We start from the raw sequence: 141,622 nt of genomic DNA, 5'->3' as shown, positions 1-141,622 counted from the left end.
GGTCACATCCAGGTCTCCAGGGCCATATCCGGGTACCCAGGGCCACATCCCAGTGTCCAGAGCCACATCCAGGTCTCCCAGGGTCACATCAGGGTGTCTAGCGCCACATCCAGATCTCCAGGGCTACATCCAGGTCTCCAGGGCCACATCCGGATCTCCAGGGCCACATCCAGGTCTCCAGGGCGACATCTGGGTCTCATGGGCCACATCCGGGTCTGCAGAGCCACTTCCGGGTCTCCAGGGCCAATTCTGGGTCTCTAGGTCCACATCCGGGTTTCTAGGGACACATCTGGGTCTCCAGAGCTCCATGCAGGGCCCCACCCCGGTCTCCAGGGCCACATTGTGGTATCCCAGGGCCACATCCGGGTCTCCAGGGCCACAACTGGATTTCAAGGGCCACACCCAGGTCTTCAGGGCCACATCCAGGTCCGCAGGACCACATCCGTGTGCCCAGGGCCACATCCTGGTGTCTAGGGCCACATCCGAGTCTCTAGGACCACATCCAGGTCCACAAGGCCAATTCCGGGTCTCCAGGGCCAATTCCGGGTCTCCAGGGCCACTTCTGGGTCTCTAGGGCCACATCTGGGTCTTTAGGGCCAAATCCGATTCTTTAGGGCTACATCCTGGTCTCCAGGCCTCATCCGAGCCTCCAGGGCTCCCTCCAGGGCCACATCTGTGTCCCAGGGCTCCACCCGAGTCTCCAGGGCCACATCCGGGTCTCTAGGTCCACATCTGTGTCTCCAGGGCTCCATTCGGGTCTTCAGGGCACATCCGGGTCTCTAGGGCCACATCCAGTTTCCAGGCGCATCCAGGTCTCCAAGGCTCCCTCCAGGGCCACATCTGTTTCTCAGGGCTCCACCTGGGTCTCCAGGGCCACATTCAGGTCTACAGGGCCACATCTGGGTCCCCAGGGCCACATCTGTTTCCCCTGGACCACATCCGGGTTTCCAAGACCACATCTGGGACCCAGGGCTCCGTCAGGGTCTCCAGGGCCACATACGGGTCTCTAGGTCCACCTCCGGGTCTCCAGGACTCCTTCCAGGGCCCCAACCTTGCCTCCAGGGCCACACCCGGGTCTCCAGGGCCATACCTAGATCCCCAAGGCCACATCCGTATCCCCAGGGCCACATCCGGGTATCCAGGGCGACATGCAGGTCTCCCAGGTTCATATCCAGGTGTCTAGGGCCACATCCAGGACTCCAGGGCCACATCCAGGTCCCCAGGGCCACATCTGGGTCTCCCAGGGACACATCCAGGTCTCCAGGGCCACATCCAGGTCTCCAAGGCTCCCTCCAGGGCCACATCTGTTTCTCAGGGCTCCACCTGGGTCTCCAGGGCCACATTCGGGTCCCCAGGGCCACATCTGGGTCCCCAGGGCCACATCCAGTCTCCCAGGGCTCCACCTGGGTTTCCCAGGGCCACATCTGGGTCCGCAGGGCCACACCCAGGTCTCCAGGGCCACACCCGGGTCTCCAGGACCACACCAGCGTCCAGGGCCACATCCGGATCTCCAGGGCTCCCTCCAGGGCCATATCTGGGTCCCAGAGCTCCACCCGGGGCCCAAGGGCCACATCCGAGTCCCCATAGCCACTTTCCGGTTCTCCAGGGCCACTTTCGGGTCCCCAGAGCCACATCTGGGTCTTCAGGACCACATCCAGTTCTCTGGGATACATCTGGATCTCTGGGCTCCATCCGAGTCTCTGGGCTCCATCTGGGTCTCTGGGCCACATCCGGGTCCCTAAGGTTCCATCCAGTCCCTAAGGCTCCATTCGGGTCTCTGGGCTCCATCCGGGTCCCTAAGGCTCGATCTGAGTCTATGGGCTCCATTTGAGTCTCTGGGCTCCATCCGGGTCTCTGGGCTCCATCCGGGACCCTAAGGCTCTAACCAGGTCCGTAAGGCTCTATCCGGGTCCCTAAGGCACCATCTGGGTATCTGGGCTCCATCCCGATCCCTAAGGCTCCATCCGGGTCCCTCAGGCTCCAACCGGGTCCCTAAGGCACCATCCGGTTCTCTGGGCTCCATCCAAGTCTCTGGGCTCCATCCGGGTCCCTAAGGCTCCATCTGAGTCTATGGGCTCCATTCGAGTCTCTGGGCTCCATCCGGGTCTCTGGGCTTTATCCGGGTCTCTGGGCTCCATCCTGATCCCTAAGGCTCCATCCGGGTCCCTAAGGCTCCAACCGGGTCCGTAAGGCTCTATCCGGGTCCCTAAGGCACCATCTGGGTCTCTGGGCTCCATCCCGATCCCTAAGGCTCCATCCGGGTCCCTAAGGCTCCAACCGGGTCCGTAAGGCTCTATCCAGGTCCGTAAGGCACCATCCGGGTCTCTGGGCTCCATCCAAGTCTCTGGGCTCCATCCGGGTCCCTAAGGCTCCATCCTGTCCCTAAGGCTCCATTCGGGTCTCTGGGCTCCATCCTGGTCCCTGGGCTCCATCCGGGTCTCTGGGCTCCATCCGGGTCACTGGACTCTATCTGTGTCTCTGGGTTCCATTCGAGTCTCTGGGCTCCATCCGGGTCCCTAAGGTTCCATCTGGGTCCCTAAGGTTCCATCCGGGTCTCTGGGCTCCATCCGTGTCTCTGGGCTCCATCCGGGTCCCTAAGGCTATATCCGGGTCTCTAGGGCCATATCCGAGTCTCCAGGGCCACATCCATTATCTCCAGGGCTCCCTCCAGGGCCACATCTGGGTTCCAGGGCTCCACCCGGGTCTCCAGGGCCACATAGGGGTCTCCAGTGCCCAATCCGGGTCTCCAGAACCACATCCGGGTCTCCAGGGCTCCCTCCAGGGCCACATTCGGGTTTCAAGGGCTCTATCCGGGTCTCTAGGGCTCCACCCCTGTCTCCAGGGCAACATTCGTATCTCCACACCATATCCGGATCCTCAGGGCCACATTCAGGTGTCCAGGGCTACATTCGGGTCTCTAGGGCTACATCAGAATCTCTAGGGTCACATCTGGGTCTCCAGGCCCACATTGGGATCTCCAGGGCTCCATCCAGGTCCAGGGCCACATCCAAGTCTCCAGGGCCACATCCGGGTCTCCAGGGCTCCCTCCAAGGCTACATCTGGGTCCCAGGGCTCCACCCGGGTCCCAAGGGCCACATCTGGGTCCCCAGGGCCACCAACAGGTCTCTGGGCTACATCGGGCTCTCTGGGCTCCATCCGGGTCACTGGGCTCCATCCGGGTCTCTGGGCAACATCTGGGTGTCTGGGCTCTCTCCGAGTCTCTGGGCTCCCTCCAGGTCTCTGAGCTACATCCGTGTCCATAAGGCTCCATCAGAGTCTGGGCTCCAACCGAGTCTCTGGGCACCAGCAAGGTCCCTAGGATCCATCCGGGTTCCTAAGGCTCCATCCGGGTCCCTAAGGCTCCATCCGAGTCTCTAGGCTCCATCCGGGTCTCTGGGCTCCATTAGGGTCTGTGGGATCCATCCGGGACCCTAAGACTCCATCCGGGTTTCTGGGCTCCATCCAGGTCCCTAAGGCTCCATCCAGGTCCCTAAGGCTCCATACGCGTCCCTAAGGCTCCATCCGGGTCTCTGGGCTCAATCCGGGTCGCTAAGGATCCATTCCGGTCTCTGTGCTCCACCCGGGTCTCCAGGGCCACATCCCGGTCACTGCGCTCCATCTGGGTCTCTGGGCTCCATTAGAGTCTCTGGGCTCCATCCAGGTCTCTGGGCCCCATCCGAGTCTCTGGGCTCTATCCGGGTCTCTGGGCCACATCGGGCTCTCTGAGCTCCATCCGGGTCACTGGGCTCCATCCGGGTCTCTGGGCCACATCGGGGTCACTGGCTCCATCCGGATCTCTGGGCTCCATCCGGGTCTCTGGGCCACATCGGGCTCTCTGAGCTCCATTCGAGTCTCTGGGCTCTCTCCAGGTCTCTGAGCTACATCCGGGTCCCTAAGGCTCCATCCTCTTCTCTTGGCTCCATCCTAGTCTCAGGGCTCCATACGAGTCTCTGGGCTCCATCCGGGTCTCTGGTGTCCATCTGGGTCTCTGGGCTCCATTCGAATCTCTGGACTCCATCCGACTCTCTGCGCTCCATCCGGGTTCTTAAGGCTCCATCTTGTGTATAAGGCTCCCTCCGAGTCTCTAGGATCACTCCAGGTCCCTAAGGCTCCATCGAGGTCTCTGGGCTCCACCAGGGTCTCCGGGCCACATCCAAGTCCCCATTGCCACATCCGGGTCCCCAGGGCCACCTCCAGGTCTCTGGATTCCATCGGGTTCTCTGGGCTCCATGCGAGTCTCTGGCTGCATCCGGGTCTCAAGGCTCCTTCCGGGTACCTAAGGCTCCATCCGAGTCTCTGAACTCCATCCGGGTCCCTAAGACTCCATCCGAGTTCCTAAGGCTCTATCTGGGTTCCTAAGGCTCCATCCGAGTCTATGGATTCCCTCCGGCTTACACAGAGCCGGGCGGGGATACTACACCTCCCCGAAGCCTCAGCGGCGGCGGCGACGCTCTACGTGTGGGCTGTACTGGCCTGAGTGACAGGTAGCCGACCCAATGGCTTCCCCGGTCTCAGACTCCGGACCACTCAGACGTGGGGTGGGTGTGTGCTTCCTGTTTCGGAGGCGTCTGCTCGGGGCGGAAATGGTGTGGAAAGGAACCGTGTTTCAACCCAGCTGTCTTCTTTCTCTTCTTTGAAAAAAAGCTGTGAGGCCTAATTTTCCTGACCTGAGCTATCATTTTCCTTTTATCATCTGTGGGCCATATTTCCTGGTTTCACATTGCCCAGCCACCCTCTGCTTGGACAGGGTGGACCGGGGAGACTACAACTCCCCAAAGCCTCAGCGGCAGGGCGCTCTGCGGCTGGGCTCGTCTGAGTGACAGGTCGGGCAGCCATTGGCTTCACGCGGTCTCAGACTCCGTTGCCAATCAGATGCTGAGTGGTTGTGTCGCCCTGTTTCTGCGGCTCGGGGCGGAAATGGTGTGGAAAGGAACCGCCTCGAGCCACGCCCCTCGCGGCTCCTGACTGGACGCGGGAAGTGACGTCTGCGCGCACCACGCGGCAGTCGTCCCGCCCATGTCCAGCTCGGACCGGACGGGGCAGCTTCGGGTCTGGGTCCCGCACGTCCCTGGCAGCCCCTGAGCGGGCGCGTACCCGCCTGTCCGTCCGCCAGAACCTCGCCCTGTAGCTTGGCCCTGCCTGCCCTTGTCTGGGAGGAGGAACGCGCAGGAGGAGCCCAGAACCTGTCTTCTGCCACGCTGCCTGCCCGCGCCCAGCACGGGCGGGACAGGCCGGACTGTTCCTCCTCATCCAGCAGAGCCAGTCAGGGCCGGGCAGAGGGCGAGGTTCTGAACCTAGACCTGCGCCTCACTCGTCCAGGGAGGCCAGGCAGCCACCGGCGAGGAAGGAGGTGGCGTTCTGAGCGCGCACTGGAAAAAGTCATTAGCGGCAGTGCAGAGGGCGGGAGGAGGCGCCCTCCGGCAGATTCCGGGTCGCGTTAGGGGCAGCAGGAGCGCTAAGGGGGTGGGGTGCTGGCGGGAGACTGACAGCTTCCCGGTCCAGTCAGGGGCAGAAGCAGCGCCAAGGGGGTGGGGTGCTGGCAGGAGACTGACAGGATCCCGGTCCAATCAGGGGCAGGCAGGGGAGCTAAGGGGGTGGGTTTCTGGCGGGAGACTGACAGGTTCCCGGTCCAGGTAGGGGCAGGCAGGGGAGCTAAGGGGGTGGGTTTCTGGCGGGAGACTGACAGGTTCCCCGTCCACTCAGGGGCAGAAGGAGCGCCGAGGGGCTGGGGTTTAGGCGGGAGACTGACAGGATCCCAGTCCAATCAGGGGCAGGCAGGGGAACTAAGGGGGTGGGGTTCTAGCGGGAGACTGACAGGTTCCTGGTCCAGGCAGGGGCAGGCAGGGGAGCTAGGGATGCGGGGTTCTGGTTGACGACGGGCAGCTTTTGGTCCGAGTCAGGAGCTGGCAGGGGAGCCAAGGAGGTGGGGTTCTGGCGGGAGACTGACAGGGTCCCGTCCAGTCAGGGGCAGAAGGAGCTCCAAGGGGGTGGGGTGCTGGCGGGAGACTGACAGGATCCCGGTCCAGTCAGGGGCAGGCAGCAGCGCAAAGGGGGTGGGGTTTAGGCGGGAGACTGACAGGTTCCCCGTCCAGTCAGGGGCAGAAGGAGCGCCGAGGGGCTGGGATTTAGGCGGGAGACTAACAGGATCCCGGTCCAATCAGCGCAGGCAGTGGAGCCTAAAGGGGTGGGTTTCTGGCGGGAGACTGACAGGTTCCCGGTCCAGGCAGGGGCAGGCAGGGGAGCTAAGGGGGTGGGTTTCTGGCGGGAGACTGACAGGTTCCCCGTCCAGTCAGGGGCAGAAGGAGCGCCGAGGGGCTGGGGTTTAGGCGGGAGACTGACAGGATCCCGGTCCAATTAGGGGCAGGCAGGGGAGCTAAGGGGGTGGGGTTCTGGCGGGAGACTGACAGGTTCCGGGTCCAGGCAGGGGCAGGCAGGGGAGCTAGGGATGCGGGGTTCTGGTTGACGACGGGCAGCTTTTGGTCCGAGTCAGGAGCTGGCAGGGGAGCCAAGGAGGTGGGGTTCTGGCGGGAGACTGACAGGGTCCCGTCCAGTCTGGGGCAGGCAGGACCGCCAAGGGGGTGGGGTGCTGGCGGCAGAGTGACAGTTTCCCGGTGCAGTTGTGGGCCGGCAGGGGAGCTAAGGCCTTGGGGTTTGGGCGCAGACTGACAGCTTCCTGGTCCAGTCAGGGGCAGGAAGGGGACCCAAGGAGGTGGGGTTCTGGCGGGAGACTGACAGGTTGCGGGTCCATCAGGGGCAGGCAGAGGAGCTGAGGTGGTGGGTTTCTGGTCGTCCACTGAGAGCTTCCCGGTCCCGTCAGTGGCAGTCAGGGGAGCCAGTGAGCTGTGGTTTGAGCGGCAGACTGACAGGTTCCAGGTCCACTGGGGTAGGGAGGGGAGCTGAGGAGGTGGGGTTCTGGCTGCAGACTTGGAGGTTCCGGGTCCCATCGGGGCAGGCAGAGGAGACGAGGTGGGGTCCAGGCTGCAGAAGGAAAGATTCCTCGTCCAGCAGGGGCAGGCAGAGCAGATAAGGAGGTGGGGTTCTGGCCACAGACTGACAGGTTCCCGTTCGGCGAGTCAGGGGCACTCGGGTGAGCCAAGAAACTGTGGACGTTTATTTCTTCCTGAGAGGATGCGTTCTGAGAGGAGGAGCGTGGTGGGGGCAAGAGGTGCGGAGTCACCGCACGGACGCCGGGAGGCGGGTGAGAGCAGTCCTGAGGCGGGCAGCCAGCAGACTGACTCGTTTATTTCAGTTGCTACAGCTGCTTCTATGGCCAAGACAGCCCATCCAGTCAAGGGGCGGTCTAGGCCCTGACCAATCACAGGCTGTGGCCAGGCGGTTTCCAAAGCCATCCAATCACAGCCTGTGGCCAGGCAGGCTCTTGGTGCCAGGCAGGTTCTGAAACCATCCAGTCACGGCCCGCCATCAGTCAGGCTCTGTTGTCATGTGGTTTCTGAAAGCATCCAATCACGGCCGGCTGGCTGTCAGTCAGGCTCTGTTGTCATGTGGTTTCCTCTGTTGCCATGTGGTTTCAGAAGCCATCCAATCACGGCCTGGTGCCAGGCAATTTCTGTGGTCAGCGGCCATCTTGGCATGACATTTTCTCCTCGGCGGCCATCTTGGCATGACCTATTTCCCTCAGTGGCTATCTTGACAGGACCTCTTCACCTTAACGACCTTTTCACCTTACCCCTTGCCATAGTGCACAGGGAACCTGTCAGCCTGCGACCAGACACTCCCCCTTAGCTCTCATGCCTGGACGTTGTGGTCCAGGATCCTTTCCGTCTGTGGCCAAACCTGGGAACCTTTCCATCTGCGGCAGGAATCTCACGTCCTTGGCTCACCTGCCTGCCCCTGAGGGGACCAGGAACCTGTCGGTCAGCAGCCAGAGCCCACCCCCTTAGTCTCCACTGAGTGGCCCTGACGGGACCGGGAACCTGTCGGCCTGCTGACGGAACCCCACGTCATTGGCTCCGCTGACTGCCCCTGACAGCATGGGAACCTGTCAGTGTGTGACCGGAAACCAACCGCTTTAGCTCCTCTGCCTGCCCCTGATGGAGGTGGAATCCGTCACTCTGCGGCCAGAACCCCACATCCTTGGTTCCATTGACTTCCCCCTAATGGACCCAGAACCTCTCAGCCTCTGGCCAGACCCCACCTCCTTGGGCTCCCCTTCCTGCCCCTGATGGGACCGGGAACCTGTCAGTCTGCCGCCAAAACCCCACCCCTTAGCTCCCCTGCCTGGCCGTTCTGGACTGGGAACCTGTCAGTCTGCGACCAGAACCCCACCTCCATGGCTTCCCTGACTGCCACTGACAGAACTGAAACCCTGTCAGTCTGCGTCCAGAACCCCGCCTCCGTAGCTCCCCTGCCTTTCCCTGATGGGACCAGGAACCTCTCAGTCTCTGAGCAGAACCCCACTCCATCTGCTCCCCTTCCTGGACATCCTGCACCGGGACCTGTCAGTCTGACTCCAGAACCCAAACTCCTTAGGCTCCCCTGCCTGCCCCTAACAGCACCGGGTCATGTCAGTCTGCGACCAGAGGCTCACCTGTCTGCCCCTGACTCGACCTGGAACCTGTCAGTCTGCGGCAGGAATCCCACGTCCTTAGCTCCCCTGCCTGCCCCGAACAGAACTGGGAACCTGTCAGTCTGTGGCCCGGTCCCCCCACCTCCTTAGGCTCCCCTGCCTGCCCCTGACTGGACCAGGAACCTGTCAGTCTGCAGCCAAAGCCCCACCCAGCTTGGCTCCACTGAGTGCTCTTGACAGGACCGGGAACCTGTCAGTCTGTGGCCAGAACCCCACGTCCTTAGCTGCCCGCCCACCTTTGATAGACCTGGAACCTGTAGTCTGCAGAAAGAACCTCACCACCCTGCCTCCCTGTCCTACTCCACACGGACATGGAACCTGAAAGTCTGCCGCCAGAACCCCACATCCTTAGCTCCTTTGGCTGCCCCTGATGGGACCAGGAGCCTGTCAGTCTGCATGCAGACTTGCTGTCCTTAGCTCCCCTTATTGCCCCTGACTGGACCAGGAACCTGCCAGTGTGCAGCCAAACCCCACATCCTTAGCTCCACTGCCTACCCCTGTTGGAAATGGAACCCGTGAGTCTGTGGCCAGAACCCCACCCACTTTGGCTCCCCTGCCTGCCCTTGACGGGACTGGGAACCTGTCAGTTGCGGCCAGAACCCCATGTCCCTAGCTGCCCTTCCTGCCCCTGACTGGACCGGGAACCTGTCAGTGTGCAGCCAGAACCCCACATCCTTAGCTCCACTGCCTGCCTCTGTTGGACCCAGTACCTGTAAGTCTGCGGCTAGAAGCCCAGCTCCTGGGCTCATTTCCCGCCCCAGATGGACCCGGAATGTGTCAGTCTGCCACTAGAACCCTAACTTCTTTGCTCCCCTGACTTGCCCCTAACTGGAGCAGGAACCTGTCAGTCTGCAGCCAGAACCCCACCCTCTAGTCTCTGCTGAGTGCTCCTGACAGGACCGGGCACCAGTCAGTCTGCGGCCAAAACTCCACCCCCTTAGCTCCCTTGCCTGACCATACCGGACCAGGAATCTGTCAGTCTGTGGCCAGAACCACACGTAGCTAACTCCCCTTCCTGGCGTCACTGGACCGAAACGTGTCACTCTGAGGCCAGAACCACCCTCCTTGGCTCCCCTGACTGCCACTGATGGGACCGGGAACCCGTCAGTCTGCAGCCAGAACCCCAACCTTGAGGCTCCAGTGAGTCCCCCTGATGGGACTGGGATCCTTTCAGTCTGCGGACAGAACTCCACCCCTTAGCTCCCAGGCCTGCCCCTGACTAGACCAGGAACCTGTCAGTCTGTGGCCAGAACCCCACCTCCTTGGCTCCCCTGACTGCCTCTTTCTGGCCTGAGAACCTGACAGTCGAGGACTACAACCCCACCTCTTGGATCCCCTGCCGGCCCTTGATGGAACTGGGAACCTGTCCGTCTGGGGCCAGAACCCCACCTCCTTGGCTCCCCTGCCTGCCGCTGATGGGACTGGTAGCTTGCCAGTCTAGGGCCAGAAACGCCGTCTTGGGCTCCCCTGCCTGCCCCTGACAGGACCGGGAACCTGTCAGTCTGCGGCAGGAACCCCAAGTCCTTAGCTCTCCTGCCTGCCCCTGACTGACCCAGAACCTGTCACTCTGCGACAGTTCCTGATCCAGTCAGGGGCACTCAGTGGATCCTAAGGGAGTGGTTTCTGGCTGCTGCAGACTGAGAGGTTCCCTTCCCATCAGGGACAGGCAGGGGTCTAAGGAGGTGTGGTTCTGGTCACAGTCTGACAGGTTCCTGGTCCTGTCATGGGCAGGCGAGGGAGCTCATGGTGTGGGGTTTGGGCCGCAGACCGACAGTTTCCCTGTCCAGTCAGGGGCAGGCAGGGAACCAAGACGTGGGTTTCTGGCCGCAGACCAACAGGTTCCCATTCTCCTCGGGGGCAGGCAGGGGAGCTAAGCAGGTGCAGTTCTGGCGGCAGACTGACAGGTTCCTGTGCCAGTCAGGGGCGGGCAGGGGAGCCCAGGAGGTGGGGTTCTGGCGGGAGACTGGCAGGTTCCGGGTGCCGTTAGGGGCGTCAGGAGAGCTAAGGGGCTGGATTTTGATAGCAAACTGACAGATTCCTGGTTCAGTCAGTGGACCCGCGAGGGAGCGAAGGGTGTGGGGTTCTGGCTGCAGACTGACAGGTTCCCTGTCCAGTCAGGGGTACTCAGTGGAGCTTAAGGGGGTGGGGTTATGGTGGCAGACTGACCGGTTCCTGGTCGTGAATGGATAGGCAGGGGAGCTAAGGGGGTGGAGTTCTGAACAGACTGAGGTTTCCTGGTCCCATCAGGGGCAGGCAGGGGAGCTGAGGATGTGGGGTTCTGGCCACAGACTGACGAGTTCACAGTCCTCTCAGGGGCATGCTGGGGAACTAACAAGGTGGGGTTCTCTGTGCTGACTGACAGGTGTCCGGTCCTGTCAGGGGCACTCAGTGGAGCCTAAGAGGGTGGGGGTTCTGGCTGCAGCCTGACAGTATGGACGGCCCAGTATGGACAGGCAGGGGAACTAAGGACCCCGGTTTCCTGCTGCAGCCTGACAGTTCCAAGTACCGTCAGGGGCATGTGGGGAGCTGGCGAGTGGGGGTTCTAGATGCTAGCTTGAAAGGAGCCAAGAGCCACCATAAAAAAATGGGGCTCCTGAGACAAACCGTTCCAGAGACGGCCTTGGAAAATGAGGAGTAAACCGGTTCACAGAGAAAGCAGTCAGCTACTAACCAGAGATACACAGAACACCTGCCTTGTAGATAAGCCCCTTCCCTACGCTTGCTCAAGGTTAACTAAAAAAGCTACAAGGCACATAGCAACCTATTCCTCTCTCCTAGAAACCCCCTCCCCTAATGTATCCCTTTGACCTAGTACTTTTCCACCGACATTACCACTTTAGACTGCCATACAAGGCCCGCTACTGAAAATTATCCAATGAACTTATGCCAGCCTATAATATGTTAATTTTGTGGTTTTGCCCTTTAAAAGCTGTGTGAGATAGCTGCTCAGGGCTCCTCTCGCTTGCTTGCTGCTTGTAGCAGTAGAGGGCCCATTTGTACAAATGAAATAAATTACCTCCTGTTCTATTGCATCGTCTGGTCCAGAGTCTGTGTTTCTGGGGTCGTCACAAGAGGACACCGCTTTTGAGGTCCTACATATGGGGGCTCGTCCGGGATTTGGGGGACCCCAGACTCCCACACTCCATCGGCCAGATGGAGGTAAGTTTGCTTACTTGTGTATTATTGTAACTGTGGTTTGTACTGTTTGTCCTTGTCTGCCAGGACGACGTGGAATCCGTCCTGGGGCGCCTGTACAGGCTCAGTACTGACTGGACCAAAGGGGAAGACAGACGTGTCGTGAGGCCCCTGGTCCAACCCTGGAGGACGCTCCAGTGGTGGTCTGGGAAGGAGGGAAAGAGAGCATTTCCCTTCTTCAAAGGGAGAGCCTGGCCAAACGGCCGCTCCCTTCTGAAATTTTGGTTTTGGTTTTGTCTCAGTCTGTTGCTGCGCGGCTTGTGATTTCAGACGTGTCCTGAGACTCCTGGTTCAACCCTGGAGAACGCTCCGGTGGTGGTCTGGGAAGGAGGGAAAGAGGGAATTTCCTTTCTTCCAGGGGAGAGCCTGGCTAGACTGCCGCTCCCTTCTGATAGTTTCGGTTTTGTCTCGGTCTGTTGCCGCGCGACTTGTGATTTGTGTTCTGTGTGTCACTGTTTTTGTTGTCCTTTATCTCTTACTGTCTCCCCCTTCTGTTTTTATTGTTGTGTTTGATTGCTAGATGTATACTTGTATGAAAAATGTGTATTGTATTCTTATAATGTGTTAATTATGTCTACTTCTCAATGCAACTCTAGGGCCAAATGTAGGGACAAATTTTTGGGCTGGAGAGGCTTGTACCTAGATTTGGCTCTGGTAACCAAGAAACTTTGCTGCCGAATGACCTTCTCCTGCTCCTTGGGAGCCTGGCCAGCTCCCGGGGAGGAGGATAAAGGAATGTTTTCTGATAAACAGGTGGGCATGCTTCATGTCTCGGCTCTCTGGCCAAGACCCGAGATGGGACGCACTGCTTGCCTAACATCTTGGCAATGAGCCACCCTTGTCCTTGGGGGCTTTTAGGGGGAGACGGAGCAAGCCTCTGTTGCTGCTGTTTCGTTTCGGGGGGAACACACAGTCAAGCTGAATGTTAAATGTGCCCGTGATGATTACTAATAATGTTTAATTCTCAGTATGGATCCTTCTCCGGAGCTGTGTGAAGATTGCCTAGTGATGCCCACAGTACTGTAAATTCTACAAAACATAAGTACAACGTGGACATGATCAATTGGCTACTGTGATTGAGGTGTTCTGTGACAGTCCCTTTAATGAGAAATTAACAAAATGGATTAATAACAGGACATTCAGGACCTGACGCTCTGCTTGGTATGTCATTACAAAAATCATCAAGGAGGGCTATGCCTGATAAATGAGGGTGCTATAAATGTGGGCAACAGGGACATGTACAAAAATTGTCCAGAAGTCAAAAATCAAAATAAGGCTCTTCCTGGGATTTGCTTCCAGTGCTAAAGGGGAAGGCATTGGGCCAATAAATGTCACTCCAAAACTGATAAAGAAGGTAATTCATTAAAAAAACAGAGTTCAGGAAACTGGAAGCGGGGCCAGCCTCAGGCCCTCCCTACAGGGATCAGTGGACCATCTTGCCATAGTATCATTAAAGCAATGGAGCCATGTTTATTGCAACATTCTGTTAATCTATGCTCCTTTACCATCTTTCCTGTAAATAATTTTAGTGTGCACTACAAGGCTTGCAGCGTATTTCTTGCAGATTAAAAGTAACTAAGTCTGTGCACAGCAGACAGCTAAAAAGTAATTTACTGTCACAAATTGGCATAGTTGGCAGGATCTGCAAGTATGCAAAGCAATGCCTTTCTTTAAAAGAAAAACTGAAGTTGCATGTGTAACCTGTGATGTTCCTGGCTGGAAAGACCTTCAGTTCGCCTCTTTGGTGAAGGAATGGGCTCTCTGCTCAGAATCGAGTGAGAATTGGGATGGCAAGTTACAGAGTGCACAGCCTCCACAAGTTATTGAGGTTTTGCTATCAGTGCCGGTGGAAAAGGGGGATAAACTATAGGCTTTGGGGAGGTGAGAATGGATTTTGTTATCTGCATACTGATGCATGTGTAAGCAATTGGAAAAAACAGTATAAGATAAATGTAAATTGGGAAAAGAAAATGCTGCCCTTTGGAGTCAAACTGCTAGATAGTGGTAGAAAAAAAAAATTATATCAAGCTCCTGTACTGCTGCCAGGGCCAACTAAGGTTATTCAGTGTAAACAATACAAAATTCCAGGTGGACATAAAAAAAATCTAAAACAGTAAAAAATTATCTTAGTGCTGAAGTGATGATTCCCATAATCACTAAAAGAAATTATCTAATTTGGCATGTTATGAAATCAGATGAAACCTGAAAAATAACTGTGGATTACAGGGAATTAAACAAAGTTACTCTCCCATTGACTGCTACAGTCCCAGATACCATCATTTTAATGTAAAAGGTCACAAACATAAAAGCGTGTTCTTGATAAAAAAAAGTTAAAAAAAAAAGAAATACTTTTAAAAGGATATGATTTGTAAAAATTGTTTATCTTAATGGCTGGTTTATACTAGAATGAAAAAAAGGGGGGGGAAGAAAAAGGTTTGAGCAAGTTACAGAAGGTGTGAGAAAGTCGCAAAATGTTATGGGAAGAAGAAATCTTTGGTTATTTTCTTTGACATAAAATCAAAATCTGATCCTCTGTTAAAGCAATGAGTTAAAGTAATCTATTATGTTCTCTTGATGTCTCTGTTAAATTCTAACTGCTTAAAAACAGCTGTAAAAAGAGCAGTGGTGAAATGGAGGGATCCTATCACCAATCAATGGAATGGACCTGATCCAGTACTGGTATGGGACAAGGGCTCCTAAGGGATGGGTTTTTCCATGTAACCAACATGCCTTTCTGCAATTGCTCCCTGGGCCGTGTGGCCCTGATGCTAACATCTGTATTTACAGCAGCGGATAGAGCAGTGGTGTGCTTTACCTGAAGACTACAATAACAACATCATCCTAATAGGAGAGGACACTGCCCTTGCCATGGCTGCATCAGTAGTAAGTGTTCCTGGACTGGCTTTTGGAAATAATCGTGGACTATGAAGGCTTACATGTTTGGTGACCAAAGCAATCAATCTTACTGCTACTGTGCTATCCAATATAGCCAAAAAAATTGGATCAAGTTCACTCAGGAGTGCTTTTAAGCCATGCAGCTAACAATTACTTGCTGTTAAAAAGATCATTTAAGTTATAAATCTGTACCTGGGGGATGTTATTTTAACATTACTAACAATGTGCCATATATAGAGTCTGTTATTGATAAACTTAAGAGTAAAATGCAACATATGTTTATTACTAACCCACTATTCATTTGAAGGGTTTCAATGGATTCATTGGTTATTAATGTTGGCTGGACTGCTACTGCTTTTCCCACTTTATATGGGATGTCTTCCGTGTGTTCTGCATTTTATGCTGACTTCCCTATAGTATAAATGGACTGAGATTCATCATTTAAAACTTCGTACCAAGCCTCCTTTGTAATCAAAATAATTGATATTTGGCTATATGTTTCATCTCTCACCTAATGTTGGGCTGGAATGGTACTCAAAGACGGGTAAGACACTCAGAATCCTGTACCAACCTAAGACAGGGCTCTAGGCCAAGCTGCCAGAGTTACCGATGACAGGTAAGGACAGAGATGACTGAGGGCAACCTAAGACAGAGGCCATTCTCAATTTAAAAAAAAATATATATATATATATATATATATATATATATATATATATAAAAACCCATGGCTAGCCATGGGCCCACATGCTAAGGCCTGGCTTGCTGATCATTGGCATTAGTCCTCACGCAACAGTATCAAGCCCTGGCCACCAGTGACCGTATTGAAACCCCTCATTAACGGCACACAATTTTAGGATTAAAATTAGTTCAAAGAGAAAATGGGGGAATGAAAGGAGCCAAGAGCCACCATAAAAAAATGGGGCTCCTGAGACAAACCGTTCCAGAGACGGCCTTGGAAAATGGGGAGTAAACCGGTTCACAGAGAAAGCAGTCAGCTACTAACCAGAGATACACAGAACACCTGCCTTGTAGATAAGCCCCTTCCCTACGCTTGCTCAAGGTTAACTAAAAAAGCTACAAGGCACATAGCAACCTATTCCTCTCTCCTAGAAACCCCCTCCCCTAATGTATCCCTTTGACCTAGTACTTTTCCACCGACATTACCACTTTAGACTGCCATACAAGGCCCGCTACTGAAAATTATCCAATGAACTTACGCCAGCCTATAATATGTTAATTTTGTGGTTTTGCCCTTTAAAAGCTGTGTGAGATAGCTGCTCGGGGCTCCTCTCACTTGCTTGCTGCTTGCAGCAGTAGGGGGCCCATTTGTACAAATGAAATAAATTACCTCCTGTTCTATTGCATCGTCTGGTCCGGAGTCTGTGTTTCTGGGGTCGTCACAAGAGGACACCGCTTTTGGGGTCCTACAAGCTAACAGGTTCCTCATCCAGTCAGGGGCATTCAGTGGATCCTAAGGGAGTGGGTTTCTGGCTGCAGACCGAGAGGTTCCCCGTCCCATCAGGGGCAGGCAGGGGAGCTAAGGGGGTGGGTTTCTGGCGGGAGACTGACAGGTTCCCGGTCCAGGCAGGGGCAGGCAGGGGAGCTAGGGATGCGGGGTTCTGGTTGACGACGGGCAGCTTTTGCTCCGAGTCAGGAGCTGGCAGGGGAGCCAAGGAGGTGGGGTTCTGGCGGGAGACTGACAGGGTCCCGTCCAGTCTGGGGCAGGCAGGACTGCCCAGGGGGTGGGGTTCTGGCGGCAGAGTGACAGATTCCCGGTCCAGTTGTGGGCCGGCAGGGGAGCTAAGGCCTTGGGGTTTGGGCGCAGACTGACAGGTTCCTGGTCCAGTCAGGGGCAGGAAGGGGAACCAAGGAGGTGGGGTTCTGGCGGGAGACTGACAGGTTGCGGGTCCATCAGAGGCAGGCAGAGGAGCTGAGGTGGTGGGTTTCTGGTCGTCCACTGAGAGCTTCCCGGTCCCATCAGTGGCAGTCAGGGGAGCCAATGAGCTGTGGTTTGAGCGGCAGACTGACAGGTTCCAGGTCCACTGGGGTAGGGAGGGGAGCTGAGGAGGTGGGGTTCTGGCTGCAGACTTGGAGGTTCCGGGTCCCATCGGGGCAGGCAGAGGAGACGAGGTGGGGTCCAGGCTGCAGAAAGAAAGATTCCTCGTCCAGCAGGGGCAGGCAGAGCAGATAAGAAGGTGGGGTTCTGGCCACAGACTGACAGGTTCCCGTTCGTCGAGTCAGGGGCACTCGGGTGAGCCAAGAAACTGTGGACGTTTATTTCTTCCTGAGAGGATGCGTTCTGAGAGGAGGAGCGTGGTGGGGGCAAGAGGTGCGGAGTCACCGCACGGACGCCGGGAGGCGGGTGAGAGCAGTCCTGAGGCGGGCAGCCAGCAGACTCGTTTATTTCAGTTGCTACAGCTGCTTCTATGGCCAAGACAGCCCATCCAGTCAAGGGGCGGTCTAGGCCCTGACCAATCACAGGCTGTGGCCAGGCGGTTTCCAAAGCCATCCAATCACAGCCTGTGGCCAGGCAGGCTCTTGGTGCCAGGCAGGTTCTGAAACCATCCAGTCACGGCCTGCCATCAGTCAGGCTCTGTTGTCATGTGGTTTCTGAAAGCATCCAATCACGGCCGGCTGTCAGTCAGGCTCTGTTGTCATGTGGTTTCCTCTGTTGTCATGTGGTTTCAGAAGCCATCCAATCACGGCCTGGTGCCAGGCAATTTCTGTGGTCAGCGGCCATCTTGGCATGACCTTTTTCCCTCAGTGGCTATCTTGACATGACCTCTTCACCTTAACGACCTTTTCACCTTACCCCTTGCCGTAGTGCACAGGGAACCTGTCAGCCTGCGACCAGACACTCCCCCTTAGCTCTCATGCCTGGACATTTTGGACCAGGATCCTTTCCGTCTGTGGCCAAACCTGGGAACCTTTCCATCTGCGGCAGGAATCTCACGTCCTTGGCTCACCTGCCTGCCCCTGAGGGAACCAGGAACCTGTCGGTCAGCAGCCAGAGCCCACCCCCTTAGTCTCCACTGAGTGGCCCTGACGGGACCGGGAACCTGTCGGCCTGCCGACAGAACCCACGTCATTGGCTCCGCTGACTGCCCCTGACAGGATGGGAACCTGTCAGTGTGTGACCGGAAACCAACCGCTTTAGCTCCTCTGCCTGCCCCTGATGGAGGTGGAATCCGTCACTCTGCGGCCAGAACCCCACATCCTTGGTTCCATTGACTTCCCCCTAATGGACCCAGAACCTCTCAGCCTCTGGCCAGACCCCACCTCCTTGGCTCCCCTTCCTGCCCCTGATGGGACCGGGAACCTGTCAGTCTGCCGCCAAAACCCCACCCCTTAGCTCCCCTGCCTGGCCGTTCTGGACCGGGAACCTGTCAGTCTGCGACCAGAACCCCACCTCCATGGCTTCCCTGACTGCCACTGACAGAACTGAAACCCTGTCAGTCTGCGTCCAGAACCCCGCCTCCTTAGCTCCCCTGCCTTTCCCTGATGGGACCAGGAACCTCTCAGTCTCTGAGCAGAACCCCACTCCATCTGCTCCCCTTCCTGGACATCCTGCACCGGGACCTGTCAGTCTGACTCCAGAACCCAAACTCCTTAGGCTCCCCTGCCTGCCCCTAACAGCACCGGGTCATGTCAGTCTGCGACCAGAGGCTCACCTGTCTGCCCCTGACTCGACCTGGAACCTGTCAGTCTGCGGCAGGAATCCCACGTCCTTAGCTCCCCTGCCTGCCCGGAACAGAACTGGGAACCTGTCAGTCTGTGGCCAGAACCAGACCTCCTTAGGCTCCCCTGCCTGCCCCTGACTGGACCCGGAACCTGTCAGTCTGCAGCCAAAGCCCCACCCAGATTGGCTCCACTGAGTGCTCTTGACAGGACCGGGAACCTGTCAGTCTGTGGCCAGAACCCCACGTCCTTAGCTGCCCGCCTGCCTTTGATAGACCTGGAACCTGGAGTCTGCAGAAAGAACCCCACCACCCTGCCTCCCTGTCCTACTCCACACGGACATGGAACCTGAAAGTCTGCCGCCAGAACCCCACATCCTTAGCTCCTTTGGCTGCCCCTGATGGGACCAGGAGCCTGTCAGTCTGCATGCAGACTTCATGTCCTTAGCTCCCCTTATTGCCCCTGACTGGACCAGGAACCTGTCAGTGTGCAGCCAAACCCCACATCCTGAGCTCCACTGCCTACCCCTGTTGGAAATGGAACCCGTGAGTCTGTGGCCAGAACCCCACCCACTTTGGCTCCCCTGCCTGCCCTTGACGGGACTGGGAACCTGTCAGTTGCGGCCAGAACCCCATGTCCTTAGCTCCACTGCCTGCCTCTGTTGGACCCAGTACCTGTAAGTCTGCGGCTAGAAGCCCAGCTCCTGGGCTCATTTCCCGCCCCAGATGGACCCGGAATGTGTCAGTCTGCCACTAGAACCCTAACTTCTTTGCTCCCCTGACTTGCCCCTAACTGGAGCAGGAACCTGTCAGTCTGCAGCCAGAACCCCACCCTCTAGTCTCTGCTGAGTGCTCCTGACAGGACCGGGCACCAGTCAGTCTGCGGCCAAAACTCCACCCCCTTAGCTCCCTTGCCTGACCATACTGGACCAGGAATCTGTCAGTCTGTGGCCAGAACCACACGTAGCTAACTCCCCTTCCTGGCGTCACTGGACCGAAACGTGTCACTCTGAGGCCAGAACCACCCTCCTTGGCTCCCCTGACTGCCACTGATGGGACCGGGAACCCGTCAGTCTGCAGCCAGAACCCCAACCTTGAGGCTCCAGTGAGTCCCCCTGATGGGACTGGGATCCTTTCAGTCTGCGGACAGAACTCCACCCCTTAGCTCCCAGGCCTGCCCCTGACTAGACCAGGAACCTGTCAGTCTGTGGCCAGAACCCCACCTCCTTGGCTCCTCTGACTGTCCCTGACTGGACCAGGAACCTGTCAGTCTGTGGCCAGAACTCCACCCCTTAGCTCCCCTGCCTGCCCCTGACTGGACCTGGAATCTGTCAGTCAGTCTGCGGAAGGAACCCCATGTCCTTAGCTCCCTGCCTACTCCTGATGGGACCAGAGACCTGTCGTCATTCTGTGGCCAGAACCCCACCTCCGTAGGCTACGCTGCCCGTCCCTGACTGGACCAGGAACTGGTGAGTCTGCAGCCAGAACCCCACCCCATCAGCACCCCTACCTACCCTTGATGGACCCGCAACTGTCACCTGTGGCCAGAACCCCACCTCCTTAGGCTCCCCTGCCTACCTGTGACGGGACTCGGAACCTGTCAGTCTCGACCAGAGCCTAACCTGCGTGGCTGCCCTGACTTTCCCTGAGGGGGCCAGGAACCTGTCACTCTGTAGCCAGAACCCCACCTCATTAGGCTCCCCTGACAGCCCCTGACAGCAACGGGAACCTGTCAGCCTGTGGCCAGATCCCCATGTCCTCAGCTCCCCTGCCTGCCCCTGATAGACCTGAACCTGTCAGTCTGTGGCCAGAACCAACCTCCTTGGCTCCCCTGACTGCCCGCGATGGGACCAGGAACCTGTCATGTTGCTGCCAGAACCTTAGCCAGAACGCCTTAGCTTCCCTGCCTGGCCATATGGACCGGGAACCTGTCCATGTGCGGCCAGAACCCCACATGCTTAGCTCCCTGGTTTGTCCCTGACTAGACAGGGAACTTGTATGTCTGTGGCGGGAACACCATCCTCTTACACCACCCTGCCTGCCCCTGACTGGACCAGAGCCTGTCATTCTGCGGCCAGAACCCCACCTCCTTGGCTCCCCTGACTGCCTCTTTCTGGCCTGAGAACCTGACAGTCTAGGACTACAACCCCACCTCTTGGATCCCCTGCTGGCCCTTGATGGAACTGGGAACCTGTCCGTCTGGGGCCAGAACCCCACCTCCTTGTCTCCCCTGCCTGCCGCTGATGGGACTGGTAGCTTGCCAGTCTAGGGCCAGAAACGCCGTCTTTGGCTCCCCTGCCTGCCCCTGACAGGACCGGGAACCTGTCAGTCTGCGGCAGGAACCCCAAGTCCTTAGCTCTCCTGCCTGCCCCTGACTGACCCAGAACCTGTCACTCTGCGACAGTTCCTGATCCAGTCAGGGGCACTCAGTGGATCCTAAGGGAGTGGTTTCTGGCTGCTGCAGACTGAGAGGTTCCCTTCCCATCAGGGACAGGCAGGGGTCTAAGGAGGTGTGGTTCTGGTCACAGTCTGACAGGTTCCTGGTCCTGTCATGGGCAGGCGAGGGAGCTAATGGTGTGGGGTTTGGGCCGCAGACCGACAGTTTCCCTGTCCAGTCAGGGGCAGGCAGGGAACCAAGAGGTGGGTTTCTGGCCGCAGACTCACAGGTTCCCATTCTCATCAGGGGCAGGCAGGGGAGCTAAGCAGGTGCAGTTCTGGCGGCAGACTGACAGGTTCCTGTGCCAGTCAGGGGCGGGCAGGGGAGCTGAGGATGTGGGGTTCTGGCCACAGACTGACGAGTTCACAGTCCTCTCAGGGGCATGCTGGGGAACTAACAAGGTGGGGTTCTATGTGCTGACTGACAGGTGTCCGGTCCTGTCAGGGGCACTAAGTGGAGCCTAAGAGGGTGGGGGTTCTGGCTGCAGCCTGACAGTATGGACGGCCCAGTATGGACAGGCAGGGCAACTAAGGACCCTGGTTTCCTGCCGCAGCCTGACAGTTCCAAGTACCGTCAGGGGCATGTGGGGAGCTGGCGAGTGGGGGTTCTAGATGCTAGCTAACAGGTTCCTCATCCAGTCAGGGGCATTCAGTGGATCCTAAGGGAGTGGGTTTCTGGCTGCAGACTGAGAGGTTCCCCGTCCCATCAGGGGCAGGCAGGGGAGCTAAGGGGGTGGGTTTCTGGCGGGAGACTGACAGGTTCCCCGTGCAGTCGAGAGCAGGCAGTGGAGCCTCAGGGGGTGGGGTTCTGGGCGCAGAATGATGAGTTCACAGCCAATGGCTCCCCCCGTCTCAGACGCGGGGACCAATCAGAAGCTGGGCGGGCGTGTGCTTCCTGTTTCAGCGGCTCGGGGCGGAAGTGGTGTTGAACCGCGATTCCACACATATCTCTCCTCTCTTTTCTTTTAAAAAACGCTCCTTGATCTAATTTTGCTGACCGAAATTATCATTTTGCTTCTATCATCTGTGGGCCATATGTCCTGGTTTCACACCGTCCAGCCACAGTAGGCTTGGACAGGGCGGAGCGGGGAGACTACAACTCCAGGAAGCCTCGCCGCCGACCTCGCCCTCCGTCTGGGCTGGACTCGCCTGGGTGACACGTCAGGCAGCCAATGGCTTCCCCCTGTCTCAGACCCGGGGGCCAATCACAGGCTGGGTTGGTGTGTGCGTCCTGTTTCTGCGACTCGGGGCGGACATGGTCTTGAACCCAGCTCACTTCTCTCTTTTCTTACTTTTACTTCATTTTATTTATTTTTTTATTTTATTTTTTGACAGGCAGAGTGGACAGTGAGAGAGAGAGACAGAGAGAAAGGTCTTCCTTGCCGTTGGTTCACCCTCCAATGGCCGCTGCGGCCGGCGCACCGCGCTGATGCGATGGCAGGAGCCAGGTGCTTTTCCTGGTCTCCCATGGGGTGCAGGGCCCAGGCACTTGGGCCATCCTCCACTGCACTCCCGGGCCACAGCAGAGAGCTGGCCTGGAAGAGGGGCAACCGGGACAGAATCCGGCGCCCCGACCGGGACTAGAACCCGGTGTGCCGGCGCCGCTAGGCGGAGGATTAGCCTTGTGAGCTGCGGCGCCGGCCTATTACCTACATCTTTAGAATCCTACCTGATAAAGGCAAAACAGAAGAAGAGGGCTGGTTGTTAACCATATCCGTAACTTACCTCCTGCATTTTGTTCTTTGGCTGTAGGACACATTTCATGATTTTATTTTCATTTCATTCACACCACTTTTTTTAAAATTGACAATTATCCCGGTTTATTTTAAATAAGCAGAAAATTCCAAATGGCCTTTAAGATGACTGTGGTTTGCTTTCATGCTTACTTATAGTTTCCACTAAAAAAGTACCAATCTCTGGCAGGAAAAACATGTCATCCTACCTGTAGATAAGGACAGCAGGAATAAGCCCAACATTTTTCTTTTTCAAAAGCTGTGACATAGGCCTGGGGCTGTGGTGTTAGCACGTTAAGCCTCTGCCTGTGGCGCCGGCATCCCGTATGGGCGCGGGTTCGAGTCCCAGCTGCTCCACTTCTGATCCAGCTCTCTGCTGTGGCCTGGGAAAGCAGTGGAAGATGGCCCAAGTCCTTGGGACCCTGCACCCGCGTGGGAGACTCAGAAGAAGCTCCTGGCACCTGGCTTTGGATCAGTCCAGCTCTGGTGGTTGTGACCATCTGGGGAGTGAACCAGTGGATGGATGGAACCTGTGGGGAGCAACTCGGACTAGACTGTTACTGGAATTAAGACTTATTCTATGCATCTGCTCTCCCACAATATGGCGCTGGGAGAGAAGAAAACAGCTTCTACACAGCTGCCTCCAGTTCAGCCAATAAACTGTAGGACTTGCTCCTGATTGGAGAAGAGCAGCGTACTCGGCGTGTGGGCAGACGAGTTAGGATTGGCGGAGGAGGACTATAAAGGAGGAGAGAGACGGCATGCACCAGGAACATCTAAGAGGAACATCTAAGGGGAACATCTAAGGGGAACACCTGTGCAGCCCCCAGAGAGCCGGCCGGCGGTGTGCCACCCCCCTGCGGAAGTGGGGAATGTGGCAGGGGGAACTGCCCTTCCACGGAGGTGGAAGGGACAGTAGCCAACCCGGGAAGAACCAGCAGCAAACCCGGGGAGGGCCGAGCAGACGAAAGAACAGCGCAGGGTCCTGTGTCGTTCCTCCACGAAGAGGGGGAGCGACAGAACCCCCCCCCCCCGTAACTCTGCCTCTCAAATCAATCAATCAATCTTATGTCCACAACAGCCAGGGCTGGGCTAGGCTGAAGCCAGGAGAGTGGAACTCCATTGGGGTCTTCCACGTGGGTGGCAGGGACCCAAGGACTTGGGCCACCACCTGCTGCCTTCCCAGGAGTGTTAGCAGAAGCTGGAATGGACGTGGAGGCGGGACTAGAACTGGCATCCTGAAACAGAATGTGGGTGTCCCCTGGGCACTCCGGCTTTGGCCTGGCCCAGCCCTGTATATTGTGTGCATTTGGGGGGTGGACCAGTAACCAGCAGAGAGCAGATTCCCCCCCACTCTGCTGTTGCTCTGCCTTTCAAGTAGATGAAGCCAAACATGCTTTTAAAAATTCATTGAGGCCGGTGCCGCGGCTCACTAGGCTAATCCTCTGCCTTGCGGCGCCGGCACGCCAGGTTCTAGTCCCGGTCGTGGCGCCGGATTCTGTCCCGGTTGCCCCTCTTCCAGGCCAGCTCTCTGCTGTGGCCAGGGAGAGCAGTGGAGGATGGCCCAAGTGCTTGGCCCCTGCACCCTATGGGAGACCAGGAGAAGCACCTGGCTCCCGCCATCGGATTGGCACAGCTCCCGCCACGGCGGCCATCTTGGAAGGTAAACCAACGGCAAAGGAAGACCTTTCTCTCTGTCTCTCTCTCTCACTGTCCACTCTGCCTGTGAAAAAAAAATTCATAGAAAATGGAATTTTGGTGCAAAAAAAGATTGAAGTCCATGTGTAGTTTTTTCACAATCCTTTTTCCATAAATTTTTTTGAAGGTCCCTTGAACTCAAACAAGTCTAGAAGCTAACACAACGGAAACGTTACATCACCGTTCCCAGCCTTAGGGCCAGATTTGGAATATTACCTGTGCCCCAAACGAGGAGCTATAAAACAGCTTTACATATCGGGGAAGAAAGAGTGCAAATGTCGGGGCAGAAGGGAGGGATGAGGAGACAGAGGCGCGCACTCACGTCGCTCTTCTCGGTGCTTCTCCGTCGTCGCGAAGTACCGGCGCAGCTCCTCGGTGATCTCCATGTTGCTCAGGTCGCATTCCACCTCCACATCCGACTCAGACTCCAGCTCCTCCTCCTCCTTCTCCTCCTCGGACACAGTCTGGTCTTTTCTCATGGACACCTGCATGCTACCGCTGTCATGTGGAAGCCGCCCATACCTTTCACGAGGTAAGAGAATTTTTTTGGAGAATTTTTCCCAGGTGTTCTAGAATGTACCAGAACATCACCAAGTGAGTCTGGGGGGATTCTGGGATACAGGTCTGAGTAGAAGTTTCCCGGCTGGGTGTGACGGGCGTCCTGGTGCCGGCCTGGCCCTGCGGACATTGACGTGACATCCCGCGCCCACCGGGGCTGCGGAAACTTCCAGCACGTCAGCAGAGGGTCTCAGACCCCCCCAGGACGCTCGCTGGGTTCTCTGGAACATACTGGAACATTCTACAACATTCCAAGACCCCAAAGACACTCACCAAGCGGTCCAGGGCTTCCTACGAACATTCTAGAAAATTCTACGTCATCCGCCAGTATTCCTGAACACTCCAAGACCAGGCGCTCTAGAATACTCTAAGGCCCCGAGGACGTGCACCGGGCTCTCTGGACGTGTTCTAGAACGTTCCGGAACATTCCACAGAATTCCTCGCGATTCCAAGGACATTTCCTGGGCATTCTAGAACATTCTGGAATCCTGGAAACACCCACCAGGTGTTCTGGAAAATTCCAAGGCCCAAGAACGCACGACAGACTCTCCCAGAATTCCCTGGGAGCACTGACCGTTCCGGAACGTCCCTGGTGTCCATCAGGATGTTTGCACAACCTTCGGCCCCGCCAACTCCTCCCCCAGCCCTGGCAATAAATAGACGCCGGGTCCCCGCCGGCTCAGACGACGACGAAGACGATGGTGATGAAGATGACGGTGACGAAGGCTCTCCTCCTCGCCCTCACGGTGGGCGTGGCCTGTGCGGACGTCGACCCCGCCCAGGTATCATTAATTTGCATCATTAGTTCCCAGTATTAATTCTCGTTATGAATTCATATCATTTCTTCACATCATTACTTCGCATCACTAATTCGCATCACTACTTCGCGTCGTTTCTTCAGCCGTATCATTAATTCGCGTCATTTCTTCACCTCCCCAGCTCTCCGGGCCCTGGCGCACCTCCGCCATGGCCTCCGACAACCTGGAAATGATCCTGAAGGATGGGCCACTCCCGATGCTGTTCCGCGAGATGGAGTGCAACGAGGAATGCAACGCCCTGAACGTCTTCTTCTACGTCAAGTGAGGGGCGGGGCCAGGGGAGACAAGCCGAGGCCAGAGACAGAGAGCCAGGGGGGAGCAATCGAGCCCAGAGAGCGGGGAAGACAGGCGCCACCAAGCCCAATCGATCCCAGAGAGAGAGAGAGAGAGAGAGAGAGAGAGAGAGAGAGCAGGCCAGGGCGACCAGCCGAGCCCAGAGAGAGAGAGAGCAGACAGGAGTAGTTGAGCCCAGAGTCAAAGAGCAAGCTAGGGGGGACCAGCCGAGCCCAGGGAGAGTGAGCAGACAGGAGTAGTTGAGCCCAGAGTCAGAGAGCATGTGGGCTAGAGGGGAGTAATGGAGCTGAGAGTGAGCAGACAGGACCAGCCGATCCCAGAGTCAAAGAGCAGGCCATGGTGGACCAGCCGAGCCCAGAGAGAGAAAGAGTAGACAGACAGGAGCAGTTGAGCCCAGATCAGAGAGCAGGTGGGCTAGAGGGGAGTAATGGAGCTGAGAGTGAGCAGACAGGACCAGCCGATCCCAGAGTCAAAGAGCAGGCCATGGTGGACCAGGCGAGCCCAGAGGGAGAGCAGACAGGAGCAGTTGAGCCCACAGCGAGCGGCCATGTTCCCGGTCTCTCCTTCAGGAAGAACAAGGTATGCACCCCGCACACGGTTGTGGCCCAGAAGAACGCAGACGGCATCTACACCACTGACTGTGAGTACAGAGCATTTCGGAAAGTTCCAGACAATTCCAGATGACCCCAGGGAATGTCCGGTGTGTTCCAGAATGTTCGAGAATGTTCCCAGAAATGTTCCAGGATGCTGCAAATGTCCCAGAATGCTCCAGTTCCTCAATGTTCTAGAATGTTCCAGAATGCGCTAGAATGTCCCAGCATGCCCCGGCACATCCAGAACACCCACCTCTCTCCCTACAGTCGAGGGCCAGACCTCCTTCCAGTTCCACGAATTGGATCCCGTTAGGCAAATCGTCTTCATCAATAACATGGGGTCCAAAGGCAAGACCAGCCGCCTCAGCTTCCTTGTGGGTGAGCCCCCCTCACACACACATGTACACTGCCGGTGCCCGCTAGGGATACGCTCCACGACCCGAGAGTCTGAGCCCGACTGTATATGGGGAAAGGGGGGCTGCATGGCCAGGCATATACAGTCGGTGCCCACTGGATAAAGCGAGTGTATACAGTCAGTGCCCACTAGACATGGTGGGCATATACAGTCGGTGCCCACTAACGCTAGCATATACAGTTGGCGCTCACTAGATGGGGTGAGTGGATACAGCCACTAAAGCGAGTGTATGCAGTAGGCTCACACTAAAGCGAGCGTACTCAGTCGGCGCCCACTCTTGCCACAGTCGAATTGAGAATCATAAACGACGACCCGCCGGAGGACTACGCGAGGCTCACGGAGCAGAATGGGATCCCGCGGAAGTACATCCGGCGTGTGGCCGACACAGGTGAGGCTTCGGCGGCTTCCGGGCTGACTCGGCGCTGACTCGGCGCTGACTCGGCTTTCCTCCCTCTCCAACAGACACCTGTCCACCCTGAGGACGCCTCCCTTGGAGAAGGTGCCAGAACGTTCTAGACCAATCCAGAACCGCCCCTGATCGCCTCACCATCTCCTCCCACCTGCGAATGCGCTAGCATGCTCCGGAACATTCTAGAACGTTCTGGATTGATCCAAGATGGTCTGGATTGTTCCAGAATTTCTAGAAAGCTCCGGAACATTCTAGAATCGGCTGTCCCCGGCTTTCTCTGCTTCCTGTTCATGGAATAAACTCATCCCAGGCACAGTCCCAGTCGTTTATTTTAAACGATTTTTATTGTTACGTCAAAAGACAGAGTGAGCTGGTGGAGGAACCCAGGGGCTACCTCCGGGTCTTCCTGCACTGTCAGTCACCGTTCACTGACAAGGGGGTGGGCTCTGTCATCTGGTGGCTGTCAATCAGCCCTGAGTGACACTGGGGGGGTTCTCCCCGACTCCACTGGCAGCCAGTCACACTCCACCAGGATCCCAGGGCCACATCCGGGTCCCCATGGCCACATCCGGATCTCCAGGGCAATATCCGGCTCCCCAGGGCTCCACTCATGTCAGCAGTGACACATCCAGGTCCCCAGGGACACATCCTGGTCCCCAGGGCCACATCCGGGTCTAAGTGCTCCATGCAGGTCTCTGGGCTCCATCTGGGTCCCTAGGGCTCCATCCGGATCTCTGGGCTCCATCCGGGACTCCTGGCTCCATCCAAGTCTCTGGGCTCCATACAGGTCTCTGGGCTCCATCGGGGTCTCTGGTCTCCATCTGTATCTCTGGGCTCCATCTGGATCCCTAAGGAAACATCCTGGTCCCTAAGGCTCCATCCGGGTCTCTGTGCTCCTTCAGGGTCACTAAGGCTACATCCGGGTCCTTAAGGTTCCTTCCGAGTCCTTAAGGCTCCATCCGAGTCTCTGGGCTCCATCCAGGTCTCTGGACCACATCCGGGTCTCTGGGCTCCATCCGGGTTTCGGGGCTCCAACCGTGTCCCTAAGGCTGCATCCAGTCTCTGGGCTCCATCCGAGTCTCTGGGCTCCATCCCAGTCTCTGGGCTCCACCCCGATCTGCAGGGCCACACCCGGGTCTCTAGGGCCACATCTGGGTCTCCCAGGGCTCCATCCGGGTCCCCCAGGTCCATATCCGGGTTCCCAAGTCCACATTGGGGTCTCCCAGGGCTCCATCCAGGTCCACATCAGGTCCCCAGGGCCACATCTGGTTCTCCCAGGGCCACATTCGGGTCCCCACGTCCACACCCGGGTCCCAGGGCCACATCCAGGTCCCTAGGGCCATATCCGGGTCTCCAGGGCTCCATCCAGGTCTCTAAGGCTTTATCCAAGTCTCTGGGTTCCATCAGAGTCTCTGGGCTCCGTCCATATCTCTGGGCTCCATCCGGGTTCCTAAGACTCCATCCGGTCTCTGGGCTCCATCCGAGCCCCTAATGCTCTATCTCACTCTCTGGGCTCCATCCAAGTCTCTGGGTTCCATCCGGATTCCTAAGGCTCCATCTGGGTCTCTGGGCTCCATTTGAGCCCCTAAGGCTCTATCTCACTCTCTGGGCTCCATCCAAGTCTCTAGGCTCCAACCGGATCTCTGGGCTCCATCCAAGTCTCTGGGCTCCATCCGGGTCTCTGGGCTCCATCCGGGTCTCTGGGCTCCATCCAAGTCTCTGGACTCCATCGGAGTCTCTGGGCTTCACCCGGGTTCCAGGGCCACATCCGGGTCTCCAGGGCCACATCCGGATGCTCAGGGCCACATCCAGGTCTCTAGGGTTCTCTCCATGGCCACATCCGGGTCTCCAGGGCACCATCCGGGTCTCCAGGGTCACTCTGGGTCTCCAGGGCCCAATACGGGATCCCAGGGCCACATCCGGGTCCCCAGAGTCACATGGGGCTCTCTAGGGCCACACCCGGGTCTCTAGGGCCACATCCAGGTCCCTAGGGCCACTTCCGTGCCTCCAGGTCCACACCCGGGTCTCCAGAGCCACATCCGGGTCTCCATCGCTACATCCGGGTCTCCCAGGGCTCCATCCGGGTCCCCCAGGTCCACATCCGGGTTCCCAAGTCCACATCCGGGTCTCCCAGGGCTCCATCCAGGTCCACATAAGGTCTCCAGGGCCACATCCGGTTCTCCCAGGGCCACATCCGGGTTCCCAGGTCCACACCCGGGTCCCAGGGCCACATCCAGGTCCCTAGGGCCACATCCGGGTCTCCAGGGCCGCAACCGGCTCTCCAGGGACACATCTCGATCCCCCAGGGCCACATCCGGGTCTCCAGGGCTCACTCAAGGGCCACATCTTGGTCCCAGGGCTCCACCCAGGTCTCCAGGGCCACATCCGGGTCTCCTGGGCCACATCCGGATCTCAAGGGCTACATTGGGGTCTCCAGGGCCACATCCGGGTCTCCAGGGCCACATCCAGGTCTTCAGGGCTCCCGCCAGGGCCACTTCTGTGCCCCAAGGCTCCACCCGGTTCTCCACGGACACATCCGGGTCCCCAGGGCCACATCCAGGTCTCCCAGGGCTCCACTCGGTTCCCCAGGTCCACACCTGGGTCTCCAGTGCCCCATCGGGTCTCCAGGGCCACATCCAGGTCTCCAGGGCCACATCCAGGTCTCCAGGGCCACATCCGGGTCCCCAGGGCCACATCCCGGGTCCCCAGGGCCACATCTGGTTCTCCCAGGGCCACATTCGGGTCCCCACGTCCACACCCGGGTCCCAGGTCCACATCCAGGTCCCTAGGGCCATATCCGGGTCTCCAGGGCTCCATCCAGGTCTCTAAGGCTTTATCCAAGTCTCTGGGTTCCATCAGAGTCTCTGGGCTCCGTCCATATCTCTGGGCTCCATCCGGGTTCCTAAGACTCCATCCGGTCTCTGGGCTCCATCCGAGCCCCTAATGCTCTATCTCACTCTCTGGGCTCCATCCAAGTCTCTGGGTTCCATCCGGATTCCTAAGGCTCCATCCGGGTCTCTGGGCTCCATTTGAGCCCCTAAGGCTCTATCTCACTCTCTGGGCTCCATCCAAGTCTCTAGGCTCCATCCGGATCTCTGGGCTCCATCCAAGTCTCTGGGCTCCATCCGGGTCTCTGGGCTCCATCCAGGTCTCTGGGCTCCATCCAAGTCTCTGGACTCCATCGGAGTCTCTGGGCTTCACCCGGGTTCCAGGGCCACATCCGGGTCTCCAGGGCCACATCCGGATGCTCAGGGCCACATCCAGGTCTCTAGGGTTCTCTCCATGGCCACATCCGGGTCTCCAGGGCACCATCCGGGTCTCCAGGGTCACTCTGGGTCTCCAGGGCCCAATACGGGATCCCAGGGCCACATCCGGGTCCCCAGAGTCACATGGGGCTCTCTAGGGCCACACCCGGGTCTCTAGGGCCACATCCAGGTCCCTAGGGCCACTTCCGTGCCTCCAGGTCCACACCCGGGTCTCCAGAGCCACATCCGGGTCTCCATCGCTACATCCGGGTCTCCCAGGGCTCCATCCGGGTCCCCCAGGTCCACATCCGGGTTCCCAAGTCCACATCCGGGTCTCCCAGGGCTCCATCCAGGTCCACATAAGGTCTCCAGGGCCACATCCGGTTCTCCCAGGGCCACATCCGGGTTCCCAGGTCCACACCCGGGTCCCAGGGCCACATCCAGGTCCCTAGGGCCACATCCGGGTCTCCAGGGCCGCAACCGGCTCTCCAGGGACACATCTCGATCCCCCAGGGCCACATCCGGGTCTCCAGGGCTCACTCAAGGGCCACATCTTGGTCCCAGGGCTCCACCCAGGTCTCCAGGGCCACATCCGGGTCTCCTGGGCCACATCCGGATCTCAAGGGCTACATTGGGGTCTCCAGGGCCACATCCGGGTCTCCAGGGCAATATCCGGCTCCCCAGGGCTCCACTCATGTCAGCAGTGACACATCCAGGTCCCCAGGGACACATCCTGGTCCCCAGGGCCACATCCGGGTCTAAGTGCTCCATGCAGGTCTCTGGGCTCCATCTGGGTCCCTAGGGCTCCATCCGGATCTCTGGGCTCCATCTGGGACTCCTGGCTCCATCCAAGTCTCTGGGCTCCATACAGGTCTCTGGGCTCCATCGGGGTCTCTGGTCTCCATCTGTATCTCTGGGCTCCATCTGGATCCCTAAGGAAACATCCTGGTCCCTAAGGCTCCATCCGGGTCTCTGTGCTCCTTCAGGGTCACTAAGGCTACATCCGGGTCCTTAAGGTTCCTTCCGAGTCCTTAAGGCTCCATCCGAGTCTCTGGGCTCCATCCAGGTCTCTGGACCACATCCGGGTCTCTGGGCTCCATCCGGGTTTCGGGGCTCCAACCGTGTCCCTAAGGCTGCATCCAGTCTCTGGGCTCCATCCGAGTCTCTGGGCTCCATCCCAGTCTCTGGGCTCCACCCCGATCTGCAGGGCCACACCCGGGTCTCTAGGGCCACATCTGGGTCTCCCAGGGCTCCATCCGGGTCCCCCAGGTCCATATCCGGGTTCCCAAGTCCACATTGGGGTCTCCCAGGGCTCCATCCAGGTCCACATCAGGTCCCCAGGGCCACATCTGGTTCTCCCAGGGCCACATTCGGGTCCCCACGTCCACACCCGGGTCCCAGGGCCACATCCAGGTCCCTAGGGCCATATCCGGGTCTCCAGGGCTCCATCCAGGTCTCTAAGGCTTTATCCAAGTCTCTGGGTTCCATCAGAGTCTCTGGGCTCCGTCCATATCTCTGGGCTCCATCCGGGTTCCTAAGACTCCATCCGGTCTCTGGGCTCCATCCGAGCCCCTAATGCTCTATCTCACTCTCTGGGCTCCATCCAAGTCTCTGGGTTCCATCCGGATTCCTAAGGCTCCATCCGGGTCTCTGGGCTCCATTTGAGCCCCTAAGGCTCTATCTCACTCTCTGGGCTCCATCCAAGTCTCTAGGCTCCATCCGGATCTCTGGGCTCCATCCAAGTCTCTGGGCTCCATCCGGGTCTCTGGGCTCCATCCAAGTCTCTGGACTCCATCGGAGTCTCTGGGCTTCACCCGGGTTCCAGGGCCACATCCGGGTCTCCAGGGCCACATCCGGATGCTCAGGGCCACATCCAGGTCTCTAGGGTTCTCTCCATGGCCACATCCGGGTCTCCAGGGCACCATCCGGGTCTCCAGGGTCACTCTGGGTCTCCAGGGCCCAATACGGGATCCCAGGGCCACATCCGGGTCCCCAGAGTCACATGGGGCTCTCTAGGGCCACACCCGGGTCTCTAGGGCCACATCCAGGTCCCTAGGGCCACTTCCGTGCCTCCAGGTCCACACCCGGGTCTCCAGAGCCACATCCGGGTCTCCATCGCTACATCCGGGTCTCCCAGGGCTCCATCCGGGTCCCCCAGGTCCACATCCGGGTTCCCAAGTCCACATCCGGGTCTCCCAGGGCTCCATCCAGGTCCACATAAGGTCTCCAGGGCCACATCCGGTTCTCCCAGGGCCACATCCGGGTTCCCAGGTCCACACCCGGGTCCCAGGGCCACATCCAGGTCCCTAGGGCCACATCCGGGTCTCCAGGGCCGCAACCGGCTCTCCAGGGACACATCTCGATCCCCCAGGGCCACATCCGGGTCTCCAGGGCTCACTCAAGGGCCACATCTTGGTCCCAGGGCTCCACCCAGGTCTCCAGGGCCACATCCGGGTCTCCTGGGCCACATCCGGATCTCAAGGGCTACATTGGGGTCTCCAGGGCCACATCCGGGTCTCCAGGGCCACATCCAGGTCTTCAGGGCTCCCGCCAGGGCCACTTCTGTGCCCCAAGGCTCCACCCGGTTCTCCATGGACACATCCGGGTCCCCAGGGCCACATCCAGGTCTCCCAGGGCTCCACTCGGTTCCCCAGGTCCACACCTGGGTCTCCAGTGCCCCATCGGGTCTCCAGGGCCACATCCAGGTCTCCAGGGCCACATCCAGGTCTCCAGGGCCACATCCGGGTCCCCAGGGCCACATCCCGGGTCCCCAGGGCCACATCTGGGTCTCCCAGGGCTCCACCTGGGTCCCCCAGGCCCACATCCAGGTCCCCCAGGGCCACATCTAGGTCTTCCAGGGCTCCACCTGGGTCCCCAGGGCCACATCCGCATCCCCAGGGCCCCACCCAGGTTTCCAGGGCCACACCAGGGTCTCCAGGTCCACACTCTGGTCTCCAGTGCCCCATTGGGTCCTCAGGGTCACATCCAGGTCTCCAGGGACACATCCGGGTCCCCAGGGCCATATCCGGGTACCCAGGGCCACATCCCAGTGTCCAGAGCCACATCCAGGTCTCCCAGGGTCACATCAGGGTGTCTAGCGCCACATCCGGATCTCCAGGGCTACATCCAGGTCTCCAGGGCCACATCCGGATCTCCAGGGTGACATCTGGGTCTCATGGGCCACATCCGGGTCTGCAGAGCCACGTCCTGGTCTCCAGGGCCACATCTGGGTCTCTAGGTCCACATCCGGGTTTCTAGGGACACATATGGGTCTCCAGAGCTCCATGCAGGGCCCCACCCCGGTCTCCAGGGCCACATTGGGGTATCCAGGGCCACATCCAGGTCCCCAGGGCCACATTGTGGTATCCCAGGGCCACATCCGGGTCTCCAGGGCCACAACCGGATTTCAAGGGCCACATTCGGTCCCCAGAGTCACATCCATGTCCCTAGGGCACCATCCGGCTCTCCAGGGCCACACCCGGGTCTCCAGGGCCACTTCCGGCCCCAGGGCAATATCTGATTTTCTAGAGCCACATCAGGGATCCCAGGGTCACATCTGGGTGACTAGGGCCACATCCGGATCTCCAAGGCCGCATCCGGGTCTCTAGGGTACCATCCGGGTCTCCAGGACCACAGCCGGTTCTCTAGGGTTCCCTCCAGGTCCCCACCCATGTAACCAGGGCCACATCGGGGTCTCCAGGGCCACATCGGGGTCTCCAGGGCCTCACCCATGTCTCCAGGGCCACACCCGGATCTCCAGGGCCACATCCAGGTCTCTAGGGCTCCATCTGGGTCTCCAGGAACACATCTGGGTCTCTAGGGCCACATCCGAGTCACCAAGGCTCCCTCCAGGGCCCCACCCGGGTCTCCAGGGCCACATCGGGGTCTCAGGGGCACACTCGGGTCTCCAGGGCCACATCCGGGTCCCCAGGGCCACATCCGGATGTCTAGTGTCACATCCGGATCCCCAGGGCTCCATCCAGGTTTCCAGGGCCACATCTCGATCCCAGGGCTCCACCCGGGTCTCCAGGGCCACATCCGGGTCTCCAGGGCCACATCTGGGTCTTTAGGGATCCCTACAGGGCCACATCCGGGACCCCAGGGCCACATCCGGGTCTCTAGGGCCACATCCGGGTCTCCTAGGGCTCCACCCGGGTTTCTAGGGACACATCCGGATCCCCAGGTCCACATCCGCGTCCCCAGGGCCACACCTGAGTCTCCAGGGCCACACCCGGGTCTCCAGTGCCCCATCGGGTCCTCAGGGCCACATCCGGGTCTCCATGGCCACATCCAGGTCCCCAGGGCTCCTTCCGGGTCTCCAGGGCCACATCCGGGTCCCCAGGGCTGCATCCGGATCCCCAGGGCTCCATCTGGGTGTCCAGGGCCACATCCAGGTCTCCATGGCAATATCCAAGTCTCCAGGGACACATCAATGTCTTAGGGCCATATCTGGTGCTTCAGGGCCACGTCCTGGTCTCCAGGGCCACATCCGGGTCTTCAGGGCGCCATCCAGGGCCACTTCTGTGTCCCAGGGCTCCAACCGGTTCTCCAGGGGCACATTTGTGTCTCCAGGGCCACATCTGGGTCCCCAGGGCCACATCCAGGTCTCCCACGGCTCCAACCGGGTCCCCAGGGCCACATCCGCGTCCCCAGGGCCCCACCTGGGTCTCCAGGGCCACATCGGGGTCTCCAGTGCCCCATCAGGTCCCCAGGGCCACATCCGGGTCCCCTGGCCACACCCGAGTCCCCAGGGCTCCACCCGGGTCTCTAGGGACACATCCGGGTACCCAGGGCTCCTCTGGGTCTCCAGGGCTACATCCCCATCTCTAGGGCCACATCCGTGTCTCCAGGGCCACATCCGGGTCCCCAGGGCCACATCCGGGTCCCCCAGGGCCACATCCGTGTCTCTAGGGCCACATCAGGGTCCCCAGGGCAGCATCCGAGTCCCCAGGGCTCCATCTGGGTGTCCAGGGCCACATCCAGGTCTCCATGGCCAGATCTGAGTCTCCAGGGACACATCGGGGTCTTAGGGCCATATCCGATTCCTCAGGGCCACATCTGGGTCTCTGGGCTCCATCCGGGTTTCTGGGCTCCATCCGAGTCTCTGGGCTCCATCCGGGTCTTTGGGCTCCATCTGGGTCTGGGCTCCATTTAGGTCCCTGGGCTCCATTCAGGTCTCTGGGCCACATCCGGGTCTCTGGGCTCAACCCGGGTCTCCGGGCCACATCCAGATCTCCAGGGGCACATCCAGGTCTCCAGGGCCACATCCAGGTCTCCAAGGGCCACATTCGGTCCCCAGAGTCACATCCATGTCCCTAGGGCACCATCCGGATCTCCAGGACCACATCCGGGTCTCCAGTGCCACATCCGGGTCTCTAGGGCCACAACTGGGTCTCCAGGGCTCCCTCCAGGGCCCCACCCGTGTCTCCAGGGCCACATAGGGGTCTCAGGGGCACACCCAGGTCTCTAGGGCCACATAGGGGTCTCAGGGGCAAACCCGGGTCTCTAGGGCCACATCAGGGTCTCCAGGGCCACATCCGGATCTCCAGGGCCACATCCGGGTCTCCACGGTCATATCAGGTCCCCAGGGCTCCATCCAGGTTTCCAGGGCCACATCCTGGTCCCCATGTAAAAATCCGGGTCTCCAGGGCCACATCTGAATCCCAGGGCTACACCTGGGTCTCCAGGGCCACATCTGGGTCTCCAGGACCGCATCCGGGTTTCCCAGGGCCACATCCGAGTCTCCAGGGCCACATCTGGCTCCCCAGGGCTCCACCCGGCTCTCCACAGCCACATCCAGGTCTCCAGGGCTCCCTCCAGTGCTAAAACTGGGTCCCAGGGCTCCATCCAAATCTCTGGACTCCATCCAGGTCTCTGGGCTCCATCCGGGTCTCTGGGCTCCATCCTGATCCCTAAGACTCCATCCGGGTCCGCAGGGCCACATCCGGGTCTCCAGGGCCACATCCAGTTCCCCAGGGCTCCATCCGGGCCTCCAGGCCACATCCGGGTCCCCCAGGGCCACATCGTGGTGTCTAGGGCAACCTCCGGGTCTCCATGACCACATCTGGGTCTCCAGGGCTCCCTCCAGGGCCACATCTGCGTCCCAGGGCTCCACCCGGGTCCAGGGCTGCATCCGGGTCCCCAGAGCCACATCCAGGTCTTCATGGCCACATCTGGGTCCCCAGGGCCACATCGGTCTCCCAGGGCTCCACCTGGGTTTCCCAGGGCCACATCTGGGTCCCCAGGGCCACACCCAGGTCTCCAGGGCCACACCCGGGTCTCCAGGACCACACCAGCGTCCAGGGCCACATCCGGATCTCCAGGGCTCCCTCCAGGGCCATATCTGGGTCCCAGAGCTCCACCCGGGGCCCAAGGGCCACATCCGAGTCCCCATAGCCACTTTCCGGTTCTCCAGGGCCACTTCCGGGTCCCCAGGGCCACATCTGGGTCTTCAGGACCACATCCAGTTCTCTGGGATACATCTGGGTCTCTGGGCTCCATCCGAGTCTCTGGGCTCCATCCGGGTCTCTGGGCCACATCTGGGTCCCTAAGGTTCCATCCAGTCCCTAAGGCTCCATTCGGGTCTCTGGGCTCCATCCGGGTCCCTAAGGCTCGATCTGAGTCTATGGGCTCCATTCGAGTCTCTGGGCTCCATCCGGGTTTCTGGGCTTCATCCTGGTCTCTGGGCTCCATCCCGATCCGTAAGGCTCCATCCGGGTCCCTAAGGCTCCAACCGGGTCCGTAAGGCTCTATCCGGGTCCCTAAGGCACCATCTGGGTCTCTGGGCTCCATCCCAATCCCTAAGGCTCCATCCAGGTCCCTAAGGCTCCAACCGGGTCCGTAAGGCTCTATCCGGGTCCCTAAGGCACCATCTGGGTATCTGGGCTCCATCCCGATCCCTAAGGCTCCATCCGGGTCCCTAAGGCTCCAACCGGGTCCGTAAGGCTCTATCCGGGTCCCTAAGGCACCATCCGGGTCTCTGGGCTCCATCCAAGTCTCTGGGCTCCATCCGGGTCCCTAAGGCTCCATTCGGGTCCCTAAGGCTCCATCCGAGTCTCTGGGCTCCATCCGGGTCTCTGGGCTCCATTAGGGTCCCTAAGGATCCATCCGGGACCCTAAGACTCCATCCGGGTTTCTGGGCTCCATCCAGGTCCCTAAGGCTCCATCCAGGTCCCTAAGGCTCCATTCTGGTAACTGGGCTCAATCCGGGTCGCTAAGGATCCATTCCGGTCTCTGTGCTCCACCCGGGTCTCCAGGGCCACATCTGGGTCACTGCACTCCATCTGGGTCTCTGGGCTCCATTAGAGTCTCTGGGCTCCATCCAGGTCTCTGGGCCCCATCCGAGTCTCTGGGCTCTATCCGGGTCTCTGGGCCACATCGGGCTCTCTGAGCTCCATCCGGGTCACTGGGCTCCATCCGGGTCTCTGGGCCACATCGGGGTCACTGGGCTCCATCCGGGTCTCTGGGCTCCATCCGGGTCTCTGGGCACCATTCGAATCTCTGGACTCCATCCGATGCTCTGGGCTCCATCCGGGTTCTTAAGGCTCCATCTTGTGTATAAGGCTCCCTCCGAGTCTCTAGGATCACTCCAGGTTCCTAAGGCTCCATCGAGGTCTCTGGGCTCCACCAGGGTCTCCGGGCCACATCCGAGTCCCCATTGCCACATCCGGGTCCCCAGGGCCACCTCCAGGTCTCTGGATTCCATCGGGTTCTCTGGGCTCCATCCGAGTCTCTGGGCTGCATCCGGGTCTCTTGGCTCCTTCCGGGTACCTAAGGCTCCATCCGAGTCTCTGACCTCCATCCGGGTCCCTAAGACTCCATCCGAATTCCTAAGGCTCTATCTGGGTTCCTAAGGCTCCATCCGAGTCTATGGATTCCCTCCGGCTTACACAGAGCCGGGCGGGGATACTACACCTCCCCGAAGCCTCAGCGGCGGCGGCGACGCTCTACGTGTGGGCTGTACTGGCCTGAGTGACAGGTAGCCGACCCAATGGCTTCCCCGGTCTCAGACTCCGGACCACTCAGACGTGGGGTGGGTGTGTGCTTCCTGTTTCGGAGGCGTCTGCTCGGGGCGGAAATGGTGTGGAAAGGAACCGTGTTTCAACCCAGCTGTCTTCTTTCTCTTCTTTGAAAAAAAGCTGTGAGGCCTAATTTTCCTGACCTGAGCTATCATTTTCCTTTTATCATCTGTGGGCCATATTTCCTGGTTTCACATTGCCCAGCCACCCTCTGCTTGGACAGGGTGGACCGGGGAGACTACAACTCCCCAAAGCCTCAGCGGCAGGGCGCTCTGCGGCTGGGCTCGTCTGAGTGACAGGTCGGGCAGCCATTGGCTTCACGCGGTCTCAGACTCCGTTGCCAATCAGATGCTGAGTGGTTGTGTCGCCCTGTTTCTGCGGCTCGGGGCGGAAATGGTGTGGAAAGGAACCGCCTCGAGCCACGCCCCTCGCGGCTCCTGACTGGACGCGGGAAGTGACGTCTGCGCGCACCACGCGGCAGTCGTCCCGCCCATGTCCAGCTCGGACCGGACGGGGCAGCTTCGGGTCTGGGTCCCGCACGTCCCTGGCAGCCCCTGAGCGGGCGCGTACCCGCCTGTCCGTCCGCCAGAACCTCGCCCTGTAGCTTGGCCCTGCCTGCCCTTGTCTGGGAGGAGGAACGCGCAGGAGGAGCCCAGAACCTGTCTTCTGCCACGCTGCCTGCCCGCGCCCAGCACGGGCGGGACAGGCCGGACTGTTCCTCCTCATCCAGCAGAGCCAGTCAGGGCCGGGCAGAGGGCGAGGTTCTGAACCTAGACCTGCGCCTCACTCGTCCAGGGAGGCCAGGCAGCCACCGGCGAGGAAGGAGGTGGCGTTCTGAGCGCGCACTGGAAAAAGTCATTAGCGGCAGTGCAGAGGGCGGGAGGAGGCGCCCTCCGGCAGCTTCCGGGTCGCGTTAGGGGCAGCAGGAGCGCTGAGGGGGTGGGGTGCTGGCGGGAGACTGACAGATTCCCCGTCCAGTCAGGGGCAGAAGGAGCGCCAAGGGGGTGGGGTGCTGGCGGGAGACTGACAGGATCCCGGTCCAGTCAGGGGCAGGCAGCACCTCCAAGGGGGTGGGGTTTAGGCGGGAGACTGACAGGTTCCCCGTCCAGTCAGGGGCAGGCAGCACCGCCAAAGGGGTGGGGTTTAGGCGGGAGACTGACAGGTTCCCCGTCCAGTCAGGGGCAGAAGGAGCGCCAAGGGGGTGGGGTTTAGGCGGGAGAGTGACAGGATCCCCGTCCAGTCAGGGGCAGAAATAGCGCCAAGAGGGTGGGGTTTAGGCGGGAGAGTGACAGGTTCCCCGTCCACAGGGGCAGAAATAGCGCCAAGAGGGTGGGGTTTAGGCGGGAGACTGACAAGTTCCCCGTCCAGTCAGGTGCAGGAAGGGGAGCGCTAAAGGGGTGGGGTTTAGGCGGGAGACTGACAGGTTCCCCGTCCACTCAGGGGCAGAAGGAGCGCCGAGGGGGTGGGGTTTACTCTCTTTTCTTGAAAATAAAAGCTCTATGATCTAATTTTCCTGACCTAAGTTATCATTTTTCTTTTATCATCTGTGGGCCATATTCCCTGGTTTCACATTGTCCAGCCACGCTCGGCTTGCACAGAGCGGGGCGGGGAGACTACAACTGCCGGAAGCCTCAGCGGCGCCGGCGACGCTCTACGTGTGGGCTGTACTGGCCTGAGTGACAGGTAGCCGACCCAATGGCTTTCCCGGTCTCAGACTCCGAACCGCTCAGACGCGGGGTGGGTGTGTGCTTCCTGTTTCGGAGGCGTCTGCTCGGGGCGGAAATTCTATATGTAAGAGCTGAGAAAGCTTTCTTTTCTTTCAAAAAAAAAAAAAAAAAGCTCTGAGGCCTAATTTTCCTGACCTAAATGATCATTTTTCTTTTATCATCTGTGGGCCATATTCCCTGGTTTCACATTGTCCAGCCACCCTCTGCTTGGACAGGGTGGACCGGGAAGACTACAACTCCCCAAAGTCTCAGCGGCAGGGCGCTCTGCGGCTGGGCTCGTCTGAGTGACAGGTCGGGCAGCCATTGGCTTCACGCGGTCTCAGACTCCGTTGCCAATCAGATGCTGAGTGGTTGTGTCGCCCTGTTTCTGCGGCTCGGGGCGGAAATGGTGTGGAAAGGAACCGCCTCGAGCCACGCCCCTCGCGGCTCCTGACTGGACGCGGGAAGTGACGTCTGCGCGCACCACGCGGCAGTCGTCCCGCCCATGTCCAGCTCGGACCCGACCGGGCAGCTTCGGGTCTGGGTCCCGCACGTCCCTGGCAGCCCCTGAGCGGGCGCGTACCCGCCTGTCCGTCCGCCAGAACCTCGCCCTGTAGCTTGGCCCTGCCTGCCCTTGTCTGGGAGGAGGAACGCGCAGGAGGAGCCCAGAACCTGTCTTCTGCCACGCTGCCTGCCCGCGCCCAGCACGGGCGGGACAGGCCGGACTGTTCCTCCTCATCCAGCAGAGCCACTCAGGGCCGGGCAGAGGGCGAGGTTCTGAACCGAGACCTGCGCCTCACTCGTCCAGGGAGGCCAGGCAGCCACCGGCGAGGAAGGAGGTGGCGTTCTGAGCGCGCACTGGAAAAAGTCATTAGCGGCAGTGCAGAGGGCGGGAGGAGGCGCCCTCCGGAAGCTTCCGGGTCGCGTTAGGGGCAGCAGGAGCGCTGAGGGGGTGGGGTGCTGGCGGGAGACTGACAGATTCCCCGTCCAGTCAGGGGCAGAAGGAGCGCCAAGGGGGTGGGGTGCTGGCGGGAGACTGACAGGATCCCGGTCCAGTCAGGGGCAGGCAGCACCGCCAAGGGGGTGGGGTTTAGGCGGGAGACTGACAGGTTCCCGGTCCAGTCAGGGGCAGAAGGAGCGCCAAGGGGGTGGGGTTTAGGCGGGAGAGTGACAGGTTCCCCGTGCAGTCAGGGGCAGAAGGAGCGCCAAGGGGGTGGGGTGCTGGCGGGAGACTGACAGGATCCCGGTCCAGTCAGGGGCAGGCAGCACCGCCAAGGGGGTGGGGTTTAGGCGGGAGACTGACAGGTTCCCGGTCCAGGCAGGGGCAGGCAGGGGAGCTAGGGATGCGGGGTTCTGGTTGACGACGGGCAGCTTTTGGTCCGAGTCAGGAGCTGGCAGGGGAGCCAAGGAGGTGGGGTTCTGGCGGGAGACTGACAGGTTCCCCGTCCAGTCAGGGGCAGAAGGAGCGCCGAGGGGCTGGGGGTTTAGGCGGGAGACTGACAGGATCCCGGTCCAATCAGGGGCAGGCAGGGGAGCTAAGGGGGTGGGTGTCTGGCGGGAGACTGACAGGTTCCCGGTCCAGGCAGGGGCAGGCAGGGGAGCTAGGGATGCGGGGTTCTGGTTGACGACGGGCAGCTTTTGGTCCGAGTCAGGAGCTGGCAGGGGAGCCAAGGAGGTGGGGTTCTGGCGGGAGACTGACAGGGTCCCGTCCAGTCTGGGGCAGGCAGGACCGCCAAGGGGGTGGGGTGCTGGCGGCAGAGTGACAGTTTCCCGGTGCAGTTGTGGGCCGGCAGGGGAGCTAAGGCCTTGGGGTTTGGGCGCAGACTGACAGGTTCCTGGTCCAGTCAGGGGCAGGAAGGGGACCCAAGGAGGTGGGGTTCTGGCGGGAGACTGACAGGTTGCGGGTCCATCAGGGGCAGGCAAGGGAGCTAAGAACATGGGGTTATGACTGAAGATTGACAGGGTCCGGTCTAGTAAGGCCAGGCAGGGGAACAAAGGAGATATGGTTCTGACTGCAGACTTACATGTTCCTGGTCCTTATGGCCTGGCAGGGAGGCTAAGAGTGTGGGGTTCTGGCCTCAGACTCACAGGTTCCTGATCCACTCATGGGCAGGCAGGGGAGCAAAAAGTTGGTGTGATGGCCACAGACAGACAGGTTTCCAGTCCCATCAGGAGCAGTCTGCGGACCTAAGGATGTGGGGTTCCTGTTACAGATTGACATGTACAGTCAATGCTACTCAGCACAGCCACAGGAAGTTGGGTTCTGGGCACAGGCTGTCAGGTCTAGGTACCATCAGGGCCACACAGGGCAGCCTCAGGGAGTGAGGTCCTGGCAGCAGACTGACAGGTTCCCGGTGAAGTCAAGGAAGTGGATTCTGGCTTCAGTACAGTAGAGATTGCTGAACAAAGTAACTCCCTGCATCCAAAGCTTCTGTGCTGTAAGCCCCCCTGTGACTCCCTGTATCCAAAGCTTCCATGTTGTATGTAACTCCGTTTTCCTGCTGATGTAGCCCTTTTTCCCTTTAAAAACTCTCCCTAAGAAAGATCGGGGCCTCACTCCTTCCTCTGCTGTGCTGGTTGGTTGGATGGGGTCCCTGTCGCGGCTTGTACTCCTGAATAAACCTTGCTTTTGCAGTTCGGTGTGATCGACACTCTGGGGGTCTCTGCAGGGATCTAATGATCTGGGCACAGCATACTTTTTGGTACCCAGCAGTTGAATTATTAATAAAGACCCTCCACGACATTGAGAAACTGAGGACTGGATGACTTCAATGCTGAACATGATCCAAAGAAAAATTGATTCCAATTGTTCTCAAGCTTTTGAAAACATGGATATTATCCCAGACTCCTTTTATGAGGCCAGCATCACCTAATTCTAAAACCAGAAAAAGATACAATAAGGAAAGATAATTATAGAGCAATGTCTGATGAATATAGATGCAAAAGTCCTCAACAAAGTACGATATAATTAAATCCAACAATGTATCAGCAAGAATGTGCATCAGGACCAAGTCAAATTTATTCCTGGCATGCAGGAATCATTCAACTTATGAAAGTTTAGTAAAGAATGTAGCTAGAAAGAAGGGAAAACTTCTAATTTAGGCATTTTATCCATTTTATTTAACCAAAATATTTGCTGCGACAAGACTTTGCAACATGTGTATTGTGTAAATTATCTGTGAATGTTTTATTTTAACTTGTTTTGCAGGGAGGAAAACCAACATTAGGCAGAAAGTCATATTTGCATTGCTAAGAGACAAGTCCTCTTATGATGTCACAGTAACTCAGGACCATGGTGATGGCTGACATCAGCTAGTCTTGTGTAAGTCTACTAAAGCAACATTTGAGGCCTCAGTTCTCAAAACCAGGCAGAAGCCAAAGAAAAATTTATTTGAGATGGCCCAGGTTCCCTCAGAAGTTCAAGGTGTCTCTCCTCAGAGTGGAACAACTGATTCAGAAAACACCACTGAAGCTCCAGGCTGGTATCCCACAATTGATAATGACTTGGATTTAAGGTCTGTAGTTGAAGAAAATGCCTTTCAAGCTTTATCTGAAGGACCCTTGATAAAAAGACCACGCTATACACTTTGTATGTCTGACACCCCAGAAGGGAATGATTTTGTTTCTCTGACCTTTCCTGTAAAACTTTGGAAGATAGTTGAAAGTGATCAATTTAAGTCAATTTGGTGGGACGAAAATGGGACTTCTATTGTGATAAATGAAGAATACTTTAAGAAAGAAGTGTTGGAAAGAAAGACCCCTTTTAAGATATTTGAAACAGACAGCATGAAAAGTTTAGTTCGACAGCTTAACCTTTATGGATTTAGAAAAATACGACAAGATTTCCAAAGCTCTGCATCCCTGACTGACTTTCTGGAAGAAGAAAACAACATACCTGTTTTTAGCAAGGTATTCAACATATTCACTTACAACTAATGTAGGCATCACAACTAAGTTTAGTTTGTACCTCACTTAATATATTTATTTATGGAGTAAGACACAAAGTTTAAAATTAGCTGGATCAACATTAAATTTTTATGAGAAGAAAGTTTGAAATTCAAAAATATAAGCAATGTTACTAGTTATTTTGAATCTTATCAATGAGCTCCACACAAAGAAGTTAAGGTCAGTTTAGTGGAACGGTTATCATATTTAAATGTTTGCTAACTTTTACATTTAGGAATAATCAAGTTTTATTTGTTGTAATTATGTTGAACCTGATATTTTAGATTTTATAATTTTATCTATTCATTTATTCATAGATTGCATATATTCATATATATTAATTTGTGACTCTTGGTTTGAAGTATCACTAAATGCTTTCTCCTTTGGTTTCAGTTACTGTTCTATCAGAATCCAAATTTTAAGCGAGGATGTCCCCAACTTCTAGTAAGAATGAAGCGCAGAGTTGGGATTAAACACACATCTCCACCATCTGCTTCTTTAGTTCACAATCTTGACAAGACATACCACAGTGCAGGCGAGTATGTGCATACTCAAAATCCTAGCTCATCTACAGAAACTAATGAAGAAAGGTTACTTTCAACTTCTACAAATTTAAATGTGCCTCCTACTAGCCACAGAATTGCTAATTCAAATGATCCAGTGACAAGTAATATTTTGACTCCATCATCAACTTTAATTGCACCATCAGTACAATTTGTAACAAATCAACATGCTCTTTTAAATCAAATGACCACTTCTCATAGGCATTCATATAGCACCTACTCTCAAGCACATGGCCATATCCTGAATGTTGTGACAACTACAACTTCTATTTCCCAATTTCAAATATTGTCTCCTGTACAGAATAATTATTTTGGACTGATGGCAAACCGTCCTGTTTTTGCACCTAGACATCCTTCTTTAGCAACAATTGTGGGTCCTTTTTCTAGCACGTTAACAGCAAGCAATCCATGGTTCACTATGCCAATGATAGCTAGTAGAACTGCTGCCTCCCCGCCAATGTCAACTAATCAACCATCCTCAATATACCAATATCCTAATTTTAACTGACCTTCGACTAAATGAAAATTAGACACGGAAAGGTGTTATGTTCATCAGTTCTGGAAAAATAACTGAAATTCTATTACTTGAACAATAAAATGACATGTTCAACTTTATGATTTTTTTTCTTTTCAAAATATAGTTTTATAGTAAATATTTTATATTGACAGGAGACTAGTCTGCTATTAGTTGTATAGTTTATGAAGTTCCAGTCATTTGATATGAAACTTCACATTGAATATTTGAAAGTTAACTTTATTTCATTTTATATTTTATAAAGAAATGTATTAATACATTGCATTCTCAGGGTCAAAGCAAATGCATTAATAATTGCTAGAACATAATTCTATTCAATTTTTTAAGTTAGTCTGGTTTTTTTGGTAGCTTTTATTTAATCAATATAAATTTCCAAAGTACAGCTTATGGATTACAATGGCTTCCCCCCCATAACATCCCTCCCACCCACAACCCTCCCCTTTCCCACTCCCTCTCCCCTTCCATTCACATCAAGATTCATTTTCGATTCTCTTTATATACAGAAGATCAGTTTAGCATACATTAAGTAAAGATTTCAGGCCAGCGCCGCGGCTCACTAGGCTAATCCTCCGCCTAGCGGCACCGGCACACCGGGTTCTAGTCCCGGTCGGGGCGCCGGATTCTGTCCCGGTTGCCCCTCTTCCAGGCCAGCTCTCTGCTGTGGCCAGGGAGTGCAGTGGAGGATGGCCCAGGTGCTTGGGCCCTGCACCCCATGGGAGACCAGGAAAAGCACCTGGCTCCTGGCTCCTGCCATCGGATCAGCGCGGTGCGCCGGCCGCAGCGCGCCGGCCGCGGCGGCCATTGGAGGGTGAACCAACGGCAAAGGAAGACCTTTCTCTCTATCTCTCTCTCTCACTGTCCACTCTGCCTGTCAAAAAAAAAAATTAAAAAAAAAAAAGATTTCAACAGTTTGCTCCCACACAGAAACATAAAGTGAAAAATACTGTTTGAGTATTAGTTATAGCATTAAATCTCAATGTACAGCACACCAAGGACAGAGATCCTACATGAGGAATAAGTGCACAGTGACTCCTGTTGTTGACTTAACAAATTGACACTCCTGTTTATGGCATCAGTAATCACCCTAGGCTCTAGTCATGAGTCGCCAAGGCTATGGAAGCCTTTTGAGTTTGCCGACTTCGATCTTGTTCGGACAGGGTCATAGTCAAAGTGGAAGTTCTCTCCTCCCTTCAGAGAAAGGTACCTCCTTCTTTGATGGCCCATTCTTTCCACTGGGATCTCACTCACAGAGATCCTTCATGGAGGTCATTTTTTTTTTGCCACCGTGTCTTGGCTTTCCATGCCTGAAATACTCTCATGGGCTCTTCAGCCAGATCTGAATGCCTTAAGGGCTGATTCTGAGGCCAGAGTGCTGTTAGGACATCTGCCATTCTATGAGTCTGCTGTGTATCCCGCTTCCCACATTGGATGGTTCTCTCCCTTTTTGATTATATCAGTTAGTATTAGCAGACACTAGTCTTGTTTGTGTGATCCCTTTGACTCTTAGACCTATCAGTGTGATCAATTGTGAACTGAAATAAATCACCGGGAGTAGTGAGATGGCATTGGTACATGCCACCTTGATGGGATTGAATTGGAATCCCCTGGTATGTTTCTAACTCTACCGTTTGAGGTAAGTCAGCTTGAGCATGTCCCGAATTGCACATCTCTTCCCTCTCTTATTCCCACTCTTATGTTTAACAGTGATCACTTTTCAGTTAAGTTTCAGCACTTAAGAAGAATTGTGTGTTAATTACAGAATTCAACCAATAGTAATAGAACAAAAAAAGAAAAAATACTGAAATGGATAAAGTATTACATTGTACATCAACAGTCAGGACAAGAGCTGATCAAGTCACCGTTTCTCACAGTGTCCATTTCACTTCAACAGGTTTCCTCTTTGGTGCTCAGTCAGTTGTCACCGATCAGGGAGAACATATGATATTTGTCCCTTTGGGACTGGCCTATTTCACTCAGCATGATGTTTTCAAGGTTTCTCCATCTTGTTGCAAATGACTGGGTTTCATTGTTTTTGACTGCTGTATAGTATTCTATAGAGTACATGTCCCATAATTTCTTTATCCAGTCTACTGTTGATGGGCATTTGGGTTGGTTCCAGGTCTTAGCTATTGTGAATTGAGCTGCACTAAACATTAATGTGCAGACAGCTTGTTTGTTTGCCAATTTAATTTCCTTTGGGTAAATTCCAAGGAGTGGGATGGCTGGGTTGTATGGTAAGGTTATATTCAGGTTTCTGAGGAATCTCCAGACTGACTTCCATAGTGGCTTGACCAGTTTGCATTCCCACCAACAGGGGGTTAGTGTCCCTTTTTCCCCACATCCTCGCCAGCATCTGTTGTTGGTAGATTTCTGAATGTGAGCCATTCTAACTGGGGTGAGGTGAAACCTCATTGTGGTTTTGATTTGCATTTCCCTGAGTGCTAGTGATCCTGAACATTTAGGTTTTCTGTCTTCCTGGTTCAATTTAGGTAGATTGTATGTGTCCAGGAATCTCTCCATTTCTGATAGATTTCCCTGTTTGCTGGCATACAAGTCTGTGAGTCTAATTGGAGATCCTCTGAGAGTAATCTGACGTTTCTCTCTTGCACATTTTAGGATCTTTTCTTTATGTTTCACTGTGGTGAGTTTAATTACCACGTGTCGTGGTGAGGATCTCTTTTGGTCATGTTTATTGGGGGTTCTATGAGCTTCCTGTACTAGGATGTCTCTGTCCTTCTCCACACCCATAAAGTTCTCTGCTAGTATCTCACTAAAAAGGCCTTCTAATCCTTTCTCTCTCTCCATGCCTTCAGGAACTCCTAGAACTCGAATGTTGGTTTTTTCAATAGTATCCTGTAGATTCCCAACAATATTTTTTAGATTTCTAATTTCCTCTTCTTTTCTTTGGTTTGACTGTATGTTTTCCTGTGCTCTGTCTTCTAAGCCCAATATTCTCTCTTCTGTTTCACTGACTCTGTTTTTAAGGCTTTCTAATGTGTTTGTCATTTGATCTATTGAGCTCTTCATTTCATTTTGGTTTCGCCTCACTATCACACTTTCCTGTTCTACTAGTTTCTGTGTTTCATTTTGATTCTTCCTTAAAATTTCATTTTCATGAGAGAGATTTTCAATCCTGTCCAGTAAGGATTTCTGTAGTTCAAGGATTTGCTTTTGAAAACTTCTAAATGTTCTTATCATAAATTTTTTGAAATCTCTATCTTTCATTTCTTCTATCTCATCATCTTCATAATCTTGAATTGGGGTGTCTTGTTCATTTTGGGGGTGCCATAATGTCTTCCTTGATCTTGTTTCCTCGGTTTCTGCATTTGTTGCTTGGCATTGTGGATACTCTTTGGATGCTTCTTCCCTTGCTGTGGTGTTTTTTTCTTGTTATACTATGACTGTATTAAGTGGACTGTCTGCTTTTGATGGAGCCTTAGAGGCTTGAGATAGGTGTGGCCTGAGAGCCTGTTTGGTTCCTCAGGGTTAAGGGTATGCCAAAGGTGACACTCCCAGGTTAGGCATGGTAAATCTCTCTCTTTTTTTATTTATTATTTTTTTATTCAGAAGGGAAGTAATGCTGCACAGCTAAGCAGAATTGAAGGTAGTCAGCGTCCAATCTCTGGCTCCTGTGGGTATAACATTCATCTGCTCTTTCCCAAGGACCACACAGGTAATCAGTAGAGGGATTTGTCTGTGGAGAAAATCCTGAACAATCATACAACATTGAGTGGGAGAGAGGACCATCAGTACACACGGGTTGGGAGTAGAGCCACTGATGTTAGAGTAGAGGCTGTGATTACAAAGGAATGAGGCCCCAAGTGGGCTAGACAGGGTCTAGAAGAGTTACTAGTGGAGGACCTAAGGAAGCTGCTGTCTAAGCCACAAATAAGTTCTCTGATTGAGAGGCAAATAGAACCTGACAGAAGGGGCTTGATAATCTGCTGGGCTTTATGGTCCTGTCAGTTATGAGGCCCAGACTCATCTATCTCTTTACATGGGGTACATTTTAAGAGAGGTGTGAACCTCCTTGGGGAAGGCACCCTGTTGACTTCCATTACCAGCTGGCCTGGGAGGAGAGTTGGCCAGGTAAAGGCAGATGGCATCTCCAACAGGAAATTTACAGTTCTGCCTGTAATGTTGCAGACCCTGCTTGGCCACCCCTTCAGCAGCAGTGGTCACCTTGGAAGCTGGGCTGAGTGAAAGACTTTTCAGCTTAGAGCCAATAAGATCCATGACTCTCACCTGGGTATCCTTCAACTCCAGGGCAGGTCCATTTCCAGTGATCCAACTCTTGGCTGGCAGAGCTGCCAGGGCTCTTAATGAGCTGATTTCTATTAAAGTCCAGGCTTACCTCATTGAAAGCCACTGTGGTGGGCCGGCGCCGCGGCTCACTAGGCTAATCCTTCGCCTTGCAGCACTGGAACACCGGGTTCTAGTCCTGGTCGGGGCGCCGGATTCTGTCCCAGTTGCCCCTCTTCCAGGCCAGCTCTCTGCTGTGGCCAGGGAGTGCAGTGGAGGATGGCCGAAGTGCCTGGGCCCTGCACCCCATGGGAGACCAGGAGAAGTACCTGGCTCCTGCCATTGGATCAGCGCGGTGCACCAGCCACGGCGGCCATCTTGGAGGGTGAACCAACGGCAAAAGGAAGACCTTTCTCTCTGTCTCTCTCTCTCACTGCCCACGCTGCCTGTCAAAAGAAGAAGAAGAAGAAGAAGAAGAAGAAGAAGAAGAAGAAGAAAGAAAGAAAGCCACTGCAGTGGACTGGCCTGTTGGGTCTCTAATGGCAGATCACTGTACAGAGCTACATTTAATAGGCCGTCCACCCATCTTTACATTGCTTCTGAAGCCTAGCTCTCTTCCTTCCAGTTTTTGTTAAACCAGGCCAGAGGATGCAAGTCAAAGGGGGTGCTCAAGTCCCATCTCAAATCTGTAATTTACAGTCTGTAATTACAGACATGTTCTGATAAAGGTTTATTTCATGCCCATGAGGAAAGCTATGTCCTTACTTTAAAACCTTTCTGGTCTGAAAGGGAGATTTTGACTGTTTACTGTGCTGATGGCAAAGTAATCCAAGCGATAAAATTATAATTTAAGCTTTAATTTTGGGTATGCTGTTACAGAATATATTTGCCATCCCTTTTATTATATGTAAAGATCAAATCGTGCATCCTAGAGAGTCCTTCAGTATAGTCAGTTTCCTACCTTGAAGAGAATAGAGAAATAAGGGAGCAAGTCCCAGATCACTTGCTGATGGTAACAATATCAAATGAAAACTTCTATACATTTTAATGATACTTGTATTTGGAAACATCTCTTAAATATCTAACATGGTATAGCTTTTTTAGCCAGTAAATTCAAGCACAAACATATAAAAATGGTGGGGGCTGGCACTGTGGCACAGTGAGTTAAAGCCTTGGCCTGCAGTGCTGGTATCCCACCAGTTCATGTCCTGGCTGCTCCTCTTCTGATCCAGCTCTCTGCTGTGGCCTGGGAAAGCAGTAGAAGTTGGCCCAAGTCCTTGGGCCCCTGCACCCACGTGGGAGACCTGGAAGAGGCTCCTGGCTCCTGGCTTTGGATGGGCGCAGCTCTGGCTGTTGCAGCCATCTGGGGAGTGATGCAGTGGGTAGAAGACCCTCTCTCTGTCACTACCTCTCTCTGTAACTCTTTCAAATAAATAAAATAAATCTTAAAAAAAAAAAAAAAAACTGTGTTAGTTTCTTTCTACCACCAAGTTTAAAACATCTGATCCAGACTCAGGTCACATGAATCAAAATGTATCTGATTAATTTAGCAGTTTAAACTTATGAGCAATCTTTTATCTATAAGCCAATTAAAACAGAGTTCTTAATCAATTATCCCATGTAGACAAACAATATGTACACACATGTAACATAACATACAAGATAGGACAATAAAGCAGCTTCAGTAATAGCTTCTTAAACTCTTTGTTTTTTAAATTACTAATTGATTCAAATTACTTTCTGCTCTAAGTAGCCTGTATTAACCATGCTTTCTCTGAATTGGAACCTGTAGTGCATTATTGGCTTCATCTGTTTACAGAACCATCCCATAGTACTGAATACAATAGAAGTAACTGGAAAAAGTCCATCAGAAGCTATGGGAGGGCAGCTAAACACAGAATCAACAATGTTTTAGTTTCATGAGCAGAAAATCTGATATATAAAACTGTGGATGACAAGACTTCAAATAGCCATGTTTAAAATTATAAACACATCAACCAACAAGAGGCACTTGCTAACTCCACACAGTATTTTCAAAAGCACCTGTAGGATTTTAGAAAGCATCTAATCCTTTTAGACCTCAGGGCCTTTCTCATTAAGATGACCATTAATTTAGTAACACAAGATCATTAAACTTTTTAACATTCAGACATTTATATCAGTAGCATTTTATATTATAAAACTTAAAATTTAGCACCACTTCACATCTTGACAGTACTTCTAATATAATCCAAATAGCCTGATTAGTTGTGTCTCTCTATGATGAGACATATGTCTTTGAAATTTCCAGGAGCACATCTGGAATTGTCAAAGTGTAAATTTTTGGAATTTTGATTTTTTGAATGACTGTCAAGGATGTCAAGAAAGCTCAAAATCTAAAATATCTGGTTGAAATAAAATTCTTTAACATCATGACATTATATAGACCAAATCTGATCCTTGTTACAAGGTGACTATTCAAATGCTTGGAAAAAAAAAAAAAGCACATATTTAAATAACCCACAGCTCTAAATAAAAACTCAGCTATTTTTAAATAATTAGGATTTAACAGAGACATCAAGGGAACATAATAGATAGCTTTAACTCACTGCTTTAAGAATCATATCCTGGCTGGCACCGCGGCTCACTAGGCTAATCCTCCGCCTAGCGGCGCCGGCACACCGGGTTCTAGTCCCGGTGGGGGCGCCGGATTCTGTCCCGGTTGCCCCTCTTCCAGGCCAGCTCTCTGCTGTGGCCAGGGAGTGCAGTGGAGGATGGCCCAAGTGCCTGGGCCCTGCACCCCATGGGAGACCAGGTTAAGCACCTGGCTCCTGCCATCGGATCAGCGTGGTGCGCTGGCCGCAGCGCGCCAACCGTGGCGGCCATTGGAGGCAAAAGGAAGACCTTTCTCTCTGTCTCTCTCACTGTCCACTCTGCCTGTCCAAAAATTAAATAAATAAAAAAAATAACTTATAAAGTGTTACTCAGGTTCTATGTCAATTTCTCCAGGTTTATTTTAACTCGTCAACTAATTTTCTACTGCCAAATTTTATGTGCCTGGAGAGCAGGCACTGGGTCTGCTTCTACACCAAAAGACAGTGTATGACATTAGAAAGATAGATCATTAATTAATGTTCAAAAATACACAAGGGTCAATGAACTCATGGGATAGTAGGACTGATGGATAGCTGGACTAGTGGGTGGATGGAAGGATAGTTGTGTGGATGAATGGGTGGTTGTATGTGAGTGGATGAATGGGTGGATAGGTAGGTGACTGGTTGTGGATGGATGGGTAGTTGTTATGTTTGGATGAGTTGGTATGTTCATGAGTGTATGAATGGGTGGATAGGTAGGTGACTGGATTCTTGGATGACTTGATCAGATGGACTGAGAAGAAGCCAAGAAGTCTAGGAGGCTTAGGATTTCATGGAGATGCTTGACAGGATTCTGTGAGAATTTTTCCTCAAGTGGCTAAATGCAGATTTTCTAATCATCACTTAATATATGCAGAGCATATGTATAGAGGGTATTATCATGATCTAAAAGGACTAGAGTAGAAATGGAAGCTTCTAGTACATGTCATAATATGACTGTATTGTAACTTCAAATGATGATCAGAGGGCCCTGGAACAACCTGTCATAAAATAGGCACATCAGATGGCTTCTGGATCTTTAAAGTGGCTTGCTGTAAAGGCACTCTCCAATTGTCAGTCATATACAAAAGTCATACCATGGAATTATATTGAAATACCCTAGAGACCCCAACAATTATCAAGCTGAATAATCTCACATTAACATAGTACTTAAAGAGTTGGAAATGTCTTTCTATATGTATTTACTCATTTAATTTTCCCACCTTTTTGTGAGGCATGCACTAATCTCATTTTACAATGAAAATCGAGCATCAGATAGGTTGAGAGATATGCTTTAATAATGGATAAAACTGTTTACATGAATGAAGTCAAGGGCCATTTGTGTCTTTTCATCCTATATTGAGTGCCTTTTCTCTTTCCTGATACCTGTGGGTAGAGGAAATGTATAGTACAAAGTGCACACTGCAAAATCAATCCATGCAGGACTGATAAGTCAATGGGCAACACTGGGAACTTAAGTTTTTTGTCATACATTGTCTCATGTACAACACATCCCTATTTTTTTCCAGAGAACACACAGGAATGGAGAACAAAGTGTTCCATCCCAACCTCATTATTCTTTTGGCAAACCCAATAAAATTCTCTCCTCCTACAGAATCTGACAGGCACACAGATGAATGCACCAGTTCCTAAAGAAATTCTTTCTTTACTGTTCTGACATACTGAGTGTCCAGGCTTGCAAAATACCAGAGTGGAATGTACCCTGGCCCTTGCCTATGCTGCTGCTGGCTCCTGACTTCAGAGCAGCACAGCACCGGCTGTTGTGACCATCTGGGGAGTGAACAAATGGTTCTCTGTCTCTCTCTCTAACTCTGCTTCTCAAATAAATAAAATCTATAAATTAAAAAAAAAAAAAAAGAAAGAAACCTGACAGAGTACTACAACCAAACCCACAGTCAGTCACAGGCAGGCATGGTCAATCAAAACTTAGACACAGAAAGCTAGAATTAATCAAACCCATACACACATAGCCACTCGAACCTGAGACAGACAAGTCAGAACAAATCTAAAGGAGAGAAAACAGCTCTGAGAGGCAGTAACACAGATGCAGCCATGGGCAATAAAACCTGAAACAGAGAGAAGGTAGAATCAGTTGAACCCACAGACTAACAGACGGGGGTAAGGCCAATGAAACCTCAGACAGACATACAGAAGTCAGAAAGTGGCACAGAGGCAGCCATGAGCAATCAAACTTGAGACAGTTACAGAGAGAGGTAGAGACAGAGAGAGAGGTCTTCCATCCGCTGGTTCACTCCCTAGATGGCCACAACAGCCACAGCTGAGCCACGAGCCAGGAGATTCCTCCGGGTCTCCCATGCGGGTGCAGGGGCCCAAGGACTTGGGCCATCTTCTACTGCTTTCCCAGGCCACAGCAGAGAGCTGGATCAGAAGAAGAGCAGCTGGGACTAGAACCAGCACCCATATGGGATGCCGGCACTGCAGCGGCGGCTTTACCCACTATGCCATAGCACTGGCACCATAAATTTATATTTTTCATTTCATTTCTTATTAATGTTGTGAAGTACACTGCCATTCTGCTGGGTATTTCAATTCAGAATAGTGTTACAATCCCAAGAGAGGCTCTCAGGGAAGTTTCCTGCTCACCCATCCATTCATTAAGCTGCTCAAGCTGCAACCATAGCAAGTTCCTGGGGACACTACAGGACCTTGTGCACTTGCTGCAACCACCTGGGAGACACACAAACCACATGGCTGAATCATATTTGTTTGCCAATCAATGGCAGAAAACTTTAAACAGTAAAATAACATGAGAGAAAACTGTTTATAAAGTTTTTCTCAGAGAAAATGCCTATGACAACTTGTAACCATGCATCTTCCAAATATTCCAAATGAGAACCGGTATGTTCTGAAGACTGTTTGAACTGTGAACACGTGATTTTTTTTGTATATCATGGGAGAAAACTTCCTGCAGCAAACGGATAAATGGTACACAGATGATAGAAAAATATCCATGAATGAAAGATATTTGCACTACTATGAGTATGACAGCTCAATTTATGATACCTCACATATAGAATCAATCAACTTATCCATCAACTCATGCTGAATTTTAAAATTCTGTTAAATATACACTATGGAATACTACTCATGCATAAAAAGGAATGAAAGCCTGTCTTTTTAACAAAATGGATGTGACTTGAGATCATGTTGCGTAATGAAATAAGGCAGTTCCTAAAAGACAAATATGTTTTCTCTGATATACAGTACTCAGTGCAAAAACAATGCATAAAAATGAAACTTACATGTTTTTCATTGCTTTTTGAAGCAATAAGGAAATGTCCATCTCAAGCTCACCTTTTAGCTTTGGGTGGTTTGGGAATGGAATACAGGTGAATTCTATAGCAGTATATTATCATTTCAAATCCTTTCTTCTCAGCACCTGCAATCCTCAACTATTTTCTCCTCTCTCCTTGTCTCCTTTACTTCTGCATGTTTCCAACCATGGAGTCCCTCACCTTATTAACAATTCTGTCATCACACCCTGCCTTCTGGGGTTGGGCAGTTCCCTTGCCCTCTGGGAAAAGTGATGCCTTACTGCATTCTGAGATAATAAAGCTCCATTGTGTTCTTGGAAAATGAGGTTCCAGTCTTCTTGTGAAGACAGATGTCCCATTACATTGAAAATGACAGGAAGTTTTGTGTACACAGGAAGAATACCATACTCCAAGTTCAGGAAAAGATTTACAATTTTTTGGTTTAAAAAATTTACTAAGAAGTTAGTTTTCCACTTAAATACTGAATTCATCTGTTTATGAAGCTTAAAACTGGATTACAATGGATGACTGTTATAAATAAAATTTCACCTTTTAACATACTTTTCATAGAGTAAAAAATACTTGATGTACCTTACCATCTTGACAATTTTTCCATGCATGCTAAAGAAAATGGCATCAATTACTATGCTACTTCTTCCAGTTTCAATATACTATTTCTGGAGCCACAAGTCTTATAAATTCAAAACTGTAACATACATCCTTATTTTGAAAACTGCATTTTACAAATGGACTTACAAGGATGAAAACAAATAGTTACAAAAATATAAAAGGTAACAAACTCAGTATAAAAATACTTAAGCTGACACCATTCCAAAGTATATTTTGATCATTCTTAAATGTTATAGAGACCATAAATATATTTCTGAAAGATACAGAACAAGTCCATAGACTATAGAAATTAGTTAAATACTATTCCAGACAAATCTATGACTTTCAATTTTGATTTTCAATTCTGATTAAACATCAATTTCTTGCAACTGTGACTGTCAATGGTTGAAAAGGCATTTCTTTCTCTTTTTTAAAAATGTTTTATTTCTAAGTCTCATTATATAAAAAATAAAGAATTAATATGTCACCTAAGATGGTTCAACATCAATTTTTAAAGAAATATAGTATAGTAAATACATTAAAAAAAAACGGAATTAAGACAATTTGTTTTAATAAACAATACTCATGGTAAATAAAGTTCTATTCTTCTTAAGTTGATGGTCAAAATTCCCAGTTAATGTCTTCAGAAAATGAAAACTGAATTCAATTTAGATCTGTAAGTGAAAAGAAAGAGACCCATGAAGAAATAATTATTGTAACATAGGAATCTCTTCAGGATTACATGTCAAATTCCTTTTAAATGAAATAGATTATACATTAGATTTTCTCAATTCCTATCTACTATTAGTAAAATCTTTCTGTTTCAGATGTTCTACTATGGGAAATATCCTTAAAAGTTCAGTATACCCTTCTGTCCTTTAACAATTAGATGAGGCACAGTCCTACCCAAATCTGTTCTCTGAGTGATTAGTCACAGGAGCAAAATTATATAACCTATAAACCTCCCAGAAAAATGATTCAGAAGTTGTTAGGATTTTAGGTAATGAAGGAAAAGTAAAATCTTATAAAAATGCACAAATCTACCCTGAATCCATGATAGTTACACTTTTGATGCTTGACAAAGAAATTAACTGTTAATACTTTCTACCCTTGGGAATCCATCGTATCTAGGATCTGCAAAGGAAGTTCTGTATGTTTTTTTTTTTTTTTTTTTGACAGGCAGAGTGGACAGTGAGAGAGAGAGACAGAGAGAAAGGTCTTCCTTTGCCGTTGGATCACCCTCCAATGGCCGCCGCTGCAGCCGGCGCACCACGCTGATCCGATGGCAGGAGCCAGGAGCCAGGTGCTTTTCCTGGTCTCCCATGGGGTGCAGGGCCCAAGCACCTGGGCCATCCTCCACTGCACTCCCTGGCCATAGCAGAGAGCTGGCCTGGAAGAGGGGCAACCGGGACAGAATCCGGTGCCCCAACCGGGACTAGAACCCGGTGTGCCGGCGCCACTAGGTGGAGGATTAGCCTATTGAGCCACGGCGCCGGCCGGAAGTTCTGTATGTTTTAAGATAGATTAAGATATATAGTATAAACTATATATTAAACTTATATAAAACCAGCAGATTACTTTGTGTTTAAAATTTTTTAATGCACATACACAAAGATACTAGCCTTCATAATTTTTGGAAACTCTGGTTATTATATTGCATGAACTTGGTCAAAAACAACTGCAAAAAACCATTTTGTGTTTTTCTATGTGTGCATTGTTTGTGTGTGCAACTATGCAGATTTTTTTTCTGAACTATTTTTGTTGCACTGTGGTAAGAAAAAATCTAGATTGAAATGTAAGCTATATAGTTATTTTAATAGATAAACAGAAAATCAGGATGTTTCATTTAAATTGAGTTAACAACAGAACAGTAGCAAGGCATTCAGTTCTGTGTCCTCATCACTTTTTTAGGTTTGCACAAAATAAGCATGCAACAAGACCAAACCAAGGATCTGGGCAATAACAATGCCTCACAAAGAAATTAGTATTTTCCTATTACATGCTCCATAATATCTGTCTCCACAATCAGGCTTTAAGAGTTTGCAGTAGGGCCAGCACACTGTGGAATAGTGGGCTAAGCTTCTGCCTTGAAGAGCAGTATCCATGCTGCTCCGTATCTGATCCAGCTACCTGCTAATGGCCTGTGAAATCCAGCTAAAGATGGCCCAAGCAGAAGGCCCTGCCACCCATATGGGAGATCCAAATGAAGCTACCTAGACCAGCACTGGCTGCTGCAGCTATCTGCAAATGGAAGATCCTGTCTCTCTCTGTCTCTCTTCACATCTCTTTCAAAATAAGTAAATTAGCCCCTGCACCACATGGAAAAAGCTCCTGGCTCCTGGCTTCAGCTCAGCACAGATGCAGCCATTGCAGACATTTGGGGAGTGAACCAGAAGATGGAAGACCTCTGTCTCTCTCTCTCATACCTCTCTGTAACTCTGCATCTCAAATAAACCTTTAAAAAAATGCAGCAACTTCAGTATATCACTAAGTTAGTTCAAACAAAAATCTTCTACTATTTTATTTAACAGAAATATCTATTTAGATACTCTGCTTATACAAACTGTAACCATGCAATATCCACTGGGAAAGTTAATAATTACTTTTCAGAAAGTGCTTGTCCAAGTATAAACACGTAGATTGGCTAGATTGTTTCTAATAATATATTCAAATTCACAGCATTTCCATTATGCATTAAGCACTAAACATTATTAGCAAACACACCCCCTCAACCTTTAGGGTCATGTACTTACATCATCAATGTCTTCATCATCATCTCCAATATCATCAAACTGGATTTCATCATCATCTCCAGGACCAAATGTATCGGTTTCATTGATTTTAGCTAAATAAATAATAAATGCATAAAAAACATTCATTACACAATTAAAATGTTATTAAAATGAGTAACCGCAAGAGTCTTATTATAGGCCAACCTTCCATTCAACCAAAGTTCTGCTATTAGGAGCAAAATATATTGCTTTATGAAGCTATATAAAGCAATCTAACAACAAAATCCCCCAGAAATTCATCTATTCCTAAGTCATTACAACAGAGAATATATGTGCTGCACTTTTGTTCAGTGCAACATAATTTTAATAACATTTTAAAAATTTAACAATTTTAAAAACATCAAATGAGTATGACTAAACAACATGTAGTCACATGAAGTATAAAACATCATGAGATTAAAACAACTAGTTCTACAACTACTGGAGAAACTTAGCAAACCAGAGCAAGATTTAGTCAAATCATGTTTATCATTTAAGAAATAACAGTGACGCACAGCTTGTGCTGTGGCATACTGGGCTAAGCATCTGCCTGCAGCGACACCATCCCATATGGGCACCAGTTCGAGTCCTGGCTACTTCATTTCTGATCTAGCTCTCTGCTCTGGCCTGGGAAAGCAGTTGGAGATGGCTCAAGTCCTTGGGCCCCTGCACCCACATGGGAGACCCAGAGGAAGCTCCTGGCTCCTGGCTTCAGATCAGCACAGCTCTGGCCATTGCGGCCAATTGGAGAGTGAACCAGTGGGTGGAGGACCTCTCTCTCTCTGTCTCATCTCTATGTCTCTCTGTAATTTTGTCTTTTAAATAAATAAATAAATCTTTTTAAAATAAATACATAATAAAAGAGAAAAGGAGGTGCTAGACTAATTCACAGACATCGGCACTTCCTCAAATGCAAAGAATTTCAATTGATTTTCAGATCTTTCTCTGTGTCTCTCCCTCTCACTGTCTGCAACTCTACCTCTCAGATAAATAAATAAAATCTTTTTAAGAAAATGAAAACTATGAGTCGGCTGAGAAATGTTAAATGGAAAAATGCTAATAATGTGTTACTTTGACAGACGTTTATACAAATCCAGGTTTCAAAGTTTTGCAAACTTACAAACTCACCAGAAAGTGTATATATTTAATGTCACAGACAACTCCATGAAAATTCCTTCAACTAAACACAAAGAATGAAAATATCTATGACATAGCCGGCACCGCGGCTCAGTAGACTAATCCTCCGCCTTGCGGCGCCGGCACACCGGGTTCTAGTCCCGGTCCGGGCGCCGGATTCTGTCCCGGTTGCCCCTCTTCCAGGCCAGCTCTCTGCTGTGGCCAGGGAGTGCAGTGGAGGATGGCCCAGGTGCTTGGGCCCTGCACCCCATGGGAGACCAGGAAAAGCACCTGGCTCCTGGCTCCTGCCATCGGATCAGCGCGGTGCGCCGGCCGCGGCGGCCATTGGAGGGTGAACCAACGGCAAAGGAAGACCTTTCTCTCTGTCTCTCTCTCACTGTCCACTCTGCCTGCCAAAATAAATAAATAAATAAATAAATAAATAAATAAATAAATAAATAAATAAATAAAATAAAATAAAAAAAAAAGAAAAAAAAGAAAATATCTATGACAGAGTAGATTAATAATAATAGACATTACCATGTTCAGGAAGCTCGCCATATGCCTTCAGACTTCTAGCTTCATCTGCATTGTATTTTAAAATTACGTCTGCTTTGTTATCCTTAGAAATAAACAAACTTGTAAAACTCATAACACTGCACTGCTTTTCTTCCTTTACCCACCCGTACTCTAGTAAAAAATTCTAAAACAAATAGAAAAAAATATATAATTTTAAATAATTAAAAATATAGGACATCTGTAATTTCATCTGAATAAAGTAGGACAGGGAAACAATCTTCTATTTTTCATAAATCACTAAAAACAAGCAGTAGTAACAAAACATCATAATGACATACAAAATATTCAGTTTTGAAAAACAACAAATTATGACTTAAGAACAGGTTTTTGGAAAACTAAAGAGGCTGGGACAACCCTCAAATCCTATAGGAAAACTAGATTGAGTTTCAGGTTCCTGGCTTTGGCTTATTCCAGCTTTGACTGCTCTGTGCATTCTGCGAAGTTTTTTTCTTTTTTTTAAAGATTTATTTTATTTATTTGAAAGACAGATATACAGAGAAAGAGGAGGAGACAGAGACGTCTTCCAACGTTGGTTCACTCTCCAGTTGGCTGCAACAGCCAGAGCTGCACCTGGCTCCTGGATCGTGGAGCTCTGGCTGTTGCAGCCAACTGGACAGTGAACCAACGGATGGAAGATGTCTCTTTCTCTGCTTCTCTCTGTAAATCTTTCAAATAAAGGCCTTTCTTTCTCACTCACTGCTTCTGTCTCGGGCTCTCTGTAACTCTGCCTTTCAAATAAATAAATAAATATTTAAAATAAATACATATATAAATAGAAACTGTATTGACCAAGTCTTCTTACAAAAAATAAAAACAAATACACGATTAATAAATTGTAGTAAAAACACTATAGTGTTAAACAAAATGCAAACAGCAGAATGGTTAAAAACACACTGGCCTAGAATTGCCCAACAATGTTAATTCTGTGTTTCCTAACAATTAATGACTTGCTATGGAGGCTGCAACATAAATTTAAACTTAGTTTTTACCTGATACTCTCGGAGACCAATCAAAATAATGTCTGAGGTATTTATCCAAACCTATGAAACAGATTTTACAGCATATTATTTTCATTTGAAGATGATTTTAATGTTAAATGAATCTTTCCACAAAACACATACTACAAAGGGTTTTCCAACAGTTCAGAAAGAAATTAAAAAAGAAATTCTGGTACCCAAAATATGAAATCCACACATAGGAAGTCTCTTCAAAAGTGTTCAAGTGAAATGGATACTATCATTAAACAATGTATACATTTCAAAAGGAATCTATAGGACTTCACATTCAAATTTCTCATACCATTTGCAGTTCTATTTAACTAAAATGTAACACATAAACTGAATGAATTACCCATCTCTTTTGTCACTTTTAAAACTAAAAAATTGTTTTTTTCACATTAACATTTAGTTGAATGTAGTACTGTAGAAATCATTTATCATTTCTATATTAACTATCCAGTAAACATTTACAGCTACAATATATAATTCTTTATACAAATAGAATCTTTTGAGAAGTTTAATTTGTGTTCTCAAATAAATAACTGTTTCGTTTTAAGTCTTTGGCAATTTACAAAATTGAACTGCTTGGCAAACAGTTGTATACTTGAAGTAAAGTAATTCTTTGCAGCAAATTTTATAATAAAAGAAATCTATACACCTACCTTCTTTCTCAATTTTCCTCTAATATGGCATAATCGCTTTACACCATCAAAGCACATTGCTTCTAATCGTCCATTTCCCAGCATTTTGATTACTTGTGCATACTCTGAGGAGAATAAAAGAGTTGCAAAAAATGTTCTTTGTTCTCATAAAAATCTCAGTGATTTTTTTCAAGATTTATTTATTGAAAAGTCAGACTTACAGAGACAGAGAGAAACAGAGCCAGACAGAAATACAGAGAGATTGCCCTTTTGTTGCTTTATTTCCCCAAGGGCCACAAAAAACTCTAGGCTGAGTCATTTTCTACTGCTTCTCTCAACCAACAACATCGGGCCCAATTTCAGTAGAAACAAGCCTAGGAATAAGCAATCTGATACAGTGGGCTGGGTTGCCTATATCACATGCCAAAGTCATCACCGCTCCAGTTCTGATGCAGCTTCCTGTTAATGTACCTGATGACCACACAGGAGAGCTAAATGGTGTTCTTGGCTGCAGGCTTCCACCTACCCAAGCCCTGGCTGTTATAACCACTTGTTGAAAGAAGTGGTGGTGGAAGATGTCGTTCTCCATGTCACCCTCTCTCTTTCTCTCTGTGTTTCAAAGAAATCTTTAAGAACATGAGTGCAACAACAAATGGTAGCTCTTTCTCTTTTTCTCAAAAAAAAAGCCATTCTTTAAAAAAATCTGAGCCTGATTTAATTATTGCACATTTGTATATATGAATCTATTACCATACTATACCACAAAAATATGGGCAATTAAAACAATAATTTTAAAATAAAGAAAAAATAAAAATATGAATGATAGCACACAGCAATCTTCTAGAAATAATCAATAAACAAATAGAAGGGAAACAGATTACAAAATCCTCACAAGAGTAAAATTTCAGAACTCTATGACACAATATTGATGAATTTATAATTATATTTTCATTAATTTGAAAACCTAAATTGTGAAGTTTTCACATGTTAGCTGGTCACTTTTCCTGATTTCTGAGTTAACTGTCCAATGTGCATTTTTTTTAAAGATTTTATTTATGGGGCCAGCGCTGTGGTGCAGTGGTTTAACACCCTGGCCTACAATGCTAACATCCCATTTGAGCACCGGATTCTGTCCCGGTTGCCCCTCTTCCAGGCCAGCTCTCTGCTGTGGCCAGGAAGTGCAGTGGAGGATGGCCCAAGTGCTTGGGCCCTGCACCCCATGGGAGACCAGGAGAAGCACCTGGCTCCTGGCTTCGGATCAACGCGGTGCGCTGGCCGCAGCAGCCATTGGAGGGTGAACCAACGGCAAAGGAAGACCTTTCTCTCTGTCTCTCTCTCACTGTCCACTCTGCCTTCAAAAAAAACCAAAAAACAAAAAACAAAAAAAAACTTAAAGATTATACATTAGCTCATAGCTTCTTGTGAATAAAAACTTCTGTGTAACCCTTTCAAATACATAAATCTTTAAAAAAAAAGATTACATTTATCTGAGAGGCAGAGTTATAGACCATGAGAGAGACACAGAGAGAAAGGTCTTTTCCGTTGGTTCACCCTCCAGTGGCCAAAGCGGCCAGCGCACCGCGCTGATGTGATGGCAGGAGCCAGGTACTTCTCCTGGTCTCCCATGGGGTGCAGGGCCAAGCACCTGGGCCATCCTTCACTGCACTCCCGGGCCACAGCAGAGAGCTGGCCTGGAAGAGGGGCAACCGGGACAGAATCCGGCGCCCCCACCGGGACTAGAACCCGGCGTGCCGGCGCCGCTAGGCGGAGGATTAGCCTAGTGAGCCGCAGCGCCGCCTTTTATTTTTTTGACAGGCAGCGTGGACAGTGAGAGAGAGAGACAGAGAAAGGTCTTCCTTTTGCCGTTGGTTCACCCTCCAATGGCCGCTGCGGTCGGTGCGCTGTGGCCAGCGCACCGCGCTGATCCGATGGCAGGAGCCAGGTACTTTTCCTGGTCTCCCATGGGGTGCAGGGCCCAACACTTGGGCCATCCTCCACTGCACTCCCTGGCCACAGCAGAGAGCTGGCCTGGAAGAGGGGCAACCGGGACAGAATCCGGCGCCCCCACCGGGACTAGAACCCGGTGTGCCGGCGCCGCTAGCTGGAGGATTAGCCTAGTGAGCCGCGGCGCTGGCCTTCTCTCTTTTCTTGAAAATAAAAGCTCTATGATCTAATTTTCCTGACCTAAGTTATCATTTTTCTTTTATCATCTGTGGGCCATATTCCCTGGTCTCACATTGTCCAGCCACGCTCGGCTTGCACAGAGCGGGGCGGGGAGACTACAACTCCCCGAAGCCTCAGCGGCGGCGGCGACGCTCTACGTGTGGGCTGTACTGGCCTGAGTGACAGGTAGCCGACCCAATGGCTTCCCCGGTCTCAGACTCCGGACCGCTCAGACGCGGGGTGGGTGTGTGCTTCCTGTTTCGGAGGCGTCTGCTCGGGGCGGAAATTCTATATGTAAGAGCTGAGAAAGCTTTCTTTTCTTTCAAAAAAAAAAAAAAAGCTGTGAGGCCTAATTTTCCTGACCTGAGCTATCATTTTTCTGTTATCATCTGTGGGCCATATTTCCTGGTTTCACATTGCCCAGCCACGCTAGGCTTGAACTGGGCGGAGCGGGGAGACCACAACTCCCAAACGGCTCAGCGAGAGCGTCGCTTTGCGTCTGGGCTGGACTCGCCTGAGTGACAGGTCCGCAAGCCAATGGCTTCACGCGTCTCAGACCCGGGGGCCAATCAGATGCTGGGTGGTTGCGGGCTTCCTGTTTCTGCGGCTCCCGACGGACGTGGTCTTGAAACAAACCACGTTCAACCCAACTCACTTCTCTCTTTTCTTGAAAATAAAAGCTCTATGATCTAATTTTCCGGACCTAAGTTATCATTTTTCTTTTATCATTTTTGGGCCATCTTTCCTGATTTCAAATTGTGCAGGCACACTTGCCTTGTCTGAACGCAGCCCTGAACTACAGCTGCCAGGAGCCCTAGCGGCGGCGGATGCGGCGCTCTACGACTGGGCTGGGCTCGTACGAGTGACAGGTAGCACAGCCTATGGCTTCTCCGGTCTCAGACTCGGGGACCAATCAGAGGCTGGGCGGGCGTGTGCTTCCTGTTTCAGCGGCTCGGGGCGGAAGTGGTGCTGAACCGCATTTCACACAGCTCTCTCCTCTCTTTTCTTTTAAAAAAAGCTCCTTGATCGAGCCGGCGCCGTGGCTCAATAGGCTAATCCTCCACCTTGCGGCGCCGGCACACCGGGTTCTAGTCCCGGTGGGGGCGCCGGATTCTGTCCCGGTTGCCCCTCTTCCAGGCCAGCTCTCTGCTGTGGCCAGGGAGTGCAGTGGAGGATGGCCCAGGTGCTTGGGCCCTGCACCCCATGGGAGACCAGGAAAAGTACCTGGCTCCTGCCATCGGATCAGCGCGGTGCGCCGGCCGCAGCAGCCATGGGAGGGTGAACCAACGGCAAAGGAAGACCTTTCTCTCTGTCTCTCTCTCACTGTCCACTCTGCCTTCAAACTAAGAAAAGAGAAGAGTGAGCTGGGTTCAAGACCATGTTGCCTGCCCCTGACTGGACCGGGATCCTGTCAGTCTGCCGCCAGCACCCCACCCCCTTGGCGCTCCTTCTGCCCCTGACTGGACGGGGAACCTCTCAGTCTCCCGCCTAAACCCCACCCCCTCGGCGCTCCTTTTGCCCCTGACTGGACCGGGAACCTGTCAGTCTCCCGCCAGCACCCCACCCACCCCCTTAGCGCTCCTGCTGCCCCTAACTCGACCCGGAAGCTGCCCGAGGGCGCCTCCTCCCGCCCTCTGCACTGCCGCTAATGACTTTTTCCAGTGCGCGCTCAGAACGCCACCTCCTTCCTCGCCGGTGGCTGCCTGGCCTCCCTGGACGAGTGAGGCGCAGGTCTAGGTTCAGAACCTCGCCCTCTGCCCGGCCCTGAGTGGCTCTGCTGGATGAGGAGGAACAGTCCGGCCTGTCCCGCCCGTGCTGGGCGCGGGCAGGCAGCGTGGCAGAAGACAGGGTCTGGGCTCCTACTGCGCGTTCCTCCTCCCAGACAAGGGCAGGCAGGGCCAAGCTACAGGGCGAGGTTCTGGCGGACGGACAGGCGGGTACGCGCCCGCTCAGGGGCTGCCAGGGACGTGCGGGACCCAGACCCGAAGCTGCCCCGTCCAGTCCGAGCTGGACATGGGCGGGACGACTGCCGCGTGGTGCGCGCAGACGTCACTTCCCGCGTCCAGTCAGGAGCCGCGAGGGGCGTGGCTCGAGGCGGTTCCTTTCCACACCATTTCCGCCCCGAGCCGCAGAAACAGGGCGACACAACCACTCAGCATCTGATTGGCAACGGAGTCTGAGACCGCGTGAAGCCAATGGCTGCCCGACCTGTCACTCAGACGAGCCCAGCCGCAGAGCGCCCTGCCGCTGAGGCTTTGGGGAGTTGTAGTCTCCCCGGTCCACCCTGTCCAAGCAGAGGGTGGCTGGGCAATGTGAAACCAGGAAATATGGCCCACAGATGATAAAAGGAAAATGATAGCTCAGGTCAGGAAAATTAGGCCTCACAGCTTTTTTTTTTTTTTTTTTGAAAGAAAAGAAAGCTTTCTCAGCTCTTACATATAGAATTTCCGCCCCGAGCAGACGCCTCCGAAACAGGAAGCACACACCCACCCCGCGTCTGAGCGGTTCGGAGTCTGAGACCGGGGAAGCCATTGGGTCGGCTACCTGTCACTCAGGCCAGTACAGCCCACACGTAGAGCGTCGCCGCCGCCGCTGAGGCTTCTGGGAGTTGTAGTCTCCCCGCCCCGCTCTGTGCAAGCCGAGCGTGGCTGGACAATGTGAAACCAGGGAATATGGCCCACAGATGATAAAAGAAAAATGATAACTTAGGTCAGGAAAATTAGATCATAGAGCTTTTATTTTCGAGAAAAGAGAGTAAACCCCACCCACTCGGCGCTCCTTCTGCCCCTGACTGGACGGGGAACCTGTCAGTCTCCCGCCAGCACCCCACCCCTTTAGCGGTCCCCTGCCTGCCCCAGACTGGACGGGGAACCTGTCAGTCTCCCGCCTAAACCCCACCCCCTTGGCGGTGCTGCCTTCCCCTGACTGGACCGGGATCCTGTCAGTCTCCCGCCAGCACCCCACCCCCTTGGCGCTCCTTCTGCCCCTGACTGGACCGGGAATCTGTCAGTCTCCCGCCAGCACCCCACCCCCTTAGCGCTCCTGCTGCCCCTAACGCGACCCGGAAGCTGCCGGAGAGCGCCTCCTCCCGCCCTCTGCACTGCCGCTAATGACTTTTTCCAGTGCGCGCTCAGAACGCCACCTCCTTCCTCGCCGGTGGCTGCCTGGCCTCCCTGGACGAGTGAGGTGCAGGTCTAGGTTCAGAACCTCGCCCTCTGCCCGGCCCTGAGTGGCTCTGCTGGATGAGGAGGAACAGTCCGGCCTGTCCCGCCCGTGCTGGGCGCGGGCAGGCAGCGTGGCAGAAGACAGGGTCTGGGCTCCTACTGCGCGTTCCTCCTCCCAGACAAGGGCAGGCAGGGCCAAGCTACAGGGCGAGGTTCTGGCGGACGGACAGGCGGGTACGCGCCCGCTCAGGGGCTGCCAGGGACGTGCGGGACCCAGACCCGAAGCTGCCCCGTCCAGTCCGAGCTGGACATGGGCGGGACGACTGCCGCGTGGTGCGCGCAGACGTCACTTCCCGCGTCCAGTCAGGAGCCGCGAGGGGCGTGGCTCGAGGCGGTTCCTTTCCACACCATTTCCGCCCCGAGCCGCAGAAACAGGGCGACACAACCACTCAGCATCTGATTGGCAACGGAGTCTGAGACCGCGTGAAGCCAATGGCTGCCCGACCTGTCACTCAGACGAGCCCAGCCGCAGAGCGCCCTGCCGCTGAGGCTTTGGGGAGTTGTAGTCTCCCCGGTCCACCCTGTCCAAGCAGAGGGTGGCTGGGCAATGTGAAACCAGGAAATATGGCCCACAGATGATAAAAGGAAAATGATAGCTCAGGTCAGGAAAATTAGGCCTCACAGCTTTTTTTTTTTTTTTTTTGAAAGAAAAGAAAGCTTTCTCAGCTCTTACATATAGAATTTCCGCCCCGAGCAGACGCCTCCGAAACAGGAAGCACACACCCACCCCGCGTCTGAGCGGTTCGGAGTCTGAGACCGGGGAAGCCATTGGGTCGGCTACCTGTCACTCAGGCCAGTACAGCCCACACGTAGAGCGTCGCCGCCGCCGCTGAGGCTTCTGGGAGTTGTAGTCTCCCCGCCCCGCTCTGTGCAAGCCGAGCGTGGCTGGACAATGTGAAACCAGGGAATATGGCCCACAGATGATAAAAGAAAAATGATAACTTAGGTCAGGAAAATTAGATCATAGAGCTTTTATTTTCGAGAAAAGAGAGTAAACCCCACCCACTCGGCGCTCCTTCTGCCCCTGACTGGACGGGGAACCTGTCAGTCTCCCGCCAGCACCCCACCCCTTTAGCGGTCCCCTGCCTGCCCCAGACTGGACGGGGAACCTGTCAGTCTCCCGCCTAAACCCCACCCCCTTGGCGGTGCTGCCTTCCCCTGACTGGACCGGGATCCTGTCAGTCTCCCGCCAGCACCCCACCCCCTTGGCGCTCCTTCTGCCCCTGACTGGACCGGGAATCTGTCAGTCTCCCGCCAGCACCCCACCCCCTTAGCGCTCCTGCTGCCCCTAACGCGACCCGGAAGCTGCCGGAGAGCGCCTCCTCCCGCCCTCTGCACTGCCGCTAATGACTTTTTCCAGTGCGCGCTCAGAACGCCACCTCCTTCCTCGCCGGTGGCTGCCTGGCCTCCCTGGACGAGTGAGGTGCAGGTCTAGGTTCAGAACCTCGCCCTCTGCCCGGCCCTGAGTGGCTCTGCTGGATGAGGAGGAACAGTCCGGCCTGTCCCGCCCGTGCTGGGCGCGGGCAGGCAGCGTGGCAGAAGACAGGTTCTGGGCTCCTACTGCGCGTTCCTCCTCCCAGACAAGGGCAGGCAGGGCCAAGCTACAGGGCGAGGTTCTGGCGGACGGACAGGCGGGTACGCGCCCGCTCAGGGGCTGCCAGGGACGTGCGGGACCCAGACCCGAAGCTGCCCCGTCCGGTCCGAGCTGGACATGGGCGGGACGACTGCCGCGTGGTGCGCGCAGACGTCACTTCCCGCGTCCAGTCAGGAGCCGCGAGGGGCGTGGCTCGAGGCGGTTCCTTTGCACACCATTTCCGCCCCGAGCCGCAGAAACAGGGCGACACAACCACTCAGCATCTGATTGGCAACGGAGTCTGAGACCGCGTGAAGCCAATGGCTGCCCGACCTGTCACTCAGACGAGCCCAGCCGCAGAGCGCCCTGCCGCTGAGGCTTTGGGGAGTTGTAGTCTCCCCGGTCCACCCTGTCCAAGCAGAGGGTGGCTGGGCAATGTGAAACCAGGAAATATGGCCCACAGGTGACAGACGAAAAATGATCATTTAGGTCAGGAAAATTAGGCCTCAGAGCTTTTTTTCAAAGAAGAGAAAGAAGACAGCTGGGTTGAAACACGGTTCCTTTCCACACCATTTCCGCCCCGAGCAGACGCCTCCGAAACAGGAAGCACACACCCACCCCAGGTCTGAGCGGTCCGGAGTCTGAGACCGGGGAAGCCATTGGGTCGGCTACCTGTCACTCAGGCCAGTACAGCCCACACGTAGAGCGTCGCCGCCGCCGCTGAGGCTTCGGGAAGGTGTAGTATCCCCGCCCGGCTCTGTGTAAGCCGGAGGGAATCCATAGACTCGGATGGAGCCTTAGGAACCCAGATAGAGCCTTAGGAACTCGGATGGAGTCTTAGGGACCCGGATGGAGTTCAGAGACTCGGATGGAGCCTTAGGTACCCGGAATGAGCCAAGAGACCCGGATGCAGCACAGAGACTCGGATGAAGCCCAGAGAACCCGATGGAATCCAGAGACCTGGAGGTGGCCCTGTGGACCCGGATGTGGCAATGGGGACTCGGATGTGGCCCGGAGACCCTGGTGGAGCCCAGAGACTCGGATGGAGCCCAGAGACCGGAATGGAGCCTTAGGGACCCGGATGGAGCCCAGAGACTCGGATGGAGCCCAGAGACTCGGATGGAGCCCTGAGACTAGGATGGAGCCCAGAGAAGAGGATGGAGCCTTAGGGACCCGGATGTAGCTCAGAGACCTGGAGAGAGCCCAGAGACTCGAATGGAGCTCAGAGAGCCCGATGTGGCCCAGAGACCCGGATGGAGCCAATGACCCCGATGTGGCCCAGAGACCCGGATGGAGCCCAGTGACCCGGATGGAGCTCAGAGAGCCTGATGTGGCCCAGAGACCCGGATAGAGCCCAGAGACTCGGATGGGGCCCAGAGACCTGGATGGAGCCCAGAGACTCTAATGGAGCCCAGAGACCCAGATGGAGCGCAGTGATCCGGATGTTGCCCTGGAGACCCGGGTGGAGCACAGAGACCGGAATGGATCCTTAGCGACCCGGATTGAGCCCAGAGACCCGGATGGAGCCTTAGGGACGCGTATGGAGCCTTAGGGACCTGGATGGAGCCTTAGGGACCTGGATGGAGCCCAGAAACCCGGATGGAGTCTTAGGGTCCCGGATGGATCCCACAGACCCTAATGGAGCCCAGAGACTCGGATGGAGCTTTAGGGACCCGAATGGAACCTTAGGGACCCGGATGGAGCCTTAGGAACCCGGATGGATCCTAGGGACCTTGCTGGTGCCCAGAGACTCGGTTGGAGCCCAGACTCGGATGGAGCCTTATGGACACGGATGTAGCTCAGAGACCTGGAGAGAGCCCAGAGACTCAGAGAGAGCCCAGACACCCAGATGTTGCCCAGAGACCCGGATGGAGCCCAGTGACCCGGATGGAGCCCAGAGAACCCGATGTAGCCCGGAGACCTGTTGGTGGCCCTGGGGACCCAGATGTGGCCCTTGGGACCCGGGTGGAGCCCTGGGACCCAGATGTAGCCTTGGAGGGAGCCCTGGAGACCCGGATGTGGCCCTGGAGACCTGGATGTGGCCCTGGACCCGGATGGAGCCCTGGAGACCCCAATGTGGGCCTGGAGACCCAGATGTGACCCTAGAGATCCTGATGTAGCCCTAGAGACCTGAATGTAGCCCTGGACACCTGAATGTGGCCCTGAGGATCCGGATGTGGTGTGGAGACACGAATGTTGCCCTGGAGACAGGGGTGGAGCCCTAGAGACCCGGATAGAGCCCTTGAAACCCGAATGTGGCCCTGGAGGGAGCCCTGGAGACCCGGATGTGGCCCTGGAGACCCCTATGTGGCCCTGAGGAACCGAATGTGGCCCTGGAGACCCGGGTGGAGCCCTGGGACCCAGATGTGGCCCTGGAGGGAGCCCTGGAGATAATGGATGTGGCCCTGGAGACTCGGATATGGCCCTAGAGACCCGGATGTAGCCTTAGGGACCCGGATGGAATCTTAGGGACTCGGATGGAACCCAGAGACCCGGATGGAGCCTTAGGGACCCCGATGGAGCATTAGGGACCCGGATGGAGCCCAGAGACCCGGATGGAGCCCAGAGACCCGGATGGAGCCTTAGGGACCTTGATGGAGTCTTAGGGACCTGGATGGAGCCCAGAGACTTGGATGGAGCCTTAGGAACCCGGATGGAGCCCAGAGACCTGATAGAGCCCAGATATCCGGATGGAGCCTTAGGGACCCAGATGGAGCTCAGAGACCTGATGGAGCCTTAGGAATCCGGATGGAGCCCAGAGACTTGGATGGAGCCCAGAGAGTGAGATAGAGCATTAGGGGCTCGGATGGATCCCAGAGACCCGGATGGAGTCTTAGGAACCTGGATGGAGCTCAGAGATACGGATGGAGCCCAGAGACTCTGATGGAACCCAGAGACTTGGATAAAGCCTTAGAGACCTGGATGGAGCCCTGGAGACCCGGATATGGCCCTAGGGACCTGGATGTGGCCCTGGGACCCGGGTGTGGACGTGGGGACCCGAATGTGGCCCTGGGAGAACTGGATGTGGCCCTGGGGACCTGATGTGGACCTGGATGTGGCCCTGGAGACCCCGATGTGGCCTTGGAAACCCGGATGTGGACCTGGGGGACCCGGATGGAGCCCTGGGAGACCCAGATGTGGCCCTAGAGACCCGGGTGTGGCCCTGGAGACCCCCATGTGACTCTAAGGACCCGGATGTGGCCCTGGGAGCCCGTATGTGGCCCTGGAGATCCGGATGTGACCCTGGAGACCTGGATGGCGCCATAGAGAGCCGGATGTAGTGATGGAGACCTGGATGTGGCCCTGGAGAGAGCCCTAGAGACCCGGATGTGGCCCTGATCATGCTGATGTGGCCCTGGAGACCCAGATGTTCCTGGAGACCTGGATGGAGCCCTGGAGACCTGGATGTGGCCCTAGACCCGGATGTGGCCCTGGAGAACCGGTAATGGCCCGAGACACCTGGATGTGGCCCTGGGGACCCCGATATGTCCCTTGGGGAACCGGATGTGGCCCTGGGTCCCGTATGTGGAGCCCTGGGAGACCCGATGTGGCCCTGCAGACCCGGATGGAGCTCAGAGACCCGGATGGAGCCCAGAGACTCGGATTGAGCCAAGAGACCGGATAGAGCCTTAAGGACTCGGATGGAGCCCAGAGACCCGGATGGAGCCTTAGGGACCCCGATGGAGTCTTAGGGACCCGGATGGAGCCCAGAGATCCGGATGGAGCCATAGGAACCCAGATGGAGCCCAGAGACCCAGGTGGAGCCCAGAGACCCAGATGGAGCCCAGAGATCCGGATGGAGCCTTAGGGACCCGGATGGAGCCCAGAGACCAGGATGGAGCCCAGAGACCAGGATGGAGCCCGAGGGACCCAGATGGAGCTCAGAGATATGGATGGAGCCCAGAGACCCGGATGGAGCCCAGAGACTCGCATTGAGCCCAAAGACCCGGATGGAGCCTTATGGACCCGGATGGAGCCTTATGGACCCAGATGGAGCCCAGAGTCTCGGAAGAGCCTTAGGGAACTGGATGGAGCCTTAGGGACCCGGATGGAGCCTTAGGAACCCGGATGGAGCCCAGAGACTTGGATGGAGCCCAGAGACCTGGATGGAGCCCAGAGACCCGGATGGATCCTTAGGGACTTGGATGGAGTCTTAGGGAATTGGATGGAGCCCAGAGACTCGGATGGAGCCAGGAGTCCCGGATGGATCCTTAGGGACCCAGATGGAGCCCAGAGATATGGATGGAGCCCAGAGACCTGGATGGAGCCCAGAGACCTGTATGGAGCCCAGAGACTCGGATGGAACCAGGAGTCCCGGATCGATCCTTAGGGACCTGGATGGAGCCCAAAGACCCGGATGGAGCCCAGAGACTCTAATGGAGCAGAGAGACTCAGATGGAGCCTTAAGGACCTGGATGGAGCCCAGAGACCCGCATGGAGCCTTAGGGATGCGGATGGAGCCTTAGGGACCCAGATGGAGCCCAGAGACTCGGGCAGAGCCCCGAGACCAGGATGGAGCCCAGAGACTCAGATGGAGCCAGGAGTCCCGGTTGGATCCTTAGGGACCTGGATGGAGCCCAAAGACCCGCATGGAGCCTTAGGGATGCGGATGGAGCCTTAGGGACCCGAATGGAGCCCAGAGACTTGGGCAGAGCCCCGAGACCAGGATGGAGCCCAGAGACCAGGATGGAGCCTTAGGGACCCGGATGTAGCTCAGAGACCTGGAGAGAGCCCAGAGACCCTGGGTGGAGCCCTGGGACCCAGATATGGCCCTGGAGGGAGCCCTGGAGATCCGGATGTGGCCCTGGAGACCCTGGTGTGGCCCTGGAGACCCTGGTGTGGCCCTGGAGACCCGGATGGAGCCCTGGGGAACCGGATGTGGCCCTGGAGACCCGGATATGGCCCTGGGGACCTGGATGTGGCCCTGAAGATCGGGGTGGAGCCCAGAGACTCGGATGGAGCCCAGAGACTGGATGCAGCCTAAGGGACACTGTTGGAGCCCCGAAACCCGGATGGAGCCCAGAGACCCGGATGTGGTCCAGAGACCTGGATGGAGCCCAGAGACCTGGATGGAGCCTTAAGGACTCGGAAGAAACCTTAAGGACCCGGATGTAGCCTTAGTGACCCTGAAGGAGCACAGAGACCCGGATGGAGCCTTAGGGACCAGGATGTTTCCTTAGGGACCCAGATGGAGCCCAGAGATAGAGATGGAGACCAGAGACCCCGATGGAGCCCAGAGACCTGTATGGAGCCCAGAGACTCGGATGGAGCCAGGAGTCCCGGATGGAGCCCAGAGACCCGGATGGAGCCCTTAGGGACCCAGATGGAGCCCAGAGACCCGGATGGAGCACTTAGACCCGGATGTGGCCCTGGGGACCAGGATGTGCCCCTGGGGACCTGGATGTGTCACTGCGGACATGAGTGGAGCCCTGGGGAGCCGGATATTGCCCTGGAGACCCGGATGTGGCCATGGGGACCCGGATGTGGCCCTGGGATCCTGGTGGAGTGTGACTGGCTGCCAGTGGAGTCGGGGAGAACCCCCCCAGTGTCACTCAGGGCTGATTGACAGCCACCAGATGACAGAGCCCACCCCCTTGTCAGTGAACGGTGACTGACAGTGCAGGGAGACCCGGAGGTAGCCCCTGGGTTCCTCCACCAGCTCGCTCTGTCTTTTGACGGAACAATAAAAATCGTTTAAAATAAACGACTGGGACTGTGCCTGGGATGAGTTTATTCCATGAACAGGAAGCAGAGAAAGCTGGGGACGGCCGATTCTAGAATGTTCCGAAGCTTTCTAGAAATTCTGGAACAATCCAGACCATCTTGGATCAATCCAGAATGCTCTAGAATGTTCCGGAGCATACTAGCGCGTTCGCAGGTGGGAGGAGATGGTGAGGCGATCAGGGGAGGAATCATTGTGCAGGAGGGGCGGTTCTGGAATGGTCTAGAACGTTCTGGCACCTTCTCCAAGGGAGGCGTCCTCAGGGTGGACAGGTGTCTGTTGGAGAGAGAGGAAAGCCGAGTCAGCGCCGAGTCAGCGCCAAGTCAGCCCGGAAGCTGCCGCAGCCTCACCTGTGTCGCCCACACGCCGGATGTACTTCCGCGGGATCCCATTCTGCTCCGTGAGCCTCGCGTAGTCCTCCAGCCGGTCGTCATTTATGACTTTCAATTTGACTGTGGCAAGAGTGGGTGCCGACTGAGTACGCTTGCTTTAGTGTGAGCCTACTGCATACACTCACTTTAGTGGCTGTATACACTCACCCCATCTAGCGAGCGCCAACTGTATATGCTAGCGTTAGTGGGCACCGACTGTATATGCCCACCATGTCTAGTGGGCACTGACTGTATACACTCGCTTTATCCAGTGGGCACCGACTGTATCCCCCCTTTCCCTGTATACAGTCGGGCTCAGACTCTCGGGTCGTGGTGCGTATCCCTAGCGGGCACCGGCAGTGTACATGTGTGTGTGAGGGGGGCTCACCCACAAGGAAGCTGAGGCGGCTGGTGGTGCCGCTGGACCCCATGTTATTGATGAAGACGAAGAGCCTAGCGGGATCCAATACGTGGAACTGGAAGGAGGTCTGGCCCTCGACTGTAGGGAGAGAGGTGGGTGTTCTGGATGTGCCGGGGCATGCTGGGACATTCTAGCGCATTCTGGAACATTCTAGAACATTGAGGAACTGGAGCATCCTGGGACATTTGCAGCATCCTGGAACATTTCTGGGAACATTCTCGAACATTCTGGAACACACCGGACATTCCCTGGGGTCGTCTGGAATTGTCTGGAACTTTCCGAAATGCTCTGTACTCACAGTCAGTGGTGTAGATGCCGTCTGCGTTCTTCTGGGCCACAACCGTGTGCGGGGTGCATACCTCGTTCTTCCTGAAGGAGAGACCGGGAACATGGCCACTCGCTGTGGGCTCAACTGCTCCTGTCTGCTCTCCCTCTGGGCTCGCCTGGTCCACCATGGCCTGCTCTTTGACTCTGGGATCGGCTGGTCCTGTCTGCTCTCTCTCAGCTCCATTACTCCCCTCTAGCCCACCTGTTCTCTGACTCTGGGCTCAACTGCTCCTGTCTACTCTTTCTCTGGGCTCGGCTGGTCCACCATGGCCTGCTCTTTGACTCTGGGATCGGCTGGTCCTGTCTGCTCACTCTCAGCTCCATTACTCCCCTCTAGCCCACATGCTCTCTGACTCTGGGCTCAACTACTCCTGTCTGCTCACTCTCCCTGGGCTCGGCTGGTCCCCCCTAGCTTGCTCTTTGTCTCTGGGCTCAACTACTCCTGTCTGCTCACTCTCAGCTCCATTACTCCCCTCTAGCCCACATGCTCTCTGACTCTGGGCTCAACTACTCCTGTCTGCTATCTCTCTCTCTGGGCTCGGCTGGTCGCCCTGGCCTGCTCTCTCTCTCTCTCTCTCTGGGATCGATTGGGCTTGGCGGCGCCTGTCTTCCCCGCTCTCTGGGCTCGATTGCTCCCCCCTGGCTCTCTGTCTGTGGCCTCGGCTTGTCTCCCCTGGCCCCGCCCCTCACTTGACATAGAAGAAGACGTTCAGGGCGTTGCAGTCCTCGTTGCACTCCATCTCGCGGAACAGCATCCGGAGTGGCCCATCCTCCAGGATCATTTCCAGGATGTCGGAGGCCATGGCGGAGGTGCGCCAGGGCCCGGAGAGCTGGGGAGGTGAAGAAATGACGCGCATTAATGATACGGCTGAAGAAACAATGCAAAGTAGTGATGCGAATTAGTGATGCGAAGTAATGATGTGAAGAAATGATATGAATTCATGACGAGAATTAATACTGGGAACTAATGATGCAAATTAATGATACCTGGGCGGGGTCGATGTCCGCACAGGCCACGCCCACCGTGAGGGCGAGGAGGAGAGCCTTCGTCACCGTCATCTTCATCACCATCGTCTTCGTCGTCGTCTGAGCCGGCGGGGACCCGGCGTCTATTTATTGCCAGGGCTGGGGGAGGAGTTGGCGGGCCGAAGGTTGTGCAAACATCCTGGTGGACACCAGGGACGTTCCGGAACGGTCAGTGCTCCCAGGGAATTCTGGGAGAGTCTGTCGTGCGTTCTTGGGCCTTGGAATTTTCCAGAACCCCTGGTGGGTGTTTCCAGGATTCCAGAATGTTCTAGAATGCCCAGGGAATGTCCTTGGAATCGCGAGGAATTCTGTGGAATGTTCCAGAATGTTCTAGAGAGCCCGGCGCACGTCCTCGGGGCCTTAGAATATTCTAGAGCGCCTGGTCTTGGAGTGTTCCGGAATACTGGTGGATGACGTAGAATTTTCTAGAATGTTCGTAGGATGCCCTGGACCGCTTGGTGAGTGTCTTTGGGGTCTTGGAATGTTGTAGAATGTTCCAGTATGTTCCAGAGAACCCAGCGAGCGTCCTGGGGGGTCTGAGACCCTCTGCCGACGTGCTGGAAGTTTCCGCAGCCCCGGTGGGCGCCGGATGTCACGTCAATGTCCGCAGGGCCAGGCCAGCACCAGGACACCCGTCACACCCAGCCGGGAAACTTCTACTCAGACCCGTATCCCAGAATCCCCCCAGACTCACTTGGTGATGTTCTGGTACATTCTAGAACACCTCGGAAAAATTCTAGGGATCCCGGAACATTCTAGAACGTCCTAGAATGTTCCAGAACCTGGAGATATATATATATGTATTTTTTTTTAGCTTTTTTCGTGCCCAGGCACCCAGATGTGACCTTGAGAGCTCCAGGGAGGTCACTCTAGTTTCTGTCTCTCGATAGGAAAAACCGACTTGACCCGTTCTGCGTTCTGTAATCCTTTAATCTGGTTTTCTGCTCCACTCACTCCACGGCTCAGGCTGGCTCTTCTCTCAGGGAGAGGAGGGTCATCAACATGGCGTGTAGAGCACGCTGGACAAGGCAGATTCATAACTACAAAGTTTGCTCATCTTCTAATACCAAGACCCGCAATATCTCAGTTTTTTTTTTTTTAATTTTTTTTTTGACAGGCAGTCAGATCCATCGGAAATGCCTTGAAAACATGGTCGTGTATAGACACGACTTCTTGAAAGGGTTTGCAGCTTCGTCGTCAGTACTGTCTCCTCAGTGACTTTAGAGCAGGAGAGAACAGGACACAGCGGACACTCTGAACAGCAACTTCAGTGAGTGAGTGATGAAGTGCCCAGACGAGGGAGGCGCAGTGGGTGACACGTCGATTCAGAAACGAGAGCAACCAGCCTGGGATTACCATGAGTGTGTTGGCAGAAGAATTAAAACTTGAAATAAGACTCCCGAAACGTACGCGCGGTCTTCACCACCTTGAACGAGTCTTGGTTTTTGCTGATAGGCTCTTTTTTTTTTTGACAGGCAGGACTGGACAGTGAGAGAGAGACAGACAGAAAGGTCTTCCTTTGCCGTTGGTTCACCCTCCAATGGCCGCCGCGGCCGGCGCACCGCGCTGATGCAATGGCAGGGGCCAGGTACTTCTCCTGGTCTCCCATGGGGTGCAGGGCCCAGGCACTTGGGCCATCCTCCACTGCACTCCCGGGCCACAGCAGAGAGCTGGCCTGGAAGAGGGGCAACCGGGACAGAATCCGGTGCCCTGACCGGGACTAAAACCCGGTGTGCTGGCGTCGCAGGTGGAGGATTAGCCTGGTGAGCCGCGGCGCCGGCTTGTATGATTATTTTCATAAACTGTGCTTTGAACAGGGACACAAGTGATTGAGCACAAGCCATGCAGTGTCCTCTGAGCCACTCAGTGATAGCTGAGGGTCTCCGTCCTTTATAGACTTCAAGTTGTGAGCCAGGGGTTAGTGTCTGAAGGCACGCTACATGAAGAGGTAGGGAGAGATCACCTGTTGTGGGCCACTTTGTAAACCATCTTGAATGTCACACACTTGCCATCTGACCAGATGTGTGCACTGTCTGTTCTTCCCTAGTTTCTGCACCCAGCTGGACTTTCACATTCAGATATGGGGGAGAAACCACTCCCTTAGGATCCACTGAGTGCCCCTGACTGGATCAGGAACTGTCGCAGAGTGACAGGTTCTGGGTCAGTCAGGGGCAGGCAGGAGAGCTAAGGACTTGGGGTTCCTGCCGCAGACTGACAGGTTCCCGGACCTGTCAGGGGCAGGCAGGGGAGCCAAAGACAGCGTTTCTGGCCCTAGACTGGCAAGCTACCAGTCCCATCAGCGGCAGGCAGGGGAGACAAGGAGGTGGGGTTCTGGCCCCAGGCTGACAGGTTCCCAGTTCCATCAAGGGCCGGCAGGGGATCCAAGAGGTGGGGTTGTAGTGCTCGACTGTCAGGTTCTCAGGCCAGAAAGAGGCAGTCAGGGGAGCCAAGGAGGTGGGGTTCTGGCCGCAGAATGACAGGCTCTGGTTCCAGTCAGGGGCAGGCAGGGTAGTGTAAGAGGATGGTGTTCCTGCCACAGACATACAAGTTCCCTGTCTAGTCAGGGACAAGCCGGGGAGCTAAGCATGTGGGGTTCTGGCCGCACATGGACAGGTTCCCGGTCCATATGGCCAGGCAGGGAAGCTAAGGCGTTCTGGCTAAGGTTCTGGCAGCAGCATGACAGGTTCCTGGTCCCATCGCGGGCAGTCAGGGGAGCCAAGGAGGTTGGTTCTGGCCACAGACTGACAGGTTCAGGTCTATCAGGGGCAGGCAGGGGAGCTGAGGACATGGGGATCTGGCCACAGGCTGACAGGTTCCCGTTGCTGTCAGGGGAGCCCAATGAGGTGGGGTTCTGGCTACAGAGTGACAGGTTCCTGGCCCCCTCAGGGAAAGTCAGGGGAGCCACGCAGGTTAGGCTCTGGTCGAGACTGACAGGTTCCGAGTCCCATCACAGGTAGGCAGGGGAGCCTAAGGAAGCGGGGTTCTGGCAACTGGTGACAGTTGCAGGTCCATCAAGGGTAGGGAGGGGTGCTGATGGGGTGGGGTTCTGGCTGCAGACTCACAAGTTCCTGGTCCAGTCAGGGGCGGGCAGCGTAGCCTACGGAGGTGGGGTTCTGGCCACAGAATGACAACAGGTCTCTGGTCCCATCAGGAGTAGGCAGGGAGCTAAGGACATGGGGTTCCTTCCGCAGACTGACTGACAGATTCCAGGTCCAGTCAGGGGCAGGCAGGGGAGCTAAGGGGTGGAGTTCTGGCCACAGACTGCCAGGTTCCTGGTCCAGTCAGGGACAGTCAGAGGAGCCAAGGAGGTGGGGTTCTGGCCACAGACTGACAGGTTCCCGGTCCAGTCAGGGACAGTCAGAGGAGCCAAGGAGGTGGGGTTCTGACCACAGACTGACAGGTTCCTGGTCTAGTCAGGGGCAGGCCTGGGAGCCAAGGGGTGGAGTTCTGTCCGCAGACTGAAAAGATCCCAGTCCCATCAGGGGGACTCACTGGAGCCTCAATGTTGGGGTTCTGGCTGCAGACTGACGGGTTCCCGGTCCCATCAGTGGCAGTCAGGGGAGCCAAGGAGGGTGGTTCTGGCCTCAGAGTGACACGTTTCGGTCCAGTGACGCCAGGAAGGGGAGTTAGCTACGTGTGGTTCTGGCCACAGACTGACAGATTCCTGGTCCGGTATGGTCAGGCAAGGGAGCTAAGGGGGTGGAGTTTTGGCCGCAGACTGACTGGTGCCCGGTCCTGTCAGGAGCACTCAGCAGAGACTAGAGGTGGGGTTCTGGCTGCAGACTGACAGGTTCCTGCTCCAGTTAGGGGCAAGTCAGGGGAGCAAAGAAGTTAGGGTTCTAGTGGCAGACTGACACATTCCGGGTCCATCTGGGGCGGGAAATGAGCCCAGGAGCTGGGGTTCTAGCCGCAGACTTACAGGTACTGGGTCCAACAGAGGCAGGCAGTGGAGCTAAGGATGTGGGGTTCTGGCTGCACACTGACAGGTTCCCGGTCCAGTCAGGGGCAGTAAGGGCAGCTAGGGACATGGGGTTCTGGCCGCAACTGACAGGTTCCCAGTCCCGTCAAGGGCAGGCAGGGGAGCCAAAGTGGGTGGGGTTCTGGCCACAGACTCACGGGTTCCATTTCCAACAGGGGTAGGCAGTGGAGCTAAGGATGTGGGGTTTGGCTGCACACTGACAGGTTCCTGGTCCAGTCAGGGACAATAAGGGGAGCTAAGGACATGAAGTCTGCATGCAGACTGACAGGCTCCTGGTCCCATCAGGGGCAGCCAAAGGAGCTAAGGATGTGGGGTTCTGGCGGCAGACTTTCAGGTTCCATGTGCGTGTGGAGTAGGACAGGGAGGCAGGGTGGTGGGGTTCTTTCTGCAGACTACAGGTTCCAGATCTATCAAAGGCGGGCGGGCAGCTAAGGACGTGGGGTTCTGGCCACAGACTGACAGGTTCCCGGTCCTGTCAAGAGCACTCAGTGGAGCCAAGCTGGGTGGGGCTTTGGCTACAGACTGACAGGTTCCTGGTCCAGTCAGGGGCAGGCAGGGGAGCCTAAGGAGGTGGGGGGACCGGGCCACAGACTGACAGGTTCCCAGTTCTGTTCGGGGCAGGCAGGGGAGCTAAGGACATGGGATTCCTGCCGCAGACTGACAGGTTCCAGGTCGAGTCAGGGGCAGACAGGTGAGCCTCTGGTCGCAGACTGACATGACCCGGTGCTGTTAGGGGCAGGCAGGGGAGCCTAAGGAGTTTGGGTTCTGGAGTCAGACTGACAGGTCCCAGTGCAGGATGTCCAGGAAGGGGAGCAGATGGAGTGGGGTTCTGCTCAGAGACTGAGAGGTTCCTGGTCCCATCAGGGAAAGGCAGGGGAGCTAAGGAGGCGGGGTTCTGGACGCAGACTGACAGGGTTTCAGTTCTGTCAGTGGCAGTCAGGGAAGCCATGGAGGTGGGGTTCTGGTCGCAGACTGACAGGTTCCCAGTCCAGAACGGCCAGGCAGGGGAGCTAAGGGGTGGGGTTTTGGCGGCAGACTGACAGATTCCTGGTCCCATCAGGGGCAGGAAGGGGAGCCCAAGGAGGTGGGGTCTGGCCAGAGGCTGAGAGGTTCTGGGTCCATTAGGGGGAAGTCAGTGGAACCAAGGATGTGGGGTTCTGGCCGCAGAGTGACGGATTCCACCTCCATCAGGGGCAGGCAGAGGAGCTAAAGCGGTTGGTTTCCGGTCACACACTGACAGGTTCCCATGCTGTCAGGGGCAGTCAGCGGAGCCAATGACGTGGGGTTCCGTCAGCAGGCCGACAGGTTCCCGGTCCCGTCAGGGCCACTCAGTGGAGACTAAGGGGGTGGGCTCTGGCTGCTGACCGACAGGTTCCTGGTCCCCTCAGGGGCAGGCAGGTGAGCCAAGGACGTGAGATTCCTGCCGCAGATGGAAAGGTTCCCAGGTTTGGCCACAGACGGAAAGGATCCTGGACCAAAATGTCCAGGCATGAGAGCTAAGGGGGAGTGTCTGGTCGCAGGCTGACAGGTTCCCTGTGCACTATGGCAAGGGGTAAGGTGAAAAGGTCGTTAAGGTGAAGAGGTCCTTTCAAGATAGCCACTGAGGGAAAAAGGTCATGCCAAGATGGCCGCCGAGGAGAAAAGGTCATGCCAAGATGGCCGCTGACCACAGAAATTGCCTGGCACCAGGCCGTGATTGGATGGCTTCTGAAACCACATGGCAACAGAGGAAACCACATGACAACAGAGCCTGACTGACAGCCAGCCGGCCGTGATTGGATGCTTTCAGAAACCACATGACAACAGAGCCTGACTGATGGCGGGCCGTGACTGGATGGTTTCAGAACCTGCCTGGCACCAAGAGCCTGCCTGGCCACAGGCTGTGATCGGATGGCTTTGGAAACCGCCTGGCCACAGGCTGTGATTGGTCAGGGCCTAGACCGCCCCTTGACTGGATGGGCTGTCTTGGCCATAGAAGCAGCTGTAGCAACTGAAATAAACGAGTCAGTCTGCTGGCTGCCCGCCTCAGGACTGCTCTCACCCGCCTCCCGGCGTCCGTGCGGTGACTCCGCACCTCTTGCCCCCACCACGCTCCTCCTCTCAGAACGCATCCTCTCAGGAAGAAGTAAACGTCCACAGTTTCTTGGCTCACCCAAGTGCCCCTGACTCGACGAACGGGACCCTGTCAGTCTGTGGCCAGAACCCCACCTCCTTATCTGCTCTGCCTGCCCCTGCTGGACGAGGAATCTTTCTTTCTGCAGCCTGGACCCCACCTCGTCTCCTCTGCCTGCCCCGATGGGCCCCGGAACCTCCAAGTCTGCAGCCAGAACCCCACCTCCTCAGCTCCCCTCCCTACCCCAGTGGACCTGGAACCTGTCAGTCTGCCGCTCAAACCACAGCTCACTGGCTCCCCTGACTGCCACTGACGGGACCGGGAAGCTCTCAGTGGACGACCAGAAACCCACCACCTCAGCTCCTCTGCCTGCCCCTGATGGACCCGCAACCTGTCAGTCTCCCACCAGAACCCCACCCCCTTGGAGGTCCTGCCTGCCCCAACTGGACGGAACCCTGTCAGTCTCCCGCCAGAACCCCACCTCCTTGGCTCCCCTGCCAGCTCCTGACTCGGACCAAAAACTGCCCGTCGTCAACCAGAACCCCGCATCCCTAGCTCCCCTGCCTGCCCCTGCCTGGACCGGGAACCTGTCAGTCTCCCGCCAGAACCCCACCCCCTTAGCTCCCCTGCCTGCCCCTGATTGGACCGGGATCCTGTCAGTCTCCCGCCTAAACCAGAGCCCCTCGGCGCTCCTTCTGCCCCTGATTGGACGGGGAACCTGTCAGTCTCCCGTCAGAAGCCCACCCCCTTAGCTCCCCTGCCTGCCCCTGACTGGACCGGGAACCTGTCAGTCTCCCCCCAGAAACCCACCCCCTTAGCTCCCCTGCCTGCCCCTGCCTGGACCGGGAACCTGTCAGTCTCCCGACAGAAACCCACCCCTTTAGGCTCCACTGCCTGCCCCTGATTGGACCGCGATCCTGTCAGTCTCCCGCCTAAACCCCACCCCCTCGGCGCTCCTTCTGCCCCTGACTGGACGGGGAACCTGTCAGTCTCCCGCCTAAACCCCACCCCTTTAGCGTTCCCCTGCCTGCCCCTGACTGGACGGGGAACCTGTCAGTCTCCCGCCTAAACCCCACCCCCTTGGCGCTGCTGCCTGCCCCTGACTGGACCGGGATCCTGTCAGTCTCCCGCCTAAACCCCACCCCCTTGGCGCTCCTTCTGCCCCTGACTGGACGGGGAACCTGTCAGTCTCCCGCCTAAACCCCACCCCCTCGGCGCTCCTTCTTCCCCTGACTGGACCGGGAATCTGTCAGTGTCCCGCCAGCACCCCATCCCCTTAGCGCTCCTGCCTCCCCTAACGCGACCCGGAAGCTGCCCGAGTGCGCCTCCTCCCGCCCTCTGCACTGCCGCTAATGACTTTTTCCAGTGCGCGCTCAGAACGCCACCTCCTTCCTCGCCGGTGGCTGCCTGGCCTCCCTGGACGAGTGAGGCGCAGGTCTAGGTTCAGAACCTCGCCCTCTGCCCGGCCCTGAGTGGCTCTGCTGGATGAGGAGGAACAGTGCGGCCTGTCCCGCCCGTGCTGGGCGCGGGCAGGCAGCGTGGCAGAAGACAGGTTCTGGGCTCCTCCTGCGCGTTCCTCCTCCCAGACAAGGGCAGGCAGGGCCAAGCTACAGGGCGAGGTTCTGGCGGACGGACAGGCGGGTACGCGCCCGCTCAGGGGCTGCCAGGGACGTGCGGGACCCAGACCCGAAGCTGCCCGGTCGGGTCCGAGCTGGACATGGGCGGGACGACTGCCGCGTGGTGCGCGCAGACGTCACTTCCCGCGTCCAGTCAGGAGCCGCGAGGGGCGTGGCTCGAGGCGGTTCCTTTCCACACCATTTCCGCCCCGAGCCGCAGAAACAGGGCGACACAACCACTCAGCATCTGATTGGCAACGGAGTCTGAGACCGCGTGAAGCCAATGGCTGCCCGACCTGTCACTCAGACGAGCCCAGCCGCAGAGCGCCCTGCCGCTGAGGCTTTGGGGAGTTGTAGTCTCCCCGGTCCACCCTGTCCAAGCAGAGGGCGGCTGGGCAATGTGAAACCAGGAAATATGGCCCACAGGTGACAGACGAAAAATGATCATTTAGGTCAGGAAAATTAGGCCTCACAGCTTTTTTTCAAAGAAGAGAAAGAAGACAGCTGGGTTGAAACACGGTTCCTTTCCACACCATTTCCGCCCCGAGCAGACGCCTCCGAAACAGGAAGCACACACCCACCCCAGGTCTGAGCGGTCCGGAGTCTGAGACCGGGGAAGCCATTGGGTCGGCTACCTGTCACTCAGGCCAGTACAGCCCACACGTAGAGCGTCGCCGCCGCCGCTGAGGCTTCGGGGAGGTGGAAGTCTCCCCGCCCCGCTCTGTGCAAGCCTAACGTGGCTGGACAATGTGAAACCAGGGAATATGGCCCACAGATGATAAAAGAAAAATGATAACTTAGGTCAGGAAAATTAGATCATAGAGCCTTTTTTTTTTTCCAAGAAAGGGAGAGTTCTGTGTTGAAACGGGGTTCCTTTCAAGACCATGTCTGCCCCGAGTCGCAGAAACAGGACGCACACACCAACCCGGCCTGTGATTGGCCCCCGGGTCTGAGACAGGGGGAAGCCATTGGCTGCCCGACGTGTCACCCAGGCGAGTCCAGCCCAGACGCAAAGCGACGCTCTCGCTGAGCCGTTTGGGAGTTGTAGTCTTCCCGCTCCTCCCTGTCCAAGCCTACTGTGGCTGGACGGTGTGAAACCAGGACATATGGCCCACAGATGATAGAAGCAAAATGATAATTTCGGTCAGGAAAATTAGATCAAGGAGCTTTTTTTTTAAAAAGAAAAGAGTGAAGAGAGCTGTGTGGAATGAATCGCGGTTCAACACCACTTCCGCCCCGAGCCGCTGAAACAGGAAGCACACTCCCGCCCAGCGTCTGATTGGTCCCCGCGTCTGAGACGGGGGGAGCCATTGGCTGTGAACTCGTCATTCTGCGCCCAGAACCCCACCCCCTGTTGCTCCACTGCCTGCTCTCGACTGGACGGGGAACCTGTCAGTCTGCCGCCAGGGCCCCACCCCTTTAGCTCCCCTGCCTGCCCCTGATGGGACGGGGAACCTCTCAGTCTGCAGCCAGAAACCCACTCCCTTAGGATCCACTGAATGCCCCTGACTGGATGAGGAACCTGTTAGCTGGCATCTAGAACCCCCACTCGCCAGCTCCCACATGCCCCTGACGGTACTTGGAACTGTCAGGCTGCGGCAGGAAACCAGGGTCCTTAGTTCCCCTGCCTGTCCATACTGGGCCGTCCATACTGTCAGGCTGCAGCCAGAACCCCCACCCTCTTAGGCTCCACTGAGTGCCCCTGACAGGACCGGACACCTGTCAGTCAGCACATAGAACCCCACCTTGTTAGTTCCCCAGCATGCCCCTGAGAGGACTGTGAACTCGTCAGTCTGTGGCCAGAACCCCACATCCTCAGCTCCCCTGCCTGCCCCTGATGGGACCAGGAAACCTCAGTCTGTTCAGAACTCCACCCCCTTAGCTCCCCTGCCTATCCATTCACGACCAGGAACCGGTCAGTCTGCCACCATAACCCCACCCCCTGAAGCTCCACTGAGTACCCCTGACTGGACAGGGAACCTGTCAGTCTGCAGCCAGAACCCCACACCCTTCGCTCTCTCGCGGGTCCACTGACTGAACCAGGAATCTGTCAGTTTGCTATCAAAACCCAGCCCCTTAGCTCTCCTGACGCCCCTAACGGCACCCGGAACCTGCCAGTCTCCCGCCAGAACCCCACCTCCTGGGCTCCCCTGCCCGCCCCTGACTGGCACAGGAACCTGTCAGTCTGCCGCCAGAACTGCACCTGCTTAGCTCCCCTGCCTGCCCCCGATGACAATGGGAACCTGTTGGTCTGCGGCCAGAAACCCACGTCTTGGTTCCCTGCCTGCCCCTGACTGGACAGGGAAACTGTCCGTCTGCGGCCCAAACCCCACACCATGAGCTCCCTCGCCTGCCCATGACAGGACCAGGAACCTGTCAGACTGTGACCAGAACCACACCTCCTTAGACCCCTGCCTGTCCCTGATGGGAAGGGAATCTCTCAGTCTGCAGCAGCCAGAAACCACTCCCTTAGGATCCACTGAGTGCCCCTGACTGGATCAGGAACTGTCGCAGAGTGACAGGTTCTGGGTCAGTCAGGGGCAGGCAGGAGAGCTAAGGACTTGGGGTTCCTGCCGCAGACTGACAGGTTCCCGGTCCTGTCAGGGGCAGGCAGGGGAGCCAAAGACGGCGTTTCTGGCCCTAGACTGGCAAGCTACCAGTCCCATCAGCGGCAGGCAGGGGAGACAAGGAGGTGGGGTTCTGGCCCCAGGCTGACAGGTTCCCAGTTCCATCAAGGGCCGGCAGGGGATCCAAGAGGTGGGGTTGTAGTCCTCGACTGTCAGGTTCTCAGGCCAGAAAGAGGCAGTCAGGGGAGCCAAGGAGGTGGGGTTCTGGCCACAGACTGACAGGTTCCTGGTCTAGTCAGGGGCAGGCCTGGGAGCCAAGGGGTGGAGTTCTGTCCGCAGACTGAAAGGATCCCAGTCCCATCAGGGGGACTCACTGGAGCCTCAAGGTTGGGGTTCTGGCTGCAGACTGACGGGTTCCCGGTCCCATCAGTGGCAGTCAGGGGAGCCAAGGAGGGTGGTTCTGGCCTCAGAGTGACACGTTTCGGTCCAGTGACGCCAGGAAGGGGAGTTAGCTACGTGTGGTTCTGGCCACAGACTGACAGATTCCTGGTCCGGTATGGTCAGGCAAGGGAGCTAAGGGGGTGGAGTTTTGGCCGCAGACTGACTGGTGCCCGGTCCTGTCAGGAGCGCTCAGCAGAGACTAGAGGGTGGGGTTCTGGCTGCAGACTGACAGGTTCCTGCTCCAGTTAGGGGCAAGTCAGGGGAGCAAAGAAGTTAGGGTTCTAGTGGCAGACTGACACATTCCGGGTCCATCTGGGGCGGGAAATGAGCCCAGGAGCTGGGGTTCTAGCCGCAGACTTACAGGTACTGGGTCCAACAGAGGCAGGCAGTGGAGCTAAGGATGTGGGGTTCTGGCTGCACACTGACAGGTTCCCGGTCCAGTCAGGGGCAGTAAGGGCAGCTAGGGACATGGGGTTCTGGCCGCAACTGACAGGTTCCCAGTCCCGTCAAGGGCAGGCAGGGGGGCCAAAGTGGGTGGGGTTCTGGCCACAGACTCACGGGTTCCATTTCCAACAGGGGTAGGCAGTGGAGCTAAGGATGTGGGGTTTGGCTGCACACTGACAGGTTCCTGGTCCAGTCAGGGACAATAAGGGGAGCTAAGGACATGAAGTCTGCATGCAGACTGACAGGCTCCTGGTCCCATCAGGGGCAGCCAAAGGAGCTAAGGATGTGGGGTTCTGGCGGCAGACTTTCAGGTTCCATGTGCGTGTGGAGTAGGACAGGGAGGCAGGGTGGTGGGGTTCTTTCTGCAGACTACAGGTTCCAGATCTATCAAAGGCGGGCGGGCAGCTAAGGACGTGGGGTTCTGGCCACAGACTGACAGGTTCCCGGTCCTGTCAAGAGCACTCAGTGGAGCCAAGCTGGGTGGGGCTTTGGCTGCAGACTGACAGGTTCCTGGTCCAGTCAGGGGCAGGCAGGGGAGCCTAAGGAGGTGGGGGGACCGGGCCACAGACTGACAGGTTCCCAGTTCTGTTCGGGGCAGGCAGGGGAGCTAAGGACGTGGGATTCCTGCCGCAGACTGACAGGTTCCAGGTCGAGTCAGGGGCAGACAGGTGAGCCTCTGGTCGCAGACTGACATGACCCGGTGCTGTTAGGGGCAGGCAGGGGAGCCTAAGGAGTTTGGGTTCTGGAGTCAGACTGACAGGTCCCAGTGCAGGATGTCCAGGAAGGGGAGCAGATGGAGTGGGGTTCTGCTCAGAGACTGAGAGGTTCCTGGTCCCATCAGGGAAAGGCAGGGGAGCTAAGGAGGCGGGGTTCTGGACGCAGACTGACAGGGTTTCAGTTCTGTCAGTGGCAGTCAGGGAAGCCATGGAGGTGGGGTTCTGGTCGCAGACTGACAGGTTCCCAGTCCAGAACGGCCAGGCAGGGGAGCTAAGGGGTGGGGTTTTGGCGGCAGACTGACAGATTCCTGGTCCCATCAGGGGCAGGAAGGGGAGCCCAAGGAGGTGGGGTCTGGCCAGAGGCTGAGAGGTTCTGGGTCCATTAGGGGGAAGTCAGTGGAACCAAGGATGTGGGGTTCTGGCCGCAGAGTGACGGATTCCACCTCCATCAGGGGCAGGCAGAGGAGCTAAAGCGGTTGGTTTCCGGTCACACACTGACAGGTTCCCATGCTGTCAGGGGCAGTCAGCGGAGCCAATGACGTGGGGTTCTGTCAGCAGGCCGACAGGTTCCCGGTCCCGTCAGGGCCACTCAGTGGAGACTAAGGGGGTGGGCTCTGGCTGCTGACCGACAGGTTCCTGGTCCCCTCAGGGGCAGGCAGGTGAGCCAAGGACGTGAGATTCCTGCCACAGATGGAAAGGTTCCCAGGTTTGGCCACAGACGGAAAGGATCCTGGACCAAAATGTCCAGGCATGAGAGCTAAGGGGGAGTGTCTGGTCGCAGGCTGACAGGTTCCCTGTGCACTATGGCAAGGGGTAAGGTGAAAAGGTCGTTAAGGTGAAGAGGTCCTTTCAAGATAGCCACTGAGGGAAAAAGGTCATGCCAAGATGGCCGCCGAGGAGAAAAGGTCATGCCAAGATGGCCGCTGACCACAGAAATTGCCTGGCACCAGGCCGTGATTGGATGGCTTCTGAAACCACATGGCAACAGAGGAAACCACATGACAACAGAGCCTGACTGACAGCCAGCCGGCCGTGATTGGATGCTTTCAGAAACCACATGACAACAGAGCCTGACTGATGGCGGGCCGTGACTGGATGGTTTCAGAACCTGCCTGGCACCAAGAGCCTGCCTGGCCACAGGCTGTGATTGGATGGCTTTGGAAACCGCCTGGCCACAGCCTGTGATTGGTCAGGGCCTAGACCGCCCCTTGACTGGATGGGCTGTCTTGGCCATAGAAGCAGCTGTAGCAACTGAAATAAACGAGTCAGTCTGCTGGCTGCCCGCCTCAGGACTGCTCTCACCCGCCTCCCGGCGTCCGTGCGGTGACTCCGCACCTCTTGCCCCCACCACGCTCCTCCTCTCAGAACGCATCCTCTCAGGAAGAAATACACGTCCACAGTTTCTTGGCTCACCCGAGTGCCCCTGACTCGACGAACGGGAACCTGTCAGTCTGTGGCCAGAACCCCACCTCCTTATCTGCTCTGCCTGCCCCTGCTGGACGAGGAATCTCTCTTTCTGCAGCCTGGACCCCACCTCGTCTCCTCTGCCTGCCCCGATGGGACCCGGAACCTCCAAGTCTGCAGCCAGAACCCCACCTCCTCAGCTCCCCTCCCTACCCCAGTGGACCTGGAACCTGTCAGTCTGCCGCTCAAACCACAGCTCACTGGCTCCCCTGACTGCCACTGACGGGACCGGGAAGCTCTCAGTGGACGACCAGAAACCCACCACCTCAGCTCCTCTGCCTGCCCCTGATGGACCCGCAACCTGTCAGTCTCCCGCCAGAACCCCACCTCCTTGGTTCCCCTTCCTGCCCCTGACTGGACCAGGAACCTGTCAGTCTGCGCCCAAACCCCAAGGCCTTAGCTCCCCTGCCGGCCCACAACTGGACCGGGAAACTGTCACTCTGCCACCAGAACCCCACCCCCTTGGCGGTCCTGCCTGCCCCAGACTGGACGGGACCCTGTCAGTCTCCCGCCAGAACCCCACCTCCTTGGCTCCCCTGCCAGCTCCTGACTCGGAGCAAAAGCTGCCCGTCGTCAACCAGAACCCCGCATCCCTAGCTCCCCTGCCTGCCCCTGCCTGGACCGGGAACCTGTCAGTCTCCCGCCAGAAACCCACCCCCTTAGCTCCCCTGCCTGCCCCTGCCTGGATCGGGAACCTGTCAGTCTCCCGCCAGAAACCCACCCCTTTAGGCTCCACTGCCTGCCCCTGATTGGACCGTGATCCTGTCAGTCTCCCGCCTAAACCCCAGCCCCTCGGCGCTGCTTCGGCCCCTGACTGGACGGGGAACCTGTCAGTCTCCCGCCAGCACCCCACCCCTTTAGCGTTCCCCTGCCTGCCCCTGACTGGACGGGGAACCTGTCAGTCTCCGGCCTAAGCCCCACCCTCTTGGCGCTATTTCTGCCCCTGACTGGACGGGGAACCTGTCAGTCTCCCGCCAGAAAACCACCCCCTTAGCTCCCCTGCCTGCCCCTGATTGGACCGGCATCCTGTCAGTCTCCCGCCTAAACCCCAGCGCCTCGGCGGTCCTTCTGCCCCTGACCGGACGGGGAACCTGTCAGTCTCCCGCCAGCACCCCACCCTCTTGGCGCTAATTCTGCCCCTGACTGGACGGGGAACCTGTAAGTCTTCCGCCAGAATCCCACCCCCTTAGCTCCCCTGCCTGCCCCTGCCTGGACCGGGAACCTGTCAGTCTCCCGCATAAACCCCACCCTCTTGGCGCTATTTCTGCCCCTGACTGGACGGGGAACCTGTCAGTCTGCCGCCAGGACCCCACCCCCTTAGCTCCCCTGCCTGCCCCTGATGGGACGGGGAACCTCTCGGTCTGCAGCCAGAAACCCACTCCCTTAGGATCCACTGAATGCCCCTGACTGGATGAGGAACCTGTTAGCTAGCATCTAGAACCCCCCACTCGCCAGCTCCCCACATGCCCCTGACGGTACTTGGAACTGTCAGGCTGCGGCAGGAAACCAGGGTCCTTAGTTCCCCTGCCTGTCCATACTGGGCCGTCCATACTGTCAGGCTGCAGCCAGAACCCCCACCCTCTTAGGCTCCACTGAGTGCCCCTGACAGGACCGGACACCTGTCAGTCAGCACATAGAACCCCACCTTGTTAGTTCCCCAGCATGCCCCTGAGAGGACTGTGAACTCGTCAGTCTGTGGCCAGAACCCCACATCCTCAGCTCCCCTGCCTGCCCCTGATGGGACCAGGAAACCTCAGTCTGTTCAGAACTCCACCCCCTTAGCTCCCCTGCCTATCCATTCACGACCAGGAACCTGTCAGTCTGCCACCATAACCCCACCCCCTGAAGCTCCACTGAGTACCCCTGACTGGACAGGGAACCTGTCAGTCTGCAGCCAGAACCCCACACCCTTCGCTCTCTCGCGGGTCCACTGACTGAACCAGAAATCTGTCAGTTTGCTATCAAAACCCAGCCCCTTAGCTCTCCTGACGCCCCTAACGGCACCCGGAACCTGCCAGTCTCCTGCCAGAACCCCACCTCCTGGGCTCCCCTGCCCGCCCCTGACTGGCACAGGAACCTGTCAGTCTGCCGCCAGAACTGCACCTGCTTAGCTCCCCTGCCTGCCCCCGATGAGAATGGGAACCTGTTGGTCTGCGGCCAGAAACCCACCTCTTGGTTCCCTGCCTGCCCCTGACTGGACAGGGAAACTGTCCGTCTGCGGCCCAAACCCCACGCCATTAGCTCCCTCGCCTGCCCATGACAGGACCAGGAACCTGTCAGACTGTGACCAGAACCACACCTCCTTAGACCCCTGCCTGTCCCTGATGGGACGGGGAACCTCTCAGTCTGCAGCAGCCAGAAACCACTCCCTTAGGATCCACTGAGTGCCCCTGACTGGATCAGGAACTGTCGCAGAGTGACAGGTTCTGGGTCAGTCAGGGGCAGGCAGGAGAGCTAAGGACTTGGGGTTCCTGCCGCAGACTGACAGGTTCCCGGTCCTGTCAGGGGCAGGCAGGGGAGCCAAAGACGGCGTTTCTGGCCCTAGACTGGCAAGCTACCAGTCCCATCAGCGGCAGGCAGGGGAGACAAGGAGGTGGGGTTCTGGCCCCAGGCTGACAGGTTCCCAGTTCCATCAAGGGCCGGCAGGGGATCCAAGAGGTGGGGTTGTAGTCCTCGACTGTCAGGTTCTCAGGCCAGAAAGAGGCAGTCAGGGGAGCCAAGGAGGTGGGGTTCTGGCCGCAGAATGACAGGCTCTGGTTCCAGTCAGGGGCAGGCAGTGTAGTGTATGAGGATGGTGTTCCTGCCACAGACATACCAGTTCCCTGTCTAGTCAGGGACAAGCCGGGGAGCTAAGCATGTGGGGTTCTGGCCGCACATGGACAGGTTCCCGGTCCATATGGCCAGGCAGGGAAGCTAAGGCGTTCTGGCTAAGGTTCTGGCAGCAGCATGACAGGTTCCTGGTCCCATCGCGGGCAGTCAGGGGAGCCAAGGAGGTTGGTTCTGGCCACAGACTGACAGGTTCAGGTCTATCGGGCAGGCAGGGGAGCTGAGGACATGGGGATCTGGCCACAGGCTGACAGGTTCCCGTTGCTGTCAGGGGAGCCCAATGAGGTGGGGTTCTGGCTACAGAGTGACAGGTTCCTGGCCCCCTCAGGGAAAGTCAGGGGAGCCACGCAGGTTAGGCTCTGGTCGAGACTGACAGGTTCCGAGTCCCGTCACAGGTAGGCAGGGGAGCCTAAGGAGGTGGGGTTCTGGCCACAGGTGACAGTTGCGGGTCCATCGAGGGTAGGTAGGGGTGCTGATGGGGTGGGGTTCTGGCTGCAGACTCACAAGTTCCTGGCCCAGTCAGGGGCGGGCAGCGTAGCCTACGGAGGTGGGGTTCTGGCCACAGAATGACGACAGGTCTCTGGTCCCATCAGGAGTAGGCAGGGAGCTAAGGACATGGGGTTCCTTCCGCAGACTGACTGACAGATTCCAGGTCCAGTCAGGGGCAGGCAGGGGAGCTAAGGGGTGGAGTTCTGGCCACAGACTGACAGGTTCCTGGTTCAGTCAGGGACAGTCAGAGGAGCCAAGGAGGTGGGGTTCTGGCCACAGACTGACAGGTTCCTGGTCTAGTCAGGGGCAGGCCTGGGAGCTAAGGGGTGGAGTTCTGTCCGCAGACTGAAAGGATCCCAGTCCCATCAGGGGGACTCACTGGAGCCTCAAGGGTTGGGGTTCTGGCTGCAGACTGACGGGTTCCCGGTCCCATCAGTGGCGGTCAGGGGAGCCAAGGAGGGTGGTTCTGGCCTCAGAGTGACACGTTTCGGTCCAGTGACGCCAGGAAGGGGAGTTAGCTACGTGTGGTTCTGGCCACAGACTGACAGATTCCTGGTCCAGTATGGTCAGGCAAGGGAGCTAAGGGGGTGGAGTTTTGGCCGCAGACTGACTGGTGCCCGGTCCTGTCAGGAGCACTCAGCAGAGACTAGAGGGTGGGGTTCTGGCTGCAGACTGAAAGGTTCCTGCTCCAGTTAGGGGCAAGTCAGGGGAGCAAAGAAGTTAGGGTTCTAGTGGCAGACTGACACATTCCGGGTCCATCTGGGGCGGGAAATGAGCCCAGGAGCTGGGGTTCTAGCCGCAGACTTACAGGTACTGGGTCCAACAGAGGCAGGCAGTGGAGCTAAGGATGTGGGGTTCTGGCTGCACACTGACAGGTTCCCGGTCCAGTCAGGGGCAGTAAGGGCAGCTAAGGACATGGGGTTCTGGCCGCAACTGACAGGTTCCCAGTCCCGTCAAGGGCAGGCAGGGGAGCCAAAGTGGGTGGGGTTCTGGCCACAGACTCACGGGTTCCATTTCCAACAGGGGTAGGCAGTGGAGCTAAGGATGTGGGGTTTGGCTGCACACTGACAGGTTCCTGGTCCAGTCAGGGGCATTAAGGGGAGCTAAGGACATGAAGTCTGCATGCAGACTGACAGGCTCCTGGTCCCCTCAGGGGCAGCCAAAGGAGCTGAGGATGTGGGGTTCTGGCGGCAGACTTTCAGGTTCCATGTGCGTGTGGAGTAGGACAGGGAGGCATGGTGGTGGGGTTCTTTCTGCAGACTCCAGGTTCCAGGTCTATCAAAGGCGGGCGGGCAGCTAAGGACGTGGGGTTCTGGCCACAGACTGACAGGTTCCTGGTCCTGTCAAGAGCACTCAGTGGAGCCAAGCTGGGTGGGGCTTTGGCTGCAGACTGACAGGTTCCGGGTCCAGTCAGGGGCAGGCAGGGGAGCCTAAGGAGGTGGGGTCCTGGCCACAGACTGACAGGTTCCCAGTTCTGTTCCGGGCAGGCAGGGGAGCTAAGGACGTGGGATTCCTGCCGCAGACTGACAGGTTCCAGGTCGAGTCAGGGGCAGACAGGTGAGCCTCTGGTCGCAGACTGACATGACCCGGTGCTGTTAGGGGCAGGCAGGGGAGCCTAAGGAGTTTGGGTTCTGGAGTCAGACTGACAGGTCCCGGTGCAGGATGTCCAGGAAGGGGAGCAGATGGAGTGGGGTTCTGCTCAGAGACTGAGAGGTTCCTGGTCCCATCAGGGAAAGGCAGGGGAGCTAAGGAGGTGGGGTTCTGGACGCAGGCTGACAGGGTTTCAGTTCTGTCAGTGGCAGTCAGGGAAGCCATGGAGGTGGGGTTCTGGTCGCAGACTGACAGGGTCCCAGTCCAGAACGGCCAGGCAGGGGAGCTAAGGGGTGGGGTTTTGGCGGCAGACTGACAGATTCCCGGTCCCATCAGGGGCAGGAAGGGGAGCCAAGGAGGTGGGGTCTGGCCAGAGGCTGAGAGGTTCTGGGTCCATTAGGGGAAGTCAGTGGAACCAAGGGGTTCTGGCCGCAGAGTGACGGATTCCACCTCCATCAGGGACAGGCAGAGGAGCTAAAGCGGTTGGTTTCCGGTCACTCACGGACAGGTTCCCATGCTGTCAGGGGCAGTCAGCGGAGCCAATGACGTGGGGTTCTGTCGGCAGGCCGACAGGTTCCCGGTCCCGTCAGGGCCACTCAGTGGAGACTAAGGGGGTGGGCTCTGGCTGCTGACCGACAGGTTCCTGGTCCCCTCAGGGGCAGGCAGGTGAGCCAAGGACGTGAGATTCCTGCCGCAGATGGAAAGGTTCCCAGGTTTGGCCACAGACGGAAAGGATCCTGGACCAAAACGTCCAGGCATGAGAGCTAAGGGGGAGTGTCTGGTCGCAGGCTGACAGGTTCCCTGTGCACTATGGCAAGGGGTAAGGTGAAAAGGTCGTTAAGGTGAAGAGGTCCTGTCAAGATAGCCACTGAGGGAAAAAGGTCATGCCAGGATGGCCGCCGAGGAGAAAAGGTCATGCCAAGATGGCCGCTGACCACAGAAATTGCCTGGCACCAGGCCGTGATTGGATGGCCTCTGAAACCACATGACAACAGAGGAAACCACATGACAACAGAGCCTGACTGACAGCCGGCCGTGATTGGATGCTTTCAAAAACCACATGACAACAGAGCCTGACTGATGGCGGGCCGTGACTGGATGGTTTCAAAACCTGCCTGGCACCAAGAGCCTGCCTGGCCACAGGCTGTGATTGGATGGCTTTGGAAACCGCCTGGCCACAGCCTGTGATTGGTCAGGGCCTAGACCGCCCCTTGACTGGATGGGCTGTCTTGGCCATAGAAGCAGCTGTAGCAACTGAAATAAACGAGTCAGTCTGCTGGCTGCCCGCCTCAGGACTGCTCTCACCCGCCTCCCGGCGTCCGTGCGGTGACTCCGCACCTCTTGCCCCCACCACGCTCCTCCTCTCAGAACGCATCCTCTCAGGAAGAAATAAACGTCCACAGTTTCTTGGCTCACCCGAGTGCCCCTGACTCGACGAACGGGAACCTGTCAGTCTGTGGCCAGAACCCCACCTCCTTATCTGCTCTGCCTGCCCCTGCTGGACGAGGAATCTCTCTTTCTGCAGCCTGGACCCCACCTCGTCTCCTCTGCCTGCCCCGATGGGACCCGGAACCTCCAAGTCTGCAGCCAGAACCCCACCTCCTCAGCTCCCCTCCCTACCCCAGTGGACCTGGAACCTGTCAGTCTGCCGCTCAAACCACAGCTCACTGGCTCCCCTGACTGCCACTGACGGGACCGGGAAGCTCTCAGTGGACGACCAGAAACCCACCACCTCAGCTACTCTGCCTGCCCCTGATGGACCCGCAACCTGTCAGTCTCCCGCCAGAACCCCACCTCCTTGGTTCCCCTTCCTGCCCCTGACTGGACCAGGAACCTGTCAGTCTGCGCCCAAACCCCAAGGCCTTAGCTCCCCTGCCGGCCCACAACTGCACCGGGAAACTGTCACTCTGCCGCCAGAACCCCACCCCCTTGGCGGTCCTGCCTGCCCCAGACTGGACGGGACCCTGTCAGTCTCCCGCCAGAACCCCACCTCCTTGGCTCCCCTGCCAGCTCCTGACTCGGAGCAAAAGCTGCCCGTCGTCAACCAGAACCCCGCATCCCTAGCTCCCCTGCCTGCCCCTGCCTGGACCGGGAACCTGTCAGTCTCCCGCCTAAACCAAACCCCCTTAGCTCCCCTGCCTGCCCCTGATTGGACCGGCATCCTGTCAGTCTCCCGCCTAAACCCCACCCCTTCGGCGCTCCTTCTGCCCCTGACTGGACGGGGAACCTGTCAGTCTCCCACCACCACCCCACCCCTTTAGCGTTCCCCTGCCTGCCCTTGACTGGACGGGGAACCTGTTAGTCTCCCGCCTAAACCCCACCCCCTTGGCGCTCCTTCTGCCCCTGACTGGACGGGGAACCTGTCAGTCTCCCGCCTAAACCACATCCCCTTGGCGGTGCTGCCTGCCCCTGCGTGGACCGGGAACCTGTCAGTCTCCCGCCAGAAACCCACCCCCTTAGCTCCCCTGCCTGCCCCTGATTGGATGGGGAACCTGTCAGTCTCCGCCTAAACCCCACCCCCTCGGCGCTCCTTCTGCCCCTGACTGGACGGGGAACCTGTCAGTCTCCCGCCACCACCAAACCCCTTTAGCGTTCCCCTGCCTGCCTCTGACTGGACGGGGAACCTGTCAGTCTCCGCCTAAACCCCACCCTCTTGGCGCTATTTCTGCCCCTGACTGGACGGGGAACCTGTCAGTCTCCCGCCTAAACCCCACCCCCTTGGCGGTGCTGCCTGCCCCTGACTGGACCGGGATCCTGTCAGTCTCCCGCCAGCACCCCACCCCCTTGGCGCGCCTTCTGCCCCTGACTGGACGGGGAACCTGTCAGTCACCCGCCTAAACCCCATCCCCTTGGCGGTGCTGCCTGCCCCGGACTGGACCGGGATCCTGTCACTCTCCCGCCAGCACCCCACCCCCGTGGCGCTCCTTCTGCCCCTGACTGGACGGGGAACCTGTTAGTCTCCCGCCTAAACCCCACCCCCTTGGCGGTGCTGCCTGCCCCTGATTGGACCGGGATCCTGTCAGTCTCCCGCCAGCACTCCACCCCCTTAGCGCTCCTGCTGCCCCTAACGCGACCCGGAAGCTGCCCGAGGGCGCCTCCTCCCGCCCTCTGCACTGCCGCTAATGACTTTTTCCTTGCGCGCTCAGAACGCCACCTCCTTCCTCGCCGGTGGCTGCCTGGCCTCCCTGGACGAGTGAGGCGCAGGTCTAGGTTCAGAACCTCGCCCTCTGCCCGGCCCTGACTGGCTCTGCTGGATGAGGAGGAACAGTCAGGCCTGTCCCGCCCGTGCTGGGCGCGGGCAGGCAGCGTGGCAGAAGACAGGTTCTGGGCTCCTCCTGCGCGTTCCTCCTCCCAGACAAGGGCAGGCAGGGCCAAGCTACAGGGCGAGGTTCTGGCGGACGGACAGGCGGGTACGCGCCCGCTCAGGGGCTGCCAGGGACGTGCGGGACACAGGCCCGAAGCTGCCCCGTCCGGTCCGAGCTGGACATGGGCGGGACGACTGCCGCGTGGTGCGCGCAGACGTCACTTCCCGCGTCCAGTCAGGAGCCGCGAGGGGCGTGGCTCGAGGCGGTTCCTTTCCACACCATTTCCGCCCCGAGCCGCAGAAACAGGGCGACACAACCACTCAGCATCTGATTGGCAACGGAGTCTGAGACCGCGTGAAGCCAATGGCTGCCCGACCTGTCACTCAGACGAGCCCAGCCGCAGAGCGCCCTGCCGCTGAGGCTTTGGGGAGTTGTAGTCTCCCCGGTCCACCCTGTCCAAGCAGAGGGTGGCTGGGCAATGTGAAATCAGGAAATATGGCCCACAGGTGACAGACGAAAAATGATAATTTAGGTCAGAAAATTAGGCCTCAGAGCTTTTTTTCAAAGAAGAGAAAGAAGACAGCTGGGTTGAAACACGGTTCCTTTCCACACCATTTCCGCCCCGAGCAGACGCCTCCGAAACAGGAAGCACACACCCACCCCACGTCTGAGTGGTCCGGAGTCTGAGACCGGGGAAGCCATTGTGTCGGCTACCTGTCACTCAGGCCAGTACAGCCCACACGTAGAGCGTCGCCACCGCCCCTGAGGCTTCGGGGAGGTGTAAGTCTCCCGGCCCCGCTCTGTGCAAGCCTAACGTGGCTGCACAATGTGAAACCAGGAAATATGGCCCACAGATGATAAAAGAAAAATGATAACTTAGGTCAGGAAAATTAGATCATAGAGTTTTTTTTTTTTTCCAAGAAAAGGAGAGATCTGGGTTGAAACGGGGTCCTTTTCAAGACCATGTCCGCCCCGAGTCGCTGAAACAGGACGCACACACCAACCCGGCCTGTGATTGGCCCCCGGGTCTGAGACAGGGGGAAGCCATTGGCTGCCTGAAGTGTCACCCAGGCGAGTCCAGCCCAGACGCAAAGCCACGCTCTCGCTGAGCCCTTTGGGAGTTGTAGTCTTCCCGCTCCTCCCTGTCCAAGCCTACTGTGGCTGGACGGTGTGAAACCAGGACATATGGCCCACAGATGATAAAAGCAAAATGATAATTTAGGTCAGGAAAATTAGATCAAGGAGCTTTTTTTAACAGAAAAGAGAGGAGAGAGCTGTGTGAAATGCGGTTCAGCACCACCTCCGCCCCGAGCCGCTGAAACAGGAAGCACACGCCCGCCCAGCGTCTGATTGGTCCCCGCGTCTGAGACCGGAGAAGCCATAGGCTGTGCTACCTGTCACTCGTACGTGCCCAGCCCAGTCGTAGAGCGCCGCATCCGCCGCCGCTAGGGCTCCTGGCAGCTGTAGTTCAGGGCTGCGTTCAGACAAGGAAGTGTGCCTGCACAATTTGAAATCAGGAAAGATGGCCCAAAAATGATAAAAGAAAAATGATAACTTAGGTCCGGGAAATTAGATCATAGAGCTTTTATTTTCAAGAATAGAGAGAAGTGAGCTGGGTTGAACGTGGTTTGTTTCAAGACCACGTCCGTCCGGAGCCGCAGAAACAGGAAGCCAGCAACCACCCAGCATCTGATTGGCCCCCCCGGGTCTGAGACACGTGAAGCCATTGGCTTGCGGACCTGTCACTCAGGCGAGTCCAGCTCAGACGCAAAGCGACGCTCTCGCTGAGCCGTTTGGGAGTTGTGGTCTCCCCGCTCCGCCCAGTTCAAGCCTAGCGTGGCTGGGCAATGTGAAACCAGGAAATATGGCCCACAGATGATAACAGAAAAATGATAGCTCAGGTCAGGAAAATTAGGCCTCACAGCTTTTTTTTTTTTTTTTGAAAGAAAAGAATGCTTTCTCAGCTCTTACATATAGAATTTCCGCCCCGAGCAGACGCCTCTGAAACAGGAAGCACACACCCACCCCGCGTCTGAGCGGTCCGGAGTCTGAGACCGGGAAAGCCATTGGGTCGGCTACCTGTCACTCAGGCCAGTACAGCCCACACGTAGAGCGTCGCCGCCGCCGCTGAGGCTTCTGGGAGTTGTAGTCTCCCGGCCCCGCTCTGTGCAAGCCGAGCGTGGCTGGACAATGTGAAACCAGGGAATATGGCCCACAGATGATAAAAGAAAAATGATAACTTAGGTCAGGAAAATTAGATCATAGAGCTTTTATTTTCAAGAAAAGAGAGAAGGCCAGCGCCGCGGCTCACTAGGCTAATCCTCCGCCTTGCGGCGCCGGCACGCCGGGTTCTAGTCCCGGTCGGGGCGCCGGATTCTGTCCCGGTTGCCCCTCTTCCAGGCCAGCTCTCTGCTGTGGCCAGGGAGTGCAGTGGAGGATGGTCCAAGTGCTTGGGCCCTGCACCCCATGGGAGACCAGGTTAAGCACCTGGCTCCTGCCATCGCATCAGCACGGTGCGCTGGTCACAGCGCACCGACCGCAGCGGCCATTGGAGGGTGAAACAACGGCAAAAGGAAGACCGTTCTCTCTGTCTCTCTCTCACTGTCCACTCTGCCTTTAAAAAATAAAAAAAAATAAAATAAAATAAAAATAAGAAAAGAGAGAAGTGAGCTGGGTTCAATACCATGTCCGCCCCGAGTCGCAGAAACAGGAGCACACACCAACCCGGCCTGTGATTGGCCTCCGGGTCTGAGACAGGGGGAAGCCATTGGCTGCCCGACGTGTCACCCAGGCGTGTCCAACCCAGACGGAGAGCGAGGTCGGCGGCGAGGCTTCCGGGAGTTGTAGTCTCCCCGCTCCGCCCTGTCCAAGCCTACTGTGGCTGGACGGTGTGAAACCAGGACATATGGCCCACAGATGATAAAAGCAACATGATAATTTCGGTCAGGAAAATTAGATCAAGGAGCTTTTTTTAAAAGAAAAGAGAGAAGAGAGCTGTGTGGAATCGCGGTTCAACACCACTTCCGCCCCGAACCGCTGAAACAGGAAGCACACGCCCGCCCAGCGTCTCATTGGTCCCCGCGTCTGAGACGGGGGGAGCCATTGGCTGTGAACTCGTCATTCTGCGCCCAGAACCCCACCCCCTGAGGCTCCACTGCCTGCTCTCGACTGGACGGGGAACCTGTCAGTCTGCCGCCAGGACCCCACCCCCTTAGCTCCCCTGCCTGCCCCTGATGGGACGGGGAACCTCTCGGTCTGCAGCCAGAAACCCACTCCCTTAGGATCCACTGAATGCCCCTGACTGGATGAGGAACCTGTTAGCTAGCATCTAGAACCCCCCACTCGCCAGCTCCCCACATGCCCCTGACGGTACTTGGAACTGTCAGGCTGCAGCAGGAAACCAGGGTCCTTAGTTGCCCTGCCTGTCCATACTGGGCCGTCCATACTGTCAGTCTGCAGCCAGAACCCCCACCCCCATTGGCTCCCCTGACTGCCACTGACGGGACCGGGAAGCTCTCAGTGGACGACCAGAAACCCACCACCTCAGCTCCTCTGCCTGCCCCTGATGGACCCGCAACCTGTCAGTCTCCCGCCAGAACCCCACCTCCTTGGTTCCCCTTCCTGCCCCTGACTGGACCAGGAACCTGTCAGTCTGCGCCCAAACCCCAAGGCCTTAGCTCCCCTGCCGGCCCACAACTGCACCGGGAAACTGTCACTCTGCCGCCAGAACCCCACCCCCTTGGCGGTCCTGCCTGCCCCAGACTGGACAGGACCCTGTCAGTCTCCAGCCAGAAGCCCACCCCCTTAGCTCCCCTGCCTGCCCCTGCCTGGATCGGGAACCTGTCAGTCTCCCGCCTAAACCCCACCCCTTTAGGCTCCACTGCCTGCCCCTGATTGGACTGGGATCCTGTCAGTCTCCCGTCTGAACCCCAGCCCCTCGGCGCTCCTTCTGCCCCTGACTGGACGGGGAACCTGTCAGTCTCCCGCCTAAACCCCACCCCCTTGGCCGTTCTGCCTGCCCTTGACTGGACCGGGATCCTGTCACTCTCCCGCCAGCACCCCACCCCCGTGGCGCTCCTTCTGCCCCTGACTGGACGGGGAACCTGTCAGTCTCCCGCCTAAACCCCACCCCTTTAGCGTTCCCCTGCCTACCCCTGACTGTACGGGGAACCTGTCAGTCGGTCGCCTAAACCCCACCCCCTTGGCCGTTCTGCCTGCCCTTGACTGGACCGGGATCCTGTCACTCTCCCGCAAGCACCCCACCCCCGTGGCGCTCCTTCTGCCCCTGACTGGACGGGGAACCTGTCAGTCTCCCGCCTAAACCCCACCCCCTTGGCGGTGCTGCCTGCCCCTGACTGGACCGGGATCCTGTCACTCTCCCGCCAGCACCCCACCCCCTTGGCGCTCCTTCTGCCCCTGACTGGACCGGGAATCTGTCAGTCTCCCGCCAGCACCCACCCCCTTAGCGCTCCTGCTGCCCCTAACGCGACCCGGAATCTGCCGGAGGGCGCCTCCTCCCGCCCTCTGCACTGCCGCTAATGACTTTTTCCAGTGCGCGCTCAGAACGCCACCTCCTTCCTCGCCGGTGGCTGCCTGGCCTCCCTGGACGAGTGAGGCGCAGGTCTAGGTTCAGAACCTCGCCCTCTGCCCGGCCCTGAGTGGCTCTGATGGAGGAGGAGGAACAGTCCGGCCTGTCCCGCCCGTGCTGGGCGCGGGCAGGCAGCGTCGCAGAAGACAGGTTCTAGGCTCCTACTGCGCGTTCCTCCTCCCAGACAAGGGCAGGCAGGGCCAAGCTACAGGGCGAGGTTCTGGCGGACGGACAGGCGGGTACGCGCCCGCTCAGGGGCTGCCAGGGACGTGCGGGACACAGACCCGAAGCTGCCCCGTCCGGTCCGAGCTGGACATGGGCGGGACGACTGCCGCGTGGTGCGCGCAGACGTCACTTCCCGCGTCCAGTCAGGAGCCGCGAGGGGCGTGGCTCGAGGCGGTTCCTTTCCACACCATTTCCGCCCCGAGCCGCAGAAACAGGGCGACACAACCACTCGGCATCTGATTGGCAACGGAGTCTGAGACCGCGTGAAGCCAATGGCTGTCTGACCTGTCACTCAGACGAGCCCAGCCGCAGAGCGCCCTGCCGCTGAGGCTTTGGGGAGTTGTAGTCTGCCCGGTCCACCCTGTCCAAGCAGAGGGTGGCTGGACAATGTGAAATCAGGAAATATGGCCCACAGGTGATAGACGAAAAATGATCATTTAGGTCAGGAAAATTAGGCCTCAGAGCTTTCTTTAAAAGAAGAGAAAGAAGACAGCTGGGTTGAAACACGGTTCCTTTCCACAGCATTTCCGCCCCGAGCAGATGCCTCCGAAACAGGAAGCACACACCCACCCCACGTCTGAGCGGTCCGGAGTCTGAGACCGGGGAAGCCATTGGGTCGGCTACCTGTCACTCAGGGCAGTACAGCCCACACGTAGAGCGTCGCCGCCGCCGCTGAGGCTTCGGGGAGGTGTAGTCTCCCGGCTTCGCTCTGTGCAAGCCGGAGGGAATCCATAGACTGGGATGGAGCCTTAGGAACCCAGATAGAGCCTTAGGAACTCGGATGGAGTCTTAGGGACCCGTATGGAGTTCAGAGACTCGGATGGAGCCATAGGTACCCGGAAGGAGCCAAGAGACCCGGATGCAGCTCAGAGACTCGGATGGAGCCCAGAGAACCCGACGGAATCCAGAGACCTGGAGGTGGCCCTGGGGACCCGGATGTGGCCCGGAGACCCTGGTGGAGCCCAGAGACCTCGATGGAGCCTTAGGGACCTGGATTGATCCTAGAGACTCGGAGGGAGCCTTATACACAAGATGGAGCCTTAAGAACCCGGATGGAGCCCAGAGACCCGGATGGAGCCCAGAGACCCTGATGGAGGCTTAGGGACTGGATGGAGCCTTAGGGACCCGGATGGAATCTTAGGGACTCGAATGGAGCCCAGAGACCCTGATGGAGCCTTAGGGACCCCGATGGAGCATTAGGGACCCGGATGGAGCACAGAGACCCGGATGGAGCACAGAGACCCGGATGGAGCCTTAGGGACCCTGGTGGAGTCTTAGGGACCTGGATGGAGCCCAGAGACTTGGATGGAGCCCAGAGAGTGAAATAGAGCATTAGGGGCTCGGATGGAGCCCAGAGACCCAGATGGAGTCTTAGGAACCCGGATGGAGCCCAGAGATACGGATGGAGCCCAGAGACTCTGATGGAACCCAGAGACTTGGATAAAGCCTTAGAGGCCTTGATGGAGCCCTGGAGACCCTGATATGGCCCTAGGGACCTGGATGTGGTCCTGGGACCCGGGTGTGGACATGGGGACCAGAATGTGGCCCTGGGAGAACCGGATGTGGCCCTGGGGACCTGATGTGGACCTGGATGGAGCCCTGGGAGACCCCGATGTGGCCTTGGCAACCAGGATGTGGACCTGGGGGACCTGGATGCGGTCCTTGGAGACGCAGATGTGGCCCTAGAGACCCGGGTGTGGCCCTGGAGACCCCCATGTGACTCTAAGGACCCGGATGTGGCCCTGGGAGCCCGTATGTGGCCCTGGAGATCCGGATGTGACCCCGGAGACCCGGATGGCGCCATAGAGAGCCGGATATAGTGATGGAGACCTGGATGTGGCCCTGGAGAGAGTCCTAGAGACCCGGATGTGGCCCTGATCATGCTGATGTGGCCTTGGAGACCCAGATGTTCCTGGAGACCTGGATGTGGCCCTAGACCCGGATGTGGCCCTAGACACGGATGTGGCCCTGGAGAACCGGTAATGGCCTGAGACACCTGGATGTGGCCCTGGGGACCCCGATATGTCCCTTGGGGAACCGGATGTGGCCCTGGGTCCCATATGTGGAGCCCTGGAGACCCGAATGGAGCCCAGAGACCCGAATGGAGCCCAGAGACCCGGATGGAGCCTTAGGGACCCCGATGGAGTCTTAGGGACCCGGATGGAGCCTAGACACTCGGATGCAGCCCATAGACGTGGATGGAGCCTTAGAGACCTGGATGGTGCCCAGAGACCCAGATGGAGCCCAGAGACCCGGATGGAGCCTTAGGGACCCGGATGGAATCCAGAGACCCGGATGGAGCCCAGAGACCCAGATGGAGCCAGAGACCGGGATGGAGCCCTAGGGACCCAGATGGAGCTCAGAGATATGGATGGAGCCTTGAGACTCGGATGGAGCCAGAGACCGGGATGGAGTCCAGAGACCCGGATGGAGCCTTAGGGACCCAGATGGAGCCCAGAGATCCGGATGGAGCCATTGGAACCGGATGGAGCCCAGAGATCCGGATGGAGCCATAGGAACCGGATGGAGCCCAGAGACCCGGATGGAGCCCAGAGACCCGGATGGAGCCCAGAGACCCAGATGGAGCCAGAGACCGGGATGGAGCCCTAGGGACCCAGATGGAGCCCAGAGACTCGCATTGAGCCCAAAGACCCGGATGGAGCCTTATGGACCCGGATGGAGCCTTAGGAACCCGGATGGAGCCCAGAGACCTGGATGGAGCCCAGAGACCTGGATGGAGCTTTAGGACTTGGATGGAGTCTTAGGGAATCGGATGGAGCCCAGAGACTCGGATAGAGCCCAGAGATGTGGATGGAGCCTTAGGGACCCAGATGGAGCCCAGAGATACGGATGGAGCCCAGACACCTAGATGGAGCCCAGAGACCCGTATGGAGCCCAGAGACTCGGATGGAGCCAGGAGTCCCGGATGGATCCTTAGGGACCTGGATGGAGCCCAGAGACCCGCATGGAGCCTTAGGGATGCAGATGGAGCCTTAGGGACCCAGATGGAGCCCAGAGACTCGGATGGAGCCCAGAGACCAGGATGGAGCTTTAGGGACCCGGATGTAGCTCAGAGACCTGGAGAGAGCCCAGAGACCTGGGTGGAGCCCTGGGACCCAGATATGGCCCTGGAGGGAGCCCTGGAGATCCGGATGTGGCCCTGGACCCTGGTGTGGCCCTGGGGACCCAGATGTGGCCCTGGGGACCCGTATGTAGCCCTGGGAAACCCGGGTAGAGCCCTGGGAGACTGGATGTGGCCCTGGGGACCTGGATGTGGCCATAGAGACCTGGATGTGGCTCTGGGGACCTGGATGTAGCCCTGGACCCGGGTGGAGCCCTGGGACACAGATGTTGCCCTGGAGGGAGCCCTGGAGACCTGGATGTGGCCATGGAGACCGGGATGTGGCCCTAGACACCACGATGTGGCCCTGGGGGACCCGGATGTGGCCCTGGAGACCCGGATGGAGCCCTGGGGAACCGGATGTGGCCCTGGAGACCCGGATGTGGCCCTTGGGACCTGGATGTGGCCCTTGGGACCTGGATGTGGCTCTGGAGATCAGGGTGGAGCCCAGAGACTGGGATGGAGCCCAGAGACTGGATGCAGCCTTAGGGACACGGTTGGAGCCCCGAAACCCGGATGGAGCCCAGCGACCCGGAAGTGGTCCAGAGACCTGGATGGAGCCTTAAGGACTCGGAAGGAACCTTAAGGACCCGGATGTAGCCTTAGTGACCCTGAAGGAGCACAGAGACCCGGATGGAGCCTTAGGGACCCGGATGTTTCCTTAGGGACCCGGATGGAGCCCAGAGACTTGGATTGAGCCCAGAGACCCGGATGGAGCCCAGAGATACAGATGGAGCCCAGAGACCCCGATGGAGCCCAGAGACTCGGATGGAGCCAGGAGTCCCGGATGGAGCCCAGAGACCCGGATGGAGCCCTAGGGACCCAGATGGAGCCCAGAGACCCGGATGGAGCACTTAGACCCGGATGTGGCCCTGGGGACCAGGATGTGCTCCTGGGGACCTGGATGTGTCACTGCGGACACAAATGGAGCCCTGGGGAGCCGGATATTGCCCTGGAGACCCGGATGTGGCCATGGGGACCCGGATGTGGCCCTGGGATCCTGGTGGAGTGTGACTGGCTGCCAGTGGAGTCGGGGAGAACCCCCCCAGTGTCACTCAGGGCTGTTTGACAGCCACCAGATGACAGAGCCCACCCCCTTGTCAGTGAACGGTGACTGACAGTGCAGGGAGACCCGGAGGTAGCCCCTGGGTTCCTCCACCAGCTCGCTCTGTCTTTTGACGGAACAATAAAAATCGTTTAAAATAAACGACTGGGACTGTGCCTGGGATGAGTTTATTCCATGAACAGGAAGCAGAGAAAGCTGGGGACGGCCGATTCTAGAATGTTCCGGAGCTTTCTAGAAATTCTGGAACAATCCAGACCATCTTGGATCAATCCAGAACGTTCTAGAATGTTCCGGAGCATGCTAGCGCGTTCGCAGGTGGGAGGAGATGGTGAGGCGATCAGGGGCGGTTCTGGAATGGTCTAGAACGTTCTGGCACCTTCTCCAAGGGAGGCGTCCTCAGGGTGGACAGGTGTCTGTTGGAGAGAGAGGAAAGCCGAGTCAGCGCCGAGTCAGCGCCAAGTCAGCCCGGAAGCCGCCGAAGCCTCACCTGTGTCGGCCACACGCCGGATGTACTTCCGCGGGATCCCATTCTGCTCCGTGAGCCTCGCGTAGTCCTCTGGTGGGTCCTCATTTATGATATTCAATTTGACTGTGGCAAGAGTGGGCGCCGACTGAGTACGCTCGCTTTAGTGTGCGCCTACTGCATACACTCACTTTAGTGACTGTATACGCTCACCCCATCTAGCGAGCGCCAACTGTATATGCTAGCGTTAGTGGGCACCGACTGTATATGCCCACCATGTCTAGTGGGCACTGACTGTATACACTCGCTTTATCCAGTGGGCACCGACTGTATATGCCTGGCCATGCAGCCCCCCTTTCCCCGTATACAGTCGGGCTCAGACTCTCGGGTCGTGGAGCGTATCCCTAGCGGGCACCGGCAGTGTACATGTGTGTGTGAGGGGGGCTCACCCACAAGGAAGCTGAGGCGGCTGGTCTTGCCTTTGGACCCCATGTTATTGATGAAGACGATTTGCCTAACGGGATCCAATTCGTGGAACTGGAAGGAGGTCTGGCCCTCGACTGTAGGGAGAGAGGTGGGTGTTCTGGATGTGCCGGGGCATGCTGGGACATTCTAGCGCATTCTGGAACATTCTAGAACATTGAGGAACTGGAGCATTCTGGGACATTTGCAGCATCCTGGAACATTTCTGGGAACATTCTCAAACATTCTGGAACACACTGGACAGTCCCTGGGGTCATCTGGAATTGTCTGGAACTTTCCGAAATGCTCTGTACTCACAGTCAGTGGTGTAGATGCCGTCTGCGTTCTTCTGGGCCACAACCGTGTGCGGGGTGCATACCTCGTTCTTCCTGAAGGAGAGACCGGGAACATGGCCGCTCGCTGTGGGCTCAACTGCTCCTGTCTGCTCTCCCTCTGGGCTCGCCTGGTCCACCATGGCCTGCTCTTTGACTCTGGGATCGGCTGCTCCTGTCTGCTCTCCCTCTGGGCTCGCCTGGTCCACCATGGCCTGCTCTTTGACTCTGGGATCGGCTGGTCCTGTCTGCTCTCTCTCAGCTCCATTACTCCCCTCTAGCCCACCTGTTCTCTGACTCTGGGCTCAACTGCTCCTGTCTACTCTTTCTCTCTCTGGGCTCAGCTGGTCCACCATGGACTGCTCTTTGACTCTGGGATCGGCTGGTCCTGTCTGCTCACTCTCAGCTCCATTACTCCCCTCTAGCCCACATGCTCTCTGACTCTGGGCTCAACTACTCCTGTCTGCTCACTCTCCCTGGGCTCGGCTGGTCCCCCCTGGCTTGCTCTTTGACTCTGGGCTCAACTACTCCTGTCTGCTCTTTCTCAGCTCCATTACTCCCCTCTAGCCCACATGCTCTCTGACTCTGGGCTCAACTATTCCTGTCTGCTCTCTCTCTGGGCTCGGCTGGTCGCCCTGGCCTGCTCTCTCTCTCTCTCTCTGGGATCGATTGGGCTTGGCGGCGCCTGTCTTCCCCGCTCTCTGGGCTCGATTGCTCCCCCCTGGCTCTCTGTCTCTGGCCTCAGCTTGTCTCCCCTGGCCCCGCCCCTCACTTGACGTAGAAGAAGACGTTCAGGGCGTTGCATTCCTCGTTGCACTCCATCTCGCGGAACAGCATCCGGAATGGCCCACCCTCCAGGATCATTTCCAGGTTGTCGGAGGCCATGGCGGAGGTGCGCCAGGGCCCGGAGAGCTGGGGAGGTGAAGAAATGACGCGAATTAATGATACGGCTGAAGAAACAACGCGAATTAGTGATGCGAAGTAATGATGTGAAGAAATGATATGAATTCATGACGAGAATTAATACTGGGAACTAATGATGCAAATTTATGATACCTGGGCGGGGTCGACGTCCGCACAGGCCACGCCCACCGTGAGGGCGAGGAGGAGAGCCTTCGTCACCGTCATCTTCATCACCATCGTCTTCGTCGTCGTCTGAGCCGGCGGGGACCCGGCGTCTATTTATTGCCAGGGCTGGGGGAGGAGTTGGCGGGGCCGAAGGTTGTGCAAACATCCTGGTGGACACCAGGGACGTTCCGGAACGGTCAGTGCTCCCAGGGAATTCTGGGAGAGTCTGTCGTGCGTTCTTGGGCCTTGGAATTTTCCAGAACCCCTGGTGGGTGTTTCCAGGATTCCAGAATGTTCTAGAATGCCCAGGGAATGTCCTTGGAATCGCGAGGAATTCTGTGGAATGTTCCGGAACGTTCTAGAACACGCCCAGAGAGCCCGGCGCACGTCCTCGGGGCCTTAGAGTATTCTAGAGCGCCTGGTCTTGGAGTGTTCCGGAATACTGGCGGATGACGTAGAATTTTCTAGAATGTTCATAGGAAGCCCTGGACCGCTTGGAGAGTATCTTTGGGGTCTTGGAATGTTGTAGAATGTTCCAGTATGTTCCAGAGAACCCAGCGAGCGTCCTGGGAGGTCTGAGACCCTCTGCCGACGTGCTGGAAGTTTCCGCAGCCCCGGTGGGCGCGGGATGTCACGTCAATGTCCGCAGGGCCAGGCCGGCACCAGGACGCCCGTCACACCCAGCCGGGAAACTTCTACTCAGACCCGTATCCCAGAATCCCCCCAGACTCACTTGGTGATGTTCTGGTACATTCTAGAACACCTCGGAAAAATTCTAAAAAAAAATTCTCTTACTCACCTCGTGAAAGGTACGGGCGGCTTCCACATGGCAGCGGTAGGATGCAGGTGTCCATGAGAAAAGACCAGACTGTGTCCGAGGAGGAGGAGGAGGAGGAGGAGGAGGAGCTGGAGTCTGAGTCGGATGCGGAGGTGGAATGCGACCTGAGCAACATGGAGATCACCGAGGAGCTGCGCCGGTACTTCGCGACGACTGAGAAGCACCGAGAAGAGCGACGTGAGTGCGCGCCTCTGTCTCCTCATCCCTCCTCTCTGCCCCGACATTTGCACTCTTTCTTCCCCGATATGTAAAGCTGTTTTATAGCTCCTCGTTTGGGGCACAGGTAATATTCCAAATCTGGCCCTAAGGCTGGGAACGGTGATGTAACGTGTCCGTTGTATTAGCTTCTAGACTTGTTTGAGTTCAAGGGACCTTCAAAAAAATTTATGGAAAAAGGATTGTGAAAAAACTACACATGGACTTCAATCTTTTTTTGCACCAAAATTCCATTCTCTATGAATTTTTTTTTGACAGGCAGAGTGGACAGTGAGAGAGAGAGACAGAGAGAAAGGTCTTCCTTTTGCCGTTGGTTTACCTTCCAAGATGGCCGCCGTGGCGGGAGCTGTGCCAATCCGATGGCGGGAGCCAGGTGCTTCTCCTGGTCTCCCATGGGGTGCAGGGGCCAAGCACTTGGGCCATCCTCCACTGCACTCCCTGGCCACAGCAGAGAGCCGGGCTGGAAGAGGGGCAACCGGGGCAGAATCCGGCGCCCCGACCGGGACTAGAACCCGGTGTGCCGGCGCCGCAAGGCGGAGGATTAGCCTAGTGAGCCGCTGCGCCGGCCTCTATGAATTTTTAAAAGCATGTTTGGCTTCATCTACTTGAAAGGCAGAGCAACAGCAGAGTGGGGGGGAATCTGCTCTCTGCTGGTTACTGGTCCACCCCCCAAATGCACACAATATACAGGGCTGGGCCAGGCCAAAGCCAGAGTGCCCAGGGGACACCCACATTCTGTTTCAGGATGCCAGTTCTAGTCCCGCCTCCACGTCCATTCCAGCTTCTGCTAACGCTCCTGGGAAGGCAGCAGGTGGTGGCCCAAGTCCTTGGGTCCCTGCCACCCACGTGGAAGACCCCAATGGAGTTCCACTCTCCTGGCTTCAGCCTAGCCCAGCCCTGGCTGTTGTGGACATAAGATTGATTGATTTATTTGAGAGGCAGAGTTACGGGGGGGGGCGGGGTTCCATCCATCCACTGGTTCACTCCCCAGATGGTCACAACCACCAGAGCTGGACTGATCCAAAGCCAGGAGCCAGGAGCTTCTTCTGAGTTTCCCACGCGGGTGCAGGGTCCCAAGGACTTGGGCCATCTTCCACTGCTTTCCAAGGCCACAGCAGAAAGCTGGATCAGAAGTGGAGCAGCTGGAACTCGAACCCGCGCCCATACGGGATGCCGGCGCCACAGGCAGAGGCTTAACGTGCTAACACCACAGCCCCAGGCTTATGTCACAGCTTTGGAAAAAGAAAAATGTTGGGCTTATTCCTGCTGTCCTTATCTACAGGTAGGATGACATGTTTTTCCTGCCAGAGATTGGTACTTTTTTAGTGGAAACTATAAGTAAGCATGAAAGCAAACCACAGTCATCTTAAAGGCCATTTGGAATTTTCTGCTTATTTAAAATAAACCGGGATAATTGTCAATTTTAAAAAAAGTGGTGTGAATGAAATGAAAATAAAATCATGAAATGTGTCCTGCAGCCAAAGAACAAAAGGCAGGAGGTAAGTTACGGATATGGTTAACAACCAGCCCTCTTCTTCTGTTTTGCCTTTACCAGGTAGGATTCTAAAGATGTAGGTAATAGGCCGGCGCTGCAGCTCACTAGGCTAATCCTCCGCCTAGCGGCGCCGGCACACCAGGTTCTAGTCCAGGTCGGGGCGCCGGATTCTGTCCCGGCTGCCCCTCATCCAGGCCAGCTTTCTGCTGTGGCCAGGGAATGCAATGGAGGATGGCCCAAGTGTCGGGCCCTGCACCCCATGGGAGACCAGGAAAAGCACCTGGCTCCTGCCATCGCATCAGCGCGGTGCGCCGGCCGCAGCAGCCATTGGAGGGTGAACCAACGGCAAAGGAAGACCTTTCTCTCTGTCTCTCTCTCACTGTCCACTCTGCCTGTCAAAAAATAAAATAAAAAAAATAAAATAAAGTAAAAATAAGAAAAGAGAGAAGTGAGCTGGGTTCAAGACCATGTGCGCCCCGAGTCGCAGAAACAGGACGCACACAGGCGAGTCCAGCCCAGACGGAGGGCGAGGTCGGCGGCGAGGCTTCCGGGAGTTGTAGTCTCCCCGCTCCGCCCTGTCCAAGCCTACTGTGGCTGGACGGTGTGAAACCAGGACATACGGCCCACAGATGATAAAAGAAAAATGATAATTTAGGTCAGGAAAATTAGATCAAGGAGCTTTATTTAAAAGAAAAGAGAGAAGAGAGCTGTGTGGAATCGCGGTTCAGAACCACTTCCGCCCCGAGCCGCTGAAACAGGAAGCACACGCCCGCCCAGCGTCTGATTGGTCCCCGCGTCTGAGACGGGGGGAGCCATTGGCTGTGAACTCATCATTCTGCGCCCAGAACCCCACCCCCTGAGGCTCCACTGCCTGCTCTCGACTGCACCGGGAACCTGTCAGTCTGCCGCCAGGACCCCACCCCCTTAGCTCCCCTGCCTGCCCCTGATGGGACGGGGAACCTCTCGGTCTGCAGCCAGAAACCCACTCCCTTAGGATCCACTGAATGCCCCTGACTGGATGAGGAACCTGTTAGCTAGCATCTAGAACCCCCCACTCGCCAGCTCCCACATGCCCCTGACGGTACTTGGAACTGTCAGGCTGCGGCAGGAAACCAGGGTCCTTAGTTGCCCTGCCTGTCCATACTGGGCCGTCCATACTGTCAGTCTGCAGCCAGAACCCCCACCCTCTTAGGCTCCACTGAGTGCCCCTGACAGGACCGGACACCTGTCAGTCAGCACATAGAACCCCACCTTGTTAGTTCCCCAGCATGCCCCTGAGAGGACTGTGAACTCGTCAGTCTGTGGCCAGAACCCCACATCCTCAGCTCCCCTGCCTGCCCCTGATGGGACCAGGAAACCTCAGTCTGTTCAGAACTCCACCGCCTTAACTCCCCTGCCTATCCATTCACGACCAGGAACCTGTCAGTCTGCCACCATAACCCCACCCCCTTAAGCTCCACTGAGTACCCCTGACTGGACAGGGAACCTGTCAGTCTGCAGCCAGAACCCCACACCCTTCGCTCCCTCGCGGGTCCACTGACTGAACCAGGAATCTGTCAGTTTGCTATCAAAACCCAGCCCCTTAGCTCTCCTGACGCCCCTAATGGCACCCGGAACCTGCCAGTCTCCCGCCAGAACCCCACCTCCTGGGCTCCCCTGCCCGCCCCTGACGGGCACAGGAACCTGTCAGTCTGCCGCCAGAACTGCACCTGCTTAGCTCCCCTGCCTGCCACCGATGACAATGGGAACCTGTTGGTCTGCGGCCAGAAACCCACGTCTTGGTTCCCTGCCTGCCCCTGACTGGACAGGGAAACTGTCGGTCTGCGGCCCAAACCCCACACCATGAGCTCCCTCGCCTGCCCATGACAGGACCAGGAACCTGTCAGACTGTGACCAGAACCACACCTCCTTAGACCCCTGCCTGTCCCTGATGGGATAGGGAACCTCTCAGTCTGCAGCAGCCAGAAACCACTCCCTTAGGATCCACTGAGTGCCCCTGACTGGATCAGGAACTGTCGCAGAGTGACAGGTTCTGGGTCAGTCAGGGGCAGGCAGGAGAGCTAAGGACTTGGGGTTCCTGCCGCAGACTGACAGGTTCCCGGTCCTGTCAGGGGCAGGCAGGGGAGCCCAAGACGGCGTTTCTGGCCCTAGACTGGCAAGCTACCAGTCCCATCAGCGGCAGGCAGGGGAGACAAGGAGGTGGGGTTCTGGCCCCAGACGGACAGGTTCCCAGTTCCATCAAGGGCCGGCAGGGGATCCAAGAGGTGGGCTTGTAGTGCTCGACTGTCAGGTTCTCAGGCCAGAAAGAGGCAGTCAGGGGAGCCAAGGAGGTGGGGTTCTGGCCGCAGAATGACAGGCTCTGGTTCCAGTCAGGGGCAGGCAGGGTGGTGTAAGAGGATGGTGTTCCTGCCACAGACATACAAGTTCCCTGTCTAGTCAGGGACAAGCCGGGGAGCTAAGCATGTGGGGTTCTGGCCGCACATGGACAGGTTCCCGGTCCATATGGCCAGGCAGGGAAGCTAAGGCGTTCTGGCTAAGGTTCTGGCAGCAGCATGACAGGTTCCTGGTCCCATCGCGGGCAGTCAGGGGAGCCAAGGAGGTTGGTTCTGGCCACAGACTGACAGGTTCAGGTCTATCAGGGGCAGGCAGGGGAGCTGAGGACATGGGGATCTGGCCACAGGCTGACAGGTTCCCGTTGCTGTCAGGGGAGCCCAATGAGGTGGGGTTCTGGCTACAGAGTGACAGGTTCCTGGCCCCCTCAGGGAAAGTCAGGGGAGCCACGCAGGTTAGGCTCTGGTCGAGACTGACAGGTTCCGAGTCCCGTCACAGGTAGGCAGGGGAGCCTAAGGAGGCGGGGTTCTGGCCACAGGTGACAGTTGCGGGTCCATCAAGGGTAGGTAGGGGTGCTGATGGGGTGGGGTTCTGGCTGCAGACTCACAAGTTCCTGGTCCAGTCAGGGGCGGGCAGCGTAGCCTACGGAGGTGGGGTTCTGGCCACAGAATGACGACAGGTCTCTGGTCCCATCAGGAGTAGGCAGGGAGCTAAGGACATGGGGTTCCTTCCGCAGACTGACTGACAGATTCCAGGTCCAGTCAGGGGCAGGCAGGGAAGCTAAGGCGTTCTGGCTAAGGTTCTGGCAGCAGCATGACAGGTTCCTGGTCCCATCGCGGGCAGTCAGGGGAGCCAAGGAGGTTGGTTCTGGCCACAGACTGACAGGTTCAGGTCTAGTCAGGGGCAGGCCTGGGAGCTAAGGGGTGGAGTTCTGTCCGCAGACTGAAATGATCCCAGTCCCATCAGGGGGACTCACTGGAGCCTCAAGGGTTGGGGTTCTGGCTGCAGACTGATGGGTTCCCGGTCCCATCAGTGGCGGTCAGGGGAGCCAAGGAGGGTGGTTCTGGCCTCAGAGTGACACGTTTCGGTCCAGTGACGCCAGGAAGGGGAGTTAGCTACGTGTGGTTCTGGCCACAGACTGACAGATTCCTGGTCCAGTATGGTCAGGCAAGGGAGCTAAGGGGGTGGAGTTTTGGCCGCAGACTGACTGGTGCCCGGTCCTGTCAGGAGCACTCAGCAGAGACTAGAGGGTGGGGTTCTGGCTGCAGACTGACAGGTTCCTGCTCCAGTTAGGGGCAAGTCAGGGGAGCAAAGAAGTTAGGGTTCTAGTGGCAGACTGACACATTCCGGGTCCATCTGGGGCGGGAAATGAGCCCAGGAGCTGGGGTTCTAGCCGCAGACTTACAGGTACTGGGTCCAACAGAGGCAGGCAGTGGAGCTAAGGATGTGGGGTTCTGGCTGCACACTGACAGGTTCCCGGTCCAGTCAGGGGCAGTAAGGGCAGCTAAGGACATGGGGTTCTGGCCGCAACTGACAGGTTCCCAGTCCGTCAAGGGCAGGCAGGGGAGCCAAAGTGGGTGGGGTTCTGGCCACAGACTCATGGGTTCCATTTCCAACAGGGGTAGGCAGTGGAGCTAAGGATGTGGGGTTTGGCTGCACACTGACAGGTTCCTGGTCCAGTCAGGGGCAATAAGGGGAGCTAAGGACATGAAGTCTGCATGCAGACTGACAGGCTCCTGGTCCCCTCAGGGGCAGCCAAAGGAGCTAAGGATGTGGGGTTCTGGCGGCAGACTTTCAGGTTCCATGTCCGTGTGGAGTAGGACAGGGAGGCAGGGTGGTGGGGTTCTTTCTGCAGACTGCAGGTTCCAGGTCTATCAAAGGCAGGCGGTCTGCTACGGACGTGGGGTTCTGGCCACAGACTGACACGTTCCCGGTCCTGTCAAGAGCACTCAGTGGAGCCAAGCTGGGTGGGGCTTTGGCTGCAGACTGACAGGTTCCTGGTCCAGTCAGGGGCAGGCAGGGGAGCTAAGGACGTGGGATTCCTGCCGCAGACTGACAGGTTCCAGGTCGAGTCAGGGGCAGACAGGTGAGCCTCTGGTCGCAGACTGACATGACCCGGTGCTGTTAGGGGCAGGCAGGGGAGCCTAAGGAGTTTGGGTTCTGGAGTCAGACTGACAGGTCCCGGTGCAGGATGTCCAGGAAGGGGAGCAGATGGAGTGGGGTTCTGCTCAGAGACTGAGAGGTTCCTGGTCCCATCAGGGAAAGGCAGGGGAGCTAAGGAGGCGGGGTTCTGGACGCAGACTGACAGGGTTTCAGTTCTGTCAGTGGCAGTCAGGGAAGCCATGGAGGTGGGGTTCTGGTGGCAGACTGACAGGTTCCCGGTCCAGAACGGCCAGGCAGGGGAGGTAAGGGGTGGGGTTTTGGCGGCAGACTGACAGATTCCCGGTCCCATCAGGGGCAGGAAGGGGAGCCAAGGAGGTGGGGTCTGGCCAGAGGCTGAGAGGTTCTGGGTCCATTAGGGGGAAGTCAGTGGAACCAAGCATGTGGGGTTCTGGCCGCAGAGTGACGGATTCCACCTCCATCAGGGGCAGGCAGAGGAGCTAAGGCGGTTGGTTTCCGGTCACACACTGACAGGTTCCCATGCTGTCAGGGGCAGTCAGCGGAGCCAATGACGTGGGGTTCTGTCAGCAGGCTGACAGGTTCCCGGTCCCGTCAGGGCCACTCAGTGGAGACTAAGGGGGTGGGCTCTGGCTGCTGACCGACAGGTTCCTGGTCCCCTCAGGGGCAGGCAGGTGAGCCAAGGACGTGAGATTCCTGCCGCAGATGGAAAGGTTCCCAGGTTTGGCCACAGACGGAAAGGATCCTGGACCACAATGTCCAGGCATGAGAGCTAAGGGGGAGTGTCTGGTCGCAGGCTGACAGGTTCCCTGTGCACTATGGCAAGGGGTAAGGTGAAAAGGTCGTTAAGGTGAAGAGGTCCTGTCAAGATAGCCACTGAGGGAAAAAGGTCATGCCAAGATGGCCGCCGAGGAGAAAAGGTCATGCCAAGATGGCCGCTGACCACAGAAATTGCCTGGCACCAGGCCGTGATTGGATGGCTTCTGAAACCACATGACAACAGAGGAAACCACATGACAACAGAGCCTGAGTGATGGCAGGCCGTGACTGGATGGTTTCAGAACCTGCCTGGCACCAAGAGCCTGCCTGGCCACAGGCTGTGATTGGATGGCTTTGGAAACCGCCTGGCCACAGCCTGTGATTGGTCAGGGCCTAGACCGCCCCTTGACTGGATGGGCTGTCTTGGCCATAGAAGCAGCTGTAGCAACTGAAATAAACGAGTCTGCTGGCTGCCCGCCTCAGGACTGCTCTCACCCGCCTCCCGGAGTCCGTGGGGTGACTCCGCACCTCTTGCCCCCACCACGCTCCTCCTCTCAGAACAGGTTCCCCGTCCAGTCGAGAGCAGGCAGTGGAGCCTCAGGGGGTGGGGTTCTGGGCGCAGAATGACGAGTTCACAGCCAATGGCTCCCCCCGTCTCAGACGCGGGGACCAATCAGACGCTGGGCAGGCGTGTGCTTCCTGTTTCAGCGGCTCGGGGCGGAAGTGGTGCTGAACCGCGATTCCACACAGCTCTCTTCTCTCTTTTCTTTTAAATAAAGCTCCTTGATCTAATTTTCCTGACCTAAATTATCATTTTGCTTTTATCATCTGTGGGCCAAATGTCCTGGTTTCACACCGTCCAGCCACAGTAGGCTTGGACAGGGCGGAGCGGGGAGACTACAACTCCCGGAAGCCTCGCCGCCGACCTCACCCTCCGTCTGGGCTGGACTCGCCTGGGTGACACGTCGGGCAGCCAATGGCTTCCCCCTGTCTCAGACCCGGGGGCCAATCACAGGCCGGGTTTGTGTGTGCGTCCTGTTTCTGCGACTCCGGGCGGACATGGTCTTGAAGCCAGCTCACTTCTCTCTTTTCTTACTTTTACTTCATTTTATTTATTTTTTTATTTTATTTTTTGACAGGCAGAGTGGACAGTGAGAGAGAGAGACAGAGAGAAAGGTCCTCCTTTGCCATTGGTTCACCCTCCAATGGCTGCTGCGGCCAGCGCACCGCGTTGATCTGATGACAGGAGCCAGGTGCTTCTCCTGGTCTCCCATGGGGTGCAGGGCCCAAGCACCTGGGCCATCCTCCACTGCACTCCCGGGCCACAGCAGAGAGCTGGCCTGGAAGAGGGGCAACCGGGACAGAATCCGGTGCTCAAATGGGATGTTAGTATTGTAGGCCAGGGTGTTAAACCACTGCACCACAGCACTGGCCCCATAAATAAAATCTTTAAAAAAATGCACATTGGACAGTTAACTCAGAAATCAGGAAAAGTGACCAGCTAACATGTGAAAACTTCACAATTTAGGTTTTCAAATTAATGAAAATATAATTATAAATTCATCAATATTGTGTCATAGAGTTCTGAAATTTTACTCTTGTGAGGATTTTGTAATCTGTTTCCCTTCTATTTGTTTATTGATTATTTCTAGAAGATTGCTGTGTGCTATCATTCATATTTTTATTTTTTCTTTATTTTAAAATTATTGTTTTAATTGCCCATATTTTTGTGGTATAGTATGGTAATAGATTCATATATACAAATGTGCAATAATTAAATCAGGCTCAGATTTTTTTAAAGAATGGCTTTTTTTTGAGAAAAAGAGAAAGAGCTACCATTTGTTGTTGCACTCATGTTCTTAAAGATTTCTTTGAAACACAGAGAGAAAGAGAGAGGGTGACATGGAGAAGGACATCTTCCACCACCACTTCTTTCAACAAGTGGTTATAACAGCCAGGGCTTGGGTAGGTGGAAGCCTGCAGCCAAGAACACCATTTAGCTCTCCTGTGTGGTCATCAGGTACATTAACAGGAAGCTGCATCAGAACTGGAGCGGTGATGACTTTGGCATGTGATATAGGCAACCCAGCCCACTGTATCAGATTGCTTATTCCTAGGCTTGTTTCTACTGAAATTGGGCCCGATGTTGTTGGTTGAGAGAAGCAGTAGAAAATGACTCAGCCTAGAGTTTTTTGTGGCCCTTGGGGAAATAAAGCAACAAAAGGGCATTCTCTCTGTATTTCTGTCTGGCTCTGTTTCTCTCTGTCTCTGTAAGTCTGACTTTTCAATAAATAAATCTTGAAAAAAATCACTGAGATTTTTATGAGAACAAAGAACATTTTTTGCAACTCTTTTATTCTCCTCAGAGTATGCACAAGTAATCAAAATGCTGGGAAATGGACGATTAGAAGCAATGTGCTTTGATGGTGTAAAGCGATTATGCCATATTAGAGGAAAATTGAGAAAGAAGGTAGGTGTATAGATTTCTTTTATTATAAAATTTGCTGCAAAGAATTACTTTACTTCAGGTATACAACTGTTTGCCAAGCAGTTCAATTTTGTAAATTGCCAAAGACTTAAAATGAAACAGTTATTTATTTGAGAACACAAATTAAACTTCTCAAAAGATTCTATTTGTATAAAGAATTATATATTGTAGCTGTAAATGTTTACTGGATAGTTAATATAGAAATGATAAATGATTTCTACAGTACTACATTCAACTAAATGTTAATGTGAAAAAAACAATTTTTTAGTTTTAAAAGTGACAAAAGAGATGGGTAATTCATTCAGTTTATGTGTTACATTTTAGTTAAATAGAACTGCAAATGGTATGAGAAATTTGAATGTGAAGTCCTATAGATTCCTTTTGAAATGTATACATTGTTTAATGATAGTATCCATTTCACTTGAACACTTTTGAAGAGACTTCCTATGTGTGGATTTCATATTTTGGGTACCAGAATTTCTTTTTTAATTTCTTTCTGAACTGTTGGAAAACCCTTTGTAGTATGTGTTTTGTGGAAAGATTCATTTAACATTAAAATCATCTTCAAATGAAAATAATATGCTGTAAAATCTGTTTCATAGGTTTGGATAAATACCTCAGACATTATTTTGATTGGTCTCCGAGAGTATCAGGTAAAAACTAAGTTTAAATTTATGTTGCAGCCTCCATAGCAAGTCATTAATTGTTAGGAAACACAGAATTAACATTGTTGGGCAATTCTAGGCCAGTGTGTTTTTAACCATTCTGCTGTTTGCATTTTGTTTAACACTATAGTGTTTTTACTACAATTTATTAATCGTGTATTTGTTTTTATTTTTTGTAAGAAGACTTGGTCAATACAGTTTCTATTTATATATGTATTTATTTTAAATATTTATTTATTTATTTGAAAGGCAGAGTTACAGAGAGCCCGAGACAGAAGCAGTGAGTGAGAAAGAAAGGCCTTTATTTGAAAGATTTACAGAGAGAAGCAGAGAAAGAGACATCTTCCATCCGTTGGTTCACTGTCCAGTTGGCTGCAACAGCCAGAGCTCCACGATCCAGGAGCCAGGTGCAGCTCTGGCTGTTGCAGCCAACTGGACAGTGAACCAACATTGGAAGACGTCTCTGTCTCCTCCTCTTTCTCTGTATATCTGTCTTTCAAATAAATAAAATAAATCTTTAAAAAAAAGAAAAAAACTTCGCAGAATGCACAGAGCAGTCAAAGCTGGAATAAGCCAAAGCCAGGAACCTGAAACTCAATCTAGTTTTCCTATAGGATTTGAGGGTTGTCCCAGCCTCTTTAGTTTTCCAAAAACCTGTTCTTAAGTCATAATTTGTTGTTTTTTGAAACTGAATATTTTGTATGTCATTATGATGTTTTGTTACTACTGCTTGTTTTTAGTGATTTATGAAAAATAGAAGATTGTTTCCCTGTCCTACTTTATTCAGATGAAATTACAGATGTCCTATATATTTCTTTTTTTTTTTTTTGACAGGCAGAGTGGACAGTGAGAGAGAGAGACAGCGAGAAAGGTCTTCCTTTGCCGTTGGTTCACCCTCCAATGGCCGCCGCTGCAGCCGGCGCACCGTGCTGATCCGATGGCAGGAGCCAGGATCCAGGTGCTTTTCCTGGTCTCCCATGGGGTGCAGGGCCCAAGCACCTGGGCCATCCTCCACTGCACTCCCTGGCCATAGCAGAGAGCTGGCCTGGAAGAGGGGCAACTGGGACAGAATCAGGCGCCCCGACCGGGACTAGAACCCGGTGTGCCGGCGCCGCAAGGCGGAGGATTAGCCTATTGAGCCACGGCGCCGGCTCAGATGTCCTATATTTTTAATTATTTAAAATTATATATTTTTTTCTATTTGTTTTAGAATTTTTTACTAGAGTACGGGTGGGTAAAGGAAGAAAAGCAGTGCAGTGTTATGAGTTTTACAAGTTTGTTTATTTCTAAGGATAACAAAGCAGACGTAATTTTAAAATACAACGCAGATGAAGCTAGAAGTCTGAAGGCATATGGCGAGCTTCCTGAACATGGTAATGTCTATTATTATTAATCTACTCTGTCATAGATATTTTCTTTTTTTTCTTTTTTTATTTTTCTTTTATTTATTTATTTATTTATTTATTTATTTATTTATTTATTTATTTATTTTGGCAGGCAGAGTGGACAGTGAGAGAGAGACAGAGAGAAAGGTCTTCCTTTGCCGTTGGTTCACCCTCCAATGGCTGCTGCGGCCGGTGCACCGCGCTGATCCGATGGCAGGAGCCAGGATCCAGGTGCTTCTCCTGGTCTCCCATGGGGTGCAGGGCCCAAGCACTTGGGCCATCCTCCACTGCACTCCCGGGCCACAGCAGAGGGCTGGCCTGGAAGAGGGGCAACCGGGACAGAATCCAGCGCCCCGACCGGGACTAGAACCCGGTGTGCCGGCGCCGCAAGGCGGAGGATTAGTCTACTGAGCCGCGGTGCCGGCTATGTCATAGATATTTTCATTCTTTGTGTTTAGTTGAAGGAATTTTCATGGAGTTGTCTGTGACATTAAATATATACACTTTCTGGTGAGTTTGTAAGTTTGCAAAACTTTGAAACCTGGATTTGTATAAACGTCTGTCAAAGTAACACATTATTAGCATTTTTCCATTTAACATTTCTCAGCCGACTCATAGTTTTCATTTTCTTAAAAAGATTTTATTTATTTATCTGAGAGGTAGAGTTGCAGACAGTGAGAGGGAGAGACACAGAGAAAGATCTGAAAATCAATTGAAATTCTTTGCATTTGAGGAAGTGCCGATGTCTGTGAATTAGTCTAGCACCTCCTTTTCTCTTTTATTATGTATTTATTTTAAAAAGATTTATTTATTTATTTGAAAGACAAAATTACAGAGAGACATAGAGATGAGACAGAGAGAGAGAGGTCCTCCACCCACTGATTCACTCTCCAATTGGCCGCAATGGCCAGAGCTGTTCTGATCTGAAGCCAGGAGCCAGGAGCTTCCTCTGGGTCTCCCATGTGGGTGCAGGGGCCCAAGGACTTGAGCCATCTCCAACTGCTTTCCCAGGCCAGAGCAGAGAGCTAGATCAGAAATGGAGTAGCCAGGACTTGAACTGGTGCCCATATGGGATGGTGTCGCTGCAGGCAGATGCTTAGCCCAGTATGCCACAGCACCAGCTATGCGTCACTGTTATTTCTTAAATGATAAACATGATTTGACTAAATCTTGCTCTGGTTTGCTAAGTTTCTCCAGTAGTTGTAGAACTAGTTGTTTTAATCTCATGATGTTTTATACTTCATGTGACTACATGTTGTTTAGTCATACTCATTTGATGTTTTTAAAATTGTTAAATTTTTAAAATGTTATTAAAATTATGTTGCACTGAACAAAAGTGCAGCACATATATTCTCTGTTGTAATGACTTAGGAATAGATGAATTTCTGGGGGATTTTGTTGTTAGATTGCTTTATATAGCTTCATAAAGCAATATATATATATTTTTTTTTGACAGGCAGAGTGGACAGTGAGAGAGAGAGACAGAGAGAGAAAGGTCTTCCTTTGCCGCTGGTTCACCCTCCAATGGCCGCCGCTGCAGCCGGCGCACCGCGCTGATCCTGGCAGGAGCCAGGAGCCAGGTGCTTTTCCTGGTCTCCCATGGGGTGCAGGGCCCAAGCACCTGGGCCATCCTCCACTGCACTCCCTGGCCATAGCAGAGAGCTGGCCTGGAAGAGGGGCAACCGGGACAGAATCCGGCGCCCCGACCGGGACTAGAACCCGGTGTGCCGGCGCCGCAAGGTGGAGGATTAGCCTATTGAGCCACGGCGCCGGCTCTAAAGCAATATATTTTGCTCCTAATAGCAGAACTTTGGTTGAATGGAAGGTTGGCCTATAATAAGACTCTTGCGGTTACTCATTTTAATAACATTTTAATTGTGTAATGAATGTTTTTTATGCATTTATTATTTATTTAGCTAAAATCAATGAAACCGATACATTTGGTCCTGGAGATGATGATGAAATCCAGTTTGATGATATTGGAGATGATGATGAAGACATTGATGATGTAAGTACATGACCCTAAAGGTTGAGGGGGTGTGTTTGCTAATAATGTTTAGTGCTTAATGCATAATGGAAATGCTGTGAATTTGAATATATTATTAGAAACAATCTAGCCAATCTAGGTGTTTATACTTGGACAAGCACTTTCTGAAAAGTAATTATTAACTTTCCCAGTGGATATTGCATGGTTACAGTTTGTATAAGCAGAGTATCTAAATAGATATTTCTGTTAAATAAAATAGTAGAAGATTTTTGTTTGAACTAACTTAGTGATATACTGAAATTGCTGCTTTTTTTAAAGGTTTATTTGAGATGCAGAGTTACAGAGAGGTATGAGAGAGAGAGACAGAGGTCTTCCATCTTCTGGTTCACTCCCCAAATGTCTGCAATGGCTGCATCTGTGCTGAGCTGAAGCCAGGAGCCAGGAGCTTTTTCCATGTGGTGCAGGGGCTAATTTACTTATTTTGAAAGAGATGTGAAGAGAGACAGAGAGAGACAGGATCTTCCATTTGCAGATAGCTGCAGCAGCCAGTGCTGGTCTAGGTAGCTTCATTTGGATCTCCCATATGGGTGGCAGGGCCTTCTGCTTGGGCCATCTTTAGCTGGATTTCACAGGCCATTAGCAGGTAGCTGGATCAGATACGGAGCAGCATGGATACTGCTCTTCAAGGCAGAAGCTTAGCCCACTATTCCACAGTGTGCTGGCCCTACTGCAGACTCTTAAAGCCTGATTGTGGAGACAGATATTATGGAGCATGTAATAGGAAAATACTAATTTCTTTGTGAGGCATTGTTATTGCCCAGATCCTTGGTTTGGTCTTGTTGCATGTTTATTTTGTGCAAACTTAAAAAAGTGATGAGGACACAGAACTGAATGCCTTGCTACTGTTCTGTTGTTAACTCAATTTAAATGAAACATCCTGATTTTCTGTTTATCTATTAAAATAACTATATAGCTTACATTTCAATCTAGATTTTTTCTTACCACAGTGCAACAAAAATAGTTCAGAAAAAAAATCTGCATAGTTGCACACACAAACAATGCACACATAGAAAAACACAAAATGATTTTTTGCAGTTGTTTTTGACCAAGTTCATGCAATATAATAACCAGAGTTTCCAAAAATTATGAAGGCTAGTATCTTTGTGTATGTGCATTAAAAAATTTTAAACACAAAGTAATCTGCTGGTTTTATATAAGTTTAATATATAGTTTATACTATATATCTTAATCTATCTTAAAACATACAGAACTTCCTTTGCAGATCCTAGATACGATGGATTCCCAAGGGTAGAAAGTATTAACAGTTAATTTCTTTGTCAAGCATCAAAAGTGTAACTATCATGGATTCAGGGTAGATTTGTGCATTTTTATAAGATTTTACTTTTCCTTCATTACCTAAAATCCTAACAACTTCTGGATCATTTTTCTGGGAGGTTTATAGGTTATATAATTTTGCTCCTGTGACTAATCACTCAGAGAACAGATTTGGGTAGGACTGTGCCTCATCTAATTGTTAAAGGACAGAAGGGTATACTGAACTTTTAAGGATATTTCCCATAGTAGAACATCTGAAACAGAAAGATTTTACTAACAGTAGATAGGAATTGAGAAAATCTAATGTATAATCTATTTCATTTAAAAGGAATTTGACATGTAATCCTGAAGAGATTCCTATGTTACAATAATTATTTCTTCATGGGTCTCTTTCTTTTCACTTACAGATCTAAATTGAATTCAGTTTTCATTTTCTGAAGACATTAACTGGGAATTTTGACCATCAACTTAAGAAGAATAGAACTTTATTTACCATGAGTATTGTTTATTAAAACAAATTGTCTTAATTCCGTTTTTTTTTTTAATGTATTTACTATACTATATTTCTTTAAAAATTGATGTTGAACCATCTTAGGTGACATATTAATTCTTTATTTTTTATATAATGAGACTTAGAAATAAAACATTTTTAAAAAAGAGAAAGAAATGCCTTTTCTACCATTGACAGTCACAGTTGCAAGAAATTGATGTTTAATCAGAATTGAAAATCAAAATTGAAAGTCATAGATTTGTCTGGAATAGTATTTAACTAATTTCTATAGTCTATGGACTTGTTCTGTATCTTTCAGAAATATATTTATGGTCTCTATAACATTTAAGAATGATCAAAATATACTTTGGAATGGTGTCAGCTTAAGTATTTTTATACTGAGTTTGTTACCTTTTATATTTTTGTAACTATTTGTTTTCATCCTTGTAAATCCATTTGTAAAATGCAGTTTTCAAAATAAGGATGTATGTTACAGTTTTGAATTTATAAGACTTGTGGCTCCAGAAATAGTATATTGAAACTGGAAGAAGTAGCATAGTAATTGATGCCATTTTCTTTAGCATGCATGGAAAAATTGTCAAGATGGTAAGGTACATCGAGTATTTTTTACTCTATGAAAAGTATGCTAAAAGGTGAAATTTTATTTATAACAGTCATCCATTGTAATCCAGTTTTAAGCTTCATAAACAGATGAATTCAGTATTTAAGTGGAAAACTAACTTCTTAGTAAATTTTTTAAACCAAAAAATTGTAAATCTTTTCCTGAACTTGGAGTATGGTATTCTTCCTGTGTACACAAAACTTCCTGTCATTTTCAATGTAATGGGACATCTGTCTTCACAAGAAGACTGGAACCTCATTTTCCAAGAACACAATGGAGCTTTATTATCTCAGAATGCAGTAAGGCATCACTTTTCCCAGAGGGCAAGGGAACTGCCCAACCCCAGAAGGCAGGGTGTGATGACAGAATTGTTAATAAGGTGAGGGACTCCATGGTTGGAAACATGCAGAAGTAAAGGAGACAAGGAGAGAGGAGAAAATAGTTGAGGATTGCAGGTGCTGAGAAGAAAGGATTTGAAATGATAATATACTGCTATAGAATTCACCTGTATTCCATTCCCAAACCACCCAAAGCTAAAAGGTGAGCTTGAGATGGACATTTCCTTATTGCTTCAAAAAGCAATGAAAAACATGTAAGTTTCATTTTTATGCATTGTTTTTGCACTGAGTACTGTATATCAGAGAAAACATATTTGTCTTTTAGGAACTGCCTTATTTCATTACGCAACATGATCTCAAGTCACATCCATTTTGTTAAAAAGACAGGCTTTCATTCCTTTTTATGCATGAGTAGTATTCCATAGTGTATATTTAACAGAATTTTAAAATTCAGCATGAGTTGATGGATAAGTTGATTGATTCTATATGTGAGGTATCATAAATTGAGCTGTCATACTCATAGTAGTGCAAATATCTTTCATTCATGGATATTTTTCTATCATCTGTGTACCATTTATCCGTTTGCTGCAGGAAGTTTTCTCCCATGATATACAAAAAAGATCACGTGTTCACAGTTCAAACAGTCTTCAGAACATACCGGTTCTCATTTGGAATATTTGGAAGATGCATGGTTACAAGTTGTCATAGGCATTTTCTCTGAGAAAAACTTTATAAACAGTTTTCTCTCATGTTATTTTACTGTTTAAAGTTTTCTGCCATTGATTGGCAAACAAATATGATTCAGCCATGTGGTTTGTGTGTCTCCCAGGTGGTTGCAGCAAGTGCACAAGGTCCTGTAGTGTCCCCAGGAACTTGCTATGGTTGCAGCTTGAGCAGCTTAATGAATGGATGGGTGAGCAGGAAACTTCCCTGAGAGCCTCTCTTGGGATTGTAACACTATTCTGAATTGAAATACCCAGCAGAATGGCAGTGTACTTCACAACATTAATAAGAAATGAAATGAAAAATATAAATTTATGGTGCCAGTGCTGTGGCATAGTGGGTAAAGCCGCCGCTGCAGTGCCGGCATCCCATATGGGTGCTGGTTCTAGTCCCAGCTGCTCTTCTTCTGATCCAGCTCTCTGCTGTGGCCTGGGAGAGCAGTAGAAGATGGCCCAAGTGCTTGGGCCCCTGCACCCGCATGGGAGACCCGGAGGAATCTCCTGGCTCCTGGCTTCAGATCTGCTCAGCTGTGGATGTTGTGGCCATCTAGGGAGTGAACCAGCGGATGGAAGACCTCTCTCTCTGTCTCTACCTCTCTCTGTAACTGTCTCAAGTTTGATTGCTCATGGCTGCCTCTGTGCCACTTTCTGACTTCTGTATGTCTGTCTGAGGTTTCATTGGCCTTACCTCCGTCTGTTAGTCTGTGGGTTCAACTGATTCTACCTTCTCTCTGTTTCAGGTTTTATTGCCCATGGCTGCGTCTGTGTTACTGCCTCTCAGAGCTGTTTTCTCTCCTTTAGATTTGTTCTGACTTGTCTGTCTCAGGTTCGAGTGGCTATGTGTGTATGGGTTTGATTAATTCTAGCTTTCTGTGTCTAAGTTTTGATTGACCATGCCTGCCTGTGACTGACTGTGGGTTTGGTTGTAGTACTCTGTCAGGTTTCTTTCTTTTTTTTTTTTTTTAATTTATAGATTTTATTTATTTGAGAAGCAGAGTTAGAGAGAGAGACAGAGAACCGTTTGTTCACTCCCCAGATGGTCACAACAGCCGGTGCTGTGCTGCTCTGAAGTCAGGAGCCAGCAGCAGTATAGGCAAGGGCCAGGGTACATTCCACTCTGGTATTTTGCAAGCCTGGACACTCAGTATGTCAGAACAGTAAAGAAAGAATTTCTTTAGGAACTGGTGCATTCATCTGTGTGCCTGTCAGATTCTGTAGGAGGAGAGAATTTTATTGGGTTTGCCAAAAGAATAATGAGGTTGGGATGGAACACTTTGTTCTCCATTCCTGTGTGTTCTCTGGAAAAAAATAGGGATGTGTTGTACATGAGACAATGTATGACAAAAAACTTAAGTTCCCAGTGTTGCCCATTGACTTATCAGTCCTGCATGGATTGATTTTGCAGTGTGCACTTTGTACTATACATTTCCTCTACCCACAGGTATCAGGAAAGAGAAAAGGCACTCAATATAGGATGAAAAGACACAAATGGCCATTGACTTCATTCATGTAAACAGTTTTATCCATTATTAAAGCATATCTCTCAACCTATCTGATGCTCGATTTTCATTGTAAAATGAGATTAGTGCATGCCTCACAAAAAGGTGGGAAAATTAAATGAGTAAATACATATAGAAAGACATTTCCAACTCTTTAAGTACTATGTTAATGTGAGATTATTCAGCTTGATAATTGTTGGGGTCTCTAGGGTATTTCAATATAATTCCATGGTATGACTTTTGTATATGACTGACAATTGGAGAGTGCCTTTACAGCAAGCCACTTTAAAGATCCAGAAGCCATCTGATGTGCCTATTTTATGACAGGTTGTTCCAGGGCCCTCTGATCATCATTTGAAGTTACAATACAGTCATATTATGACATGTACTAGAAGCTTCCATTTCTACTCTAGTCCTTTTAGATCATGATAATACCCTCTATACATATGCTCTGCATATATTAAGTGATGATTAGAAAATCTGCATTTAGCCACTTGAGGAAAAATTCTCACAGAATCCTGTCAAGCATCTCCATGAAATCCTAAGCCTCCTAGACTTCTTGGCTTCTTCTCAGTCCATCTGATCAAGTCATCCAAGAATCCAGTCACCTACCTATCCACCCATTCATACACTCATGAACATACCAACTCATCCAAACATAACAACTACCCATCCATCCACAACCAGTCACCTACCTATCCACCCATTCATCTACTCACATACAACCACCCATTCATCCACACAACTATCCTTCCATCCACCCACTAGTCCAGCTATCCATCAGTCCTACTATCCCATGAGTTCATTGACCCTTGTGTATTTTTGAACATTAATTAATGATCTATTTTTCTAATGTCATACACTGTCTTTTGGTGTAGAAGCAGACCCAGTGCCTGCTCTCCAGGCACATAAAATTTGGCAGTAGAAAATTAGTTGACGAGTTAAAATAAACCTGGAGAAATTGACATAGAACCTGAGTAACACTTTATAAGTTATTTTTTTTTATTTATTTAATTTTTGGACAGGCAGAGTGGACAGTGAGAGAGACAGAGAGAAAGGTTTTCCTTTTGCCTCCAATGGCCGCCACGGTTGGCGCGCTGCGGCCAGCGCACCACGCTGATCCGATGGCAGGAGCCAGGTGCTTAACCTGGTCTCCCATGGGGTGCAGGGCCCAGGCACTTGGGCCATCCTCCACTGCACTCCCTGGCCACAGCAGAGAGCTGGCCTGGAAGAGGGGCAACCGGGACAGAATCCGGCGCCCCGACCGGGACTAGAACCCGGTGTGCCGGCGCCGCTAGGCGGAGGATTAGCCTAGTGAGCCGCGGTGCCAGCCAGGATATGATTCTTAAAGCAGTGAGTTAAAGCTATCTATTATGTTCCCTTGATGTCTCTGTTAAATCCTAATTATTTAAAAATAGCTGAGTTTTTATTTAGAGCTGTGGGTTATTTAAATATGTGCTTTTTTTTTTTTTCCAAGCATTTGAATAGTCACCTTGTAACAAGGATCAGATTTGGTCTATATAATGTCATGATGTTAAAGAATTTTATTTCAACCAGATATTTTAGATTTTGAGCTTTCTTGACATCCTTGACAGTCATTCAAAAAATCAAAATTCCAAAAATTTACACTTTGACAATTCCAGATGTGCTCCTGGAAATTTCAAAGACATATGTCTCATCATAGAGAGACACAACTAATCAGGCTATTTGGATTATATTAGAAGTACTGTCAAGATGTGAAGTGGTGCTAAATTTTAAGTTTTATAATATAAAATGCTACTGATATAAATGTCTGAATGTTAAAAAGTTTAATGATCTTGTGTTACTAAATTAATGGTCATCTTAATGAGAAAGGCCCTGAGGTCTAAAAGGATTAGATGCTTTCTAAAATCCTACAGGTGCTTTTGAAAATACTGTGTGGAGTTAGCAAGTGCCTCTTGTTGGTTGATGTGTTTATAATTTTAAACATGGCTATTTGAAGTCTTGTCATCCACAGTTTTATATATCAGATTTTCTGCTCATGAAACTAAAACATTGTTGATTCTGTGTTTAGCTGCCCTCCCATAGCTTCTGATGGACTTTTTCCAGTTACTTCTATTGTATTCAGTACTATGGGATGGTTCTGTAAACAGATGAAGCCAATAATGCACTACAGGTTCCAATTCAGAGAAAGCATGGTTAATACAGGCTACTTAGAGCAGAAAGTAATTTGAATCAATTAGTAATTTAAAAAACAAAGAGTTTAAGAAGCTATTACTGAAGCTGCTTTATTGTCCTATCTTGTATGTTATGTTACATGTGTGTACATATTGTCTGTCTACATGGGATAATTGATTAAGAACTCTGTTTTAATTGGCTTATAGATAAAAGATTGCTCATAAGTTTAAACTGCTAAATTAATCAGATACATTTTGATTCATGTGACCTGAGTCTGGATCAGATGTTTTAAACTTGGTGGTAGAAAGAAACTAACACAGTTGTTTTTTTTTTTTAAGATTTATTTTATTTATTTGAAAGAGTTACAGAGAGAGGTAGTGACAGAGAGAGGGTCTTCTACCCACTGCATCACTCCCCAGATGGCTGCAACAGCCAGAGCTGCGCCCATCCAAAGCCAGGAGCCAGGAGCCTCTTCCAGGTCTCCCATGTGGGTGCAGGGGCCCAAGGACTTGGGCCAACTTCTACTGCTTTCCCAGGCCACAGCAGAGAGCTGGATCAGAAGAGGAGCAGCCAGGACATGAACTGGTGGGATACCAGCACTGCAGGCCAAGGCTTTAACTCACTGTGCCACAGTGCCAGCCCCCACCATTTTTATATGTTTGTGCTTGAATTTACTGGCTAAAAAAGCTATACCATGTTAGATATTTAAGAGATGTTTCCAAATACAAGTATCATTAAAATGTATAGAAGTGAGCCGGCGCCGTGGCTCAATAGGCTAATCCTCCGCCTAGCGGCGCCGGCACACCGGGTTCTAGTCCCGGTCGGGGCGCCGGCTTCTGTCCCGGTTGTCCCTCTTCCAGGCCAGCTCTCTGCTATGGCCAGGGAGTGCAGTGGAGGATGGCCCAGGTGCTTGGGCCCTGCACCCCATGGGAGACCAGGAAAAGCACCTGGATCCTGGCTCCTGCCATCGGATCAGCGCGGTGCGCCGGCTGCAGCGGCGGCCATTGGAGGGTGAACCAACGGCAAAGGAAGACCTTTCTCTCTCTGTCTCTCTCTCTCACTGTCCACTCTGCCTATCAAAAATAAAAAATAAATAAAAAAAATAAAAAAATATTAAAAAAAAAGACAAAAAATGTATAGAAGTTTTCATTTGATATTGTTACCATCAGCAAGTGATCTGGGACTTGCTCCCTTATTTCTCTATTCTCTTCAAGGTAGGAAACTGACTATACTGAAGGACTCTCTAGGATGCACGATTTGATCTTTACATATAATAAAAGGGATGGCAAATATATTCTGTAACAGCATACCCAAAATTAAAGCTTAAATTATAATTTTATCGCTTGGATTACTTTGCCATCAGCACAGTAAACAGTCAAAATCTCCCTTTCAGATCAGAAAGGTTTTAAAGTAAGGACATAGCTTTCCTCATGGGCATGAAATAAACCTTTATCAGAACATGTCTGTAATTACAGACTGTAAATTACAGATTTGAGATGGGACTTGAGCACCCCCTTTGACTTGCATCCTCTGGCCTGGTTTAACAAAAACTGGAAGGAAGAGAGCTAGGCTTCAGAAGCAATGTAAAGATGGGTGGAAGGCCTATTAAATGTAGCTCTGTACAGTGATCTGCCATTAGAGACCCAACAGGCCAGTCCACTGCAGTGGCTTTCTTTCTTCTTCTTCTTCTTCTTCTTCTTCTTCTTCTTCTTCTTCTTCTTCTTCTTCTTTTTTTTTTTTGACAGGCAGCATGGGCAGTGAGAGAGAGAGACAGAGAGAAAGGTCTTCCTTTGCCATTGTTCACCCTACAATGGCCACCACGGCCGGCGCACTGCACTGATCTGAAAGCAGGAGCCAGGTACTTATTCTGGTCTCCCATGGGGTGCAGGACCCAAGTACTTGGGCCATCCTCCACTGCACTCCCTGGCCACAGCAGAGAGCTGGCCTGGAAGAGGGGCAACTGGGTCAGAATCCAGCGCCCTGACCGGGACTAGAACCTGGTGTGCCGGTGCCGCAAGGTAGAGGATTAGCCTAGTGAGCCGTGGCGCCTGCCTGTATGAAGCTTTAAAAGGCCCTGACACAGACTCACTTAAAGGATATCAATGGCTAACAAGAGGGCATCGCACAAAATATCAGATACTATTGTTAGACTGATATAAAGCAACTCTTTTTTTTTTTTTTTTGACAGGCAGAGTGGACAGTGAGAGAGAGAGACAGAGAGAAAGGTCTTCCTTTGCTGTTGGTTCACCCTCCAATGGCCGCCGTGGCTGGTGCACTGCGCTGATCCAATGGCAGGAGCCAGGTACTTCTCCTGGTCTCCCATGGGGTGCAGGGCCCAGGCACTTCGGCCATCCTCCACTGCACTCCCTGGCCACAGCAGAGAGCTGGCCTGGAAGAGGGGCAACTGGGACAGAATCCGGCGCCCCGACCAGGACTAGAACCCGGTGTTCCAGTGCTGCAAGGCGAAGGATTAGCCTAGTGAGCCGCGGCGCCGGCCCACCACAGTGGCTTTCAATGAGGTAAGCCTGGACTTTAATAGAAATCAGCTCATTAAGAGCCCTGGCAGCTCTGCCAGCCAAGAGTTGGATCACTGGAAATGGACCTGCCCTGGAGTTGAAGGATACCCAGGTGAGAGTCATGGATCTTATTGGCTCTAAGCTGAAAAGTCTTTCACTCAGCCCAGCTTCCAAGGTGACCACTGCTGCTGAAGGGGTGGCCAAGCAGGGTCTGCAACATTACAGGCAGAACTGTAAATTTCCTGTTGGAGATGCCATCTGCCTTTACCTGGCCAACTCTCCTCCCAGGCCAGCTGGTAATGGAAGTCAACAGGGTGCCTTCCCCAAGGAGGTTCACACCTCTCTTAAAATGTACCCCATGTAAAGAGATAGATGAGTCTGGGCCTCATAACTGACAGGACCATAAAGCCCAGCAGATTATCAAGCCCCTTCTGTCAGGTTCTATTTGCCTCTCAATCAGAGAACTTATTTGTGGCTTAGACAGCAGCTTCCTTAGGTCCTCCACTAGTAACTCTTCTAGACCCTGTCTAGCCCACTTGGGGCCTCATTCCTTTGTAATCACAGCCTCTACTCTAACATCAGTGGCTCTACTCCCAACCTGTGTGTACTGATGGTCCTCTCTCCCACTCAATGTTGTATGATTGTTCAGGATTTTCTCCATAGACAAATCCCTCTACTGATTACCTGTGTGGTCCTTGGGAAAGAGCAGATGAATGTTATACCCACAGGAGCCAGAGATTGGACGCTGACTACCTTCAATTCTGCTTAGCTGTGCAGCATTACTTCCCTTCTGAATAAAAAAATAATAAATAAAAAAAGAGAGAGATTTACCATGCCTAACCTGGGAGTGTCACCTTTGGCATACCCTTAACCCTGAGGAACCAAACAGGCTCTCAGGCCACACCCATCTCAAGCCTCTAAGGCTCCATCAAAAGCAGACAGTCCACTTAATACAGTCATAGTATAACAAGAAAAAAACACCACAGCAAGGGAAGAAGCATCCAAAGAGTATCCACAATGCCAAGCAACAAATGCAGAAACCGAGGAAACAAGATCAAGGAAGACATTATGGCACCCCCAAAATGAACAAGACACCCCAATTCAAGATTATGAAGATGATGAGATAGAAGAAATGAAAGATAGAGATTTCAAAAAATTTATGATAAGAACATTTAGAAGTTTTCAAAAGCAAATCCTTGAACTACAGAAATCCTTACTGGACAGGATTGAAAATCTCTCTCGTGAAAATGAAATTTTAAGGAAGAATCAAAATGAAACACAGAAACTAGTAGAACAGGAAAGTGTAATAGTGAAGAGAAATCAAAATGAAATGAAGAGCTCAATAGATCAAATGACAAACACATTAGAAAGCCTTAAAAACAGAATGGGTGAAGCAGAAGAGAGAATATCGGACTTAGAAGATAGAGCACAGGAAAACATACAGTCAAACCAAAGAAAAGAAGAGGAAATTAGAAATCTAAAAAATATTGTTGGGAATCTACAGGATACTATTGAAAAAACCAACATTCGAGTTCTAGGAGTTCCTGAAGGCATGGAGAGAGAGAAAGGATTAGAAGGCCTTTTTAGTGAGATACTAGCAGAGAACTTTCCAGGTTTGGAGAAGGACAGAGACATCCTAGTACAGGAAGCTCATAGAACCCCCAATAAACATGACCAAAAGAGATCCTCACCACGACACGTGGTAATTAAACTCACCACAGTGAAGCATAAAGAAAAGATCCTAAAATGTGCAAGAGAGAAACGTCAGATTACTCTCAAAGGATCTCCAATTAGACTCACAGACTTGTATGCCAGCAAACAGGGAAATCTATCAGAAATGGAGAGATTCCTGGACACATACAATCTACCTAAATTGAACCAGGAAGACAGAAAACCTAAATGTTCAGGATCACTAGCACTCAGGGAAATGCAAATCAGAACCACAATGAGGTTCCACCTCACCCCGGTTAGAATGGCTCACATTCAGAAATCTACCAACAACAGATGCTGGCGAGGATGTGGGGAAAAAGGGGCACTAACCCACTGTTGGTGGGAATGCAAACTGGTCAAGCCACTATGGAAGTCAGTCTGGAGATTCCTCAGAAACCTGAATATAACCTTACCATACAACCCAGCCATCCCACTCCTTGGAATTTACCCAAAGGAAATTAAATTGGCAAACAAACAAGCTGTCTGCACATTAATGTTTAGTGCAGCTCAATTCACAATAGCTAAGACCTGGAACCAACCTAAATGCCCATCAACAGTAGACTGGATAAAGAAATTATGGGACATGTACTCTATAGAATACTATACAGCAGTCAAAAACAATGAAACCCAGTCATTTGCAACAAGATGGAGAAACCTTGAAAACATCATGCTGAGTGAAATAGGCCAGTCCCAAAGGGACAAATATCATATGTTCTCCCTGATCGGTGACAACTGACTGAGCACCAAAGAGGAAACCTGTTGAAGTGAAATGGACACTGTGAGAAATGGTGACTTGATCAGCTCTTGTCCTGACTGTTGATGTACAATGTAATACTTTATCCATTTTAGTATTTTTTCTTTTTTTGTTCTATTACTATTGGTTGAATTCTGTAATTAACACACAATTCTTCTTAAGTGCTGAAACTTAACTGAAAAGTGATCACTGTTAAACATAAGAGTGGGAATAAGAGAGGGAAGAGATGTGCAATTCGGGACATGCTCAAGCTGACTTACCTCAAACGGTAGAGTTAGAAACATACCAGGGGATTCCAATTCAATCCCATCAAGGTGGCATGTACCAATGCCATCTCACTACTCCCGGTGATTTATTTCAGTTCACAATTGATCACACTGATAGGTCTAAGAGTCAAAGGGATCACACAAACAAGACTAGTGTCTGCTAATACTAACTGATATAATCAAAAAGGGAGAGAACCATCCAATGTGGGAAGCAGGATACACAGCAGACTCATAGAATGGCAGATGTCCTAACAGCACTCTGGCCTCAGAATCAGCCCTTAAGGCATTCAGATCTGGCTGAAGAGCCCATGAGAGTATTTCAGGCATGGAAAGCCAAGACACTCTGGAAAAAAAAAAAAAAAAACACCTAAATGAAAGATCTCTGTGAGTGAGATCCCAGTGGAAAGAATGGGCCATCAAAGAAGGAGGTACCTTTCTCTGAAGGGAGGAGAGAACTTCCACTTTGACTATGACCCTGTCCGAACAAGATCGAAGTCGGCAAACTCAAAAGGCTTCCATAGCCTTGGCGACTCATGACTAGAGCCTAGGGTGATTACTGATGCCATAAACAGGAGTGTCAATTTGTTAAGTCAACAACAGGAGTCACTGTGAACTTACTCCTCATGTAGGATCTCTGTCCTTGGTGTGCTGTACATTGAGATTTAATGCTATAACTAATACTCAAACAGTATTTTTCACTTTATGTTTCTGTGTGGGAGCAAACTGTTGAAATCTTTTTTTTTTTAATTTTTTTTTTTTGACAGGCAGAGTGGACAGTGAGAGAGAGAGATAGAGAGAAAGGTCTTCCTTTGCCGTTGGTTCACCCTCCAATGGCCGCCGCGGCCGGCGCACTGCGGCCGGCGCACCGCGCTGATTCGATGGCAGGAGCCAGGAGCCAGGTGCTTTTCCTGGTCTCCCATGGGGTGCAGGGCCCAAGCACCTGGGCCATCCTCCACTGCACTCCCTGGCCACAGCAGAGAGCTGGCCTGGAAGAGGGGCAACCGGGACAGAATCCGGCGCCCCGACCGGGACTAGAACCCGGTGTGCCGGTGCCGCTAGACGGAGGATTAGCCTAGTGAGCCGCGGCGCTGGCCTGAAATCTTTACTTAATGTATGCTAAACTGATCTTCTGTATATAAAGAGAATCGAAAATGAATCTTGATGTGAATGGAAGGGGAGAGGGAGTGGGAAAGGGGAGGGTTGTGGGTGGGAGGGATGTTATGGGGGGGAAGCCATTGTAATCCATAAGCTGTACTTTGGAAATTTATATTGATTAAATAAAAGCTACCAAAAAAACCAGACTAACTTAAAAAATTGAATAGAATTATGTTCTAGCAATTATTAATGCATTTGCTTTGACCCTGAGAATGCAATGTATTAATACATTTCTTTATAAAATATAAAATGAAATAAAGTTAACTTTCAAATATTCAATGTGAAGTTTCATATCAAATGACTGGAACTTCATAAACTATACAACTAATAGCAGACTAGTCTCCTGTCAATATAAAATATTTACTATAAAACTATATTTTGAAAAGAAAAAAAATCATAAAGTTGAACATGTCATTTTATTGTTCAAGTAATAGAATTTCAGTTATTTTTCCAGAACTGATGAACATAACACCTTTCCGTGTCTAATTTTCATTTAGTCAAAGGTCAGTTAAAATTAGGATATTGGTATATTGAGGATGGTTGATTAGTTGACATTGGCGGGGAGGCAGCAGTTCTACTAGCTATCATTGGCATAGTGAACCATGGATTGCTTGCTGTTAACGTGCTAGAAAAAGGACCCACAATTGTTGCTAAAGAAGGATGTCTAGGTGCAAAAACAGGACGGTTTGCCATCAGTCCAAAATAATTATTCTGTACAGGAGACAATATTTGAAATTGGGAAATAGAAGTTGTAGTTGTCACAACATTCAGGATATGGCCATGTGCTTGAGAGTAGGTGCTATATGAATGCCTATGAGAAGTGGTCATTTGATTTAAAAGAGCATGTTGATTTGTTACAAATTGTACTGATGGTGCAATTAAAGTTGATGATGGAGTCAAAATATTACTTGTCACTGGATCATTTGAATTAGCAATTCTGTGGCTAGTAGGAGGCACATTTAAATTTGTAGAAGTTGAAAGTAACCTTTCTTCATTAGTTTCTGTAGATGAGCTAGGATTTTGAGTATGCACATACTCGCCTGCACTGTGGTATGTCTTGTCAAGATTGTGAACTAAAGAAGCAGATGGTGGAGATGTGTGTTTAATCCCAACTCTGCGCTTCATTCTTACTAGAAGTTGGGGACATCCTCGCTTAAAATTTGGATTCTGATAGAACAGTAACTGAAACCAAAGGAGAAAGCATTTAGTGATACTTCAAACCAAGAGTCACAAATTAATATATATGAATATATGCAATCTATGAATAAATGAATAGATAAAATTATAAAATCTAAAATATCAGGTTCAACATAATTACAACAAATAAAACTTGATTATTCCTAAATGTAAAAGTTAGCAAACATTTAAATATGATAACCGTTCCACTAAACTGACCTTAACTTCTTTGTGTGGAGCTCATTGATAAGATTCAAAATAACTAGTAACATTGCTTATATTTTTGAATTTCAAACTTTCTTCTCATAAAAATTTAATGTTGATCCAGCTAATTTTAAACTTTGTGTCTTACTCCATAAATAAATATATTAAGTGAGGTACAAACTAAACTTAGTTGTGATGCCTACATTAGTTGTAAGTGAATATGTTGAATACCTTGCTAAAAACAGGTATGTTGTTTTCTTCTTCCAGAAAGTCAGTCAGGGATGCAGAGCTTTGGAAATCTTGTCGTATTTTTCTAAATCCATAAAGGTTAAGCTGTCGAACTAAACTTTTCATGCTGTCTGTTTCAAATATCTTAAAAGGGGTCTTTCTTTCCAACACTTCTTTCTTAAAGTATTCTTCATTTATCACAATAGAAGTCCCATTTTCGTCCCACCAAATTGACTTAAATTGATCACTTTCAACTATCTTCCAAAGTTTTACAGGAAAGGTCAGAGAAACAAAATCATTCCCTTCTGGGGTGTCAGACATACAAAGTGTATAGCGTGGTCTTTTTATCAAGGGTCCTTCAGATAAAGCTTGAAAGGCATTTTCTTCAACTACAGACCTTAAATCCAAGTCATTATCAATTGTGGGATACCAGCCTGGAGCTTCAGTGGTGTTTTCTGAATCAGTTGTTCCACTCTGAGGAGAGACACCTTGAACTTCTGAGGGAACCTGGGCCATCTCAAATAAATTTTTCTTTGGCTTCTGCCTGGTTTTGAGAACTGAGGCCTCAAATGTTGCTTTAGTAGACTTACACAAGACTAGCTGATGTCAGCCATCACCATGGTCCTGAGTTACTGTGACATCATAAGAGGACTTGTCTCTTAGCAATGCAAATATGACTTTCTGCCTAATGTTGGTTTTCCTCCCTGCAAAACAAGTTAAAATAAAACATTCACAGATAATTTACACAATACACATGTTGCAAAGTCTTGTCGCAGCAAATATTTTGGTTAAATAAAATGGATAAAATGCCTAAATTAGAAGTTTTCCCTTCTTTCTAGCTACATTCTTTACTAAACTTTCATAAGTTGAATGATTCCTGCATGCCAGGAATAAATTTGACTTGGTCCTGATGCACATTCTTGCTGATACATTGTTGGATTTAATTATATCGTACTTTGTTGAGGACTTTTGCATCTATATTCATCAGACATTGCTCTATAATTATCTTTCCTTATTGTATCTTTTTCTGGTTTTAGAATTAGGTGATGCTGGCCTCATAAAAGGAGTCTGGGATAATATCCATGTTTTCAAAAGCTTGAGAACAATTGGAATCAATTTTTCTTTGGATCATGTTCAGCATTGAAGTCATCCAGTCCTCAGTTTCTCAATGTCGTGGAGGGTCTTTATTAATAATTCAACTGCTGGGTACCAAAAAGTATGCTGTGCCCAGATCATTAGATCCCTGCAGAGACCCCCAGAGTGTCGATCACACCGAACTGCAAAAGCAAGGTTTATTCAGGAGTACAAGCCGCGACAGGGACCCCATCCAACCAACCAGCACAGCAGAGGAAGGAGTGAGGCCCCGATCTTTCTTAGGGAGAGTTTTTAAAGGGAAAAAGGGCTACATCAGCAGGAAAACGGAGTTACATACAACATGGAAGCTTTGGATACAGGGAGTCACAGGGGGGCTTACAGCACAGAAGCTTTGGATGCAGGGAGTTACTTTGTTCAGCAATCTCTACTGTACTGAAGCCAGAATCCACTTCCTTGACTTCACCGGGAACCTGTCAGTCTGCTGCCAGGACCTCACTCCCTGAGGCTGCCCTGTGTGGCCCTGATGGTACCTAGACCTGACAGCCTGTGCCCAGAACCCAACTTCCTGTGGCTGTGCTGAGTAGCATTGACTGTACATGTCAATCTGTAACAGGAACCCAACATCCTTAGGTCCGCAGACTGCTCCTGATGGGACTGGAAACCTGTCTGTCTGTGGCCATCACACCAACTTTTTGCTCCCCTGCCTGCCCATGAGTGGATCAGGAACCTGTGAGTCTGAGGCCAGAACCCCACACTCTTAGCCTCCCTGCCAGGCCATAAGGACCAGGAACATGTAAGTCTGCAGTCAGAACCATATCTCCTTTGTTCCCCTGCCTGGCCTTACTAGACCGGACCCTGTCAATCTTCAGTCATAACCCCATGTTCTTAGCTCCCTTGCCTGCCCCTGATGGACCCGCAACCTGTCAGTCTCCCGCCAGAACCCCACCTCCTTGGGTCCCCTTCCTGCCCCTGACTGGACCAGGAACCTGTCAGTCTGCGCCCAAACCCCAAGGCCTTAGCTCCCCTGCCGGCCCACAACTGCACCGGGAAACTGTCACTCTGCCGCCAGAACCCCACCCCCTTGGCGGTCCTGCCTGCCCCAGACTGGACGGGACCCTGTCAGTCTCCCGCCAGAACCCCACCTCCTTGGCTCCCCTGCCAGCTCCTGACTCGGACCAAAAGCTGCC

At 53.5% G+C, this 141,622-nt stretch overlaps 3 protein-coding genes and 1 long non-coding RNA gene across 4 annotated transcripts; 1 reads left to right on the top strand and 3 right to left on the bottom strand.

Annotated features, from left to right (window-relative positions):
* Positions 1 to 43,673: 43,673 nt before the first annotated feature.
* Positions 43,674 to 49,292, top strand: LOC149119133 (heat shock transcription factor, Y-linked-like). Its single transcript, XM_089325281.1, has 3 exons — positions 43,674 to 44,186; positions 44,616 to 45,119; positions 49,287 to 49,292. Exons 1-3 carry the CDS (start codon positions 43,674 to 43,676, stop codon positions 49,290 to 49,292), a joined length of 1,023 nt encoding a protein of 340 aa, XP_089181407.1.
* A 20,547-nt stretch (positions 49,293 to 69,839) lies between these two features.
* On the bottom strand, positions 69,840 to 76,551 carry LOC149119132 (uncharacterized). The gene is made up of 2 exons (XR_016228678.1): positions 75,957 to 76,551; positions 69,840 to 75,318 (listed from the first exon to the last, which is right to left on the bottom strand). It is a non-coding gene; the product is annotated as an uncharacterized LOC149119132 (long non-coding RNA).
* Positions 76,552 to 108,756: 32,205 nt separating this feature from the next.
* Positions 108,757 to 109,980, bottom strand: LOC149119131 (odorant-binding protein-like). The gene is made up of 2 exons (XM_089325248.1): positions 109,875 to 109,980; positions 108,757 to 109,730 (listed from the first exon to the last, which is right to left on the bottom strand). Exons 1-2 carry the CDS (start codon positions 109,956 to 109,958, stop codon positions 109,587 to 109,589), a joined length of 228 nt encoding a protein of 75 aa, XP_089181374.1. The 5' UTR covers positions 109,959 to 109,980; the 3' UTR covers positions 108,757 to 109,586.
* A 24,252-nt stretch (positions 109,981 to 134,232) lies between these two features.
* On the bottom strand, positions 134,233 to 139,856 carry LOC149119130 (heat shock transcription factor, Y-linked-like). The gene is made up of 3 exons (XM_089325279.1): positions 139,344 to 139,856; positions 138,411 to 138,914; positions 134,233 to 134,238 (listed from the first exon to the last, which is right to left on the bottom strand). The coding sequence occupies exons 1-3, from the start codon at positions 139,854 to 139,856 to the stop codon at positions 134,233 to 134,235; spliced, it is 1,023 nt and encodes a 340-aa protein (XP_089181405.1).
* Positions 139,857 to 141,622: the final 1,766 nt, after the last annotated feature.

This window comes from Oryctolagus cuniculus, chromosome Y, assembly GCF_051225735.1.
Source record: "Oryctolagus cuniculus isolate XC-2025 breed Fujian yellow rabbit chromosome Y, ASM5122573v1, whole genome shotgun sequence".
Lineage (NCBI taxonomy): Eukaryota > Metazoa > Chordata > Mammalia > Lagomorpha > Leporidae > Oryctolagus > Oryctolagus cuniculus.
Note: the sequence above shows the minus strand (reverse complement) of the source record. Positions and strands in the feature narration are given on the sequence as shown.

Bases quoted from the DNA above. Each gene is read 5' to 3' on its own strand.
- LOC149119133 (XM_089325281.1), top strand. From the start codon at position 43,674: ATGGCCCAGGTTCCCTCAGAAGTTCAAGGTGTCTCTCCTCAGAGTGGA. The intron at 44,187-44,615 runs GTATTCAACATA...CTTTGGTTTCAG, and splicing joins ACATACCTGTTTTTAGCAAG to TTACTGTTCTATCAGAATCC.
- LOC149119131 (XM_089325248.1), bottom strand. From the start codon at position 109,958: ATGGTGATGAAGATGACGGTGACGAAGGCTCTCCTCCTCGCCCTCACG. The intron at 109,731-109,874 runs GTATCATAAATT...TCACCTCCCCAG, and splicing joins CGGACGTCGACCCCGCCCAG to CTCTCCGGGCCCTGGCGCAC.
- LOC149119130 (XM_089325279.1), bottom strand. From the start codon at position 139,856: ATGGCCCAGGTTCCCTCAGAAGTTCAAGGTGTCTCTCCTCAGAGTGGA. The intron at 138,915-139,343 runs GTATTCAACATA...CTTTGGTTTCAG, and splicing joins ACATACCTGTTTTTAGCAAG to TTACTGTTCTATCAGAATCC.